Source organism: Pholcus phalangioides, unplaced genomic scaffold (assembly GCF_987345545.1).
Source record: "Pholcus phalangioides strain wild (caught in Gottingen) unplaced genomic scaffold, Ppha-v1.0 ptg000007l_1, whole genome shotgun sequence".
In the NCBI taxonomy this organism is placed as follows: Eukaryota; Metazoa; Arthropoda; class Arachnida; order Araneae; family Pholcidae; genus Pholcus; species Pholcus phalangioides.
The window spans coordinates 21,020,489-21,164,667 of NW_028301600.1; the positions used below are offsets into that span (position 1 = coordinate 21,020,489).

General features: G+C 36.5%; 1 protein-coding gene across 5 annotated transcripts; it reads left to right on the forward strand.

The window, feature by feature from the left end:
* The first annotated feature begins 363 nt into the window (after positions 1–363).
* On the forward strand, positions 364–108,893 carry ps (RNA-binding protein Nova-1-like protein passilla). 5 transcript variants are annotated; one of them, XM_089232836.1, is made up of 5 exons: positions 364–903; positions 24,372–24,521; positions 70,051–70,177; positions 92,281–92,435; positions 104,830–108,893. In XM_089232836.1, the coding sequence occupies exons 4-5, from the start codon at positions 92,349–92,351 to the stop codon at positions 106,174–106,176; spliced, it is 1,434 nt and encodes a 477-aa protein (XP_089088962.1). In that variant the 5' UTR covers positions 364–903; positions 24,372–24,521; positions 70,051–70,177; positions 92,281–92,348; the 3' UTR covers positions 106,177–108,893. The 5 variants fall into 5 exon arrangements, with proteins under 5 accessions (XP_089088962.1, XP_089088958.1, XP_089088960.1 ...); XM_089232832.1 differs by lacking the exon at positions 70,051–70,177 and having other exon boundaries at positions 391–903; XM_089232834.1 differs by lacking the exons at positions 364–903; positions 24,372–24,521; positions 70,051–70,177 and adding exons at positions 85,586–87,482; positions 88,251–88,608.
* Positions 108,894–144,179: the final 35,286 nt, after the last annotated feature.

Genomic DNA, 144,179 nt, shown 5'->3' on the forward strand with positions numbered 1-144,179 from the left:
TTCATTAAAAGAATTCATTAACCTCATTCTAATATCCGTGATATGAAAGGGAAATCACGTGGAAAATTTATCCCTTAGTTTTAGTTTTAGCCGTCTACTTAAGATTTGTTTGTGGAATGGCGTCTGCTTCTGAACCTTGTACGACACTGATTATGGTGAAAGACTTTCGAACACACAGATTTGAATAAACGGGGAAATAAAAGATTACATCAACAGAAACCTATTAATTATAAGCCATTTTAAAAATTGCCTGTCCAAACTCGTTGAAATTAAGTAACAATAATAAAAGATAGAGGTAATAAATATGACGTGGGTACGTCAAGAAGCTGCATCATCTGCTTTATGACGAGTGGACGGCTTCTGCGACTGCGGTCCGCCGCCCGAGATGCATTTACGTGTCTAGGGATTATAGTTTCTTGCTCGAGGCCCTTTTGGAACCGGCTACCGCAGCGACGGCATCAGATTGCCGATCGCTCATTTCCATCTGACTCTAATGGTTTCGAACCTTTTGTAGCTCGGTATTTTTTTTTTTTTTAATTTTTGTTAAGAGTGTAAAAATGTTAGTTAATTTGAATGTGTAAATAGGGTTAATGGAACATTGTAGTAGGAGTGGACGTGAGGTCCAACCGCCGGCATCACTTTATCGGCCCTAGCAAGGGGGCCAGTCCGCCAAGTGCCACATCGTCAGTAGTTTAGTTAATCGTAATTGTATGCATTATGTCATTTTTGGAACAGATATCCAGATTCCGAGCGAGGTATAAAACTACCCGAATCGGCTGAAATGCTTCATTCATTTCAGAACGGCTCCTTATCGAGTTACTGCGTTTAGTTTTTATGTTGCAATTATTTTGTCTTATGGCATGGCCATGACTTCTGAAGTCCAATATCATGATCAAGGACAAGGTGAGTTGCATTTAAAAAAGACTGATGAATATTTCATTAATATATCTTACACTCTTCATTTCATTAAATCAAAAGTGTTTAATCTCTCTTAATTTCCGACTTGTCAAATTGATGCGAATTTTCCTCGTAGATAGCTGCTATCTCCGGAAGCAGATTTTATCGGTGTTATGAAATGTAGGATGCGATTAAAACTTTTTTTTTTTTTTCCGAAATGCATTTAAATATATAATTAACACATCACCATATACTACCAATATTTGATATTCAATTTCACATTGATGTGGTTCTTGAAATGCTGCACTTCAATTAGATCAATTTAATTTTGCATTGTTTTCAAATACATCTCTAGTTTGGAAATCTCCCTTCAATTATCCAAGTCTTTGGATATATATGCTCATGCAACTCAAAATTTTCATATTTAGAGAGAAAGATGTTCTCTCTCCACTTTTTAATACAAGATACACGGAAAACTGGCTGTTATGTAGAGATGTCTATTTTCTAGATGCTTCAGCATCTCTACATAACGGTCAGTTTTCTGTATATCTTGTAAATTTTCATATGTTAAGAACACGTGTCATATGATGGCAAAACTCATTTGGCATTAAGAATGATGGTGTCCAATGCAGGGGTGCTGTGGATGCTCAAGCACCCCCATTATTTTGTAACATGGTGCCTGAGCACCCCCGAATTAATTTAGAAGTCAAAATTTTCCATGTCAAGCTCAAGTTGGGCCACAGGTTTGAAACACTTTAGACGCAATAATTATGGATATCGGATTTTTGTAATCTATTAAATTTTGGTAAAACACTAAATAAATCTGATTTATACTCTGGGAAATCATTTACTCATGAAAGACAATCACAAAAGGAAAAACAAAATATAACAAACCAGGTTTTGTATTGTATTGACTTTGTTACGCTGATAGACATTTCTAGTCTTGAAATCTGTATAATTTTGAATTATTCGCTGAAGTTAAAATTTTGTGCATATTCACCATTTTTGTGTCAGTGTTAGTTAACCAACTATTCACATTTGTATATCACAAATACCAGTGAAACATTCACAGTATATATTTTATTAGTGTCCCAATGTTTCATTCAACAGGTTTTAGGCTGGAAATCTAGATGGGGTACAGAAAGAGATAAGCAGTTGAGAATCATATTTCCAGCTTTAGTCTAATTAGCCAAAAAAATATGGTAAATGACCATTGTGGATGACAAAATAAATCTATTGGTTTTTTTAAAAATCTATTACACATCTTCAGATTAGGGAATGTTTCAGAAGGGATTTTGAAGTAAGTTAGTGACTATATATAGTTGAAATTTTTTTTCTGTTTTTAAGTAAGTGAAAATTAGAAACACTCCCCCCCCCCCCCCAGAAATTCTAATCCCTGGCAATCCTGTATAAAATTTTAGCTGGTGTATTACAGCGTTTAGTGATTCTGATGTCTAGGTCTATATTCGATAACAATCTATTAAAGAGCCCTTGTTCCTTTGGCGGTTTATTTTTCTTGTTGTTGACTTCAGTTTTAATATGCTTTAGGAAATCCTGTGTATTAGAGGGATGATTTTTCTAGTCCTAAAGTTTATTGGGGAAAGAAACTTTCTGGATATTATTGTCAAGGCGAATTCTGAAAGAAAACTTTATTGGTCTGGAATCAAACCCTGGTCCTCTTGCAGTTCAAATAAGTACACTAACTAATATGTAGGGCGCATAGCTAACAGCATGCACTGCAAACTACTGATGAACTGTTGATCCTAGAGGCATAGTTCCAATTAGAAAAAGTATCCAAATAATGTGGAGACATCAGGTAATTCATTCTTATTACAAGTGGTTGTATAGTTATTAAAATAAAAATAACTTTTTATATGGACACTGTACTCAAAAATCCAATTGGAAAGTTGTCCTCTCTCCTGGGACTAACAAAAATAATTCTATGTTCCTAAGTGCAATATTTGCTGAGATATTTGAATTTAAAAAACAAACAACGAGGAAAAACCACCAATGTAATATAATGTGTTTTGTTCCCTGTTTTTCCCAACTTTTCTCAGTTTTTGAATTCAAATATCTCGGTGAATAGTGCACTTAGATATGCTGAATTTTTTTTATTAGCCTCAGGAGAGACTGTAAAAACTTCCAAATCAAGTTTTGAGCACCTTGTCTGTATCTGTATAAAATGTTATCTTTTGTTCTTAATAACTATATAACCTTTTGCGCAATCATGAACGACTTATCTGAGGTCTACACGTTATTTAGATAATTTCTCTAATTGTGGAAGTATGTCTCTGGAATCAATGGTTTGCCAGTAATTTTCTTCGTGTGCTGTTAGCTATGCACCCTATATTGGAATATCGACTGGCTGACGTTGGCCAGACTTCCAAACTCATTAGTGCAAGGCTTGACAAATCCCATGTCGCCATGGCAACTATAAAATCGTGTTGGTTCCTAAAATTTTCTATATACGATTGTTAAATCAAAGAATGATAATTTTCTGATTTCATAATTGTCTTCCATTATTAAGAGGGCGATATTGACTCTATTGAGAAAAGTTAAAAAAAAAATAATAAAATTAGTTTCCCCCTCCAAGGGAAAAAAAGTCTTCTTGGCTTCAGAGAAATTTTGTGTGGTGCCTGAATTTTTTTTTTTTTCAGATTTGTCGCACCCTGCATTAGTGCACTTGCATGATTCTTGGTGGAGACCAGCAAACTTTTCTTTCAGAGTTTGTCTGTAATGATATCCATAGGTTCTTTTCTTGATGTCTTTCGGGCTGAGAAAAATTCTTTATATTTGTTGAAAACTTTTATTGTCGTCACCTGGCGGGATGGCTATTTGTTAAAGTTGATAGGTCGCAAAGTCTCTACTTTAGCATGTCGCATTGTGCGACTACTGTGTTGTGCGGAAAGTAGAAGTAGTGTCTCGGTAGTATGTTGGTTTACATTGTAACATCCTGATTCGTTAAAAATTGTGCAGAGGAATGTGTATGAGGTGCATGTACAGTTTAGTAGTTGTAATCTAGGCAAAAATGCACCGACATTACAACAGCAGCGGGCTTCCTTGCAGAACTAACAAACGTTGAGTTTTCCTCTGCAATTATATCCAGGAAGTTTTTCCTTTATTTTTTTTTGAGCGAAATCTGTTTTAGATTTAGATAAATCTACATTCACCACTAATGCCATCCAACTATGATTTAAATGAATTTGAAAATTCCTTAAAACTTACCAGTATCAGAGTTTGCGAAAAATGAAAGTTTCCAAGAAAATAAGGGTTTTATAACCAATAAGAATTGAATATTTCAGTGTTGGGGATTGATATTAAGAATTCAGATTTTTTAAATTCATCTTGGACTTCTATGTACACATATGTATGATTACAATTTTTTTTAAATTTTGTCTTTGTTTCTTTTTTTCCTTCCTACATGTTTTTGACATTGTAAAACATGTTCTTTTAACGTTACCTCTGCATAAAATACCTATAGCAGTTCAGTACAATTTTAAAATTACGCTCCATAATTTTGAAAGTGTTATGAGTGGACTTCTTCTGTGCGAGTTGCAAAGTGTTTTTTTAATGTGCTCCATGAAGTTCACAAAAGCACTGCTTCAGAGATGTTTATTAGAAATTGGGTACCTGCTTGATTTTTGTCCTCTTGCATTAGTGCTAGATCAAAAAAAGACGTCATTTTGACCGTAAAGCTTCTTTGGTATTTAATTTTTCTTACAACTGTTAGTTGTAGGTTAGACCTATTTAACCCTTAATTTCTATGTTCTCTGAATTTTTGAAATCCAGAAAATTCTTCTAAAGATGTCAATAGCAGATTGCCATGAACATTGTATATGAATATATTTACAAAATGTCTTATAAAATACAGTGTTGCAAATATAGGGAGCAGGTGGGTCTCTTGCCCTGGGTGTCAAATTTTCCTCTATATATGTGTGTGTGTGCGCGCTACAAGCATCATTCAGCAGAAATAGAAACTCCAAAATAGATTTTTCAAATTGAAAAGTAAATAGATTGTTTTTTTTAAATCAACAGTTCCGTCAAAGTTATTTTTTGGTTCTTTGGGGGATACACCAGAGCAGTGGTTCTCAACCGGGGGCCACGGATGAAAATCTTGCAAAAGGGGAGCCACAGCTACTGATACGGGGGCCACTAAGAAATTTGTGACATAAAATTTTTAGTCAGAGTGACTAAAAAAATTTAAATTTCAAACAAAATGCATATAATATATTTTTTGTAATTTTTCCCCTATTCAAGTAACATTAACATGAGGAAGGAAATAAAAAAAGTGGTTCATGTAATCTCGGTGGTTTTACGACTTGGGGGTGACAGTAGGCTCTGACACAAACTATAGAAGAGGTTTAAGCAAAATGGAATAACTGTATAAAACAGAAAATTGTGTGTTCAGACTTTTCATTCAAAGAGGGCTGTCATGAAGAAAACAAAAATTTGTTGACCATTCATTGGCATTCTTTTCAGTGCTGGTAGTAAATGGGTAGTAGCAAGAAGTAGATGGGTGAAAAATGAAAGCTTGTAAAAAAACCCACCGTTTTCATGCAATTACAGACGGATAGCCATCTACGTAGTTCAGCACAAAGCTATCTTCAGCCAGCACTGAGTGGTCTGATGGGGAATATGTTTATAAAAATCGAATAGAGAATGATTGTTCTGGGGTATTTTGTATGAATTTTGAAAGGGGGTGCCAATACATTGCCTCTGCTGAAAAGAAATAAAGTCTAATTCAGTTATAACGAACTCCAAGAGATCAAATCATACATGGGGAAAAATACCCACGAAATTTAAAATTTTTAAAAACTAGATTGCTGTGATAATGTATTGGGACAGGGGGCGGCTTAAGCGAGGGTGCAAGGGGTGCAGTGCACCTGGGCGGCAGGTTGTAAGGGGCAACAGCGTAGACTACTTAAGACAACAAAATTTAACACAGTAAAAATTCACATCACGTTTTTGAGTCATACTATACCTCGACAACGGAAACGTTGAGAAAATAGACAAGGCCTCTGATCGTAATTGCTCCCTCCATAGCCCCTACCTCCTGCGTCAGGGAATCTTTCATGGGGCGCATGCCCGATTTTTTTTCCCAGGGCCCCTTCTACAGTTAATTTATAGAGTGAAAAAAGAAATGTTATAAGGATTTAGTTCCGGGCCTCAAGCTGGAGCCCTGTCAGCCCTACCCTTAGTTCATGCCGCTCCCTCACAATTTATCCAAACAATTCCTAACAAACCATTTTTTTCGGCCCTTCATTTCAGATTTTGCGCCCTCTCCAGAGCCGAGAGTTTGGTTTTTTTTGGCCAATGAAATTTTTTTTTACCCATTCACCCCGGATTTAGCATTCTTTTAAGCGGTGGCCGCAATGGGTCGCATGGCCAAGCGCCAGCCCTGTACTCTATTACAAGGGCAATGTGTGCATTTTGGTTCCCTCACCCATGGCCCCCACAAGAGCCCGGGAAAATTCTCATAAAGTTTTGGCTTTTTTAGGCTATAAATTAACTATAGAAGGGACCGTGAGAAATCTGACTGGGAGGAGGTCTGCAAAAGATCCCAGCATAGGGGCTCATACCCTCACTCAGAATTTGAACCACAATAGTCAAATGAAGGCAAAGGAAAAATTTGGTTTTTCACTTGTCCGGCCCCTGGAATACCAGAAACATCTTTGAAAAAATTTTCTTAATAAAAATTACCCCGTTAAATATCTTTACAGGATAAGTGATGATGGCTCGCAAAAATAAGAGCTCTTTCAAGGACTAAGCTATCTGGCATTTATTAAGAATGTTTTTTTGTTCTAGAATTATCTTAACAAAGACAAAAAATTTTCTACTTCAAAAGCGGGACGTATGGTCACGCAAATTTTGCACGGTAAACAATGATGTGCGGCTTTCTTCTGAAAAAAAAATCAGGTTTATCTCCAGATGCCCTTCACTGAAGCCCTATCATTCTCCTGGCAGGGTCGCCAGTAGGGGTAGCACATGAGGCTTCGCACCTGGGCGGCAGGTAAGCTCGAGCCGCCCCTGTATTGGGACTTCCTCTAAGATTGACACCACATCTTTATAGTTTTTTAAATCGATACTGTAATGCTTCCTTTCAACTGCTCACTACTGGCCTGCAGCATCCTAAATAATTTCAATGCAATTTTTCTATCTTGCAAGAACAATGTTGTGGACATTAGAAAAAAAATTCTAAAAAGCCGTATGACTACATTTAAAGCAATTTAAATCCGTTTATTTAAGACTCACTGCATCTGCTGATTTCTAAAAAAAAGTGCAATAAATTCTCGTAAGACTTCACGTTGAAATGTCCATAACCCGATCAATGCGTCTCTTTGTATTTGTCAACCTAAAATTTATGGTTTTTAGTGTTGATAACACGCATGCAAAACCAATTCTGCGACACGTTTTTACAATCTGCAAAAACTACTTGGATTTGATAGTTGGAAATAATGTCTAAATGCCAAAGATTTGGAGTTCGAATCAAAATGAAAATGTCAAATAATTGAAATTGTGCTTCGTATAAATGAAATATTTTAATATTGAAAGCTATACATAAAGATTAATCGTGCCTGTAGTCAAACGTCTCATAAATGTGAAATTTTGTCATAAAACTGAGAGTGAGGCACGAATCCCCTTGCGCACAAGTGGAATTTCGAGGCATTTACGCACAACCGAGCTCGTCTCTTGGCCCTTTTTCTTTTTCTCCCCAACCTTTCTTCCTTTTGTTTCCTTCCTAAATTTATAAAAGTAAAAAGGACATAATCATTATAAAAAAGACTGTTTTCAGATCCAATTGCCGAAGTTCAATTACTTTACTGCAAAAATGTCAGATTTTTTTTGGAAATACAGTCAAACCCCATTAGACCGGAACTCCAAGAGACCCGAGAAATCACTTTGTAATAACGAAATTTCGTTACAAAGGAATTCCAGATTTTTATATTGTTCCTATGTAAACCTATCCGAGGGATTAGAAAAGTTTTCGTTAAAACGATATTTTTCCCATTATAATGGTATTTGTTAAAATGAGAGTTGCCTGTGTTTCGTCTGAAGCTATTTTTTTATGTGTATTTGGAGGCTGCATGAGTAACGTGGCGTATGGCACTTTACTGACGAGCCGTTAGTCTTAGAGACATACCCAACAAGAAAAAGTATCCAAATCACGTGTCCAACTCAGATATGCCATTCATGTTGTAAGGGGTTGTATAGCTATAAAATAAAAAAAACTTTTTATACCATCCCCGTGTGCCGAAGAACCCAATTAAAAAGTTGTAAATAATTTCACGTTTCCAAGTGCGATATTCACAGAGATATGCAAATTCGAAAAATTGAGGAAAAATTTGGGGAAAAACAACATTAAATGCAGGTAAAATGGTTTCCCCGCATTTTTAATGCTGTTTTTTTTCCAACTTTCTTCGAATATCTCAGTGAATATTGCACTTAGAAACGTTGAATTTTTTTGTTGGAGACCAGGAAACAACTTTCTGATTGGGTTTTGGGACACAGGGTGTCCGCATAAAAAGTCAACATTTTTATTTTAATAACTATGTAACCCCTGGCAACATGAATCAAATATCTGAGCACTACACGTTATATTCGGGTACTTTTTCCAACTGGAAGTATGCCTCTAGGATGAATGGTTCGCCAGTAAAATGTCGTATGTCCCATTACCTATGCACCCTGTATATTAAATATAGTACGGACTGTTATGTGAAATATTGTACTGTGTTTAAGCCAACACGCACATTGCTTCGTTCGTCTGCGAGAGAGCGGTCACATTATGAACCAAAAAGCCACTTGATTGTAACTTGTCATCCAATGAAATATCAGATATTGACCGTATCGAAATTGAAGTCAACAAACTGATAATTTTCGTATTTGAAAATCTGATTATTTATATTTTCCGATGGGCTTGAAATCCTGATAATGAATCATTATTATGTTCACACGAACAGTTTTGTCACTGCGTACATGATTTCTCTGGAATGAATGGTTCAAAAAAATATTTAAAAAAATTTTCACACGCATTTTAGTTTTTTTTAAATTCTTAGTAGGGCTACAACATGAACCTATATCCTTGATACATGTATTATTGTTGAAAACGATGTGCAAGGTTGAACTTTTCAATTGTGATTCATTTGTGGGGCTACTCCCTCATTACTACTTTTATCCGCATGAAGAGAATAAAATTGATAAAACTGCTTTCTACCACTTTTTGCGATTTTTATCATTATAAGAATGCATATTTTGGAAGCTACAACTGACATTTCTCAATCAAACCATAATCTTTTACACAAAAAAAAAAAACTAATTTGGAAATAATAAAAATTTCATCTAGTACAGTAACTTGATGACATTGTGCCGTCTTCAAGCGCAGAGATATTGATTGAAAATATTTTTTTTTTAAATTGGACTGACACAACACATAAAACATACAAATCAAACTGAGAAAAACACAAAACAATAAACTTCACAAAAAGTAACATTACGATGATACAGACCCTTTGTGACCCCAGGGGATTTATTCTATTATGTTTATTTTGCTTTTCGTTATTTTCATAAATTAAAAATTAATCAAATTAAATTCAAAAATATTTATACTTCAGACAATTTTTGAATAACTATCTTCTAATGGGAAAATGGGGGGGGGGGGAAAGAAAGGAAGGGGGAGTAGAAAATTATTCATGTTCACAAGGGGGCCACAGGAATGAGAAATGGTTGAAAGGGGGCCATGGACAAAAAAAGGTTGAGAACCACTGCACCAGAGGATAGTTAAAATGATGCAAACGTTTCTGATAGTACCTTGGCTTTAAGCCTGAAAATGAGGTATTAATTCCCCTATGTTTATAATGTGTATATTGGAATTTAGTCACACAAAAGAACAATAAAATATACAAAGAAAAAGGTAAAATATCACCATGTATAAATGAGCATAGATACAAATAAGATATTCGACAACTGCTTAAAGTGGTTATTTCATTTACTTCTGCATCACTTATTTGTATCTATGCTCATTTATGTGTGGTGTTCTTTGTATATTTTATTTTTTTGTGATTAAATTCTGATGTACACATTGCAAATGTAGGGGAACTAGTACCTCATTTTTAGGCTTAAAGCCAAGATACTATCAGAAATGTTTGCATAATTTGTTATTCTCTGTGGTGATCCTTCCCTGAAAAAGAACCAAGAAATAGCTTTGACGGAATTGTTTTTTTTTTTCAAAATCTATTTACTTTTCAATTTGAAAAATTTATCGTGGAGTTTCTATTTCTGCTGAATGATGCTTGTAGTGTATAACGAAATAAAATTGAAACAACAATATTTAATCTTTATTATAATTTATCACACTATAGGGGAGAGGGGGGCACATGTAAACATGTGTTTTAACCCAGTTAACTTAACAATTTAAAAAAAAAAAATATCCATAGATGGCAGTACTGATACCATGTGGTGACTAAAATTTCAAACCAATTAGCCATTTTTTTTTTCAGTAGTAGGAGTTTGTTTGTTTTAGGACAGTGCAGTAAAGTTGTACTCCCAAGTTGTTCATGTGAAAAAAAGTTCAAAACCATATTCAAATTTGAAGATCGCCATTGGAATTTACAGTAATAATACTAAGGTAAGTTTATGATTCATTTTATGTTTCTATTTCAGTGGAAAATGCTTTATTTTCTGAAATTAGGCTTGGATGGATGGGGCACTTGTGAACAAGGCTTTAGGGGCAGATGTGAACAGTTCATAAGTGCCCCCCCCCCCTAGATTTTTTTTGCTATTTTTTTTTTTTTATTTGAAATGAAACAAATTTTAAAGAATAGTTATTAAATACAGGATTTTTTTTTTTTTTTTGAAATATGATTTTAAAATGGTGATCAGTTTTCATATTATCTATGATGAAAATAATGCAAATATGGTTTATATTGTAAAGAAAAATACCTTTTTAGCAAAGAGATTTTATGTTTATTTCAATAAATATGGGAAATCACATGCAAGTATTATTTTACTTTTTAGATTCCATAATTGACAAGCATGGTGAGAACTTACAAAAGAAAGACAGAAAGAGCAATAATTCCAGAAGAAAATGTAGCAGATGCTGTACAGGCTGTTGTTACAAACAAAATGCCAATTAGAACTGCAGCAGAAAAATTTGGTTTAAAGTCAACAATGCTTTTTAAGAGGGTGAAAAAGTTACACCAGATGGAAACTGATCCAAACAAAATAGTGCCATTGGGGAATACTTTTTGAAACAAGTATGCTGCTAGACAAGTGTTCACCAATGAACAAGAAATGCTTTTGGAAAAGTACCTGAAAAAATGTTCCAAAATGCTGTATGGGCTCACCTACACAGCTGCGAGAAAAATGGCTTACAGCTGTGCTAATCATCTCGAGCGACCATATCCGGCTTCATGGGGAAAAGAACAATGTGCTGGGGTAGATTGGATAAAAGGTTTTATGAAAAGGCACAAGTCTTTGTCTTTAAGAAAACCAGAAAATACCAGTCTAAACAGTCTGGATTCAGCAAAGAAAATGTTGATTGTTTTTTTAGTAACTATGAAAAACTGCTTCAAAGATTCCAATTTTCCCCAACTGACATATACAATTTTGACGAAACAGGGATAGCCACTGTACTACAATCTCCAAAAGTGATTGCAGAGAATGGGCAAAAACAAGTTGGGCAAACCGTTTCACACGAAAGAGGTGAACTTGTCACATTTTGCGGAATAATCAATGCTATGGGAAATACAGTACCCCCGTATTCATTTTTCCTCGTAAAAGGTACAAGGATTATTTCTTAAAAGGAGCGCCTGCTGGTAGTTTAGGTCTTGCACATTCAACTGGTTGGATGACAGCCAACAATTTTTTTTTTTTTTGGAATCATTGAAGCATTTTCAGAAGCATTCCCATTGCTGTAAAGAAAATCCAGTTTTGTTACTGATTGACAATCATGAGAGCCATGCAAGCCTAGAAGTAATTTTGTTTTGTCGAGAGAATGACATTTTACTACTGTCTTTCCCACCTCATTGTTCACATCGTCTACAGCCATTAGATGTGCCGCTGTGGTGGTCGAGTGGTCATAGTGACGGACTCGCATCGCGGGGACCCGGGTTCGAGCCCCACTGTCACCACAGTGGTGGTCGGCTGAAGTTGGTTTTCTGTAGTTCCCAACTTCGAGGCGCAAATGCGAGCCGATCTCCCCGTTAAAAAGTCTCGCCACAGAGAGCAAGTCCTACAAACAGTACAAATGTTCAGTCACTACACATCACTCACTTCACTTCTGAGATATAGATGGCAGCACTGAAAAATCATACACAACACTAGATACGCACTCAGACTGTTAGGTACACGCACTTACACTTCCGGCACAACTCACTAGGTAGTAAATTGCCTATGGTAATAGACCTGAGTTGTGCTCGGTTTGAAAAAAAAAAAAAGAAGCCATTAGATGTCAGTGTATATGGTTCATTCAAGGCTGCCTTGAAAGTTTCATTCAATGACTGGCTATCAACAAATCCTTGTAAAAGGATCTCAATCTATGAAACAGCTGATCTTACTTCGGTAGCCTACTACAAAGCATTCACAATCTCCAACATCATGTCTGGTTTTTCAAAAACTGGCATATGGCCTTTCTCGAGACTTGCATTCGATGACGATGACTTTAACACCACTCTCATCATGAATTGCACACTAGATGAACAAGCACAGAAAACATCAGGTTCAGAAGATATAAGTGGGCATGTGGATATTGGGACTAACAACAAAGACAGCAGTCCTGTGAGCTTTTCTGTCAATATCTGTCCAACGCCAGAATGTGTTAGACCATTACCTAAGGTTGAAAATTTCGCTAGTAAAAGTCAGAAACGCAAGAAAGGAAAATCCAAAATCCTAACAGACACACCAGAAAAAAACAGGATTGAAGATGCTGCAGATAAAAAATTAGAGAAATTGAGAAAAAAAGAAAAAGCTTTAAAAAAGAAAAAAAAGCAACAATGAAATGGCATTAAAAAAATTTCTTTTATATCAACCCCACTTTCTTCTGGTGATTCTGACATCAGCATGGAAGAAACACAAGACCTAAATGTAGGCAGCACACCAGAGTTAGCAATCAACGATTTCGTCATAGTAGAATTCGCTACTAAGAAGACAAAAGTTCATTACGTTGGTTGCATCGAAAAACTAGAATTGGAGGAGGTGTATGTGAAGTTTTTACGACAACATGCAAATGAAACATTTATCTTTCCAGAAAAGGATTACTTTTCTATGGTCAGAAAACACTATATTGTATTAAGATTGCCCCAACCATCTATTGCAGGTGGCACTTCTCGTGCAGCCAGTTCACTCCTCTTTCACGTAAAATTGAATCACTATAACATTCGCTGAGTTTTTAAGTTATAATATATGTTTTGCTGTTAATAAATATAGAAGATTAGCACTATAGGTCTAAACTGTCTTCATTTGTGGTATTGAAAAGAATTATTTTAAGTAGTACAGCATTGAAAAAAAAACCTTTTTTATGAGTATTTATGCTTGTTCACAAGTACCCCAAGCATGTTTACAACTGCCCCCTTGGTGGGGCACATGTGAACAATTTCAACTTTTCTTTAAATTCCTTTAAAAAATATGAAAAAATTCTTCAAGATATAGGAAGGTGTAAATATTGCTAAAAGTTCTTTTTTGATAATTTTTTTCACATGAGCATTGAGAAACTGTCCTAGATATGAAAAGTGTTTACATGTGCCCCCCTCTCCTATATATTCTAGCTGCCTTTTGACACTGATATTGGTATGTTATTTGAATTGTAAAATTTTATTCACTCTAAGTTATATTTCTGCTTTTATATATAATATACCGTATATGTGTATATATATGTGTGTGTAATAAAAATATGAATTTTATCTGACCAGTCTATACAGGGGTTCTGTTGTCAAAACACTGTTTATTTTTTTTTCCTCTGGTTGCCTTGGCTTAGCACGGAGTCTAAATTGAATGGAGAAGCTACCAGTGAGGATTGAATTCATAACCTGTGGTGTACAAGACCTAGGGCCGCAACTAAGGAGGGAGGTGGGTCTCGTGCCCTGGGCACTGGACCTGAAGGGGTGTAAATTTCATTCTGAAATATCTCCAACATTACAAGGGGGATAAAAATGTGTGCTTGCCCCGGGTGACCAAGCATCTAGTTGCGGCCCTGACAAGACCAGTGCTCCAACCAATGAGCTATGGTGGCAACAAAGTTTATCAAAACATTTTGAATGATGCATTTGAATGACCATGTAATAACTTGTGGTTCAACCCCATTGAAAATTTCAGATATCTCAATCATATCCTTGACACCAATGCTCTTCTGATGAAAACATTAAAAAATGTTTATCTTAATATGTTTAAGTTCTTTTTACCAGCTCGAGCCTGTGCATATTTTCTCTGCAGCCTTTCAATTGAGTCCATCTTTCAGAATGAATATACAGTAAAACCTTGTTGAGTCACTTTAATAAGTCGTCACTCCGGTTAAGTCATAATTTTTCTTCAGGCCCTTTCACCTCTCCTAGACAACAATGTTATTATATTAAACTCTCGTTTGCTCATCGCTAATTTCGGTTAACTCGTCATTATGAAAAAATTTGAGAAAGTGGAACAGACTATTTTTATCGCTCCCATTAAAAAAAGTTTGTTAGCAGCATTGCCGTATGCTTAAGTCACCATAAAATCCTATATACCCAAACGGAACAGTTTAAGTAACGAAAGTTACGCTTGGAAGTTCATTTGCTGACTAAGGTTTGGGAACTGTTTAAGCTATATCTGATTTCTGCATGGGCTCAACTGGAGAAACCGCGAGACACTTGGGCTCTGTCACAAGAAGCAATGTAAGCACTTCGCCCCCCCCCCCCCAGGGTATCCCCGGCAAAACCAAAATTTATTGATACATCAAAGATTACACATAGTGCAAGGAAATCAAAAATTATCTAAGTCGAAGAATCAAATAAATCAAGTCAAAGTGCAACGGGCACGGATAATAATCATAAAAAGCATAGGCTCTCCTAATTTAGGGCTTGAAATTTAAAAATATCTGTTGGGAAAGAATGTCCCATTTTTTTTTCCAAGTCTTCTGTTTACTTTTCCCTGCCCAGGCCCCTCCACCAAGTCAAAAGTGTTTGAGATTACTTTGTAGTTGTATCATGAACTACCGATGAAGAATTAAAATATTAAAATTGAATTTGATGTCTATGTAAAATTAATGTGCAATAAAGAGTTCTATTATGAAGAAAAGCTACTTATAGCTTTAGACTAACAGAGCAACTGTTAGTCTAAATTAAAAATTACTAGTATAAATCAAAGTATACAGTACATTTTACCACAATAATTTAAGTAATAAGAGATAAATAATAGCAATTTTTTTACCTTTTTTTATTATTTCGCGATCTATAGATTTTATTAATATTGTTATTTTGATTAATATTGTTATTTTGATTAATATTGTTATTTTGATTAATATTGTTATTTTGATTAATATTGTTATTTTGATTAATATTGTTATTTTGATTAATATTGTTATTTTGATTAATATTGTTATTTTGATTCATATTTTAATAAATTTCATATTACTTTAAATTTATACGATTTTCACAACATTGCACATTGAAACTGATGGCACTCCGCTTAAGTCGTCATAATTTTTCGATTACTTGAGTTGAAGACTTATCTAGGTTTTACTATATTTACTGCCAAATTTTGCAATGAGCATCTCACCGCAACGAGTGCTACTGCAGAACAGTCTGGAAGAATTTTAAGAAAAGTGTGGGAAAACACTTGAGAATTTTTACTGCAGAACATTACCAGTCAGCCGAAGGCTTGTTGGAGAACAATGCAAAACATTCTACTTTGGGGTCTTTCAGTAGATATAGTCTCCAAAATTGTATGGTATACTCTAGGCTAGGACGATCAAAGCCACAGGAGAATGTTAAAGGGCCATTCAAGTATGAAACTGAGCATTCTATTTGTGTTTTTCAACCACTGCAGAACAATGTTTAGGAAATAAGTAAATTTTCTGTTAGTAAGACTAGTCTTACCTAGAATAATTTTACCATTCAACTTGTGATTGAAACTTTGGAAATTTGAACCAAAATGAACAACAATGCACTTGCCAAAACTGTAATTTATATCTCTTCATCTGCCTAAGATGTAATTGCATTTTTAAGTCGGTTGATCTCGATTGTTGAGATTGCCAAACGTACATCCATTCGTTTACAGCATATGCAAACTTATGAAACATTCTATGATAAAGAATGTGAGAAATTTACCATCGCCTCACACTGCTGGCGAGAGGGCCACAAATTTAAATTTCATGAAGTGAGATTTTTCTGAAAGTAAACTCCATAACCTATTTGGAGTTGTTTGAAGGCATATATATTCAGACATGAAAAAATATATTTGTAGATAATAAATCGACGCCACACTGATAGTGCCATGTCTTAGGTTTATTAGGAGCTGGAATTTTAAGAAAATTCAAATAGACCAGTGAAATACACCCATTTTGCAAGCAATGAATCAGAACGTTGCTGTATACTTGCATGCAGGCAGTTTCATTCTGTTTGACTGGAACAGGATATATTTTTCACTGAAGCAACCAGTAGTTGAGATTTGGTAACCAACCTAGGTGGGATTTCCAGTCGGTGTGATTAGTGGTTATATTTATCCTTTGAAGATGGCACCCATTATGTGTTGAAATGCTTTAGGAATTTTATAGATTTTACTTTTGTCTTTTTTGTTTGATTCCTTCTGAGATTATATCAGACAAAGGATTATTTATTCTTCTAAATTTTCATGTCTTTTTTTAGATAAATCTGAGCTTAATGTTTATAACAAATTATGTTTGATCAGGAGATGCATTTTGTTGATTTAGGATTCCAAACTGCTGTAGAACTGGCTATTGCAAAAATTAGAATGAAATAATTAAAATTTCTGGTAAACACGAGTAAGATGCTAAATACACGGCCGTCTTAAAAGCATCATGGACCCCCCGGGCCAAGTGGCTTTTCTGAGGCCCTAACTTGTTGAGTCTAGAAAATTTCAACCGGACCTCATTTTTGTGAGGCCCCTGGGCCGTGCCCGGGTAGGCCCATGCGTTAAGACTGCACTGGCTAAATATACCGTAATCTTTCTAAAGCCATGGCTTATGTCAGAATGGGACAAATTGTAAAAAAATCTAGGGGCCAGAATAATTTTTTTTGGAAAAAATTTTTATCTGAAGGAAAAGGTGCAAAATAATGTTGCTTTTGACTTTTTCAGGGCATAGTGACCCCTTGGTGCAAGAGCTGCGCCAAAACGGTTCTCTTTCTACATGGTGCGCCAAGGCACCGAATCCCTGCGCATATGCGCCAATTCTTGTTTGGGGTTCACGGAGGTACTGCTAATGCACTGTTGTGCGTCAAATACCCGGAATTTAGGAAAAAGAAGCATGAAAATTTTGTTCACGGGACATGTTCTTTCCGAGACACGGAAAAAGATACGGGGGGAGGGGGGGGGAAGGGAAACCTTAATTTTTTTTTTCCACTTCCCACCATCTACCACAATCGGGTTATCTCGTGACCTTTGAAAGTAGTTCTACTACCTTGAAGTATAGAGTATAGAAGATACTGTTATTGGTTAACTGGCCGGCCATCAAAGTCCCTGAATGAATATGCCGAATTTTACGATTTTGGAGACAGTTTTTTCTCCTGCGGGTTATATACTGAAAATAACGGTAATTTCGCGGCTGCCAACCTGCGTTCAAAGATGGCATAAATCGAAAAGGGGATTGGTTTACTCATTTAAATTACCGACATTTTTCGAAGATCATTGGGAAAAAATGGGATCTGTAAAAACTCCAGTTAAAATATTCATAGTTTTGTCATCTAGCCACTGTGCAGTCGTGTGGTTATCGTCGGCGTTTGCCGATCGTGACAATTTCACATTGCGAAAATCCGGATTTGGTGAACACACACACAGGGGTGGCTCGAGGAAAAAAAATTCTACCCATGCGGAATGTTTTTGGCGTTACTGACAGCGTTTTTTTTAGTCAACAAAGCTTTTTTCACCCTTTCAACTCCATTTGGCACCCCTCCTAGAGTGGCGCCCAATATGTCCGCACAGTCCGCCACTGCATTGGTGGGGGAGGGGCATGCTCTTGACAACAGTCAAAGGAAAGAGTTTGTACTAGGTGCATATACTCATTTTACATAATTTCTGCGAGATATTTTTGTTATATTAATGTCCTACCTTTCCAAAACATGTTGTTGGAGAGAATGAAACGTTTGCACTCTTTTTTTGTTTTTTGCACTCCCTCTCGTGCATTGCTGGGATGGTACATTACTCCCTCACGTATTGCTTGGATGTTGTTTAACATTATATCACCAACAGAACTATTAATTATGTGTGATGAATGGGTTGCACTACAATGCAAAGAATTACAAGAAGTGAAATCAGTTCGCAGAGAATAGATAGATATTGGGCAGACATATTCAAACTTTGTAACCTTGAGAGCAGCCCAAAGTTCAAAATTTTGCTAGTTTTGGTGAAGGCTTTTTTATCTTTAGCACATGGTAACACAGACAGTGAAAGAGTTCATTGTCAATAAATAAATAAAAGTCTGTTCGAACATTGAAAAATCTGTCCATCCAATGCTTTAATGGAATAAGACATACAAAATCTTATGTTCAAGGCCATGAAAAATTTGAAAAAAATTGTCATTGAGATGCTGAACTTCTAAAAGCGACTCGTGATTAGTAATCTATTAACATGCTGTTAGGTTGAAAAATTGTTTAAGTAAATAAGGTATTTATATTTTATCGTTTTTTGCATTTTGCTTTTAAATTTAATAATTCCTTTAAATTCTGTGAGGAGTTAATTTTTTTCTCACGGAAACCCTTATTATATTCCGCACTCACTTTTTTTTGCTATATCAGGATGAATAAGATTTTGGTGTTCAAGCAGCAGAAATTCTTGCTACCTAGGTTTTTAGTATGCAAGTTGCTTAATTTGAAAAGAGTAATTTTTATTCATCATTTCAGTAATGCATGTTTTAGTAGTGACATAAGATAATTCAGAAAAAATTTAAATGGATTTTAATTTGTGAAGGAAATTTATTTAGACTTATTTGTTTCAACAATTTTTGGCAAAACTTTTGGCATTTCACAAAAAAATTACTCCTTATATTGCAGATATAGTTCGTTTTTAGTTCTGGTCCATTTTCAAAATTTCTGTTGCAAAAATGAAATTTGCTGCTCCAAAATAGATGAGGGGTGCTTGCACCCCTGGTGACCCTCTTTCATGTTGGCAAATGTGCTGCTATTATTTCCAAACATTTTATGCTCTCGGACTGCAATTTAATAACTACACAAAAAAATTTTAGGTGCGAATCCAATTTTTTCGTCTCTATGGCGACTTGATGCCTGGGATTTGTCCAGCTGTCTTTATATGCTAGTGCTTTTCAAACATTTGTGACCCATGACTCTTGTCATAGTTAATCTGCGGCTCCCCAGAATTGTCCAGTAGATATTCTTGCATCCGTAAAACATAAAAGAAACACTTCCAAGCACTGAGAATAAGAGAATATATATAATATATAATTATTGCCAGCAGACCACTGTGCCTGTGACAAGGGTTGGCAACACCCACTTGGAGAACCACTGGCTTACACTGTTTTGAAGATTAATTTTTAGCTCTTGTGGCCAATTCAAACCTTTCGCCAATTAAATTATATTCAGTTGCTTCTCCTTAAACATTTTTAGTTTTTTTTAAGCATTGATGTGGTTTTAGCACGAAACCTTTTCAATCATTCTTGCTATTTCCCTAAAGCAAAGCTTTACGAACCTCAGGATGCCATGGCTACTAAAAAATTAGAATTGGCATTTAAGATTTTGTATGAATTATCTGGGGCTTGACAAATCAAAAAAAAAATACACACACACACACACCAACCATTAAAATTTCATAGGTGCCAAGCATTTTTTTTCTGAGAAAATCGGTCCAGAATAATTTACTCGTTAACTTTTCCAGGACAGACCTTTTCGTGCTAGCAGACGCGCTGACAATTCCTGATAATTTTGTGCCCTTCTCAGACTTCAATTCAGTTATTGTACATAAAATATATATATATATAAATTGGGCACCAATGCCAATTTTTAAGTCATCGTGGCAACCTGGCACCTGTTCTATCAAGCTATGGTGATTTTGAAGGAATTTGATAAATAACCCATGTTTTGACGTGCTGTAGGGAGTCAATGCCATCTCTGCTTCTGTGTGGCCATGTTGTCAATCTTTTTCTGTGGCCATGTCAACATTTCTATTATAGCCCAGCTTCAGGAAAGTGTGGCATAGAAAACACTTAAAGAAATTTTTGCTGTAGAACATTTTCAGTCAGCTGAGGGCTTGTTGCAAAACAATGCAAAAATGTTCTGCTTTGGGGGGGCAGACATCAGGGTTGGCACAGTATTTACCATTGATGCTTTTTACCAGTATAGTAGACTCTTGCTTATCTGACATATCACTGTGTGCTGGATTACCAAAATCGCCTGATTACCGGAAGCAATTGGAAAACGCCCATCTAAGTAATATAAATTTATATGGAAAGACATAGGCCTACATGCACATGTTTTTCTCTTCAATGATCTAAGAAAACTCTTAAAAATGCCGGATTACAGAGTGTCTATTGTATTTACCATGGTTTTTACCATAATTGCACCTTGTTATTTGATCATTTTTAATGCACCACTGTCATTTTCTGTACACAAGAGCTAATATGACCAGGACCTACAATTTATTGGACATTTTGCTTTTTTATACTCGTTGGTGCTCCAACCCCTCGATGTGGGACTCCCTGCCGTATCAATCTTTTCCTGTGGCTATGTTTTCACCATTTCTATTATAGCCCAGCTTCAGGAAAGTGTCTGACAAGGCCGAACTGGGTATCAAACTCGCGACACCTGTAAACATCCTTTGGTACTTCAGGCGAGTATCTTATCTACTTGGGCTACAACTCTTGAATTGCGATTGGTCCTTGAAATATTTGGTTGGCATATAGACTTTGTTGTTGTTCTGTCAAGCACTGCCTTATTGGTAAACAAACAGTCTGGTAGTATTTACCAGGTTTACTGGTGGTTAAACCAGTCAAAATTTCCTGTGAAAAACAAAATGCAATGAAGTTTTCTACATGATTTTGTAAAAACAGGTTAGTGTAAAAAAAACTTGGGAAACATTAATCACATTCTAATTGAAAATTTCTGACTAACAATGAGTCTAGTGGTTTATCCATCTTTTCTTCTACTGATATATGGAAATAGAGCCGAAATATTAAAAATCAGTATTTACATATAATTTAATTGCTGTATTTACCATCTCTGGTAGCTAATTATAGAGATACAACTGTCTGCTGTAAAACCTCTAACAGCCACTGCCAAACAACTGTAATCTCCAAACAAAGACTATTTTGTTGGAACCGAACGCATCCCATAGACTTAACATTACAAGAAACCTCCAAACGTTTCTGAATAACAGTCACTTTGGACATGGATTCTGGAAAAATATGCATATCGCAGTGAGAAAAATAATTTTCAAGTTGTGATTTTTAATGGAGTTTTCCCACTTCCCCAACTTCACGGGGGGGGGGGGGGGAGATTGTTTTTTTTTTCCCTTTGTACAAATGCTAGATGGATATAATGAAGGCAGTGGAGAGGGAAAAACACTTGGAAGAGATAATGCAGGGGACAGCAGAAGAGACCTTGTCAGCATCCTAATGATTAGTCTAATTACTAGAGGGATACGCAAGTTATCGGATTACCAGAAACTACTCACTCGCTACTCCAAAAGGGATGATTTCGTTCAAAAAAATGCCACTCACAAATAGGAATAGAAATGTCCAGGGCATTAATTTTGTGAAAGGGATTTTTATTTTTAACAAGAATGTATGTCAGTGCCTATGTCTTCAGCTATCGGATGGATTTAGGAATGCCCTAGAAAGGTCTAGTATGAACAAAGAACTATTTGGGGTTGCTGGTACGGTCTTGGTCCACATCAGTTTTTCTCACTTGTGTTCTGCCTGAGCACCACACGCCTGAATTGCAGGATGTTATAATAGTGCTGTATGGCTAATTAATCTATTATAATATTATCAATATATAATCATATATTTTAATATAATCAACTATATAACTGATTACGATAGTGGATTGTTATTCATATGCTATGTGCGTGGATTGCAAATTTTAGTCTTTTTCCCCCAGAAATACCACTACCAATAGCCACATTTTCACTGTCCCGTTAGTAGCCATTATAGGGAAATTTTACTGTATTATGAAATACACTAATATAATTATTAATTAAATACTAATACTTTTTAGTAAATTAAAAACAGTTTATGTATTATCATAAATACTTAAAGGCTAATTGTATTTACCAGGTTTTTACCATTGTATTTACCAGTAAATACCTAGTTTTTACTATGTCCTGGTAAAATCCCAACCCTGCGAAACGTCTTTATATGTGACCTACTAGGGCATATGCAGGGATATGTAACATTGCCAAGTCTGAGTGTTTTTTTAATATTTAATCTCTCAAAGTTTCTTGGGTGGAGGAGGGCTCGAGTGGCCTGAGCACCTTGATTCCAGCGCCTATATGCTGTTATATTTAAATAAAATTTAAATTTTTTTAATTAAGAATTTTAATGCTATGGTTACGTTGTCCCGGGGGGGGGGGGGGTGTCTCCATTCTCCCATGCTGATGTTAGCATGCCCAGCTCCTAATTATTTTTCGAATTGTGAAAGTCTTGACCTAAAGTAGTGTTTGAAAGTTATTAGTATTTTCTTGAAGGGGAGCTGGAATAAATCAGTCTTGCATAGAAGTGGCTATTAACATAGGAGCTCAATAAAAAAAAAAAGCAGGGCAATAAAAATGTTTTGGAAAAATAATGCAGAAACATTTGAAATACTTTGATCTAGAACAGGTCGTTTTTTTTTATTCCCTTACAATTTGTGAGCTTTTGTGAAACACCCTTGATAGATAAGATTATCTATAAATATATAAGATTTATCTATATATAAATGAAGTGTTGACACAGCCTCCCAATCTGCTGAAGATTGGACTGTGGTATTCTCAAGATGAGTGTTTTCATCGTAGTTAGTGTTTTCAATCTTTTTTAATTTTTTTTTTGTATTGCTATTGTCCAGTCTGTATGACACAGCATGGGTTTGGATTTGATATTATGCAAGTTTTGATGAGTATTGGTAAAAGTGCACAAAAGAGGGGTACATGCACATAGATTGATTGTAAGAATAAGCCATGGGAAAGAACTTAACAAATGAAATTCTTTCACAAACAAGAAAATGGGAATTTTAGATCAGTCTTCCAAACTTTTCTGTCTAATTGTTCCCTCCTTTTTTCAGAATTTTTTTCCTTCACTCATTTACTGTACCAGCTTATAGGATCCCATGTCCCAAAGAACAACATTTTTCATTGTTCTGCAATGAGCCCTAAGCTGATTGAAATGTTCTAGGATAAAAATTTCTTTAGTTCTCAAGAACTAATAAACTATATGCAGACGAGTTCTTAAAATTCTTCCAAAGATTGTTCGGTGACATACTTCGTAATTTTTGGCATATTCTGCTGTGAAGATCTCGTGTTATATCTGTAGTTTTTATTTCAGAAAAACTGGTCTAGATTTAGAAAATGATTGTGCTATTGATTGACTTTCAAACCCACATGATCGAGCCTATTGTCCATGTCTTCCTACAAATGGTTGTGAGATTTTGCTTTTTCTGCACACGTAATAGCAGAGGAATTTATTTATTCCTTGATTTATCTTTTTCATTTCTTTGATATTACAGACAGGTAGAAAATCAATATTTTGTTTGTGGTGAGAAAAATGGGAAAATTTAAGTGAGAAAATTTATTTCAATTTATGAACTGATGAGTCAGAAGCAGAACTGCTGAAGACATTAACATTTCATCAAGATGTTAACATTTCATTTTATTTAAATGTTAAGGTTTTTCTAAGTTATTGGAAAAAAAATAATTAAGAAGTTCATACATGGTTGGATGTGTAAAAAGGTGCTATGTTTCTAAGTTTTTTTCCATCCCTTATTTTTCTTGATGTACCTTATACGTTACATCCCAGCAGCTTATTTATCTTCAAACAGTACAAATGTAATTCAATCATTACACTTCACTTCTGAAATATAGATGGCAGCACTGGAAAATCAGCCACAACACTAGATACTGTTAGGTACACACACTTACACTTTCGGCACAATTCAGTAGGTAGTAAATTGCCCATAGATAATGATAGACCCAAGTTGCGCTTGGTTTGAAAGAAAGAAGAGATAGTTTAATTTATATCAAAAAATTACTGTATATCTTTGAAATTGTTTTCACAATGCATTTGCATCTTAATTATAAATATTAGTATATATTCATTTATAATCAGAAATTCTAAACTTTTTGTTTTTTTCTAGCAACAGCAAATGGAAGTTATCACTTCAAAATTCTTGTTCCATCTGTGGCTGCAGGTGCCATTATTGGTAAAGGAGGAGAAACAATTGCTCAACTTCAAAAAGATGCAGGAGCAAGGGTAAAGATGTCCAAAGCAAATGACTTTTATCCTGGTGAGTGTTACAGAATAAAATCTTTTTATTATTTCACTTATTGAAAAAAATAGTTTTTCCTTCTACCCATCACTTTACAAGAGCTATCTTCCAATATGACACATTATCCTAACAATAGAACTTTTTTTGCTTTACGAACAAGGCATAACGGTATTGTGTTCACCCCATAAAGTCATGTTCTGGAATCTTTACCTAGTTGGAAGTACCTGCCTACCCATTTGCACACTTATCCTTGACAATCATAATATTAAATCTCATTATCATAAGGTCCCTCCCATGTACTTGAGATCCCAGGCCCATTTGTAAGATTTCTCTGAATATAATTGTGTGGTTTGATGAATGGGAATGTTGATACATTAACATTAGTGATCTCTCACTTATAAGCTCTTTAATTTATGTTTCCTGCAGTTATAAGACAATTCTGTGTTTCCGGCCAAAGAGATATGAGAATAATGATATTTATCATTAATTTCATTCATTATCATTATTCATTCATTTCATTCGAAGTATGAAAGTGGAAGCAGTAACCTGTCAGCATTTGCTGAAAAAAGGACATTGAAGTAAGTAATAAGGGATAGTAAGAAGGAAGTTGAATCTAGGTTGGGAGATAAAACTGGCACTGACCCAAAATCATCTTCAGGTATGTCAATAATGAATGTAAGGGGAGCAGTTGGTCCCCCCTTGGTAGAAGGGTCTATAGTAGAGAGAAATATAAGCATGTGTGGTGCATTCAAGATTCAAGGACATTTTTGCACGAGTTTTCAATAGATAAGGCGATATCCAAAGTATGGGTGTACCATGGGGTTCTCAACAATATTCAAGTAGAAGATATGAAAGTCCTAAAACTTGAAAATGTGTGCTAACAAAGCACTGGGACTAGATGATATTTACCCTATTAGAGAATGTACTAACGAACTGCTGGTGCCAGTTGCACAGATTTACAGGAAAAGTGTTGCTGAGGATATCGTCCTACTGGATTAGAAGCTTGCTAATGTGGTTCTGATAGTCAAAAAGATTAGAGCACATTGAAAAGAGGTTTAGGTTTTTGAACATTTTTCCATGGTAGTCAAAAAGCACCACCTCAATTATGCGTTTGAGGTTTCAATTTTTTTTTCCTTTCCAAAATTGCTTTTTTCAAAGAGTTTGAAAAGATTATCAATGAAGAAGCTATTGGATGTGTAATTATACATTTTTGTGTCAAAGAGTGTTGTTCTGTTCTTTCTTCTGACTACATCATTGTTTGACTGACTGCTACTATTAAACCACACATGCATCTCGTTCATGTTCTTTTATAGAATTTCTAACAAATAAGTACATGCTGGAATGTGCGTGTATGTGTTCTGAACAAAACATGAAGTCTATTTCTTAAAAATGCTTGTTATGTGTTCAAATAGTGCTGCCATCTCTGTTCGTGGCTGATTGGCTATCAATCAGAATTAGTTTTATTAGAGCTTCTGTATTTTGTACACCTCAACATGAGATTCGGTTATCCGTCATTACTGTCTAGTAGGGGTCTCATATCGGTATAAGCCATACCCTTTCAAAGGTGATAAGGATCTAAACTGAAGTTGTTAGTTGGATTTTGATGTGAAGTTGCAACCAAATAGCAAGTATTTAGAAAGGTGGAACATTTTTGCTTTTGCTGGAAATTCCATTTCATGTATGCCTACTCATTCTAGCCTGCATTAGCTTTGTTATATTTTCCATACCTAAAATGGGTGAATGAAAGTAGTTACATGCATTTATTTTAAATAAAATTTATAAGGTGGTTGGAACTGCATTTGGAGAACACTGCAAAATATAGTGATTGAAATGCATGATGAAAATTAAGAGATGGTGCAGAGAATATTTTAAAAAAATTGCTATATTTGGAAAACTTTAGAAGCTTTTCATTATTAAACAGCCTCTTCAAGTATTGAAGACACTGTTTTCTCCAGGATAGATAGCTGCGAACACGATTTTAAGTTTCTTTACCTACTTACATCTGTTTTTTCTTAATGATGTAATCACGACATATACACTCAGTGGCCTAGAAATTAAGAATGCCCCTCACGGATTAGTAGCGGAAATTGCCTGTGAACAAAAGAGGTGCCAGGCGATTGACACATTGTGTGTGTAGTAACAGAAGAGCTACAACGCAACAAATTGCAGTTCAATACAACTCAGGACCAGGAATTAAGAGCTGCCATTTTGTTAGCATGGGCTAATATTTGTCCTTAACAGTTTCAGCAACTTGTAGAGTCCATGCCTAGGAGAATATCTGCTGTCATTAAAGTACCAGAGGAGGTCTTACAGAATATTAGTGATGTGTTAGCAAGGTGATCCTAATCTTTTAGCCACTGGGTGTAGTATGATTTCATATTCATGAGACTACAATGAAAAAATATATTCTTATATTTTTTTAATAAGAAAATATATTTTATTTTGATATACTTACATCTATTGATTTTCCTTATACAGTGGAACTTCGGTTAACCACTTGCCTGATGGGTTTTTAATTTTTTGCTGTGCAGAAAATGTCTATTTTTTCATTCTATTCATATGTCCATGACTAGGAATAAGACAATTATAGAAAATCATACTTAAGAATTAAAATTAAGATTTTTAAATAAAAAGATTGCCCTTTTTTTTTTTTTTAAAACTTATTAAATTTCTTATTTGAATTTTTTGTATGAAATATAAATAATCTAGTTTTTAGATAGATTATGTGACTGAACTAGATTATGTGTCTGATTCAATTGCAAGATAATGTATCATTACTGTTGCATGAAGCCATAGCGTTTGTGCAGATTTAGTTAAATGTGTACTTTTTGTTAGCGCTCTCTAGAGGTAAAGATTACTATGCCCATGCTAGGTACGGCAAGTCAATTTTGGGAAGAAGCTGATGCCCATGTCAGGCAAGTGGTTAATGAGCTTAATTTGTCCGCCAACGTGCTCGTTATCCAAATCACTCGTATATCAAATCAAACTTTTCCGTAGAAAATAATGGAAACTTGGATAATTTGTTCCACAATTGGTCATTTAAATAAAAATGGCTTCAATCAGTAATGCAACACAATAGTAATTAATAGATGAGGGCATCAAAATGCACACTTGCCCTTGGTAATAGAGTGCATTCATTGTTCTGGTATTACTGTTCCAAGCTCTGTCTTCTCAAGTTTTCTCAATCTTTGTCGGCAAAGTATGGCTCAAAAGCATGGGATCATGTGTAGGCATATTTACAGGGGGACTTCGCGGGCTATAGCCCAGGGCGGCAAATTTAAAAAAAAGTGGTCAAGAAAATTAGTAAAATGGGTTAATGCCAGAATTTACAAAACTATAAATCCACCTTTTCCCAGAAAGCGATGGATTAGGTTGGTGAGTAACCAAATGAATGACCTAGAGTTTGCAAGCATGTGACCAAAGGAGTGATCTAGAGAGTTTGCAAGCCCGTGAGTGATCAAAATCAGTGTGCCAGCATGTGAGTGACCAAAAAAGTGACTAATCTAAAGAACAAGGGACCAAGCTGATGAGTGAGATAGAAAGTTTGAAAGCATATAAGTGACGAAAAATGACTAAGAGAGCATGAATGAATGAACGGCAGAACTTTGCCACTGGACTTATCCCGTTGCCGAGATCTCTTCCAGCCCAGCTTTGTGGCAGAGTCTGGAACATTTTATTTTGTGTCAAAAAAAAAAGAAAAACATACAAACTTTTACAACATATTTTTCCCCGGAAAATTAGGTACTGTCGCGATTAACAAATTTTGTGGTGATTACAGACAAGATGGGATTAGGAGTTGGAGAAGTTTCAGGGTTTAGTTAAGATGAATGTACACATATTAGGATGGAGGTATGTTTTGAAAGCAATTGAGCCCCCCCCTCTCCCCCCATGCCATCTCATCTGTTATCTTACACTTGCCATATTTTTATATATATATATATATATATATATATATATATATATATATATATAGGGTGATTATAAAAAAACTATCCCGACATATGGGCCCCTAACTATCATACCATTCACAGAAACTGAATGAAATTTTGGCATAAGGTATTTTGAGGTATGCGCTCAAGAATGATATAGAAAACAACAGTGTCACTCTAACAGTTACGGTTACAGTGAGAAAATTTCAAAAATATCAAATGGCAACACCAAGTTTTTTGTATTGGAATGCGATCTCCATTGTGAAAAACCCTAAATAGCGTTTGAACGGCAACTGTAGCATGAAAATCACTGGCGGTAGATAGGCTAAAAGTGAGGACAACCAATAAGGACAGAGAAGTACCATAAAATAAAGCATTTTATTGCGTTTCACAAATTTTCCACATGACCTTGTGGAGGACTAATCGGGCTGGGATCTCAGCCGAAGAAACGGTGTGACGAATGAAACTAACATTAATGCTCTGGTGCACGGCAAAGTCCTTTTCACTTTTTCCTTGCCTAGCTCCGGGGATTTTCGTGATACAGGTGCCATTCCAACGCTATTTAGTGTTTTTCAGTATGGAGATCGCATTCCAATACAAAAAACTTGTTGCCATTTGATATTTTCGAAATTTTCTCACTGTAACCATAACTGTTAGAGTGACACTGTTATTTTCCATATCATTCTTGAGCGCATACCTCAAAATACCTTATGCCAAAATTTCAGTTTTTATATTTATATTATATATAAATAAAAAATCGGAGCGAGTCATCTCCCTGTGGTTTTAATGAAAATATGTAAAATAGAAGTATTGTGTGGGGGAATATATATAATTAGGGAGCACCCGTGGCATCTCGCTTAGCACCTTATTCGGTGAGCAACATGAATATGACAATATGAGTACGCACGTGTGTTGTGGACATGAAATGCATGAAGAACTTGAATAGAGGAAAGAAAAATACACACATATATATAACTGCCAGGTCAAGTCATCTCGCCCTAAACCTATTTTGGTGAGCAATGTGGGATTGGTTTAAATGGGGGTTTGTCTGGAGAGAGCCTTAGCTAAGGATCAGCTTCGGTCTTGGTGTTTTGGTTGACTCTATCTGGCTGGTTATATTTATATTGAAAAAAAAATGAATATATATAAAATATAAATTACATGTAATATGGGGCGGGGGGTTGTTATGAAACCATTCGTGTTGTCCCGCCTAGCACCCTAGCTAGAATAGTGGCATGAAGGACACTTGTGGTTATCACATTTACATCATTGTAACGGGAATGTCATAAAAATTCTTGTTCGGGTGATGTTAGTACATGTTATATCTTGTACATGTAATGGTTATGTATTAGTAGTGGCAGTCATATATGTCGATATGATTTTTGTTGTTTTTATCAATTTGTTTTCTCTCCCTTTTAATTTTGTAATATTTTGACCAAGAGAGCAATAAACCAGATCGGTGAGCTAAAAGAGTGACCTATATATAGAGAGAAAGGGGACCAGGTGAAGAAGGAAATAATGACGGAAAAAGTAACTGAGGAACAAAGGCAAACATACACTGAAGAGCTAAAAAACTGGTACACCTGCCTAATATCGTGTAGGGCCCCCTCGAGCCCGCAGAAGTGCCGCAACATGACGTGACATGGACTCAACTAATGTCTGAAGTAGTGCTGGAAGTAATTGACACCATGAATCCTGCAGGGCTGTCCATAAATCCGTAAGAGTAAGAAGGGGTGGAGATCTCTTCTGAACAGCACGCTGCAAGGCATCCCAGATATGTTCAATAATGTTCATGTCTGGGGATTTTGGTGGCCAGCGGAAGTGTCTAAAGTCAGAAGAGTGTTCCTGGAGCCACTTTGTAGCAATTCTGGACGTGTGGGGTGTCGCATTGTCCTGCTGAAATTGTCCAAGTCCGTCGGAATGCACATTGGACATGAATGGGTGCAGGTGATCAGACAGGATGCTTACGTACCTGTCACCTGTGAGAGTCGTATCTAGACGTATCAGGGGTCCCATATCACGCCAACTGTACACGCCCCATACCATCACAGAGCCTCCACCAGCTTGAACAGTCCCCTGTTGACTGTAGGGTCCATGGATTCATGAGGTTGTCTCCATACCCGTACACGTCCATCAGCTCGAAGCAATTGGAACCGAGACTCGTCAGACCAGGCAACGTGTTTCTCAACAGTCCAATGTCGGTGTTGTTGGGCCCAGGCGAGGCGTAAAGCTTTGTGTCGTGCAGTCATCAAGGGTACACGAGTGGACCTTCGGCTCCGAAAGCTCATATCGATGATATTTCGTTGAATGGTTCGCACGCTGACACTTGTTGATGGCCCAGCATTGAAATCTGCAGCAATTTGCGGAAGGGTTGCACGTCTGTCACGTTTAATGATTTTCGTCAGTCGTCGTTGGTCCCGTTCTTGCATGATATTTTTCCCATCCGCAGCGATGTCGTAGATTTAATTTTTTACCAGATTCCCGATATTCACGGTACACTCGTGAAATGGTCGTACGTTAAAATCCAAATTTCATCGCTACCTCGGAGATGCTATGTCCCATCTCTCGTGCACGACTATAACACCACGTTCAAACTCACTTAAATCTTGATAACCTGCCATTGTTGCAGCAGTAACCGATCTAACAACTATGCCAGACACTTGTTGTGTTATATAGGTGTTGCAGACTGCAGCGCCATACTCTGATTGATTCCATATCCCTTTATTTGCATACACATGCCTGTATCAGTTTTTTTGGCTTTTCAGTTTAGGCCCATACTGAGTGGGCTATAGCACAGCAAATTTAAGAAATAAATGGTCAAAAAAATTATAGTAGAATGAGAGAAAAGCGGCAAAATTTTTTGTAGCCCACAGCCAGCTAAACCATAAATCTGCCTCAAGTTCATGTAAATTTTTAATATTGGAACATTTTAAAAAGTTTTGTGTCTAAGAGCAAGATTACACTATAAAAGTTTGATGAAAAAGGCTCTTTTATAAAACTTGAAAAATCCAATGAATAAGCATATTGGTTACATTTGAACAAATGCAACTAATATGCAACTAATCTTATTAGTTGCATTTACAAGTTTTATAAAAGAACTTTTCTAAAACTTTGATAGGCTTTAGTTACGCCAAGATTACATTAAGTTGCCACCCCTCACAACCTGCCGCCTGGGTTCACTGCACCCCTTGCACGCTCGCTTAAGCCACTCCATCCCCAGTATATGGTACTCAAACCTGTATGCAGGAGGCAGAATGGTGCATTGCACATTCATGAATTATTTGGGGAAGGGAAGGGGGACTCTGCCCCCTTAAAAAAATTTATTGAATGGGGGAAGAGGTCAAATGGCCTCGGTCCCCCCATGCAATACCTATGGCTGGAGTGTCAATATTATTTTGGCATAATAAATACAAGGTGAATTGAAATGTACATAGCATTGCGAAGAAAAAATTTTAAGACTTTTTACAGCTGTTATATATAAACTTTATATATATTTGCAGAAAATATTTTCTGCATGGATGTATTTATTCAATAGTGAATTACGGAAGTTGCACTTGGGGGCATTGATCCCAATTTATTATCTTTGTTATAAGGAAATGTGTGCTATATAGTTGTAATTGTGTTGAGGTGTGGGTGGCTGCAGACCCCCATACTTGTGCTGTGTTTTTGTTTTTCATTCCTGTTTCCAGCTAACAACTCCATTGATAATGGAGTTGATCCTAACAACTGTGACTACCCAAGTTTCAAGGATTGTTGCTATTCCTATGTGACGTCATGAGTTGGTCCCAACAGCCTTGACCATTCCTGTTTCAGCTGCAGAGGTCTTTTCCTCTGTTTCCATATGGCGACACCTAAAACCAAAGCATGGGATTGGTTGGCTCTTTCAGTTGACGGACCAGTTTTGCAGTGACTGCTGTGGTTTTTTCCCCCCCTCTATATAAAGGCGTGACATTGTGTTGATGCTTACTCCTGTTTACATGCTGTTGCCGGTTACTGTCATGTTACAAGCTGAGCCATTTTTTTAAGGTGAGTGCATATTATCATTAGGCCTATTTCTGAACTTTAAAGCTTTTAAGATGACCGATGAAACAGACGTGGCCCGGTGTGTCAGTGACTCAACCCCAACTCCCCCTCGCTGCGAGAAATGGAAATACTGACAGAAAGCGCGAAGTGCAGCTTATACGATTGATATTAAATATTGAGTATTTTAGGTTTTTAAGGAGATAATATAGTGGTAAACAATGTGGGGGTAGAGTTCCCCCCACATCTCTTAGGCTCCACTGTAATTTAGGGAACATCATAAACACTGAAAATTTTCCACAAAATATTGAAATTTAATCGTAGCAAAAATCAATTTTTTAAAATTAAAATTTTTTTAAGTAATTTTAAATTTTCAACTGTAATTCATATGTTACAATAATTAAATTATTACATAATAAAATATTAATCTGAATTGAAATATTTTGATCTTTTCGAAATGACAAATTACTTTTTAATAAACTGTGTACACTTTTCTACATGTTTCTCATTTCACGTATCATCAACCACCATTTTCAATCCACTGTTCGATGAAAATCTCCTCTAAATGTTTACATTTTGCTCTGTTTGATGCTTTAGCCCAGTGTTTCCCAAACTTATTCAGCCCATCGCCCCCTTTTCGAAAACAAAATTTCTCATCGCCCCCCTGGAAGAGATGTTAAAAACCCACATATTAAAAAGTTGAAAGATGCAGTGGCGAATTTTCGATTGTTTTGCATAAATGTTTTCCTGAAACATTTCTAGTATAAAAAGGGTTAGAAATTCTAAAATAATTACAATGAAGAAAATTACAGTAAACTTCATTGCAAAACAAAAAAAATTAAATTTGTTAATTATAAAATTATAAACATATGCATATAACACAAACACATGCATTTAGTTGCATTTATTGTGGTCAAAGTAATATTCACATCACACAAAAAATATCCATTAATGCGCAAAACTACAATTGTTACTTAGTTTTAATAAAAATTTTATTAATAGATGTTTTCTAAGTGTGATGATTGTCGCTTGGTTTTACTATGCAGTGTTCTCAAATCCTCACAATTGAATATCTGTAGGTGATTTTGATTTTTTTCGAAAGATTTGTGACTGCATTGAAACGTCTCGCACATGAAAAATGTTCAGCTACATTAGAACCTTTCAATAACGGACACTCACGGTAGGGCCGTCTTAAGAGCATCATGGACCCCCGTCAAGTGATTTTTCTGAGGCCCTACCTGGGAACTTCTCAAAAAATTCAACTACTTCTTGTTTTTCTGAGCCCTCTTTTCTTCAGGAGCCCATGCGTTAAGAGGGCACTGACTCACGGGACCGAAAATTTTTGCTATTAACGAGGAGTGTCCGTTAATGGATAGTAAAATAATCAGTCTCAACGGGAGTCCGGAGTCCCGTTGACATAATTCAAAAAGTGTTTGATAACTGGAGGTGTCCGCTAAAAACAGGGAGTGTCTGTTACGGGAGATTCCTCTGTATATCCCCATAAATTCCAGGCACGGTATTTGCTTTTACAGAAAGAAAAGTTAATAGCCATCTTCAAATTTGAACGTCACACTGTCTTTTAATGTTATTTCTGCCAATTTTTCTTGTAAATGTGATAATTGATATTGTTGGAGATTGAAAAGAAAAGTATCAAATTGTTATTTTTTTCATTCAGTACAGATTATTTATTTCATTGCAGATTGTAAGGATCTCTTGGGAATACGTGATGATCAGAGAGGTTACATAAGAAAAAAATATATATTATTTTAATCTCCCTCTCCCCATTGTCAACTGCACCTTACACATTCCTGAAACAATTTAAACTACATTTAACATGTGTTACGTACTCCTATGAAATCGCGTATCCAGAAATTTTATTTTATACAAAATTATTCGCACCAATGCATGTTGGAGTTGAGTGTTCTACTTTGACATGGAACACAAAATAAGGTTTTGATGATAAGTTCCAGTGAATGCATAAAACTTCATTAATGATAACTAGAGCTCAGATTATATGCACTAAAAAACAGGCGAAATATGCACTTAAAAATGCAAAAATATGCACTTAAAAATGCAAAAATATGCACTTAAAAATGCAAAAATATGCACTTAGAAATGCAAAAATATGCATTTAGAAATGCAAAAATAAGCACTTGAAAATGCAAAAATAAGCACTTAAAATGCCGAAATATGCATTTAAAATGCCGAAATATGCATTTAAAATGCCGAAATATGCACTTAAAATCCCAAAATATGTATTAAACGCCCCAGAATAGCATTAAAAATCTTGAAAAAGTCCGAAATATGTACAAAAAATAAGAAAATATGCATTAAAAAAAATCACCATACAAAAAAAAAAGATGTGTTTCTGAAAGGCATCTTTTCTATTTCTTAGTGCATATGTATTCATTTACAAAAAATTATCTCCTTATATTTATACAGTCAAACCTCGTTAATGTGTCACTCTTGGGAGAGCAAAAATATGACTTAGTAAGCGGAGTGACTCGTTAAACGGAGTAAGCCATAGCTGTGCCAATTCCTACCCGAGGACAATTGGGACTTCCTAAAAGTGACCCGGTAAGCGGAGTGACGTGTTAACCAGGTGACGCACTAATGAGGTTTGACTGTATATACCGCATATGCAAATAACTTCTACATATTTTTTATTCAGGCATTTTTAATTTTTAGTTTGTTGTAGATGCTCAATAACGAAAATACTAGTAAGAAAAGAATTTCGACACTATTTCTAAAACAAATTTAACACTTTGATATATCTCTAGAAATAGCCTTACAATAAAACAATTAGTATTCGTAAAATACTTTATAAATATGCATTAATTCACTAAATTTCACCTGCGGGGAAAAAACCGATGTTATGAAAATATTATGAACAATATTTATTTGAAAAATTATAAAAAAAAATTGAGTGAGCTTAAATAAACCTTCAAAAATATACACTTATACAGAAAATTCTTTGACTTTATGCATTTATATGCATTAATGTTAAAAAAAGGCCAAAATATGCAAATGCATATGCACATATGTATTTGCATATAATCCGGGCTCTAATGATAACATTCAGCCAATCCTTATTATTCAAGTTCGAACAAAGCCACTTGCAACACGGCTTAATTAGAAATTATATATATTTATTTAATATGGAATTGATGCAAACTACTCGGCGGTTTCAATTTTATAGTGACTGTCTTAGAAATATGCGCACATGGCTATCCAATTAGAATTAGTGTTGTTGTAACGCGTTAAATACGCAATCGAGTTCACTCTCTCTGAAGCATGGGTCGGCAACCAAATTTACCTGGCAATCTACTGCTTTGACTTTTCCCCTTCGAAGTTTATAATTTGATCATTTTTGTCGCACCACGGTCATTTTCTGCACATGAGGGCTAATTGAACCGGGACCTACAATTTATCGCAGATTCCGAACGGCAGGCTTATTTTTTATACTCATCGAGAGGTTAGTGCACTAACCCCTCGATGGGGGGGGGGGGACTCCCTGCGGTAGTAATTTTTTGCTGCGGTCAAGTCGCAGTTTTTTGTTGTCCCCCTGTGTCAGGGAAGTTTTTCTGACAAGAACGAACCGGGTATCGAACTCGCAACACCTCTAAACATCCTTTGGTATTTCAGGCGAGTATCTTATCGACCTGGGCTACCGCACCGTTTCAAAATTTCATCGTTAAAATAAATTCATTTTTGAAATTATCAATCTTGGGAGCTCATGAGACATTAGTTGGTGTTTTTGGTTTGTTAACCAAGTAAATTCTGAAACGAACTCGAACGCCAGTATTTTTTGTTATATTACCTTCTTTTTTCTGTCATGTTATTTGGGTGTGAACGGTTCCTTAGGAGAAAATGAAGTTTCTCACCAAGGAAGATAATGAACGAATAAAAAAAAGAAGACATCTGATATTTTATTTAGATAATTTCCTATACAAAACATTTTCCCAGCATTATATTCGCTGGGTAAACAAAATATTTGGACTCAAGTCACAGAGGCCCTAATTCCTGCCTTGCTCAGGACCTCTTAGTGTCTAAGTCGGACTCCGGCTAGCTGCCATTTATTTTTCAAATCGCCAGAGTTACTGCGATATTATATAGGTAGATATTTTAAGAAAATGTAATTTTACATTATTTCAAGCGCAGGTCTCTCACTTCTTTCTTGATTAAAACTGACAAGCATCGGGGGACTACAATTGACTCTCTCCCTCTTTGGTTTCTTCTACATATAATTCTGAATGACAATCATTCTAAATATTTACCATTGTTCTATGAATATATCTGAAAGCTCGTTAGATTGCAATGAATTTCAACCCTTTCAGCTCAAACATATTAAAAGGAAAAAAATTCGGATGCAACCACGCTAATTAAACGTAAAAATACAATAAAAAATACTTTCAGAGATATGATTGATAATATAATTATATATCCTTAAGTAATACTATCAATATAGAGTGCAAAAAACCAAAATCACTAAAAATACCCGTAAATTCATTGGTGTTTATTTCCGTGTATTTTTAACGAATATCGATGGTGTTTTGCATTCTACATTGCTAAAAAGGTAATTTCATCATACTATTAATATACTACGATGCTTAAGAATGAGTCGATTTCGAATTAAGTAAAATCACTCTTGAAAGGTCGTATGACAATGCATCGTTTTCTTTCAAGGAAAAACACTACATAAGTCACCGTAAAAAAAAAAATTAAAGTCAAAAAAATAAATTTTAATAAATTTGCTACTAAACAGACACCATTGCGAGAAGAAATTTCTATCATCCGATGCTGAAGGAGCGTGTATCTCCCCCCCCCCATATTCTTCGCAATATTCGAACGAGAAACAATGCTTGTTTGCGGAGATAGTACCAAAATTTCTTTTTTATCCTTATTGTCATAATCAGTGCGGTTACGGATAGCGCTCTTGATAAGTACAGCAGATGAAACAAGTACAACTACTGAGTGCAAATATTAGTTTTTTTTTCGCCCATAGCCACGGATATTTACGAAGGCTTTCTTCGGAAAGGGATCCCAGTTTTCGAAAACTTATTTTTTTCTCTTGTCCTCCCATCGCCCCCTTATGCTCATTCGTAACCCCCCAATGTGTCTGTAGCTAGTATCACCCCCTTGAATAGTCCCATCGCCCCCTGGGGGGCGATATTGCCCACTTTGGGAAACACTGCTTTAGCCATCCAGTTGACTCCAGCCACTTTCCTGATCTCTTCAATCCATCTTGCATGGGAACTCCTTCTCGGATGTTTAACACCACAGGGGTACCAACCCAGAATACTTGTGGTCCATCTGTTGTCCTGTCTTCTTGCAATATGTCCAGCCCATTTCTATTTCATACGTTTAATTCTTTCCATGATATCGTATACCTTTGTGTGGTTCCTTATCCAAGTGATTCGTTTTCTGTCTCATGATGCATAGCATACATCTTTCCATGCTCCTTTTTGTTATCTGTAGCCTTTGTATCATCTTGCTTGTGAGTGTCCATGTTTCAGCTCCATAAGTCAGTGCTGGTAGCACATACTGGCTAAACAATTTTCTTTTCAGGTATAATGGCACGTGACTCTTAGCAAAAACTACATAATTCTGAAAAGTGCTGCATCCAATTCTGATCCTTCTGTTTATTTCGTTAATGATTCCGTTGTCCATGGTAATTTCTTGTCCCAAGTATACATAGCTTAATCCCCAAAGTGAAACAGGCCAAAAATGGTGATGTACGTTGCAGAACAATCTCGAGAAGAATTTGAAAAAAAGTAGGAAACCAAACCCTTCCGTATAGAAAACACTATGTGGAATTTATACAGCTGAACTCTCGTTGTGGAACAACATGAAAAATTCTGCTTTGAGGGGATCCTGTTTTAAGGAAAGTAAGACAAGGGCAGTTCCAATGTACTATTATCAAATATCCTACTATTGTTGCTCTTGTATTCTTTTTGTAGATCTTGGCCAAACAATATACAGCAGAACACGGTTTATAAAACTTTTGCATTAGATGAAATAAATATTATTCATATTATAAGACTTTTTTTGATGCAAAGATTCAGTTCTAATTCATTTTTATGAATTTTTTAATATTGAAATATTACAAATACAAAAATGCCGCAGCAGGCATAATGCTGAACGAGGTGGCTGATAGAAAGATGCCCATAACAAATATGGATGTCATATATCTCAAAATTTAAGCAACCAATTAAAAATGCAATTACAAACAATATAAACTGAAGAGCCAAAAAAACTGGTACAGGCATGCGTATGCAAATAAAGAGATATGGAACCAATCAGAGTACGACGCTGCGGTCGGCAACTCCTATATAACACAACAAGTGTCTGGCATAGTTGTTAGATCGGTTACTGCTGCTACAATGGCAGGTTATCGTGATTTAAGTGAGTTTGAACGTGGTGTTATAGTCTGCGCACGAGAGATGGGACATAGCGTCTCCGAGGTACCGATGAAATTTGGATTTTCACGTACGACCATTTCATGAGTGTACCGTGAATATCGGGAATCCGGTAAAAAATTAAATCTACGACATCGCTGCGGCCGAAAAAAGATCATGCAAGAACGGGACCAACGACGACTGACGAGAATCATTAAACATGACAGACATGCAACCCTTCCGCAAATTGCTGCAGATTTCAATGCTGGGCCATCAACAAGTGTCAGCGTGCGAACCATTCAACGAAATATCATCGATGTGGGCTTTTGGAGCCGAAGGCCCACTCGTGTACCCTTGATGACTGCACGACACAAAGCTTTACGCCTCGTCTGGGCCCGACAACACCGACATTGGACTGTTGAGGACTGGAAAAACGTTGCCTGGTCTGACGAGTCTCGGTTCCAATTGCTTCGAGCTGATGGACGTGTACGGGTATGGAAACAACCTCATGAATCCATGGACCCTACAGTCAACAGGGGACTGTTCAAGCTGGTGGAGGCTCTGTGATGGTATGGGGCGTGTGCAGTTGGCGTGATATGGGACCCCTGATACGTCTAGATACGACTCTCACAGGTGACAGGTACGTAAGCATCCTGTCTGATCACCTGTACCCATTCATGTCCATTGTGCATTCCGACAGACTTGGACAATTTCAGCAGGACAATGCGACACCCCACACGTCCAGAATTGCTACAAAGTGGCTCCAGGAACACTCTTCTGACTTTAGACACTTCCGCTGGCCACCAAAATCCCCAGACATGAACATTATTGAACATATCTGGGATGCCTTGCAGCGTGCTGTTCAGAAGAGATCTCCACCCCTTCTTACTCCTACGGATTTATGGACAGCCCTGCAGGATTCATGGTTTAAATTACCTCCAACACTACTTCAGACATTAGTCGAGTCCATGCCACGTGGTGTTGCGGCACTTCTGCAGGCTCGTGGGGGCCCTACATGATATTAGGCAGGTGTACCAGTTTTTTTGGCTCTTTGTATAATACTTCACCATGTATATACACTAATGCCCACTTAAGGTTGTGTTATTCTAAGTATGGATAGCTTCTTGATTTACCCTATCATATTTCTTTTTAAACTTGTCAATTGTGTTAGCTTACACCCGGGAGTAGTAAATTCTATTCCATTTATTAACAACCCTATCAGAAAAAAATTCCCTGTGATACCATAATCTCACGTTGCCCCTTACTAATCAATATTGGTGTCCCCTTGTAAAAGCAGTCGATTGACTGTGTATTAATAATTGATGGTCCATCCTATCCATCCCTTTTTGAAAATTTTGAACACTGATCATATCTCCCCAACACTTGTGTTCATCCAATGTAAACACATTCAAAAAAGTCTCTCTTCATAACTCAATCCCTGTGTGCCATAAGGATATGCATAGCTCTTCTCTGCACCCGTTCAATCAAGTCTATGTCCTTCTGTAGGTATGGCCTCCAAAACCTTACAGCATATACCAGTGCAGGACGAACTAATCCTCGGAAAAGCAGAATGACTCAAGGAGAACGTGAAAAAGCCTTTTTGAAAATGAAACCAAGCATTCTATCAGCTTTTTTGACCACCGCTGAACAATGTTCAGAAAACGTAAACCACTCGTCAATGAAAATTACCAAATCGGCGACATTAGTTGCATCCGGGATAGTGACATCATTCAACTCGCAAGAAAACCATGGGTTGTTCGAACCAAAACCAGCGACCATGCATTTGTCAATGCTAACTGTCATCCTTTATTCATTTTCCCATGACCCAATCCGGTTTAAGTTGGTCTGGAGCAACTTCCTCATTAACACAATCTCTGAGGACTCTGGGATAGATATCTGGTGCTTTGCTTGCACATACCAGGTGTACAAGTATGAAATGCGGATTTTTTTTTAAAAAAAACATGTTAAATTCGGAAGAATGGTAAAAAGTGCTTCATTCAAAATATGCTCTATTACTTGTTATACATTTCCCCCATCTTTCCTGAAATTTGTGAATACCACGCCAATAAAAATCTTCCCCTTTTGCTGTAAACCATTCATCGAGCTATTTTTTCACATCTTCGTACGAACCAAAGCATTGCTCAGAAAGTGCGTGACCTATCAATGCAAACAAGTGGTAATCGGAAGGAGCCAAGTTTGGTGAGTAAGTCGCATAGGGTAGAACTTCTAGCTGAGTGCTTCCAACGTGCTGCGAACCGCTTTTGCTGTATGTGATGGAGCATTGCACATTGACCATTGAACGTTGTCAAGGAGCATTTCACGTTGTCATGGGGCATTGCGATTGGAAACAGCTTGTTGACTAACGCCCAATTGCTCTGCGAGTTGTTTTTGTGTCTGTGTAGTATCTTCGTCCAACAATGCTTCCAATTCCGCATCTTTTTTTTTTGGCGGTTTCCCATGTTCTTTGTCTGCAACATTGAAGTCGCCACTTTTGAAAAACCGAAACCATCATTCACACGTATCTTGCGATGGAGCATGTTCACCATAAGCTTCTCGAAGTAATCGGTATGATTCAGCAGCAGTTTTCTTCAAATGAAAACAAAAAAATTAATGTTGTCCGCTAATGCTCTTTGTTCAGTATAACTTTCGACATATTGAACACAACAATACAACACTATTCACACACTTTTCCAATTTATCACTCGTGCGCATATGACACTTGTTGATGACACAACAAAATGGCGCAGTATCAAATCTTTATAGTAGAAACTGCATTGGTGCACCATCTGTTTTCTGAAATCCGCATTTCATACTTGTACACCTGGTACATTGTTTAGAAGATTTGGGACTTCCGTGTCTTCCACTCGAATATCGTTAAGGATTTTATTACCCTTATGCAACACAAGTGTATTGAATATCATATCTATTAAAAACCGACGCAAAAAAGTAATTGAAAGACACGTGCCTACATTGCTCTTGACCCTAAACCTTCCTATCAAGAGGGGACCAACTGTCCCATAGCATCCATTATTGGCATATTTAAAAAAATGATTTTGGGTCAGAGCCCCAATGTTATCTGTAGACCTAGATTCAACTTCCTTTCTAATATCCCTTATCGCGTTCTTCAACACTTCATTTATCTGTAAACAATGATGTCGCCTCGTCCCCTTTTATACTCACTCAATGTTCTTTTCTTTTCAAGATAAAGGTTATGCACGCTATTTGTGAACCATAGAGGGTGCGATGTACACACACACTTTTTTCAAACAAAGGGTATGATGTTACGCAAAACAGAGGACAGCTTCGTACTAAATTCTTCCCATTGAATTACCACCCCCGACTGATTCCAACCCCTCTTTGAAAACTTCCGCTAACCTTCCTCTGAAAACATCAAAGTTAGTTCTCCAAAAACAAGGAACCATTCTTTTGTTATCAACCTTGCCTGAAGAAAAGTTACAGAAAACACGACACAATCACTGGAAGAAATGTCGGCCCCCACCAAAACATGTTCAACAAGATCCTCGGAACTAGTGAGAACCAAATCCAAAATAAAAGTGTCCCTAGTGACTTCTGATACGTGCTGATGTAAAAAATTATTGATCACCAATTTAAGAAAGCGTTTGATAAATATTTGAAAGTACTCTTCCATATTGATCTTTAGCTGAAAGGTTCTCCCGAACAACACCCGAGTAATTGAAATCCCCCAATATGACAATCCTCTTATGCTTGCACATGTAGGAAATTTCATCATGAAGTTTTGTGATATAGTTTGGATGCCTATTCGATGGATTGTAACAAACCCCTAATAATAAGTTAATGATTCCTTTTTGTTTTCAAACTCAACACATTGCACTCTCTAGCTATCAAACATGATTTCATGTATATCAAGACTCTACTCCCTTTCCTATCTGATCTATTTCTTAAAAAGTATTGTATCCTGAGATGTGTAAGAAAGATTCATTCCCTTTGTTTGCCCAAGGATCTGTAATGGCTATAAGATCCAGGCCGTCCACTGTTATCATAGTTTCTAAAAAATATTTCTTATCACCCAAGCTCCTACTCCTGTACCCTTACCATCCCTTGGCAGTACTGGAATCGCTGCCACATCTGAAACCCCTCTCGAGCGGATAATAGTAAGTCCCAGTACTCTGACAGACTAACTAATATCCATTCCTACCCACAGGATTACTTGCCTGGGGAGCTTTCAGCAATGAAAAACATCTAGAATGTTAATTTTCCCCCAGGAAGACAGCGCTCGAAACCCTGAAAATCACACACACAGTTCCCTAACCATAGGGGTTTAATCATCTGTGATTCTATCACTGTCCCCCTCTACCTCATCTATGACCACCCATTTGCCCTCTAAACTATTATTATTCGTGGAGATTATTTCTTCATCAACAGGTGGCTTGATGACAAGTGGCGCCATTTATAACCGGGCCCCTCTAAAACCCTAACTTTTTCCCATAATGCTTCAACCCTATCTAACTACCCCTTACACTTGAAACTACCAGCTACTATCCCCCTAGAACAGGGAAACCTCCTGTCTCAAGCTCTACACAACACTAGTCGAGGCATACTAACACTACTGTTAAAAACTAGATAATAATACTTAACGTTTTTAATTTTCATATATATAAATAAAAATTACTCCCCAAAAACGTGTTGAGGGGCCATTCAAGTATTATGCAAGCAGATTTTCTCAGCCATTTTTGACCCCCCTTGTCAGCAAAGCACTGACCCCCCTGTCGGCAAAATTTTGTCAGCAGCTTAGAATATTTCATATATTCAAAAAGGGGTGGTTGATGACGTAAGCAACCTTCAAACCCCCCCCCCTGTCATCAAAAGTCAGCAAATCCGAAACCCCCCCCCCCCCAATGCTGACGTAACACTTGAATGACCCCTAAGCTACAAAGTACAATTTATGCTTATTAGTATTAGTTAACTATCTCTATTCATTAACACTAAAACAATAGGGCTCAAATGAAAAAAAAGAAACCCGGGAAAAAGTATACAGTGTTTGCTAACACTAACGTCCAAAAGACTCATGAATTTATGAGAAGCAAAAAAAACACACACCTGGCGAAAGTAAAATAGAAAAGAAATGAGTGCAAAAAAAGAATCTAAGTCTATCGAAAATAGACAATGAAAATTAAAAAAATTTAGAGAAATGAAAAAAAACACTTATCTCGCAGATCCAACAATGTGCAGCCTTATTGCAGAAAACTAACACTTAAAAAAATAGAATGAGAAACGTTAGCGGAAATTAAAATAATGTAAATTACATTACAATGTAAAATATACATACAAGATGTACGAAAAATTTAAGTAAAATAAAATGCTCAACACTAAATCATGAAGAAAATATGTATATAAAGAATGGAACACACCCCCTGAAAAGTATTAAGATACAAAATACAATTTATACTTTCTATCCACTAAGACAAACAAATGGAAAAAAAAATCAAATTACTGAGAATGTCTGGGAAAAAGACACTGTTTGCTAACACTGATGCCTAAAAAACCCACTAAATTATATTGGAGGTGAGAAAACAATAAAATGGCTGGAAACAAAGATACAGGCATTCCCTCCTATAGGAGCACATGGGCAAAGAAATTGATTATAGACAAAGAAACAACTGTCACAAACCTGGCAAAAGAAAAATGAAATGAGAGCAAGGAAAAAAGTTTGTTGATTGAAAATACACAACGAAAAAGTTGAGAGCAATAAAAAAACTTCTCACAAATCCAATGATGTGCAGTCTTAAAAATCTGGTGACAAAATCTAACTAAAGAGTAAATTAAACACACAATTTAGACAAATAAAGAGAAAACAGCAGAGTTGTGTGTGACCTAAAAAAAAAATAAAAACACATTAAATAAAACTCAAGAATGAAGAAAAACTAAAAATGGCACACTAAACGTGACAGATAATCCTTTGGTAATCCCTCGTCAACAATGGTCAGAGAGCAAAGTGCAATAAAAGCATTTCCGATTCCTACCACGGCCAAGACGAGAAAAAAATGTATAATTTTCAAATTATGAAGAAATGTATGAATTTAATTTATACATTTCTCACAACTTCAGTGTTTTTCTAGGTAGCATAAATACATCACCTGAAATAATTTGTGTTCTGACTTATTCTCCTGGAGTGTTGGAAAACTGATTCAAATGTTCGAGAGGATGCAATAAGAAATTTGTACAGTTTATTTGTACAGAAAATGATGTTTTCTTCTGTTTCCAATGAAATTTCCCTTGGTTGCATTATCTTCATAGCTGGCTGTGTTGAATCCACTGTTCTTATGTCAAGCAAACAAAATAAAAAACGTTCCTCTGGAATGAAAAATGTAAATTCTTTTATAATTATTAATTATGGGCATCTTTTTCTCAGCCATCTCGTTGGGCGTTTTGCCTGTTGTGGCGTTGTATTTGTATAATTCAAGGACAAAAGAACGAAATCAAATATTCTTATTCAACTTTTAAAAATGGTTGTAAAAAGGACTAATATAAATATATAAATCGTTAAAAATTATTGCTCGCACACAGATGTTTTTCAAAAAGACTTAAGCAGTTTTTTTCATCTTAATATTACCAGAATCCGCGTATAATGTTACAGATCGGATAAGTACAGGTAATGGTATCCCCTAATTATGATTTCTTTTTTTCAAAATTTAAGACAGATTTTTTGATTTTTGAAGACTAACAAATTTAATACTTGATTAAATTTGTTTTTAATTGATTTTTTTTCATTAAATCGGCCTTAACATTAGAACTGCGGACTGGGTTAAATTGACACAAACTATCAAGAAACTGTTTCATAGCGAAAACTAATTTCTTTTCCATTCCTGAGTTTTCCCTACATTCATTTAATTGTGTATTCATAAGTGGAAACTACATTTGTTTATGAATATAAAATGATGTAGCTCCCGACATCAGACTCGTTTATTAATTTTTTTTTTTTTATGGTTACATGTTCAAGAGCCCACGAACGTTTCCTCTTGCGCAAGGGCAACATGTATGATCAACGTAGCTTTTCAATAAGATTTTAGAGAAACACAGTTCGAAAAATAGTTATGGCATTCTGTACTGCTCTATAAAAAAATACAGAAATTTTTTTTAGTGAAATCTAGGATGTAGAAAACGTGGACAGGCCACCCCCGTGATGCAGCCTTCACAGGATATTTTCTGGTCATTTGATCGGCTACAACTATGGCAAATTGTGTTGAATGGTAGTGTGAAATAGTTTCTGGAAGCTTTTCGGGTCTTCCACTGTTGTTATCGACTGTCAGATGAAGTGTGCTAAGTAATAAAACATTTTTATCTTTTTGATAAGTTTTGATTAATATCTTCCTTGATAAATTTTCATTATGAAATCATTGTATTCCAATAGTGATGTTTCATGCAATTGTAGTTTCGCTATGTTCATTGTGTTAGATAATGCTTTTTTTTATTTCGTATCACCCTCTCTATTAAGCTCATATTTTTTGGCTTTTAGCATTTGAGCCAGCTTCAGTGTAGTGAAAGAAGGTGTTGATTGAGGCATTTCTGCCCTTGTTCTCAAATTTATTGATTAGTTGCATCACTGTGCTCTGAAAGAGAGTGATTCATTGTACGCTGATCCTTTCCAAGGTTTGTAAATTTGTTCAAAACTTATTTGGTGCAAGCCACAATTTTTTTTTTTTTTTTTTGTAACATCGTTTGCCTACAGAAATTTCCGCTACATGTTTTTTCTAGAGTTAAGCTTTTACGTTCCCAAATCCTCGGTCATAGTCCCGTCAGAATACCAGGTATTGAAATTTACAAAGGAAAAAATATTTAGCTCTACTTGCCATTCCTTCATCGGAATAAAAGATGATCTCCTCGGACAATAAATTGGCCGTGACCTTGAAAGACCTTTTTATTCACTATCTTCATTTAGAAATACTTTTTAGAAAGGGTAACCACTTCCAAGAAAATTATACACCCACTTTTTCCTATAGAATAGTATGTTGGGTCAAAATGACCCAAGCCACAGTTGTAGATATAAGTGCTTATATCTCTGAAACACAAAATGTGAAGAAAATAAAATTTTCGTGAATTAATTTTTGTATGATATCACGAAAAGTCAATTTTTTTATGATCTGTGCTTAAGTTTTCAAGATAAATGAAAACAAAGTTTGATTTGGGTCAAATTGATCCACTCCGCGGTTCTAGTGTTAAATAACGAAAAATTTGGATAATATGGTATTTATTAGATTTTTTAATGTTGAATAAAATAAAGGGGCCAAAATGATTGAAAATCACATCTTTGAACAAAGGTTATTTTAAAATATTGTACAAGGCAATAAAAGTATCAAATGAATGCAGCAGGGCTTGATAAATCTCAGGCGCCATGTCACCATGGTGACTAGTAAATATGTATTGGCATCTAAATCTTTCTAGATGTGATTTGCTGAATCAGCATCAAAGAATGATGTAAAATTTTTTGATTTCATCAGTGTTTCTTCCAACATGGGAAGGGGTGAGTAAGTCCAGGGAAAGTAAAAATAAACATAGCTTATGACTGTTTTTCTTGAGTGAAAACCATCATTGGCTCCCAAGAAATTCTGTTTGTGCCTAAAAGTCCTTTAATACAAAGTTACATTAAACAGAGTTGTCAGTTTCTACGGATGGCCACACTTGACTACCGAGCTACAAGAGATGCTCTCAATACCATGGGAAATCATTTTTCTTTCAATATTATATTTTTTTCATAAAAAATTAGGTCTTTTTGGGTTTCTTGCTGTTTTTTATTTTTTGAAATAGTGTTGATCTTTATGTAACGATAAATTCATATACACATGTGAGAGTTCGAGAGAAGACAAACTCGGAATTCAAAAGGGGTCGGTGATCAAATTTAACTTTCTAGGCACTCCTATGTAGGAGATAGGTGGGAGAAAGGAGAGAGTACTATCTCCTTAATACACATACTTGTTGTGTGGTTAGAGGAATGACAAGCTTGCAATCCAGGCTGACATCAGAGCATGACAATAGGGTGAATAACAAGTATCTAATATCAGACTTAAAAAAATCTGAAAGAGAGAGTATAAGGCCGTATTTCTCAAAGTGTGCATCACTGCACCTAGGGGTGTTGCAGCATGCTAGAGATATTGTCTATTTATACTTTGAAGTGGTTATTTTATATGGAAAAATATCTACCAAACTATTCCGGGGAGCTTCAGATAAACCATGAAATGGACAAAGGAGCTGCGGGTGACAAATGTTTGAGAACCGCTGGTATAAGGAATATGTGAAATCCGTACCCCTTTTTGTGGTCCCCAATGACAAAGCTCAACATTCATCACTACTGAGAGCCTTTATGCCAATGTTGGCATGTCTACATTAAAGTAATGTATTGTATTTACAAAGTTCAACATTTCAAATATTGCTGTACCATATTTTAAAAACAATACCTCCCACATTAATATACAAAGCTCTTGCTACATGCTGAAGTTGTTGAATCTGTTGCAGCACAAAGCAATTAAAACCATTATACTGCATCTATTTTTTTTCTTCAAAATCATTAATGAAGAGCCCCCTGAATTAATCAGTCGTACTGTATTTCTAAAAATTTAATTGTTTTTTTCTTTTGTGTGTGTATATATATATATATATATATATATATATATATATATATATATATATATATATATATATATATATATATATATATATATATAAATTTTTTTTTTATTTATTTTAAATAATGTGATTAGCACGTATTCCCAAGAGATCGTTATGATCTAATCTGTCCAGGGAATTTGTTAGTAGACATGCCTGTGAACCAGGATTCGAACCCAAACCTGCACAGTCAGAAGCTAGCTCCCTAACCACTGGACTGCCAGGCGGTACTTTGCATTATTGCACTGCAACTTCTTTTGATATTTTAGTCCATTCTGCCTGTTAATGTTAAAAGGCACGTATACATTAGTGTGCAGATCATGTAATGTAAGCATTTGTAATGAGTTGTTCAGTAATTTGTATGGTGTTAGAACGATTCTTGAGCTGTTTGAACTGAACCTACCGGGAATTGGCTTTTTCAATGAACGCAAATGAAGTTTGTGTACCCATGAACTGATTAGATTCACTGTCATATGTTACAAGATTGGCACACTAAATATATAAGCCTTGTATATGCACCTAAAGGATATCCAGATCAGCCTTTAATTCATATCACTGCATTCAAACTGAGAATACTATCTGTAAAATCCTTGCCTGGCTCAATGCTCTTTCTTTAAAAGATTCTATAATATTGTGATATTTTTTCTGCTGCCATTTTCTCTAGAAGGAAACTGAACACAATTTTAGTCTGCCATTTGTAAACATTTAATTCAGTTCTTGTAAATTCATTAAAGCCTCTCTCCATTGATTTAACATTGCATACACATGAGTTGGGGGGAATCTGTTCTGTTATAAATCAAGTAATTTTTAAAAGATTGGAAGAAATATCTTGGCGACAGCGATATTTGGGGGCATCCATTCAAAAAATTTATAAATTTTTGTTAATTAGAACTATAAGGAAAAGTTCATTTAAAAGAAGTTTTACATTGTGCTCCCATTCCGGGGGGGGGGGGGGTAAGAAGAGTCATATGGTGAATCGCACTGTAAATCTAGCAAAGAGCAACTAGAAATCTGTTTTTATGGCTACCATTTATTGGAGTGTTCTATTGAAAATATTGTCTCTTGATATTTTTTGTTCTATGACAGCCAGGGGCGGCTCGTAATGAGGGCACAAAGGCAAGGTGTCCTACCGGAGAATTTCTAGGCATAAGTTTGATGCCCTAAGTTATTTGAATGTCAATTTAATGTCCCAAAACCGATATATATCCCATGGATTTTATTACTGTTTGATTTAAAAAATATTCTGAAGCAAAATGTGGTTTCCGTTTGTAAGATAATTATTTAGAACTTGCAGCAAAAGAGATTCAATTAAACGAGAAGTTCAATTCATATTCTTAGCACTCTAGTAGTAGTGCCTTGTTCTTTGGTTTACCTAATTTGGTTTTCTTGTTTGGTTAAGCTAGTGATGGATTAACTACGGCCCGTGGGACAGATGCAGCCACTTAAGAGATTCTATTTGGCCTGCTGCTGATTTGCAAATAATATAGAAAATTTCAATTTCAGTGTTTTCAAAAAATTCATTCAAGGGGTTCCATTTTTGCATATAGAAAATATAGTCATGGGAATTCAAATAGAAATCGATTTTAAAAACCTTTGATATATATATATTAAAAATAAAATTGAACAAAACATGCTATTTAGCCAGATTGGGCGTGATTTTTTTTTTCTATCTGAACAGACGTATTGAAAATAAAATTTCAATATACAGATTATCTAATTATAGAATAAAGAATTACAAAAATCATTTGTGTGAAAATTGACTACTGATATCTAGGAATGAAACATTTTTTTGATGGGGAGGGCCCCCCTCCCAGAACATTTGAGCACGAGCTGCCACTGATGACAGCTTTGTATTATACTTTTCAAATATTCCTCAAATTTTGTCTGTTAAAATTTAACATGAATCACTGATGTTATGAAAGGGCAGAATGCAACTGTAAGATAGTTTTTTCAGCTACCTAATTCAGAACTCATTGATGCAGAGTGTTCAGTATTATATTCACTTAAGTAAATAAGGTCTTGCACTACCAGTTTAATCAAAAAGCTATTCTCTGGGTAAGTTTTTGATGCATCTTTTACTGCTCTGGCAATTCATGCATAAGGCAATCCCCAAAGCAGAATGTTTAGTACTGTTCTGCGACGAGCCCTCGGCTGACTGGAAATGTTCTGCGGTAAAAAACCCCATACATGTAATAGTGTTTTTTGCACTTTTTCTTAAAATTCTTCCAAATTGTTCTGCGACGTACGTCTCAGATTTCGGCACATTCTGCTTTGGGGAAGGCAATTCAGGTAGGTGTAAAAAGTACTTGCATAATTGCTCTGTATTTAAGTCTGATTTCAAGTGTAATAACGAAAATGATTGCGATGGACACAGTTAAGAGTTTTCAGGTTTCATTTATGTTGTAGAAATATAACATCTATTTTCAGTGGAACAATGAGTCATTGTAATAAGCTTTAACTGTATAATGGTTTTGATTCCTTTCATTTTATCTTTTATTGATCTTGATATTAATAAGTATAGCTTGGAAGTTCAGGCAAAATGTCATGTCTTTTTTTGCCTATTTTCAAACTTTTTAAAAATGTCTTTTTTGAAATTTTCTATTTTAACATAGTTTCAAGTTTGTTAGTGAATTTCAGAGTCTGTCATCTGTAAAACTTTAGAACTTCAAGAATTTCTCTTTTTAAAGTTTCAACACTCAATATTAAATATCATTAGAAAGCCAATCCCCCTTCCCTTCCAGCCCTACTTAGAAGACACAACCAACTGATCTGAAAGATTGGTGTTAACATGCATCAACTTTGCTTTGACTGGATGGTCTTGTACATGAATAATTTTGTTTCAGATGAATGCAGCCATGAAAAACTAGAAATTTGTCTTCCCATTGGCTTCACATAATGTCTTGCTCAGGCATTGAACTGCATTTGGACGATAACTCACTCGAAAGAAGTGGACTGTAAACACTTTTAATAAATTTTTACGATAATTTTAATTCACAAATATAACAAATGAACTCGCACGAAATCCCGATCGAGGGAATCGTTGTACAATTGACCAGCTCGAGGTCTCAACTCACACTCACTCACACACACACTGTCACACACTCATAAAAACGCTTTTTTCTCTCTCTCTCTCTCCCTGGGGACGGGAAGGGAGCTCTCGTCACCTTTTGACCTCTGCTCTCTCCTTACTTTTCTTCTTTTTTACTATTATTATTATTACGCAGCAACATACCGCCGGGCGTTGCAATGTTCTTTGAACATTCAACCAATTGCAATTATAATGCAATAATATATAAAACTGATCGTTTCAAAACCTGAACAAATACAAATTTTAACTAAATACACAGAATAAAGAAAATTGACACACTCAATTACATTATAAATCAACACTTTCCGATACATAATAAAGCATAATATACGATATTTACATTAATTTTCCATAGGTAAAATACACAATTTTGAAATTGGTCGCTTATATATGCCTGAAGCAGTTTTCACAGCAACCACTCTAATCTTGTTATCCTGTTTGCCAGGATATGTTTCCGTAATTCGACCTATAGACCATTTACAAGGAGGTAAATTATCCTCTTTAACAATGACCATGTCACCTATTTTTACGTTTTCCTTTTCGAAGAACCACTTATTCCGTTGCTGTAATGTACTCAAATATTCTCGATGCCACCTTTTCCAAATGACTTGTACGAATTTCGTTGTTTGTTGCCATCGGTTAAGCCGATTTTCTGGCACCGAAGTCAACTCTGGTTCTGGAAGTGAAGTGATCGGTCTTCCAATAAGAAAATGACCAGGTGTTAGGGCCTCCAAGTCATTTGGGTCTTCTGACATGGCAGATATTGGTCTAGAATTTAGGACTCCTTCTATTTGAGTCAAAACAGTAAGAAATTCTTCGTAAGTGAGCCTTGTCTGGCCGATGGTTCGTTTTAAATGGTATTTGCAAGATTTCACTCCTGCTTCCCAGAGACCACCGAAGTTTGGTGTTCGGGGAGGAATGAATTTCCAATCTATGCCATCCGAGGATAAATAGCCAGCAAGGTCCTCATCTGGTTGAGCTACAAGGTTGTATAACTTTTTGAGCTCAACATTTGCTGCCACAAAATTTTTTGCATTATCTGAATACAACTTAACACACTTTCCTCTTCGAGAAGTGAACCTTTTAAGAGTTGCAATAAATGCAGCAGTGGTAAGATCAGTAACAATATCCAGATGGATCGCTTTCGTCATACAAAAATACACACATATATTTTATTCAAGGTACCCTTTCTTTGATTTTTGTACTTTATAGAAAAGGGTCCACAAAAATCAACACCAGAAATGTTGAATGCAAAATCTCTCGTTACACGATCCTTAGGTAAAACACCCATAATTTGTTGAGCCGTTATAGGTTTAGCTTTAAAGCACACAATGCAATCATGAACAATTTTTCTACATACACTTTACCATTTATAACCCAAAACTTTTGTCTGAGTTGATTCAATAATGCTTGTGGCCCTAAATGCAGATACTTATTATGATAATGTACAACAATCAACTTCGTTAATCGGTGTTTTGTAGGCAATAGAATAGGAAACTTCTGATTATAGCCCAATGTACTATTACTTAATCGGCCACCAACTCTCAAGATTCCCTTTCCGTCCACAAAAGGATTCAAACTTTTTATCGGACTGTCGAAAGGGACCTTACCTTTTTCTTTCAGACCTTTGAGTTCTGGTTTGAACTCCTCACCTTGAATCAATTTCACGAGATGCAGCTCAGCATTATTGATTTCTTCAGCATCTAAAGGACTATATTTTTTCTTGTTTTTACAATTATTAAGAAACCTAAAAATGAAACTCAAAATACGAACAATCTTAATATACACATTACTAAGATTCAAAAAATCACTGATAAATGATCGAACTGAAACACTAAAAGTTTGTATATCACAAATATTGTCACTAATACTGCAAATTTTGAATTCACGCTGAAAGTCATCTTGTATGACCGCTGACGGGATCGTTCTGTTTGGGTATTCACTGTCCATAAGAAACTTTGGACCGTTCCACCATAAGACACTTTGTTCCAGTCTCTCTGGAGCTAGACCTCTGGAAGTGAGATCTGCAGGATTTTCTTCGGATGAAACATGTCTCCATTGTTGCACAGTTGTTAGTTCCTGTATTGTAGCTACACGATTTGCCAAGAACGTTTTCAGAAGATGTGGTTCTTTCTGGATCCAAGACAGCACAATCATAGAATCACTCCACAAATACACTGCTGAAACGTCGAGCTTCAGTGAAGCTTTTATACTCTTCATCAACTTAGCTAGTAACACTGCCGCGCACAGTTCCAACCGCGGAATAGTTGTACGTTTAATTGGAGCTACTCTTGATTTGCTCGAAACCATTTTTACGCTCACGCGTCCGGTAGATGAAGTAGACTTGCAATAGATAACAGCCCTGTATGCAGATTCAGAGGCATCTGCAAACCCATGAATGTCGATCGTAGTTGGCTCAGATATCAAAATACATCTATCTATTTTTAGGTTATTTATAGACAGAAGAGATTCGATGAACTCGTGCCACTCTTGTGCCTCTTTTGCTGGAAGTGGATCATTCCAGTCAATTTTCAGAAGCCACAGTTTCTGCATGAAAATTTTTGCTTTTGATACCACAGGTCCTATCAATCCCAGTGGATCAAAAAGTCTTGCGATGGTAGATAGAACATTCCGTTTGGTGAATACTGTATTGCTGTCAGCTTTGCTTTTCTTTCAGTGTGAATCTTCACTTGGCTTCCAGGAAATTCCCAGAGCCTTTATTTCACTTGGGTCGGAAAAGGTGTAATCACAATCTGAAAATAATTTTGGAATGAGCGCTGGATTATTTCCGCACCACTTATGCAGCTTCGTGCCTGCAGTATTGAGGATGCCTATCAGTTGCTGTTGGAGCTCTTTCGCTTCCAGCAAGGTTGGTGCCCCGGATAGGACGTCATCCATATAAAAATCACTGGTTAGGACAGAAGCCGCTAGAGGAAAATTGTTTCCTTCATCCTGTGCGAGTTGTTTTCAAGGTTCTCATGGCGAGAAAGGGTGCGCTCACTGTCCCGTAACTTACAGTTGACAACTCATAAATATTTATGGGCTCGTTCTTGCCTTCCTTCCACAAAATTCTTTGAAGGCTTTTTTGACTCGGATGAATTTTTATCATTCGGTACATCTTTTCGATGTCCGCAATGAAAGCAAACTCGTGCTTCCTAAATCGGATCATTATTGAAAAAAGATCCTCTTGGATCTCTCCTCCATTATACTGAAGAGAATTCAAAGAATTGTCCCTTGTGGTAATCGTGGAAGCATTAAAAACAGTTCGTAGTTTTGTAGTCGTTTTATCAGGACGGTATACACCGTGATGGGGCATGTAATATGTGACTTTTGGCTCTGTGGTCTCATTCACCTCACTCATATGCCCAAGTTCTAGATATTCTTTGAGAAAATCTTTGTATAATGCCTGATAATTTTTGTCTCTCTCTAACCGATTCCACAGAGAGTTTAGTTGTTTTAACGCCATACTCTTCAAGGCACCCGGGATCCTCCTTGAGAGGCATGGTGATTATATACTGCCCCTTATTGTCTCTCATATGAGTCTCCTCGTAATGGGTTTCACAAATTTCGTTGTCCTTTGATACCACTGGCTTTTCTCCAACACTTTCAATTTCCCAAAATTTTTGCATTGTTTTATTCAAGTTCTCTTGTTGAACTAGTCCACAATGTATTGTTTGTTTCTCTTTAGTGGATAATGCGCCACTTACAACGTACCCGAATATTGTATTTTGTAGAATTAAATCGGTGCCACTAGGAGACATTTGTCCTGTCAATAATAGTTCATAAAATATTTCAGCTCCCAACAATATATCTATCTGTCCTGGTTTGTTAAATTCTGGATCAGCTAAATTTACGTCCCTCACCCCCTCAATAGACACTTCTAACTTTTGGGAGGGAGTGCTATTTGTTATTTTCTCCACTATCAAGAAGTCCAATTCCCTCTCATAGTCCTTTCTTTTATTAGCGAGAGAGGCTCTCACGCATCCCTTGATTGGCATTGACGCCCCGTTTAAGCAAGATACAACAAGATTTATTTTTTCTTTCTTCAACTCAAGTTTCTCTGCAAACTTTCTGGTTACAAAGTTCGACATAGAGCCCCCATCTAGCAGCGCTCTACCATTGTGGTATTGACCATCCTTATCTTGTACAAGGCATCTCGCTGTACTAAGTAAAATTGTCTTTTTTTGTTTGTTTCCCATGCAGCTGGTGGCTGTTATGGGGTTGGCATTGTGCTGCTTCGGCGTCGTTATATTGCTCGGGGGAGAATGTGTCATCTCCGTTCTTCCTGCAGGAGCAGCAGCAACAGTTTCTTCTTCGCGGGGGAAATGCAGGGTCACGTGGTGTCTTTTATTGCACTTGGGGCAAGAGAACCTCGACCTGCATTTTTTCACCCCATGGGAAGATGACAGACAATTGAAGCACAAATTATTACTTTTTACAATTTTAATTCTCTCGTCCACTGATTTGCTTCTGTAATCAGAACACTTGTACAATGCATGAGTTTCAATTCCGCATTGTACACATAATGAGTCTTTTGAATCCGAGAGAAACACCTTTGACACATTTTTATTATTTTTTAAGTGGAAATTTCCTCGTTTTTGAAACCCACTATTGCTCTCAGTGAGAGATCTACCTCGTGAAGCAAAATATATGTCGCTCTCTTTAGCTAATTCAAGCGGTCGAAACCATTTTTCTCCTTGCCTCACACTAATATGAGAAGCAGTTTCTCTATCTAATGTCTCAAACAACTTATCTGCAACAATGAGGTCTTTTAATGTGTCAAAATCTGACACTCTTCTGCGCTTCAGATAGTAATCGAAACTCGTTTTTAACCTCGACGCAAATTGCACATGTGTTTCATTATTACGATGAGCCCTTCGAAAATTCTCTAGACAAACCTGCGGTGTAGGCTCGTACTCTCGTAAAATAATTTCTTTTACCTTATCATAATTTGACAGTTCTTTATCGCTTATGTGAGACAAAACGTTGGTTGCCTTTTCACCCAACAAATTCAATAAAATTTCTGACTTAAATTTCTCTGGCACTTTTTTTGTGTTAAATGCTCTTTCAAGTGATGCGAAGAAATACCCCCAACCTTCCGGCTTATTGGGTACTCTAACAGTTAGAGTTCTCACACTTTTAATGAGAGATTCAATTGTGTCTTCCTTTACTTCTGTTTTGTTATGTTCGATGCCGTCACAATTTAATTCTACACGTACTCTAACTAACTCTAATTCTGTTTTGACGCGCTCTAATTTCATGCGTTCTAATTCAACCTCTCTTAGTTCCTCTGACTTTCTATCTGCTATTATTGTGGCTAGATAGTCTTTTACAAAGTCGGGATCTTTTACACATGCTTGATTTTGCAAAATAAGTTCTTTTAACTCACTCACCTTCGCATTCTCGATGACTATTTCTCCAAGGTCCTGAGCAACTTGGATCAAGTCCTGTTTTTTGGCTCCAGCGAACATTTTGACGATGAAAGTTACGTATTCCGAATTATTTTAGCACTACTCACAGTTCTTTCGTGGTCACACAAGAACTCAACGAATACAAACTCGCTCCACAGACGTCTTCTCCGATTTGAACGACATTTTTCACAGTTAGTCTCCGTATGAGACGGACCAGATGGACGATAACTCACTCGAAAGAAGTGGACTGTAAACACTTTTAATAAATTTTTACGATAATTTTAATTCACAAATATAACAAATGAACTCGCACGAAATCCCGATCGAGGGAATCGTTGTACAATTGACCAGCTCGAGGTCTCAACTCACACTCACTCACACACACACACACTGTCACACACTCATAAAAACGCTTTTCTCTCTCTCTCTCTCCCTGGGGACGGGAAGGGAGCTCTCGTCACCTTTTGACCTCTGCTCTCTCCTTACTTTTCTTCTTCTTTTTTACTATTATTATTATTACGCAGCAACAGCATTGTATGTGTATAGTGGACAGATGATTGTCCCCATAGGTCTTGAATTGATGAAGCAGACAGGGCTCTGGGACCCATGTTTTGATTTTTTTTTTTTTTGCACCATAAATGCACTGCAAACAACAATGACTATTTATTAAACATATTTAGTATTCGATTACATTGACAAGAGTCGCTCTCGGGGGTGTTTAACAGACGTGGCCTCAGGGGCTCCCCACGCTTAAGTAGTCCCACATATGTGGTAATATGAAAAAAAATTAGTTTTTCTTTTTCAAAAATAGAACAAGGTAGTGATGCGTGTTTCAACTATACAGGGCAATTCAGAAAAGATGAGAAAAAGGTTTAATAGGTGATAGCATACACCAATACAATGTTCATCAAAGAATGCGTGGTCTAACATGAAACACTAACGCCCTAGCGTGGTTTGAAACGGCCGCTCCGTAAATGTTAAAATGCATTCCTGTCGAAATTTATGGGGAGAAAAGAACACCATGCATGCAAATGTAAATTAATGTAAAATGTGCTACATTTACATGCAAATGTAAATTAATGTAAAATGTGCTACATTTACATGCAAATGTAAATTAATGTAAAATGTGCTACATTTACATGCAAATGTAAATTAATGTAAAATGTGCTACATTTACATGCAAATGTAAATTAATGTAAAATGTGCTACATTTACATGCAAATGTAAATTAATGTAAAATGTGCTACATTTACATGCAAATGTAAATTAATGTAAAATGTGCTACATTTACATGCAAATGTAAATTAATGTAAAATGTGCTACATTTACATGCAAATGTAAATTAATGTAAAATGTGCTACATTTACATGCAAATGTAAATTAATGTAAAATGTGCTACATTTACATGCAAATGTAAATTAATGTAAAATGTGCTACATTTACATGCAAATGTAAATTAATGTAAAATGTGCTACATTTACATGCAAATGTAAATTAATGTAAAATGTGCTACATTTACATGCAAATGTAAATTAATGTAAAATGTGCTACATTTACATGCAAATGTAAATTAATGTAAAATGTGCTACATTTACATGCAAATGTAAATTAATGTAAAATGTGCTACATTTACATGCAAATGTAAATTAATGTAAAATGTGCTACATTTACATGCAAATGTAAATTAATGTAAAATGTGCTACATTTACATGCAAATGTAAATTAATGTAAAATGTGCTACATTTACATGCAAATGTAAATTAATGTAAAATGTGCTACATTTACATGCAAATGTAAATTAATGTAAAATGTGCAACATTTACATGCAAATGTAAATTAATGTAAAATGTGCTACATTTACATGCAAATGTAAATGTCGTATTTTTAGTGCCTTTTTTGCCTGCCTGTTTTGACCATTTTTAATGCCTAACTTCCGGGCTCTATTTATCAGATATCTTCCTCAAATGAAAGAGAAGTGCATAGGAGTCTGGTTCTCCAAGATATAACCAAGTTGTGTTTGATTTTATTGATTTTTGTCCCTGTATGTTGATTAATATTCAACAAATTAAAATTTCCACTTAAGGTTACATTTAGATTTTTTTTTTTCCTAGAAGAAAATGAAAACTTTTTAAAATGCAGCTTTCATGGAATTAAGTTTGTCAAAAATGTAAAATGTACTTTTATTGCCATGAAAGCCACAGAATATAGCTCTCAAATAATTTAATTTTTTTTCCTTTCAAAATTACAAATGTTCAATTCAGTTTCTTTTCTAGGAACTAAATTTTGCACTTTAATGAAAGTGACTTGGATATGATATAGAAAACAATCTGAACAACTATTTATTTGTTTTTATTCTATAGGCATGCAAATCTAAAGCTTCAAGTGAAAATTTTAAATTTTTTTCAGACCATTTTTAAAAAGAGCTGATTCTTCATTTGTAGACTTGCCAACTGCTATGGATTGTCTGTAGTTGCTATTAATGGCCACACTCAACTACAGAACTAATGGAGATGCTCTCTCAATACCATTATGTACATTTTTTTTTTTCCTTCAGATATATTTTTTTCAAAATCTGGACTTAAAAGGGGGGGGGACTGGACTTATAAACTACTGAAAGGCTTCATGCCAATGTTGGCATTTCTGCATTAGAATTTGCTCTTTTTTCAGGTCTGGAATGCTATATAGAGCAGAGTTTTTCTACTGCGGGGCTGTGGATCGATATTGTTGGCGGGATTGAGGAAGTATTAATCATATGGTAAGATGATAGTTCGTATGATAATAAATCATATGGACTAGGTCTGTAACTGTTAATAACCAGCTTATATCCCGTGTGGGGACAGAGCAAGAATCACGTCAGTTATAACAGTGAGCTTTTTTCAATTAGTTAATTCAGGACTTGACAAATCCCAGGTACCAAGTTGCCATGGCAACGAAAAAATTCTTATTGGCGGCTGAAATTTCCCATGCGATTACTAGCTCATGCAAAAGAACTACGCATGGCTTTTTTCTCGATTTGTCAAGCCCTATGTTAATTAGATGTTAGTTTATGAACACATATGAACATAAGTAGTGCATAGTTAAATAATGAACATAATTAGTGTTATTTTTCCTTATAAATGGAGTAAATTTTTTTGAGACCTGAAGCTTGATTCAAAATTTAATTAATCAGGTTGCAGTCTCAAAAACTGAATCACTGATTCAGGGTATACATAAAACCTATGAAACAATGAGTTCCGAATTTCGAGGTGAAGTGCAGTATTTGTTAAACTTTTCTCAGTTTTATGTGTCTTTGGCAGTCTTAGAAAATTAAAAAAAAAATTTCAGTGTTAACCTGTTGGTACTTGCAACTCTGTTTGTTGTGTTCAACCCTATGACATCCTCATGGTCGTTTTGAATTTTACCCTTATGTTTATTTTCAACTGAATTGCCAAAACTGAAGTAGAAATATAGCTCAAACTCTATGAACAGAGAAATTTAATAGTAATATATTCAAACATCTAAAACTAATTTTGAGGTTTTTGTAAGCATTTCATTTAGTGCAGTGTTTCCCAAAGTAGGCAATATTGCCCCCCTGTTGGGCGATGGAAGCTACAAACTTAATATGGGCTCACTTGTGTTAGGGGGCGATGAGAGAGAGAAAAATTTCTGATGAAGGGGACGATGGAACAAAGAGTTTTGGAAATTATGATTTAGCAGGTGGGCTGTTTTAAAGTGCTGTTTAGTGGCTTTCACCAGCCGTGCAAGGACTGAGAAGGTTAAGCAGTTTTATAAAATAAAATTCACTCGTCTGCATTATAAATAACAAAGTAGAAATAGCCAAACCCTCTATAAAATGCCACATGTTTTTTCAAAGACTTTTTCTAATTTTATGCAGGTGATAGCGCTTTTTACTTTCAATTCTAAGAACAATAAACATGGGGAAAAGAAAAACTCTAGCCTGTTCTATTATGTTATGTGCTCCTTCCTATATTACCCACGAGGGAAGGAGAAAAAGATATCAAGGTTTTACTGCATATATGTCACCTCATGTTATCGAAAAATTATGACTGCTTAAGCAGAGTGACTTAAGTGAAGTGCCGTCAATTTCAGTGTGCACTATTGTAAAAATCTTATAAATTTAAAATGACATTAAAATATGAATAAAAATTACAATATTAATAAAATTTATAGACTTCAAAAGAGAATTTTTTTTTTTTTACTTTTTTAATCTCTTATTACTTAATTTGTTATAGTGGAAATATACTGGTAATTTTTAATTTAGACTAATCAGAGCAACTGTTAGAGTAGCTAGCTTTTCTTCCAAACATAACTATTGCACATTAATTCTACATACTCATGAAATTTGATTGTAATGTTTTAATTCATCAGTAGTTCATGATACAAAGTAATCTCGAACACAAGACCCACTTTTGACTTGAGGGGAGCCCTGGGCAGGGAAAGTAAACATTAGAAGACCTCAACTTCGGAAATAATGTCTGTAAATAATTTTTTAAATTTCAATCCCTAAATTAATAGGGCCCATGGAGAAATCGGGTCTAGTTTGAATAATCCGTAACATTTCAAAAACCTTAGTCGGAAAATGGATTTCCCCAGCTTAACTTTCGTTACTTAAACTTCTCCGTTTCGGTGCATAGGCTTTTATGGTGACTTTTAAGCATGACAATGTTGCTAACCTGTTAACAAGCTGCTTTTTAAGGGGAGCCATAAAAATCTGTTGTTCTCTCAAACTTTTTCATAGTGGCGAGTTAACCAAAGTTAGAGACGAATAAACAAGGGTTTAATAACATTGTCTATGAAAGCTGGAAGGGCCTGAAGAAAAACGACAACTTAATCAGAGTGACGACTTTTAACAAGGTGTTACTGTATTTCAAATACCACCTTTCCTTCTGTTATCAAAATGGGCACAAACGTTGGCTCCACAGGTTGAGAAGGGGAGGGGGAAGAGATGGAAAACATGCTTGAAGAAGCAGCCAAAAATAAAAACTATCCGGGCTTGTCATTGCTGAAATAAGAGGGTTTTAAGGAGAGGAGAGATCTTGTAATTGTGTGTGCGTGCCAAAATACAAATCATTAAGTTACGCAAGATATCTCGTAATTGCTGCTGAGAGGGTTGAGACTACTCGTACTTTTAATTCATTGCATTGTTTTCTCCATATAAAGTAATACCTGGAACTTGTGTCTTATTGCACATATTCTGCCTTATGACCCAGACGTAAATAATTATTTAAATTTTAAGTGATGTTGCGTGTAACTGATACATTCATCTGAGGAAATCATATTTAAAATTAAATATGAACGATTAAAAGCAGGTGTAATAAACTAGTTGTGGTTTCGAAAAAATGTGTAGGATATACAGGGTGTTCTATTAAGACCGCCCAAACTCTGCACAGCCAGATTCCTCACTTGGAATACATAAAAAATGCTCAAAGAATTGTACCTGTACCATAGTTTTTAAGAAAAATGTGAAAGAAAAGTATGACGTCATATCCAGTGCAAGGGAAAAAATTTTAATGGAAACATGAACATCAGTATTTGCATATGTTTATATAGGAAGATGCTCAAAACGTCCACCGCACATATCAAGGCATGCTAATACCAATGTTCATACATTCTTATTTCTTGCATTTTTCTCAAACTATAGGTTTTGCAGGTACAGTTCTTTTGGACATTTTTTATGTATTCCATGCAAGAAATCTGGCTGTGCAGTCTTGATGGGACACCTTGTATATAGGCTTTCTTTTTTTTCAAAACGGGTTCCCAATTGGGGTTGCCTGAATCCCCAGGGGTCCACACTTCAATTATTTAAAAAAAATTGCTTAAAAATAAAAGTTTTAATTAAATTAATGCACAAATCACCACTGTAACGTTGGTAGACTGTAGTAGTAATATTGTTATATGATGAAAGAGACCTCACTCTCCCCCTTGTTAATACGTCCCCATGAGGACAGAGATGAATTTTCTTTTTTTCATCAATATTTTCTCACTCAGCCAGTTTTCTGTATCTGTCAGTACAGGGAATTACTATTGTTTTACATTTACTAGCACTGGATAGAATGTCTTTCTATTGTTCAAGAATGTTGTCACTGGTAAAGATGGTTGTAGTTTTGATAAATGGGGGGGGGGGGGGTGTCCATGGCAGCACCAAGATTTCCGGAGGGGTACATGACTAAAAGCATTTGGGAACTGTTGATTTAAACTATAAAAACACAAATGGTTCATTCTCACAAAGTAGGAATAAATGATGTCCATCAATAAAATTTTCTGTCTGACATTTTGTTGAAAACTAGTTTTTGTTTATCTCTTGGTTGTGCCATTTTCAATACCATATTTCTAGGATAAGTACTTTCATAATTCATCTTTGCTATAATTTTAAATAGGCTAACTTTCAGCTATAATTTATTGCTAGATAAAACATGCCTGACTCCTACCCCTAATTGTTTTTTTTATTTGTGACACTTTGAAATATTGGCTGACACAGGTAAATGTAGAACCAATGCCAATAGAATTTTTTTGCAGAAAACTAGAAGAAAAATATAGCCATAATGTGAAGAAAAAGTTTTCCTCAAAAGCAACATCAGTTGATAATTTATTAACAAATTGGATTTAACAGGGCTGGGAACTCTGTGCCAACTGTGTGCACTGCGCCAACATTAACATCTTGCGCCATCCTGCTCCAATAGTGTATTTCCGTATTTTTCTGTGCCAAATAGCCAAAATAGCAAATTTTGCCTCTGTATGCCCGGAATTTTTGAAAGGACTGCAAAACATTTTGGTTCTTGCTCGCCACGAAACGATTCTTTGAGAAGAGCGTGCTTTATTTCTCTACTTTTCAGCACCACCCCCTCCCATCTCCTGTAGTCATACTATCTTGAGACATTAAAAAAATAGTGGTCTCTGTTGGAAAGTGGTTTGATTACACTGTAAAGTACAGTGTTGGGGAAAAAAATCACAGGCTAACCACGTGTGCTTTTCATGCTTTGCACTACAGAGGTATTTTTTACATTTGAACGAAAATTTTCAATTAAAAAATATATTTAATTTTTATTTATGAAAAACCTTCGCAACTTCACCCCCCAAGAGTTTTTTTTTGAAGTTCGACAAGTATGTCAAACTGATAATCTGTCTGGTCTCTCATTTAAAGATTTGCCAGAAGTCCAGAAAAGTTTTCGAAATTAAAAAGAAGGTAGCAGATTTTTTTTAAAATCAATTTTTGAATTTTCCCAGCAAGTTCCCACACTCGCCTTTGTCATTGAAAATCAGATTGGTATAACTGTGATCCCTTATCTGGCTTTTCATTGTGAAACCCCTATAATATCTGTAATTGTGCAGATGAAGATGGTTTGCAGTGGTCTTTCAGCTTTAAAGTGCAAATGTGTGCCATTTTCAAAAGGAAAAAGTTGCCACTGCAAGCAGCAGAAATTTCTATAGTTGATCGTCATTGCGTCAAATACTGATATTTCGTGAAAAAAAATTCATTCTGCGAGTGTAAGAGCAAGTCTGTCAAATTATGAATGCTAATTAGCAACGTTGCAGAATAACAAGTGTTAAATTGTCAATATTGCCAAATAACGAGTGCTGAATCACCAAACATTGTGTTGGTTCTTCTGAAATTCTTTCATTTTGCAACAATTTCTTTCAGAGTATAAAAAAATTAAAAACACATAGAAAATTTTTAGCCCATTTAAACTGCTGCTGTTTCAGACAGCAACTAGTGCCCTTAGTAAGCAAAAAGTGTCATCTTAAATAGACTGGTGTGAAAAATTTTATGACGGCCACTCTTTTAAACAAGATGTCGATAGCCTGAAAGACCAAAAACAAGCTGATTAAAAGATGTTTGATAACAAAAGACTGTGCACAGGCTCGTCATTTTGGGGGAGTCTGAGGTGAGCAGTTGTCCCCTGGCTTTGAAAAATACCCTAGAAATGGTGTCTATATATATGTAGAAACGACGGTCCTGACTGTGCAGTTTTATTTTGAAAAGGGGTGGGGTTAACAAAAATATTCTTGTAAGTTAATTTTGCTGCTCCAATTTATAAATATCTACTCTAAAAAATGCTCCAAATTCTATATCTCCGAAATGGACTTCGTCACTTCCCATTCCTGATTTAATTTAGGATAAAGAGGCTAGTATGTTTATATTAAATGTCTTTCTCTTGACTTTTTATATTCCTTGTACAATATACAATATAAAAAGTCATTTCAGAAATATAGTCTAGATGCTTTTATAGTTTGTGAAAAGCATGTGTTTTTAAATGCTTAGTTTTATATCAGTGTTTCAAAACAATTAAAAATGGTTTTCCTGGCATTAAATAATCAGGAGGAAGGCTTACAAAAATTTTGATGTGGATTGCAAAATATAGAATTTTTTTTCATAAATAACATTTTCAACTTTGTGTTAATGAAAATTAAAACCAACTCACTATTTAAGGGATAGTGTTTGTGGTGCATTTTTGGTATACAATTGGTTTAATTGTTCAAGGGAAGAAACTTTAATTAAAATGCCAAATTAATAAATTATTACATATATTTGATATTTACATATTGGATTTCATACTTGAAATAAACTAATATTTAAAATTGATTTAATCATGCTGACCTGGCCAAACTAGTAATTTTCAAAACTAGCCCAATACATTTCTTCAGGTTCTTGTGCAGATAGCATAGCACATTTGTTCTAGTCAAACATTTTAGTCAAAACAAGGACAATCACTGGCCTGCATCTCCTAGTGTTCCAGAACAGTTACTTATTGGCTGTTATTAAAATCTGATTAACTAAAAAATGATACTGTTCTAAAAACCGTATATATCATAGAAATCTATCTTTCAAATTACATTATTGCCATGGTTTTGGAATAACTGTTGTGCTTACAAACTCTTTTCTCTAAATGCTTTGGTTTTTATTTTAAAAACTATTTTGCTGTGATTGAAATTGAATTTATGGTCTTACTCCCATCAGTAAGAAGGTATAATGTTTTTAGCTCTTATATTGTGTGATGTTTTCACCGAATTGTGTTCTACTGTACCAATAAATCCTGCATAATACCCATGCATATCACCCATGCTGTATGAATCAGCATATCTACCAATGAAAAAAAAACATCTTGAACGTCTGTACCATAGTATTTTGGTCGACATTTCCGGACACGTTTTCTAAAGAAACCATAGCATAACCATAACAGACTGTATGTTTAAACTTGTAACGTTGTCAAATATTAAAGTTTATAACAATATACAGTTAAACCTCCTTTGTGTGCGACAGTCACCTCCAAACAATGACCACATTTTCATAGAATGTGTATCACATCCCATTTTCATAGAATGTGTATCACATCCCATTTTCATAGAATGTGTATCACATCCCATTTTCATAGAATGTGTATCACATCCCATTTTCATAGAATGTGTATCACATCCCATTTTCATAGAATGTGTATCACATCCCATTTTGAATCAACATTAATGTTAACTTCTGAACAACCAACATGAGACATGCAAATATAAGAAAATAATGCAGATGCTAAGAAAAATAGCTCTGATTTTTTTTCCCTCAAGGAATGAAATTCTTGAACCCTATAAAAAAAGTGGTTTTTCTTCATGGGTGAATAGTTTTGAAGATGTGGTTCAGACTCTTAGGGTCCACAACAGGGTTGTTTGGTTTAAACCAAGTGGTTTTTTTTCAAAAAGTGAAATAAAAGTGGCCAAAATATCATTTTTTCCTTGAAAAATATTGTTTCACCATAAGCCAAAATTTTTCTCTATATCTTTATCAAATTCATGAATAAGGATTGTATCATACATCTAAATGTAGTGGTGTATTATCTCGCAAGGTTTCTTTTTCCCTTCACAAAGCAGCAGCAACAGTAGTGACACCATCATACTAGGGGCAGGTGGTCCTATAATCCAATAAAGACACCAGCTGTCCCTAAAGGACAAAGACTAGTGTACTAGTAGTTACATTACCTCAGGCATTTTTTTCTTCCCCATAAGAAGTAGCACATCTATATGTGTCTTAATATTCAATAGTTGTTTTTTTATACTTTCACTGTTAGGCCTAGTTAATCAGGGTTCTACTATATAGTAGTAGTAAAAGATTTGAAAAATATAATCAGCTATATACAGGGTGATTATAATTAAAGTTTTGATTCAAAAACTATACAATAAGTACTGGTCAGAATGACTTGGAAATTTGCATGGATACTCCTGAAGCAATGGAATTTTCTTTGGCGAAAGAAAAATGTGCAAGTAGATGATGCTGTACTTGGCCAGCAGTATGATCTATTGTGTGCAGCCATATTATTTCGGCACTTCCACAGCATCAGTGTGTAGATAGAACAACTTCTATCAAGATGCACATCAATACCAGCAAAGCAGCTGCTGAAGACCCATTTTGCCAATAACAGGATTGCACGATACCTGGCCGGCCATCAGTTCATTTGACCTTGACCCTTACAACTTCTGGCTGTGAGGGTACCTCAAAATGTTATGAACAGTGGTCGGATTGCAAACTTTGAATTGCAAGCTTCACCGCATCCCCTATATGTTAGAAGTTCCTCGGGAATATTAACGTGGGGGCACGTTTGGTTTAATAAAGGTGAATTGCAAGCGCATCCACATCATGACCATGGCATATTCTGATCTGTTGAACAAGAATTTTTGTGCTTTCACCTCGTAGCCAGAACACGGTGGACAACATATTTAACATTTCTTGAGTAAGTTGTAGTTATTTGTTCAATTACTTCTTTTTTTTTTTTGTGATGTTTCCATGAACTATGAAATCGTGCAATGCTGTAATTAAGTTATTGTGCAATGACTGGCTATCGTTTCCATTGTGCAAGCAAATTTCCTACGTGTTGGATGATGTCATTAATTATATATTTTTTAGATATTTTTTCTCCTTTACCAAATGAAATTGCATTTTTTGAGGAATATTTATATCAATTTTCAAGTCATTTTGACAATCATTCTTTTTTTTTACAATGTTTTGAAATCAGAACCTTAGTTATAACCACCTTGTATATCGTAAATCATTGCTATTTAATCTGCATTATTTGTATTTCATTAAATACATTATATTCGCCTAATTTTTATTAGTTTTTGCAAAATAGCTTCCTAATTAAGCATACTTTAAGTAACTGGGGAAAAAACATCTTTATATGATTAACATTAAAAGAATTTTCAAACACACACAAAGTAATCCATCGAGTTAAGCAAAAAATAATTAAATTGCAAAAGTTGGTTTTTGTTAAAATATAAGAAATATTTATTAATTAAATATGAGAATAGTGTTAATTATATTAATAAACATTTTATTTTAATTAGAAGTTTGAATGATTTTTCAGAAATTTTATTGTTTTTAATGTTAATACTATTTAAAACAAAAAAAAACTGGTTTTTTGGTTTTTTAAAAAAAAACTTTTTACCAACCCTGGTACACAAGGAGTTATTAAGGGGTACGCTGGATATGTTTCAGAAAAGAAAGAAATTATAGTGAAAATATAACAAGCGGTTATGACAGCCCAGAAGGGTCCTTGATTCCCTTGCTGTTTGACCAAGAGTTTTTTTTTAAACACAAATTGAAAACACTGCTTTAGATAACTGCAAATAGTTGGGGGGTATATTGGAGGATGAGTCCAGTCTCTAAGAATGCATACCAGTGGAGACGAGGGTCACAGTACTATATATAAGTATTTTTTTAAAAATAATTTTTCTGTCACTTTCTTGTCAAAACCATTAGCATTTTGTAGCTTGTTTAATCTGCTCATTAAAATAAACTTAAAATTTCCATGTTTTAAAAATGAAATTAAGGATGTTTTAATGGTGTTAGCTTAATTTGTATGCACTATGTAAGGCAAGCATAGATAAACGAGGTTCCCAGGAACAGCACAATTTGTTTAACTTCAGTTACAAAGTAAAAACATCTTAAGAACTTGACAACATTAAAACTGTGTCTGCAGAGTTTTTAACAACAAAAAAATTTTTTCAATCCAAAATTTTAAAGGCAAAATGTTACAAAACCGCTTATTTTTATTTGTTATAGCATGTTATAATTTTACATGCCATCAAACTTATTCTTCTTGAAGTACTGAACCTTCCAGCAACAGTAACCTCTCAATAACAGCCACATTCTCATGGTCCCCTTGTGACCATTATTGTAAGGTTTCACTGTAATTAAATGCTTTATACACATTACTTTCTATAAACACTGTTTGTATAAAGGAAACAGTTATTTTCCGGATATTATGCTGAGGTGAGCTCGGAAAGAAAAGTCATCACGTCTCCGCCGGGACTCGAACCCAGGCCTCTTGCATACCGGGCAAGCATGCTACCATCTACACCACTGGAGACACATGAATCTGCCTTCCTAATTTCACGCACTGTGCCGTGAGGCGCTGTTTAATAATTATACTGTTAAAATTATACTGTTTGTATAATTTTTCTTCCCCATAAGCTTATTTTCTAACACTCTGGTAGTAGCTGAAATATCAAAATAAAGGTAGTTAAGAGGCAGTCATTATATATTAGTTTTATTTATTGACAAAAGTCCAGGTTTTTAATATTTCAAGTTAAAAAGAGAAACTTATATAACTTGAAAATTTTTTCATTTATATATTCTTTCAAGTGAAAAAAACGCCACCCTTATATTTCAGAGCTTTTGTATTTCTGCTCCGATATATTTTGAATTCTAATTTGCATGCTATCTTTGTCTGGCCAATCTGTTATTTCTTGCTGGCATTTAGAATTTAGATGCTGGTTGTCTTTATGTACATTCACAACATTTTTTAAATTTTCATTATAAAAGTGTTTCAGGTGTATTTTCAGACTTTCTAATCTTGTACATGACTACTTGGTCACGAACTTCGTAGGACTTTTTTTGTGTGTGTTTACTATGCGAGGCAAATTGAGTTAGAGTTTAGGCTTTTAGGAGTGTTTGATTTCAGAACCACTCGAGGAACTTGGCCCTAAGCTCCATTAGACTATGCAATAGAGGTTTTGTTCTTTATATTTATGAAGTTTTGATAAATTTATATTGTGATGTATTCTTTATTCTATATTTTTGCTCAGTTTCAGAACTTATGAGAAAGGTTTTTTAACCTGTGAGAGGATTTTCTGGATGGAACTGGTATTATTGGATTGCCTGAGCAGAAAAATTTAGAAATTCAGATTTTTATGTGCTGAATACCATATGGATGTAAGTAAAGAGCAGAAAAAGTAAATGAAGAAAAAGAAACGAAAAATTTTATGAAATATTTAAGAAAAATATATCGGTTCCAGACGTCCAAATATTTGTCCTCTTGCAAAACCTTTTCTGTATAATTACAGCCCTTCTTCCTTATTGAGAAGGAATGCCCTTTAGTCTCTAGAGAGATAGGTAATGCGGCAAACAAAAGGCAGTGCTTGTGGGGAGAGGAAAAAGAAATGGGTTGGTTAAATTTATGGAATTCACTTGAAGAGTAAATTTTTTTTTTTTTTTTCATGGAAGGTATTAGTTTCATTATTGATTTATTTTGTTCCCCCTTTGAACATTGTTTTTTCATGACTGATCCTATCAAGTATTTTATAGATATCTGAAAAAGAGTTTAAAATGCTACAGTAAACTTTCTTCAGATTAAGATTGAATTTTTTTTTTTAGAAATTGATCTTCACATTTAAATCTTTTTTTCACATACTTGGCATGTAAGAGCCTGGATTTGTATATTTTTCCTTATGGGCCAATTATTAGTACAACTTTCATCCAGAAATTTCAGTTTCTAAGATCTAATTTCAAACTTTCTTGTAAGACATTCTTCATTCCAACATTATTGCTAACCAGTTAATTTTTTTATGAAATAAGTTAAAACTTGGAATTAACCATCTTTATGACCTTATATTCATGCCAAATGAATAAACTTTTATGGTGCTGAGAAAAAATTAAGAATGAATGGAAAAGAAATTAAGAAATTACCTTGCATATTTTTTTAATGGAATTTAAAAAGAAATGCCACGCAGGTCAGTTTACCTTATTTTTAAGATTTTATTTAACCAAAAAAAACATTAAATCGAGTGATCTCAATGTTGTTTTTAAGAAACATCTGAATTGGAGATGGATGAGTGAAAAACAAAACATTGTAATGGTGGGTTCCATTAGTAGTCTTTCCCAAGTAAGTTTAATTTTTCAATGTTACATGTACAGGGTGCATAGCTAAGTTCCCTTGCCACAAATTACTGGCAAACCATTAATCCCAGAAGCATACTTCCAATTAGAAAAAGTATTCAAATAACGTGTATATGTCATTCAAATTGCAAGGGATTATATATAGTTATTAAAATAAATTTTTGATATGGTCACCCTGTCCTGAAAACTCGCCTGAGCTTAACCAAAAAAATTCCACACTTTTTTCCAAGTGCAATATTCGCTGAGATTTTTAAATTCAAAAATTAGAAAATGTAGGAAAGAACTGTGTAAACTAATGAGCAACACTTGTCTCCCACGTTTTCTCCAATTTTTGAATTCAAATATTTCAGCTAGTATTGCACTTGAAAACATGGGTTTTTTTGTGCTCGGGAAAGAACAGGGTGTTAGCATAAAAATATGTATAATTATTGAAAAATAATAAACTCCTCGCAGTATGAATGTCGTATCTGAAGTCTACACGTTATTTAGATACTTTTTTTTCCTAATTAGAAGTATGCCTCTAAGATCTATGGTTTGCCATCAATTTGCAGCTGATTTATGATGTCATGAGACCAGCTAAAGTTATTTTGGCATATAAAACTGTTTTGGACTTAAAACGTTATGTGAATCAAATGCTTAGTTTTGGGAAACTTTATTGAATATTGCCTTTGGGCTTTTCGTGCTTTCTAAATTACAATAATCATAAAGGTCAACTGTTTTGCAATATTGAATATTGTTATTGCACATTTTATCTAAGACTGTGATAGAAACAATAATGGTGTAGAAGCTTTTTGAATACAGACTTAAGCTTCTAACTTTTTTTTCCTCCAATAAAAAAAAAAAACTTGATTCATATTGGTGATTCCTAAAGTCATAAAATTGAATACGGGTATTTTAAATATATTTTTAGTATTCACTAAATTGTTTGAAAATAGATTAAATTTTTTGGCGTATGAAATATGTGATGAAATTATGAGACCCCCTTATATATATTAGTAAGTCACTAATGAATAATGCCAAGTGACACTAAAGAGGAAAAATAAACCAATTACTCCAATTTATATTTTTTACACCAACCCCCGAATGACAGCTTAAAAGATGGCTCCCCAAGTACTAATAAATTACAAACGCTATTACTCATATTGTCAATTTTTCTTGTGCAGTGATGACACTTGTTTTTGTTGTCATATTACTGCAAGGACAAGTGTCTTTATACAATACAATACAAATACAATGCCACAACAGGCAAAATGCCCAACGAGGTGGCTGATAAAAAGATGCCCATAAAAATATGGATGTCATATATATAAAAAAAAAACCAGCAATGCAATTAACACAAATTATAAACAATATATACACATGATAAAATATTACACAATGCCCATAAAGAATACTTATGGTTGTCTTATTCTAAGAATGGATAGCTTCTCGATTTACCCCAACATGTTTATCATATTTCTTTTTAAACGTGTTAATTGTGTTACAATTTACTACCTCCGGGGGTAAGCTATTCCATTTATTAACAACCCTATTAGAGAAAAATTCCCTGCGGCACCATAACCTTGCATTGTCCCTCGCCAATCGATACTGGTGTCTCCTTGTAAAAGCAGTCGATTGGCGGTGTATTAAAAGTTCATGGCCCATCCTATCCATCCCATTGAAAATTTTTTAACACTTCGATCATATCTCCTCGACACCTACGTTCATCCAATGTAAACATATTCAAAAAATGAAGTCTCTCTTCATAACTCAAGCCCTGTGTGCCAACAAGGACATGCGTAGCTCTTCTCTGCACCCCTTCAACCAATTCTATGTCCTTCTGTAGGTATGGTCTCCAAAACCTTACAGCATACTCCAGTCCAGGACGAACTAATCCTCGAAAAAGCGGAAGAATGACTTTAGGAGAACGCGAAGAGACCTTTTTGAAAATGAGACCAAGCATTCTATTCGCTTTTTTGACCCCCGCTGAACAATGTTCAGAAAACCTAAGTCGCTCGTCAATGAGAATTCCCAAATCGGTGACCCTAGTTGAATCCGGGATAGTGACACCGTTCAACTCGTAAGAGAACCGTGGGTTGTTCGAACCAAAATGAGCGACCATGCACTTATCTACGCTAAACGTCATGCTCCATTCATTTGCCCATGCTGCAATCTTGTTTAAGTTGGTCTGGAGCAACTCCCTATCGCTTTCATCCCCAATTATCCCCATTAGCTTCACATCATCTGCGAATTTGCTAGTAATCCCATCAATACCCTGATCGAGTTTATCGATAAAAAGTGAAAAAAGTATGGGGCCAAGGACACTTCCTTGAGGAACTCCACTTGTGAGGTCTGTCCAACCAGAGAATTCCCCGTTCACCATAACTCGTTGTGACCTATCTCTTAACCATGATTCTATCCAATTCAGCAAGTTGCCTCCAATTCGAATCTCGTGTAAACGCTTCAAGAGTTTGCCATGTTGGACCCGATCGAATGCCTTCTGGAAATCAAGGTAAACAACGTCTAAATTTTTGCTCTTACCCAAAGCCTTAGTCATGTGATCATAGAAGCAAAGGAGGTTAGTTACACATGACTTCCCCTTTAAATATGACTATAGGGCTCTATGAGGGAAATATAAATTAATGTTTTTGTAATTAAGGAAAAAAGTTTATTAATATTATGTTACTTATAAATGATATAAATGTTTGTATAAAACACTTTTTCAATCATGTGTACAGCACTCTTAAATCCAACACATATCGGACCAGTATTGAACTAAATTACAAGAGAAGGTAGTTGAAAATATATATAGTGGAACTTTTTGGTTTGAGTTTCACAAGAAAAGTTTTGTACTTTGTTTAAGGTGCCTACACATGTTACTGCAAGCCTGACAAGCATGCATGTTCAATCTTTTTGTGCAAGCACGCACAACTTTTCTTTCACCTCCACATGGTACAAGCATTCTTGCACAATCGCCAATTTTTATACTTGAGCAATTTACAGAAAATTCACTGATAAGCAATTTGGCACATGTGAGTGACTGTCAGGACCAAGTGAACAAAAGAGTGGGTGAATGAGCAAGTCAACAATGAAGTGCACTCACTTGCTCAAGTTGGTGACCAAGTGAGCATATTCATGAGTGAGCAGGCAAGTGAATGAGCAAATAAAGGAGCAAGTGAAGTGACTAAATGCATTATCAAGTAAGCAAATGAGTGACCAGATGAGGGAATGAGGAAGTGAATGAGCAAGTCAGTGAGTGAATAAGTTGGTGACCATGTGAGAAAAAGAGCATGTTAATAAGTTAGTCATCAAGTGAGCACATGAGCGAGTGACCAGGTGAGCACATGAGCGAGTGACCAGGTGAGCACATGACTGAGTGAATGGGCAAGTCGTTGAGCAATTAAGAAAATAAGTGGATGGGTGTGTGAGACCAAGTGACTGAATGGGTGAGAGTAACTTAACCACTTTTGTGCATGTGCGCTTGTCTACTTGCTGATTCACTCATTTGCACAATTGCTCATTCACTCACTTGATCACTGACTTGCTAATTTACTCACTGATTTGTTCATACGCCCACTAATTTGCTCATTACTCACTCATAAGCAGAGCTCCCTGAAGCTTGAAGATTGATACGGGTACTCGCGTGGTTATGCTTGTGCAAACCCAAGGCTTGGACAAGCATGTATTAAAAAACTTGCTCAAGCCACTTGTGCATTCACAATGTTTATGTAAAATTCTCATACAGACGCTCAGGCATGCTTGTACAAAAAGATTGTACATGTATGTTTGTGAAGCTTGTAATTATATGTGTAGGCACTTTTATTCAGTTTTATGTGATTGCAACTGAACTAATGGTTCTTTGCTTTCATCTACACATGCAGTCTCCACTTAGCATGCCTCCCGGGAAAAACAACCTCCAAGAGTTTGGTAAGATATTTTTCACATTGTGCACTGCCTCAAGATCATTGAAGTCTGAGGTGGGGGGGGGGGGGGTCACCAAGAGAGCCTTCAATTCTGCTTGGAGAAAACTGTTGATGACATTATTAAACATGACTTTGAGTGGTTTTCTCATGAACAAGAGTAACCAGTTGCCAGAGAGATTGTCCTTGGTGGAAGACCACGAGACTGGAGGTAAATGAGGATGACATTCAAAAACTAGTAGAGAACTATGGCCAGGAGTTGACCACAGTCAAACTGATGAATCTCCATTGCGTGAAACAGCAAGAGCCAATGTCAGGGTCTAGTTGGAAAATGAGAGAAATTGATCTTCACTTCAAATACAAGCTCACAACAGGCACAATGCCCAATGAGATGGCTGAGGAAAAAGATGCTTAAAACAAGTATGGATGTCATGTATTTCTCTGAGAAATACAGCAACCCAATTGAAAATGCAATTATAAAAACTTAAAACTATATATACATGATAAAATATTATATAATATGCCCATAAAAACATTTTTAGTTGTCTTATTCTAAGTACGGAAAAGGTAAGTTTATTCATTAGACTAGTCTAATATTTGAGCCAAGTTCTAACATTATTCAAGACTATAGCTAGACTACTAAGCGTTGCATATCAAAATATTGAGCAATAAAAGAGTGTAGTCTTTTGTTGATTGGTGTTAAGGTAAGAAGGTTCTAAAGTATGACTTTATAAGCATTTTGGTTTCTGAACTATTTTTTACAAGAATATATTAAAAGCAATAATGAAAAAAATATAAGCTTTATAATTGTTTGGCTATAAACTATTTAAATTACTTAAAATTTGCACATATAGTGAAACCTCATTACAATGATACTGAATATAACAAATTCCTGTGCAACAATATTTTTTCAAGTGTCGTTTGGAAAAATAAATATACTCTAATGTTACACTGATGCCTTTCAATGTAACAATAATCCCTCTTCAACGATTTTTTTTTTGTTCCGCAGAGTATCGTTATATTGAGGTTTCATTGTATTTAAAGTATGTGATAATAGAGAATCTGGGTCAAACTGTTATGATGTAGACAGTTTCCAACTGCTACGAATTGTCCATAGTTTCTTTGGTTGTCTGCACTGAGCTATGGGAGATACTACCAAAATTGTTTTTTTTTTTTTTATAATATATATGTTAAAATTTTTATTTAGATCTTTTATCAGATCTTTTCTTGCAGTATTTTACATATTTTTATCTTCAAATGGTATCAATTTTACCAACTATCTATAGCTAAAGCACCTTGATAACCTGGCAGATTCGTTGACACCATCTTGGAGCAGCAAAAGCAATTTTTTATTTAAAGTGACTTCTAATCATTGAGAAAAGGGTGCATTGGGAGCAGGGATTAACTGTAGCAATACTATTGACATCACGCATCACTAAAAAATATTATATAAGTCGGCTTGAGTTTTCAGTATTCTTTACTATAGCAGGACTTCTACTTTTTGCTAAAATGTCTTACTTTTTTCTTATTTTCTAGGTTTAGTCACACTTTTCTTATTTTTCTTACCAAATCCTGTCAATTTTCTGCTGCCTGTGTTTCTCTTTCCTTTAAGGAGGAACTTTACCAGTTCAAAGTCATTAATTTTCTCCGTCCCTTCATTGAACTATCATTAGCTCTTCCCTAGAACCCCTTTACATATGAAGGTGTCTTACCCTTCCCGGGAGCATACCGTGTGACATCAGCATAACTTGATTTCAAGGCGCTTGGAATGAAAGCTCTTTGGTTAAAGAGTCATTTTATGGAAAAGCTGGTTGGAAACAAATTAGCATGAAAGGTGTACTACAACAAAGAATTTTTTCTCTTCTACTGCCATTCTTTCTTAATTACTGACGTACTGACTCGTTCTTTCATTTTCATCTTATTTTAAAATTCATCCTTTATTTTATTTGATTTTCAAAAGTTTTAGTACTAAGGGCAGAATTCCTTTTCGTATCCAAGCCTGTAGTGGGGGGGGGGGGAGACTTGGGGCTGTGCCCCCTGAAATATGAGAAAATGACCAAAAAAAGAATAGATTTGGCCATCTTTTTATCACTTTGTCCCACCCTCAAACGAAATTTCTGGCTACGGGCCTGGGAGCATCACTCAAGTTACATTTGTTTGTTCTATCGTTACTTTTGATTTTTTTATCATTACTTTTGTTAATTTTTTTAATGTTATTTGAAATGACGATTTAAGAGGGCCCATGTAGGAACTAACTTGCGTTCAACTGGAGAATACTCTTGTAGCTGGACAAGGTTAAAGAAGCACACAGGTATTTTGAATTTACTTACAATGAAAAAAATTATTTTGAAAAAAAAATCTGATTTGAAAATCACGATCTATCAAGAAATAAAATTTTTGCTATATTTTCTAACTGGATTTAAATCGCAGCAAGAAACCGTAGCCCTAAATATGATCGGAAGGAGAACTATTTATGAAAAGATGACAGAATCCTCTAATTCAATGTTTAGTTTAACACAATGGTTTTTAAATCGGATGAAAATTGGTCATCAGGTCGATAAAAACTCTGTTAACGTGCATTCGAGCCGTAAATAGAGGCGGATTCAATGGTGAGAGTGCCTTTGGCCCTTACTTTTCACTTTTTCCTTAATTTTAGGGGCCTAATATATTTTTTAAATGCCTGGGGCTGTCAACTGACCTTTATCCATCAGCTTCTGGTCATAACTTAATTTAGAGCATCTTCACTATACTAATTGTTTACTTAATATCGACATCTTACGTTCCATTCTTGGTGTTCTGTAAAAAAATCCCCCTTTTAGACCTCGGAAGTTATTGAAACGGTTTTGTCCCACAGTAGTTGCTGTAATAGAAGAGGGCGGGGTCTGGTTCCTTAAGTGCTGAACAAAAAAGGGTACCTAGTTTTTTTTTTCTTACTGTTAAAAAAATGGATACTGGCCCCGGGCGATTAGTAAATTTTTATTAATACTTGCGGCCCGGGTTGCTACATAGCGTGATTCGATCCAAAACCGGGAGAATAGTGCCCCTTCCAGCATTTTTGATGGAATGGTATATTTAAGAAAAGGCAATAAATTCCTTTGTAAAATTATAAAATTTCAGTCAAGGGGCAATGCTGTGGTGGTTGAGTGGTCATAGTGACTGACTTGAGTCGCGAGTTCGAACCCCATTGTCACCACAGTGGTGGTCGGCTGAAGTTGGTTTTCGGTGGTCTCCAACTTCAAGGTGCGAATGCGAGCCGATCTCCCCTTTAAAAAGTCTTGCCACAGAGAGAAACAGAACAAATTATAATTCAATTGTAACACATCACTTCTGAAATATAGATAGCAGCACTGAAAAATCAAACACAACACTACATACGCACTCAGACTTAGGCGCACGCACAATTACACTTCCGGCGCATCATACTAGGTAGTAAATTATTGAAGATGGTGATAGACTTGAGTTGTTCTGGGTTTGAAAGAAATAAAAGTCAAGGGTCAGTAAAATTGTTTCTCCTCCAGAAAAAAATCTTATTACAGCCTTGGTAAATCTGGTGTCGTGGATGGGGGCAAATTCACTGTTTTTGTTCGTGCAAAATTACAGGAGGAGTCGGTGCATGGTGACTTTTTTTCACGCTAAAATAGGTAACCCTGACATCAGCATCTTTTAACTGTATCAAATGCATTTATAAACCCCATGTGTCATTGATTCAATTTTTGTGTTCATTTTATCCTAATTTTCCATATTTCTATTGATTTTTGCACATTGTCGCATATTAGGTTGATTCATATTATTTTCAATTTATATTTTGTCTCATTATTGTTGTTACAAAACATATAAATCAAACAAAAAAAAAAAATCCATCAAGGGATCCTATATGATCCATACTGGTGGACCCCAATTTCATATGGGTAGTCATTTTCTATAGTTGAATCAATCAAGTATATAATTTATGTGTATAATGCATCCATTAAAATGAAAAACTAACGAGAAAAAAAATTATAAACACAAACAAAAAGGGGGAGACTGGGAAGAACAGTAATATCTATAAACATAATAGGTTGTTATACAAGTTATGATTTGCATAAATATTTATATTTATTGGTGAATCTGGTATATGCAATGAAATTAGTGTGTAATATGATTAGCAAAAAAAGGAAAAACAATATCAAAAAAATATTTTATTATAATTTACAAAAAATATATAATTTATAATTTTTTATGTGCCTTTTGTCAGCCATCATGAATTGACCACAGCGAAACAGATTCCTTGGCGCGTACAAGGTTCATGGGAAATTTACTGGCGAAGGCTGCAGTCTCTCTTTTTCTTTTTAAAATTATGGGGGGGGGGCACGCCAAAATTATACTGGTTCTGGGTGATGGAGTAAATGTGGTTCTTTTTCCAGGCGTGTATGTGTTGTGTGTAGAAAAAATTTATATTTATAAATTTTTCAAAAACCAAACAATTTCAAAACTGGTTTATTTTTCCCTCACCCTGGTGCAATAGTGGTATATCATTTTGGTGCCCCCCCCCCCCATTAATTTTTAACAGGAAAAGACACTCCACCCTTTCCAGCCATAGATGAAGATAGACTTGAAGGTCTTAGGAGTGTGGCACGATGATGTATGTCAATTCATACAAGCTTATATATTGATATACATCAATATATGTATATGTATGTATATATGTGTGTACACACACACACACACACACACACACACACACACACTAAGTAGGCTCTGCCATTAACCTGGGGGAATGGTGGATTGCTCCTTTCTCGAGTATAATAATTTGTTCAATTTATTTAATTCAATAATTTATTTAATTTTTAATTCAAGTTTAAAATAATGTTAAAGATTTTATAGTTTTTAATCATTGTGTTAAATTTCTTAATTTCTAATAAATATTCTAAGAATGACCCAGCAAAAGAAGTCGTTTCAAAGTATGTTGAATCAAACCAAGATATTTATCAAGAGCAAACTCAAAAGGAAACACTTATGCTAAATTATAAATTCGCAACAGAAAAACACTGCTGCTAAATATAAAATGGGTAAATTTTGGTAAAAGAAGCAAGATCAAGCGTTTAAAAATGCTTGAAACTGAAGAGAACAAAAGTACAACTTAACTTGCAACAGTGGAAAAAAACAAAAAAATGATTACTTTTCTATAATGAGTGTTTCGAGTCTCTTTATTTTTTTTTAAATTAGTGATAATAAATCTGCAAACTCAATCTAAAAACACTGTTATTGTAACTATTTTTGAAATCAGAAAAGGCATGTTAGCATTTATGTTTACATTTGCTGATTATTATTGAGAATGTAAAAATATAAATAGGCCTATCGAAAAGTCTCTATTTTTTTATATCGAAAAAATTTTTCTAGAAAGTTTTATCCATTTTGTGCCTTGGGGGACAACTTCTGAGCTGAGATAAGTTTTTTGGAGTGTGAAAAAAAAAAATACTGTGTACGCTATATACTGCATATATGTATATAAAAACTGAATTTTATTTACTGCCAAAATTTTAGTGCTAAAAAACAGATAAATGCTGCTGCAAGAATAAAATTTTTCCTCCTACAAAAATCAAATTTTCATTTTTCACCTCTTCAGTCATGTACTTTTTTGTCTACAAATAAAGGCTTCAGTGATTTATAACATAATTTTGACAATTTTTTCTTGCCCAAAATTGATTACTATAAAGCTGTTCCTCATTTTGTGTTAAAAATTAGACATTTGTGTAATGAAGCATTTCACTCATTCTCTTTAAAATCTAACCAAAACTAAGTATTTTTTTATAATTTTTAATTTCAAAATTAATTTTTTCAATCTCCTAATTTTACTCCAGTGGTATCTAAGTTGCATATACAGGGTATTCTGTTAATGGACCGACAAACTCAGAGGGTTAGTAGACATCAAGAGGAACAAAAATTGCTGTGGAACATGGTGTCGCAAACCATGTTGAGAGGGTGAAAATTGTGAAAAATGCATACAGGTTTTGACGTCACGCTGGAATGACAAAAAGCACAATAACTTCAAAAATATTTGATTAATTATTACAAGAGTTGTAAGTGGTGGCCACAGACTTCATTGCACAGTCTACAACGACGTAAAAACTATTCCCGGACGCACACGCTGGAAGATACCAGTTATGCTTTTGATGTCTGCCGCAGTGACAGCAATCTGCGCTACGAGATCCTCCAATGTGTCCACAGGCGTCGTATAAACGAGTGATTTAATGTGACCCCGTAAGAACCCATGAACGCATTCAGCGATCAACTGACATCCACTTTTAGTCTTTTCTGTACTCATTTGCATGTGTTTTTCACAATTTTCACCCTCGACATGGTTTACGAACCATGTTCCATGTAATTCTTGTTCCTCTTGATGTCTACTAACAACCCTCTCAGTTTGTCGGCCCATGAACAGAACATCCTGTATGTAGCTCCTTCCTCTTGCAGCTTATTTGAAGTCAAAAGGACTTTTCTATGTATATTTGTATATGGATTGGGTGAATAAAAAAAAATAATAATGGGATTGTTATACATGCAGCTCTTATGAAAATATCTTTGATGTTCAACAGGAGATGGTTAATAAGTGTTGAATATGTTTTGCTGATATTATCAATCTTCGTTACTTTTTGAGTGCTTAACATAGATACATTGATTTTGTCAAGCAAAGTTTATTGTATTTCTACCACTTTGTCTTCACATTTACTTCAAAATCTTTGCATTTTCAAAAGATGGTTTAGCAGTGATACTCTGGATTGAAACACTTTAAATCGTGAAATATTTTTTGCTGATTATGTTTGAACAGTTCATTAAAATATTCTAATGTCATTGTTGAATGTACAGCCAATTTGGGATATAGAATCAGAGATGATCAAACAGTAAATATAAGAAATATTTGCTGCTCTTGCTTCTCTCTCAGTTGTGCTGTAATGGCTCAAAGAATTAAAAAAAAAACACATCTGTCGAAACATTTATACAAACCTAGGTATGTAAATAAAATTTGTACTGGTTAAAAAAAGTTGGAGTATATTTTATGTGCTGTAACATTCATATCATAACATGAATGAAAAATTCATTAGAATGTGGATGGGACAAATTTTCTCATCAAACTGGGTTTGTAAAACTTTATAAGCAAGATACACTGTAATTAAAAATTAAGCGCACATATATTTATCAATAAATCTATCTACAAATTCCCTTCTGATTGATTTTCGATTTTGTTATAAAATCCTTTGTTATTTCAACAATGTCTTATGATTAAATTTAAAGCAGATGAGATTGACACGTATCTTCTGATTCCCCCTATTTATATAAATCCTTCCGAAGCAATTTTTTGATGGAATATTTTTTCCCTCCTTGATGGTCCACCATTCTGATCTGTCACCATTTAACTGCCACATATTTTCACACCTGATCATACAAGCTATGTCAGATTTGTATTGGTGAAACTTAAGTGTGTCCCCAGCATTTAGTGTGTTCAGTAGGTTTTGCCATCTATCCAGGACCGCAACTAGATACTTTCTCAAACAGGGCAAGCACATATTTTAGCACCCCAGTGTAATGTAGAAGCAGTTATAAAAGGGGAATTTGGTGCCCCCTTCTAGTCTGGAGCCCGATTCACCAAACCTGCCAGCTCTCTTTCCCCCCCTAGTTGAGGTCCTGCATCTATCCTCAAAATTGGTAAAATGCATGGATTTGAAATATAATGTATATATATTAGTGTTGTAGGTCTGTGTGGTCGTCATGGCTACCAGAGTTTTTTTTTCTTCTTCAAAAGAATAGCCAACTCAAAATCGGAAAACCTTAGAAAATCATATTTTTAGCCAATTACCACTGCACAATCATGGGTTTCAAACCAAGATTTTCACCAAAGGCAAAATCTGGGGGGGGGGGCATCCATGAAGATCAAGTTAATATTTTTGTAGGACATTAAAATATTGGAAAAAATACATTCTTACATTATCTGTTAACTTAAATTGTTTTTGAGTGTTAGCAACCTAAATGAATTTAAGCCATATTGTGATCAGCGCTGTAGATTTATTATTTATTTTTCACAATCCTGATTCTTAACCCAGCTAGCATGTTCATTTAATCTTGCTTTTATGCGCATCTGTTTTATATAACCAAGAAGGCAATCACCACATGGAATGTAGTAAATGCCCCATTGTTAATTCTGTGGTATAACATCTTTGGAGGTATGAAACCAAAATTTTTAGTTGACACATCTATGGTTGTTAGGTTAAGCTATTTGAGAATGAGTTTGATCTTTAGTGAGAGTATTGGATTGTAAGGTATGACTACTTTTTCTCAGTGGCCTCTGTAATGTTTACTATTGTGGTTCCTTGTGCTGGTTTCAAGAGTTTTCTACTTGAATGGAGCTACCCGATTGGCCTATTCAAATTTTCTTAGAATTCCGACTTGTAATGAATTTAAGCCATGGTGTTGCGATTGGTGGCGTTAGATTTATTATCGTTTATTAATATATTTTTGGAAGCCAGAATATATGTGCCTTTGTAAAAATCTAAATAAACAGTGGACTTTGTGAAAACTCTTGCTTCCTGAAATTTGAATCTATGGCCCTCTTGCAAACAGTGAGTGGCAATGTGGTCGATTTTTCACATTCCTGATTCTTAACACAGCAAGCATGATCATTTAATTTTGCTTCTATGGATCTCCTTGTCTGTCCTATATAACCAAGAGGGCGATCATCACATGGAATGTAATAAATGCCCCTTGTTTATTCATGGTATAACATCTTTAGGGGGCATGAAACCAAAGTTTTTAGTAGGCCACTATGGTTGTTAGATTAAACTTTTGGAGAATGGGTTCGATCTTTAATGAGAGTATTGGATTGTAAGGTATGACTACTTTCTTTCAGTGGCCTCTCTGTAATGTTTACTATTGTGGTTCCTCGTGCTGGTTTCAAGGAGTTTTCTACTTGTTTCATCAACGATCTTAGTGTTGAACCCCCGGTCTTTCACAATTGCTTTTTGGTTTCCAGTTCACAGTCTAATGTGTTGTGAATTAAATACTCTCATTATGTACGTATGAAATACTGAAAGTTTGTTGCATAGGATGACAAGATCCAGAATGAGGTGGTAGTGAGACCGAGAAAGGCTTATGATAGACAGGTTTGGAAATGTGATTTCTGTTTAGTTACTGATACGTCCAAGAAAGAGTTCATTGTTTCAAATTCGGCTGTGAACTGAATGGTTCTATCATTCATAACAAGTAACAATTGTTCTACGTCATCTTTAGAGCTGTCCCAAAGCACAAAAGTATCATCTGCATATTTCCAATAAAATGAGAAGGGCACCACATTCAATACGAAGTACGAAAGCCTGGATAACCAAGTGGAGATAGAGATGTTGTTCGGAAAGAAAATTCACATGTGGGGAATCGAACCACCAATCTCTCACTGTCTGGGCGAGTGTTCTAACCATTGAACTACAGAGGACAGACATTTTAAATCCTTAGAGCATATGTATGAATGCTGAATGGGACTGCGCATGGACAGCCTCCAAGCTCAGCTAATAGCCCTTACGACGTTAGTCCCTGGATGGCGACATATAGAGAGAAACGATTCCTCACAGAGGAATGTGAATTTTCTTTCCGAACAACATCTCAATCTCCGCTTGGTTATCCAGGCTTTCGTACTTCGTATGAAAAGCGGAGAGTGACATAGTTTCTCACCACATTCAATAGCTTACTCTCAAACTCGTCCATCTATATATCACATAAAATCAGGGCAATGGGATTCTCCATTGCTAGACCATCTGTCTGGGTGTAAAACTCATTATTGAAGCTGAAGGCTGTTTGTGCGAGACATGTGAATGTGAGATAGTATATATCCTATGCAACAAACTTTCAGCATTTCATACATACATAATGAGAGAACACATTAGACTAATTTAATTCAGAACACATTAGACTGTGAACTGGAAACCAAAAAGCAATTGTGAAAGACCGGGGGTTCAACACTAAGATCGTTGATGAAACAAGTAGAAAACTCCTTGAAACCAGCACGAGGAATCACAATAGTAAACATTACAGAGAGGCCACTGAAAGAAAGTAGTCATACCTTACAATCCAATACTCTCATTAAAGATCGAACCCATTCTCCAAAAGTTTAATCTAACAACCATAGTGGCCTACTAAAAACTTTGGTTTCATGCCCCCAAAGATGTTATACCATGAATAAACAAGGGGCATTTATTACATTCCATGTGGTGATTGCCCTCTTGGTTATATAGGACAGAAAAGGAGATCCATAGAAGCAAAATTAAATGATCATGCTTGCTGTGTTAAGAATCAGGAATGTGAAAAATCAACCACATTGCCACTCACTGTTTGCAAGAGGGCCATAGATTTAAATTTCAGGAAGCAAGAGTTTTTCACAAAGTCCACTGTTTATTTAGATTTTTAAAAAGGCACATATATTCTGGCTTTCAAAAATATATTAATAAACGATAATAAATCTAACGCCACTAATCGCAACACCATGGCTTAAATTCATTACAAGTCAGAATTCTAAGTAAATTGAATAGACTAATCTGGTAGCTTTTCATTCTGCAAGTGTCCAATCAGGACGCTGCATTAGTATCACACATAGGCTCTCAGCTTCATTCTGACCACAACATTTGAAGTGAACAGACATGCTTTTTTCCAATGAGCAACTGAGAGTTAGTATTTGGTATTTAACCCAAGTGGGATTAGTGGTAAAATATTTTTTCCTCTAAAGATGACGCCCACTGTTTGTCGAAATGCATTAGGAGTTTTGGTATTTTTCGTGTATTTGCCTTACTCATTTATGACTTCTTTAGATCAACTTTGCCCAAGAATATTTTCTTCTATAGTCAACATGTTTTTTTTATTCCCTTGGAGCAGTTGCTCTTATCTTTATCAATGGACCCCCATACCAGTGAACTTGGATTCATATTTGTGGACCCTCTTTTAATAATGAATAGTGTCGTGGGACATTTTCCATGTCACACGCACACAAAATTTTCTCTTGCATTCCTAGTTACGAACCACTGCTTTGAGGTGTCAAGTTAATGGGATTCCACAGTATTTTATTAGCGGCCCTTTAATTGCTTCTTGTATAATAATTCTTCCTCTTTATGAAACTCCTTGAGCTTTTTCTTATAATTCCTATTTCATGTGTTATCATCATACAATAAACATTAATTGCGACAGTATGGGGAAATATATTGTCATATTTTTTTTATGTAAAAAGAAGAAACTTTTCTTAGTCAATAGAGCAGGAACTTTCCATGTTGTGCAGGCTGAAAGATCTTGGCAATAGAATCAGTCTGGCAGAATTCTGGTTTGTCATGTATTTACATTATATTATATTTTTCATATATAGCTTTTCCATATATATCATTATATTTATACAGTATCGCATCAAACAATATATAGAAAATGATGTTTCTGATAAGTAAGTAGGACCCAATTACAAGACTGAATTTATTAAAATTATCAATATAAAATAGAGAAAAATACAGAAGTGTTTGAATTCCTTTTATAATTTTCACAATAAGGAAAATACACTTCACCAGGTGTGAATGTTACTGAAATAATAAAAAAAAAACACTTTTCAAACCTTGTCAATTGAAACAACTTTTGTCAATTGAGAAGAGGAGAGATGATTTCAGTCTCTGCTATTAATGCAAAGTTCAGATTGACTGGCTACAAGGTGGAGATGAATTTTGGAATCTATCTGAACATCATCTAGGGGGAGGGGCTGTTAGCTACGTTATGAGGCCGCCCATTGCACAGTCTTGTCCAGTGTTCATATGTGCTCTAAGGCAGAGTATCCCAAACTTCTTGTTCCATCGTCCCCAACTCAAAACTACCCATGGGATCCTGTGTTATATCCTCTGTTCCTGCTGCTCATTTGGACATTTCCCATCCCTTTACGTAGAGGGCGATATTGTCCACTTTGGAAAATATTGTTCTAAGGAAAGAAAATATCAGTGTTTCTGTTATGTAAGTGGTCTAGCAAACTTGCCTGGATTACGAGGGAATGGTGTTTCAATTTGCTTTTCCTTCCAAAGTTCATTTCTGCATGGTATTAAGCCATCTGTACTTCATGACTAAGCAGGGATACAGCCACGACCTCCTATATAACTGGCCTCTGCACACGTGATCAAGTGTACTGTGACATCAGCAAGAGTGGTGCTATTGTTTCCCCATGACCCTACCCAGCGAAGCACGGTTGAACGTGTTTGTTTTTCATTTCTACTTCGTGTTTTTATAATTTTATTTTAACTGTCTCGGTTTTTTTAAATTAGTATTTTTATATATTTCTGATGCCGTTCACGATAGTTGTGCCAAATTATAAATTAAATTGAAGGAATGATCCAAGAGTCACTGTGCTCAGATGCCAAGAAATAGCATGTCATCGAAAGGTTCTCAAAATAACCAGTAATAGTAAGGTAAGAACGCTCCTGTATTATTTAAATTTTTTTTCTTTAACTTTTCTGTTTATAAAAGCATTAGTCCATTAGTTTTATGATGCTGAAGGCTATTCCATGTTGAAATTTAATCATGAAGTTCAAAATCGCTGATTTTTTTATGATATAACATCAATATGGTATATAATTTTTTTTCATAACAAACTTCGATACAAATGAAAGTTCGTTTAACTTTTTTTTCTGTTCCATTAATCTAACTACAATAATTAAAAACTGATCATTGTTCAAAATTGAACAGATGAGGTACAGTATTTGTGTTTAGATTGCATGATTCGCATATTACTTAATTTTTTTGTCTATTTGAACAATTTTTCTTATTTTATCTTTACATAATTTTAAAGAGCTAACATTCGTTCAATTTCTTACTGGTAATGAACTCAATGAAAATTAGGCATGCATTAATTAGTAAAATAGAATTGCTCCCCTTTGGATTTTTTTTCCTCTTTCAATTTTCAATTTTTTTTTTAAAGAACTCTCATTATGAAAATTTGTCATATACTTGCAACATTGTGAATGTTATGAAACAGTTTTAATTTTTTATCATTTAGATATTTTCAAAAATATTTTTTAGAAAACTTTTATTGTCTCAAGATGTACCTACTTACAAGTAGGAAATCTTGTGATAGTTTAAAAAAAATAGTAATAATAAAATTAAATCAGTGTTACTTTGAAAATAAATTAATATAATGCCATAAATTTTTATAAGGTCTCTTTTCTCTCATCTTACAGGTATGTAAACCACATTTCAAGCCAGACTCTCTACAAGCTACTATGAACCCTGAAGAAGTATCCCTGATTTCATCTCTGTTCAATGACTCAACGACATCCATCCTCTGTCGAGGAATTCAATGAGCTTCCTGATCAGCAAATCTACGGATACAGAAAGGTCTCGAGAAACTATCTCAATGATGTACCACAGTTGAATCACTTCGACCATCAGTGATGCCTTTTTAAAGATAAAGTGATATACTCTTAGTTTGCTCGACTTCTACTGCCAATCTGCCAGAAATGGTTGTGTAGTCACTGTGAAGAGACTTGCAAGAGTTTTGAAGCAGACTTAAGATAATTGAGTTTCTGTTGTAACTCTGTACGTATAATAATTACAACAATTATTATATGTACACGTATATTACTTTTGCCTCCTGGCAGTCCAGTGGTTAGGGAGCTAGCTTCTGACTGTGCAGGTCTGGGTTCGAATCCTGGTTCAGGCATGGATTTCTACTAACACCAACAAATTTCCTGGACAGATCGTAAAGATCTTTTGGGAATAAGTGATGATCACATTATTAAATTTAAATTATTGCAGGGCAGGAGTATGTTCACGGTTGCTAGGTTGCCAGGGAGTTGCTGTTTCGTATACATCAAGATTGATCACATATTTTTTTACTATGGTCAATTCAGATGGTTCTTCCATGTGTTTTTGTACTGGGACTGTCGCGTTTCACTGTTCCATGCTTCAAAACAAGCCAGTTAGAAAAATAATATAAAACCAGCAGTGTTTGAAATGTGTAAACAACAAGCTTATATGGTATTTAATATAATGAACTTCCTTGATATTTGAGATTATTGGACACCAGTAAATAACAAAGACTGTAGTATGTTTCTTCACATAGTAGATTCCTAATCCAAAGGTGCTAAAATCGCCTGTTGTCAGTGACAACGATTTGAATGTTTCTGCTAGTAGTGATAATTTGGAAGGTATGTAGCATATCCTTAATCACCACTAACATCAATTAACTTATGTCGCGTAAGAATAGCACATGAAATAACATGTAATTTATTAATTGAAAGGGAAATTTTTCTATCTATCAGAAAGATGTGAAAAAAATTTATGAATAACACAATGAGGTCACGTTTATTAGTGTGTGTATTTTATTATTGATGCATTCTCAAATAATTTCTATAAAAAAAATGACTTGTGATGAATTTGAAACGAAAAGAAAGGAAATGCCAAGTGAAAGGTTATAGAAAAATGCAAAAACTTTCTAAATATCCAAATCACCAACGATAAAAAACAAGGAAAAGCCATGAATTTCTAATTTTTTTCGAAATTTCTCGGATTTTGAGTGAAGAACTGTTTCAGAGTAACAAAATTGTGACTTTTTCCCCTTGCTTTCGCTTGAATCATAGCTTTGCCTTTATCGTTGGTTTCTTTTTCAATTATGCTTATCGGGTAAAGGATTATTACTCATTCATACTTTCCAAGTAGGGTTTTTTAATATGGTGCCGGTATAATTCGAAACAGCCTTTTATAACATAAAAATGATTAAAACATAATCGTTAAATGCAAACATATATGTCTTCATATAATATTACTGATTGGGAAAGGAGACGTCAACCTCCAAATTTATTCATTTACATTTTTTATTTTTGTATCTCAACACATTTTAAGAGGGTCAAATTCTAATACAGTGCAACCTCTAACTCACCGTTTATTTACATGGTTGACACAATACTCTCAATTCATTGGGGAAATCATTTCAACTTGGCACATGAGAACCATATCCCACTTAAGTTGATTACAATTTAAACTGCATTACCATAACTTGTACTCAGAAATCACCCATGTGTTGATCAGTACAAAAAATTTTGCGACATTATTCTCATGTGTCAAAAATTGTATTTTTCATTGTTTGTTATTTATTGATTGATATGCTTCAAATTCGCTCCACTCCTTTCAGTAGGGTTACTTCCCATTATTTCTGTTTGGAACCTGAAAACTCAACCCTTGGAATATGAAAGCCACAGGTGTGAATGATTTCTGAAATTTCTGAGTGTGAGAGACGACACGAGAAAGCTAAATTGATATGTTTTAAATGAGTGGAGGAAATTTATCTATTTTGGTCAATTGCAATGCTCATTCACAAATAGAATATAGTAGTCAAAATATATGCCCCTTCCACCTAAAATTTGAGATTATTCCCAATCTGAAAACTTTTCATAGAAAATTGCAGATAACATTTTATGTGTGAATTTGTGAATGATATCTAGAATTATGTGTGTTCAACAATATACATACATAAACACAATTTTAAAAATTGTTTAAAATTAAATTCACTACATCTTAAATCGACATAATTCTTTTTCGTTAGTCTTAGGGTGTCAAGTTATCGGGGTTCCATTGTATCTTAGTACATGCCACAAATGATCACAAAAAATATATTTATTTTTAACTATTGTTTACTTACTCATAATCACCAACTTACGAGAAAATCAAATTTGTGTATTTTTGAAATCAAGTTATTGAAATCATTTATCAAATGTGTATTTTTGAATTTATTTCATGTGTGGACAGATGTTTTTCCTATATCGATGAAAGGATTTTATATTAATGTAAAATAAAGTTGTCAACATTTTTTGAGACGTAAATAAATTTTTTCAATTCAACATTATTGTCTTTTATTGCTATCAAATAATATTTAGGAGTAAAGAAGATAAAAGGTTTTTTTTTCATTCATCTGTTTAAAAATCAGCAGTTTTCAAGATATTTTTTGTAAGGGTTTAATTTTAAGAACACTTGTTTTTAAAAAAAAGTTTTGTACTTAAAGAAATGAAAAAGCAGAATCATTCTGTACAGATATCAAATAAAGACAATTAAGATGACTATACAATGAAGATCTATGAAATCATTGTTTAATTGAAGAAAAAAATTGAATAGTGCAGTGCATAACTGATGGGGGAAAGAGCAATTAAAGGGGAAAAGAAATGTTTTTTTTAAATGGGTCATTAATGTGTATATAATTTAAAAAATATTAATGTCTTTTAAGAAAACTTCCTGACTGGTTACATGATTGAAATTCTTCAGGGAGAAGAAAAACTTCAAAAAAGATTGCCACCATATTCTGATCAGATCGTTAGGCTTAGGGAGGTTGAGGTTTAGCATTACTTCCAGTGGCGTCGCAATGCTACGCAAAGGCAGATAGGAAGTCGTGATACAGCATGCCATCCACTGAGAAAGACGAGTGAAGATAAATTTACCAATCACAATTTGTCAATCGGTATCGCACTCATTAATACAGGAACTCCACATCCTGGAATAGGGTCTTTAGACTAGGATTTTTGCCCTTCTATATAGATCTTTCTAGTAAATTTATACTGTAAAAAAAATCCCTGCCTCAGGTCAAAGCCCTGCCAGACTCTCTTGTGGGGCCATGATTGGTTAGAATTCACCATAAGAATTGCTTGAGATAACTCTTATCAAAACTGTAGGTTATTTTTTTTATTTGTGTTAATATTTTATTTAAAAATGTTATTTTATTTGTTATGTGCTTAATATTTTATTAAAAAATTTAAAATAATCACACATGTTTTATTCAAAACAGTTGTAAGCATGATAGATATCAATGTATATAATACTTGCTAATAGCACTTAATTTCTGAAATTAGTTTTTTTTTTTCATCTGAAAACTGATTCATCCATGCAACTAAATTCAATGAGCATTTTTGTTGGCAATGAGTTCTTGTCTGAATGCAGGTTACTGTATTAGCATGCACAAACCTTGGATGAGAATTTATCATGCCTATAAAACAAATATCTGTTATAAAGAATTGTAACCTATTTATAATTATTATGAATTGTAACTCTTATTATTTAGAAAATTTTTCTGCCGATGGTTGAGCATACATTTCTTGTATTTATTTATGTGATGACCTGAAATCAAGATTTTTTATTTGGTAAATTTGTTTTGTGTAGATTTTACTTTGGTAAAAATTAAACACATTGAAACTTTTTTTTGCATTAATGTTTTCTGTTTTATAGGCACGACTGAACGAGTCTGCCTTATTACTGGAAACACTGAAGGAATTCTGCGCATTCATGAATTCATTATGGAAAAAATTAAAGAAAAACCGGACCCAAATGCTAAAATGGCAATAGATTTTGATCACAAACAACCAGCTGAGCGAGAAAAACAGGTGACTGGTTTGAGATTATATAACTTTGGTCAAGCTCACTAATTTCCCTAATTAAGGAATACATTGTTAGTTACCAGAATGCATGATTTCATGGCATACAATGTATACTCCTTAAGCTCACTTATGTGTAAAGTAAGTTTTGGGTAAAAATCTAATTGGGAACTTCTAAATTATGTCTCTCAAAGCTAGTGAAGACTGAGAATAGAAAGCTTTTCCTTTTGACGGTTTTCTATTCTATAAGAGATCAAAAATCCTTTTATTTAAAAAATATTTATTTTATCTGTTTTCTAAGTACTCGTATTTTCATTTTTCAATGTCTGTTTTTTTAAATATTCTTATCTACAAATTATATGCTTGTCTATCCAATACATGTTTATTTTATATGTTTTTATTATATGTACTGAACTTACCATTTACTATTCTGAATCTGAAGGAGGAAATTTTTTTGTCTGTTTTAAAATTCTTGATAGTCAAAAAAGATAAAAGAACTCAATATTAAGAAAAGAATATTGTGTGGCATCCAAGTTGGCTAGTACTCCATTTGAGTTGACTAATCTAACTTCTATGTAAACACAAAATAAGATTTGAATGTCAGCAAGTTGATAAAAAAACGTAGTTCCAAATTAGTTTTAAGCTGTAGGCTCTGGTAGGCTAAATCTCATGTGCATGAACTAGCACGACAGCTATCTCAACAAATTCAAAGAAAGCATGGGTATTTTCTCAGAAGAGAAAGATGAGCATCTTCACAAAGATTCTTGATTTTGTGCATCTGTCAAGAATAACACAATAAAAATATCATGGGAGATTACTATCACATGACTAATAAGTGAATGTGACCTAGTGCATATGAGAATGAAACTAGAAAAAGTCCCACCATTTTTTTTAGTTTGAAATTTTATTTAAACTCCAATTGTATTTTCTAGAAAACTCTTAAATATAGGAATTGTGTTCTGAAAATGATTTGTAGTTTTCAGATATCCCGTATATTAGTGTGGAAACAGTATTTTGTCCGTTACGTTATTTCATTCACCTGATCAGCCAATGGAAAATGACCAGCTCAGAAATATTGATCTCCTCGCCACTGAAATATAAAAAAAAAAATTAGGGTGGTAATCACCATTTTTTTATATTGTTACAAAACTTATGCAAATAGTGATTATTTGTCATGTATTGTTATTTTTCGACTGTAAATCATTAATGCATTTCTCTAAATTTTGTCTAATTGACGAGAAACTTGGCAAGTCTGGCGACAGCAATGTTATATCACTGAGAGAAGTGTAAAGATGTAAGAATTGTGAAGATTTTTTCTGGAAGGTTTCTTTCGTCTACATAGTGGTGCCACCAGCAGAGAACTACGAGCAGTTTGTTGAATTTTAGTTGGAAAATGAGATCCTATTTGTTGGTTTCATCAAAATTACTGCTTGTGAATACATGTAATAGCTGTTCTGTAAAATAAATTTGTTGTCTGTGAAATTGCTTAGTGCTTTGCCATGTCTAGTGCTTGTGAGAGAAATCCGGAACAATCTGGTGTCAGAAGTGGGGATAATTCAAGGACTTAATGATAAAGACCAGAGGAATGGACATTTACGACATGCTAGAACAGCTGAACCAGCTGATGTCTACCATTGTGGACAAGATAGAGACCGCGAGCTCAACAGTCAACACCCTACATTGCTGCCCTCAAAGGTGCTGCCAACTCTATTGCTGTTGTGAAGGAAGATGTCACCAATTCTATCGCTGAAGTCAAAGATGATTTTGCCGCCCTTGCCGGTGTGAAGGAAGACAGCTGCTGTGAAAATGGAACTCATCCAGGAAATGAACTCTGTCATGGAACAGGTTATTGTGGTCAATGAAAAGCTCTCAAAGAAGATACAAGAGCTTGAAAAGAAAATTAAAGAGCCAAAATTTTTTCCATCAATGTATGATTCTCCACAAACAGATGGGACTGTGTTCTCAATGCCTTTTACTTTGACAACTTCTCTTCGGAGTGCGACGGCTAAGTTCTTCAGATGCTAGCCGCCAAAAACTGATTAATCTATCAAGCCCTGACGAATGAGTTCAGAGAAAATTACCTGAAGGACTTTCACTGGCTGCAACTAAAGACCAGCAGAAACATTGCAAGAACTGGCTATGGACTTTACGTGAGAGGCAAAATTGATGGACTTAAATGTAAGATGGTCATAGACACTGGAGCCAACGTAACCATTGTTAGGACGGACGTAGCTCAAAAATTCTAGCAACGACTTCTCTACGTGCCACCATCTCTGACCCTGCACACAGTCACAGGAGAGATGGCTACGCTGAAAATTGGACATCTCTGTAAAGTTTGCCACGGTCACCCACTGGCACGGTCTTTGTTTATTCGTAGCTGACATAAAAGTCCTGTGCATTATCGGACTGGACTTCTTGAGAAAACATGGATTTTCCTTAGACATAATATATAACCAGTTGCACATGCCAAAGGAACACATTGTCCTACTCGGATGTGGTAATGATGAATTCCCTCGACGGAAAATGATGGCCATTCTGGAAGCAGAAAAAGAGTTCATCCTGATGACATGAAGAGGAAAATTCAGCCTCGTATGAAACAGTGCATGGGAATGCAAACGCCCTGATGGAAAGACTGTCTATGAAACTGTCACCGTTGCCTCGAAGCAGAACAGAAGTAAGGGCCCGTGGACCCTATAGTGAGACAGATAATATCTCCAGTCTTAAGTGACGATCCTTGGAGCGACAAGAACACCCGGAAGGCCCAACTAGAAGATTGTGACATAGACCAATAATGGATTTAAAGAAATGTACTGGGAATAAACCAATGTAGCAAGACATTTCCTCCTCCAGTCTGACGACCAAAAGATACAGGGTGCTATGGGACTCCCTTCAGATGAGAGATGGCATGCTGCACCACAAATGGGAGTTGGAAGACGAAAAGGCATTCAGGTGGAAATTCGTCCTACCAAGAGGAGTTGAGGTTTTGAGAGTTTCACAAAAGCCTGACCGGTGGACATTTAGGCAGAACTGAAACTCTCCAGGAGGCGAGTGAATGATTCTATTGGGACAAGTCCAGGGCCAATGTGGAAAAGTGGTGCAAGAATTGCAACACTTGTGCCGCTTGCAAAAGCCCTCTGAAGCTCACCCGGGCCTGCCTTCAATGCTGCAACATTGGTGTGCCGTTTGAAAGAATCGCACTAGACATCCTTGAACCATTACCCAGAACCCACGATGGTCACAAGTACATACTTGTGTTAATGGACCTTTTCACCAAGTGACCAGAAGCGTATCCTGTTCCTGATCAAGAAGCAGTGACGTTGGCTGAAGTTTTGGTGCGAAATTAGTTGTCCCGATTCTGAGTCCCCATGTTGATCTCTTCATATTAGGGAACAAATTTTATCTCAGCAGTTTTTGGTGGCATGTGCAAGCTTCTAGGAATGTAAAAGACACAAACTACACATACCGCTTCATCCAAAATGTAATGTGGAATGGCTGAGAGATTCAACAGAACCATCCTGACTAATCTCTCGTTTTTCGTGTCACAGAACCAACAAGATTGGGACTGTTAAGTTAGTGTTTCCTGCCAGCCTACAGAACTGGTCCATGAGAGCACCAGATTCTCGTTGTTGCAGATGCTTATGCAGACCTGCCAACTCTCCAGATTTAGGCCAGAGACTCCGGATATTTTGTCCTTCCTTCGGCTCTCCAGATTTAAGCAGAAAATCAATTTGGAAGAAAATTTATTTTTTCATTTCATCTAGATTGGAATTTTTTTAGATTTTCCCTGAGCTTTCAGGATGTAATGACATCAATGACTTTGTATGCACAAGATTATTCATCACTAATAGCATCCAAGATGATTATATTCTGCTCAGGGGCTACTCAGGACCTGCTTAGAGAGGAAGGGGGTACTTTTATCAATTCATAAAAAAACCACAATTTTTTTTATCAGGTCCGCGGGAAAGGGCCCCCTTTCCCCTGGGCGAATCTCTGTATTTCTGGATTTCAAAAGTTGGCATGTCTGATCATATTTAATGTAATAGTGTTCTAGAATAAATATTTTATACCCATGAATATTTCAAACATTCAAAAATGCATATTTTACTGCAATAAATTTCACATTGGCACACTTTGGGAACAAAAAATGTCCTGTAATCTACATAAATAAATTTTATTCCCTTTTCCTCAAATTTCTCAAGATTTCATTAAAGTTTTTGTGATTTTCAGAGAAAATGTTGTTGCTTCTAAATGTTGCATCTGTGCACAGTCTGTTACCTTATAAAAAACATGCATATATTGTTAATTTTATATTTAATTCTTTATCTGATTTCTTCTCCTTGGATTATGCCCAGGAAATTACGGTATGCTTGCAGGAAATTGCAGGATTTTTGAGAAAATTATAGGACTGCTGAGAAAATTACAGGACTTTTGTATTTTCAAAGTTGGCAGGTCTGCTTATAGGACGAAATCTTTGGCTGCCAGGTGACCTGCTTTTTGGGTGATTGCCCGATGCTTCTCTTCCATTGGAGTAATAAGTTGAGGGATTTCAGAAGCACCCTGAGGATGTGCATTGAATCGCCAGAGACAAGATCAACATTGGTTCCGAAAAGATGAACTGCTACAATGCGAAAGCCACGTCTCGTGACTTTAAGGAGGGATTTGTCGTCTGGCTCTGGAATCGAAGTGGCGGAAAAGACTATGTCCGAAACTCTAGACATCATGGAAATGACCCTGCAGAGTTATGAAGAAACTGGATGATGTCATAGTTTGGATTCAAAGGACACCATCTCTCAAGTACAAGGTGGTCCATTGCAACAGGCTAGCTCTTTACTTTAGTGATCAAATGTGACCCGCCAACTTCAGAACTGAATTGCCGGGATGAACAATTCCAAAGGGGGGAGAATGCGAGACGAAAATTATATACTATATAATACTATAAATTATATAAATATAGTCATTATTCATCATGTATTATGTCATTTTTCACCTGTAAATAATCATTAATGTGTTTCTCTGTAAATTTCACGAAATTGATGAGAAACTTGGCCAGTCTGGCGACAGCGATGATTTGGCAGTGCCATATTGCCAAGAGAAGTGTAAAGATGATGTAAAAATCGTGGAGATTTTTCTGGAAAGTTTTTCGCCTTTATAATGGCACCACCAGCAGAGAACTATGAGCAGTTGAATTTTAGTTGGAAGACGAGATCTTATTTGTTGGTAGTGCAGATGCCGCTGCTTTTGTCAAAATCGCTGCTTGTGAATACTTGTGATAACTTTCTGTAAGATAAATTTGGGAGGCATTATCTGGAACAATATTTATTTAGGCTATGAAAACGCAGAAATAAGAACTTATACCCAGGAATAAGGAAAATCTTGAATTTGTTACATAGTGTAATGCAGGCATTTTCAACCCATTGCTCACGAACACCAAGATGTTCCACTCAGTGCTTAATGCTCATGTCTGATTTCATGCTCATGATCACTCAGGCCTGTCATTTGGGGGGGGGGCATGTCAGGGGACTGTTGCCCCCGGCTTTTGAAAATACACTACAAATGGTATATATGCGTACCTTTAGTACATGTTCTTTGCCCTCCCCCCCCCCCCCTGGAAAAAGTTGAAATGACGGCCCTGTGAGCACCTGATCAACAATTCTAATTAAACACCTTGTACACATTGCATTCAAGAATTGAAAGCATCCTGATTTCATGCATCCATATGCCAAACTTGCTTTAACAGGGTTCGTACATAGTATGATTTTAGCAAATTAATACAATTGTACGCTTTTGCTTTAAAAAAAAATGATTTTTTACCGAATCGCTAATATTGACATATTCCTGTCTATATCGCAAACAAAGCTGGTTAACCCTCTGATTGCTCAATTTGTGGACTGAAATTGCTTCAAAATTGTGCAAAACTTTCACTCAAAAAGTGAAGTTTGAGCGGTAATACCACGTGCCTTCAAATGCCGCAATTTAGTGGACAACTAACAACATCTGTTGGCCAAAACGTAAATGAAACGTCTAATACTGTATATAATTTTTTTCAGTGGTTAAACGGGGGAAAAACGGGATGCGCTTCTCAATAAAGGAAGAAAAACACATGCCCGCAGAAATCGCGGGATGAGCAGATTTTGCTACATTTGAGTTGCCCGTGGAAATCGCGGGATGAGCAGCCAGAGGGTTAAAGAATACTCTTTAACCAGCTTTGGTCACAAACTGGTCAGTGTTAAAAATCGATGGTCCGTTGAACGACATCACTCCGCGGAACCAGTAGCCAGTGCCATCTTAACGCATGGGCCCACCCGGGCCTCTTAAAAATTGAGATCCGGTTGAAATTTTCTAGAATTTACCAGGTAGGGCCTCAGAAAAACCATTTGGCCCGGGGGCTCATGATGCTCTTAAAACGGCCCTACCAGTAGCCGAAAATTCCCCCACACCCAGTGGTGAGAAAAAGTTAAACACCGCTGGGAGTTTTTTTTTTACTGGTGTGGCGAAACGCTGTCCAGAATTGCCTATATTACGCAGTATACTGCATGGCTTCTCAATCCTTTAGCATTCATTTGATGGATCAATATTTTTCCGAAATTTGCATGGCATCCTAACCCTTTATGCTTTCATGAATTATACAGCATTTTATTTTATTTTTTAATCCAGGCCGAATTTTCTAAATGAACTTGTGTCAAAAATTGAGTTCATAAAACCCACGTATTTTTGATAGATTTACAATAATAGACAATTATTTTCTGATATTTGAGTAATGTCGATTTTTTTCATGTCTTAAATTTTATAAAATTACTTTTCGGATTACTTTGGATTTTTGGAAATTTTTGACAAAAATAATATTGCTCTTGATATAGTTCTATTAATATTGATCATTCAGGTGACTAGAATGTCTAATTTTGAGTTATGAATATTAGTTGATTTTCAACCCTTTAGCATCTACCTAATTTTGGAATTAGAATTTTTGTTTTCATGTGCTTGGGGGACAGTGTCCCAGTGAGCGAAATTGTATTTCATTTTAGGTAAAACATTACAGTAGAACAAAAGATACACAAGCAAACAATTTTTTCGTTTAATTTTTTAAAATTAAACAATACCTTCTTTTCTCATGCTTTTCTAATTGTAATTATATAACTTCCTAATCAATTTTTGGTATGGGGTCCCAACTCGCCTCTTTTTTTCTGTGAATTTGAAAATGGGCAGTGTTATGTTTTTTATGAATACAGTGGGAGTTTGGCAGGTCTGGTTGTGTGTGTAGGAGAGTAGTTAACAATACAATCATTTCTGGGGACTGGACGAATCTTGTTTTTTTTTTGTTATAAACCATTATAAAATTTGCAACAACAGAAGCCCAAGATAAATCCAGTCAGGTGGCCCTGGAATTTATTTGTGAAATTAATACAAGTGAAATTTTCGTGACCCTCACGGGGGCAGGGAAGTCGATATGGCTCCAGTTTGGGGCCCCCGATGGGGACGTTTTCATTTCAGGGGCCCTGGATGAATTCCATTGTTTTTTGTTGTTCAACATTGTGAAATTTGCAACAGCGGAAGCGGGAGATAAATCCAGTCTGGGGCCTCCACTAAAAATCTGCAAATTGGGTCCCGAGTCCTCGGTTGGGGACCCTAGATTTTATTCCTTGGATAAATGAATACAAATGAAAATATTTTTTTTTGCCCTCACAGGGGGGAAGTCTGACAGGCCTCCAGGTTGGGCTCCCCTATGGGGAAGTTGACAGGTTTAATTTTGGAGGCCCTAGATGGATCTCATTGTTTTTGTAGCTTTAGCAGTTAAACTTTGGTATAAATCCATGTACCAGGGCCCATAAAAAAATCTGCATATTGGCTTCTCACAGCTTTATTGGGGCCCTTGGATTTTAGTCGTAGGTAAAATGAATATGAATTAAAATTTTTTTTGGTCCTCATGGGGTGGGGGTACAACAGGGCTCCAGGCTGGGGACCCTGGGGGAAGTTGACTCATTTTGGAAAAGTGCTTGATGAATCTCTTTGGTTTTCTTTTTGTTGCTTTAAGATTGTAAAATTCCCCAGTAAGCTGGTGCTTTCACATGCCACTTTTCAAATCACTCTGACAAAGTGGGACGAAATAAACAAGATATGATGTGACTAGAAAAAGGGTGTTGCCGCCGAAGGGTGCAAGAGTTTTTTTGCCCCTCCCCAGTATAGCTATGTTCATAAACTTTTCCCTGATATTTAAGTTTTAATTAAAAAATTTTGACTCATTCACAAATGCAGATCACGTGAAGCTGTCATGACTTAAAGAAAAAACTGAGTGAGTTTTCTTAAAAATACATTTTGTGGCTTTTTTTGAAAAAAAAAAACAAAACAATGTATATGTGAAAGGATTTGAATGAAAAATGAAGTTGTTAATTATTTTGTAGTTTATGAGCATATTTTCATTAACAGTTTACGGTGACTTCACTCTTATTGGTTAACATTTATCTCTCTTGCAGAAGTGGCCATGGCTGAAGCAAGATAAAAACAAAATTTATTGCAAACTCAGTACATCACTTCGGATTTCTTTTAAATCATTTTAATACTACTACCATATCTCTCACTCTCTTCTTTCTTACTACACTTCTCAATATTTAATCCTGATTATCATGCTCTGTTACTGTTCGAATTTGTGTTCTCAAACAGTAGCTTGTTACTCGTGCATACACAGTCATGGCATATCTCTTCCTTTTCCAGTAGTTGAAATTCCTACCCATCACTTTTAATTCTGAAATTTGAAATCTTGGAACCATTAAAATAGAAATAAAAGAGACATTTAAATGAAAATCAACCTGCATGCAGGCTTTTGTTTTTAGTCTAGTGGTGCAATTTTTTTTCTGGGGGAGGGGGCGGCATGACTCCTTAAAAACTCCTTACTTTTTATTTGAAAAACTTTGTATGAACCCTTTTTTAAGAGTGCTGTTCTTTTGATAAGTACAGGCAGTATTCGCAACTAGAAAAAGGTTGAAGACCTCTGGGGTGAAATGGGATGTTTTTGTGGATATATATAGAGCTGCTGTTTGGGATGTGCGACAGATGTGGTGGCACTGAGGCTGTACACAAGTGAAAAAATATATCAAATACATATTTTGTGTTAAACAATGTGTCTGAGCTTCAACTATGCAATTCTTTGTTTTATCAATTCTGGAATTTTTTCTTTAATTCTGAAATAAGTTAATTTTGGAATTTTTATGAATTTTGGGAATTATTTTTTCTTTAATTTTTGTGTAAATTTACATTTAATTTTGCATCAATATTTTTTTCTTATGCATATTTTCAGCATTTTTGTAAATTTTTTGATGCAGATGCCCCCCCCCCTCGCTCTGCCCAGATTTTTGGATTCCAGCTAAGGGGCTCTAAAATTTTTTAAATGCCTCTGCTATTAATTTTGCAATGTACCTCTCACCTGATAAGAGCCGGCCCTGGATTGACAAAAATACAAACATAGATTCAAAGTCCACAACAGACAAAATCAGGCATGGTGTTTCAACTTTTGGGGGGGGGGGCAACAAAGAACATAAACTCAATATATGTATATATTTCAACTTATTTGTTCATTTCTATTGTATTTTTTAAATTTTTGTGAAAGCGCCCCCTTCCCCCGAATCACGAGCCAGGACAAAATGCCTGATGGCCGAGAAAACATGCTTATAAAATTATGGTTGTCTAATATATATCTTAACTGCATCAAAAATACAGCAACCCAATAAGAGCAATAAAAAATCAATTATGATAAAATTTTAAATACACTGCCAATAAAAAATTATGATTGTCTCATCTAAGAATGGATAGCTCCTCAATTTATCCCAATATGTTTATCACATTTCTTTTTAAACATATCAGTAATGTTAGAATTCATGACCCCCTGAGGTAAGCTATTCCATTTATTCACAACCCCATTAGAAAAAAACTTCCTGCAGCACCACAACCTAGAATTCTTTTACCAATTGATACTGGTGTCCTTTTGTTGAAGCAGTTGATTGACGGTGTATTAATAACTCGTGGTCCATCCTATTCATCACATTGAAAGTGTTACACTTCAATCATATCCCTCAGACACCTGCACTTTTCCAATGTAAACATTTTCAAAAAATCTAGTGTCTCTTCATAGCTTAACCCTCTTGTGCCATCAAGAGCATGTGACTTTTTTCTGCACCCCTTTGACCAAGTCAATATCTCTCTGTAAGTATGGTATTGAAAACCTGATGGCATACTCCAATCCAGAATGAACTAATCCCCAGAAAAGTGGAAGGATCACTTTGGGAGAATGTGGAGAGACCTTTTTGAGAATGAAACCAAGCATTCTGTATGCTTTTCTAACCCCTGCTGAACAATGTTCAGAAAACCTAAGCTGCTTGTCAGTGAGGATTATCAAATCTGATTCCATTTCATCCGGAATGACACCACCATTCAATTTGTAAGTGAAACTTGGATTGTTCGAACCAAAATGAGCAGCCATACACTCCTCAAGGCTAAGCGTCCTGCTCCATTCATTTGCCCATGCTGCAATCCTGTTCAGGTTGGTCTGGAGCAAGTCCTTATCACTTTGATTCATTCTGTCATCTGTGAATTTGCTAGCAACTCCATCAATACCTTGATCAAGTTTATAGATTAAAAGTGAAAAAGTATGGCCATAAGGCTGCTTCCTTGAGGGACTTTTCACGCTTTCCAATCAGAAAATTCCTCATTCATCATAATCTGTTATGACTTATTTCTCAACCACAATTCTATCCAATTCAACAAGTTGCCTCCAATCTCATGTAAACGCTTCAAGAGTTTACTATGTTGGACCCAATTGAATGCCTTTTGGGAATCAAAAACAGTGTAGACATTTTTACCCTTACCCAAAGCCTTAGTCACATGATCATAAAAGCAAAGGAGGTTGGTTACACATGACTTCCTTTTCCTAAAATTATTCTGGTTTCCCAACAAAATTTTCATTTATCTCCACCAGTTGTATTTTGATAATTTCCAAAATTTTCGAGAGAGAGCTTATGAAACTCACCGGACGATAAATCTTCAGTTTTCTCTACTACCCTTATTAATTTACCTTTTACGGACATTCGTTCATCCTGCCGGTGACCATGAAAGAAAGGTTTTACTGTATCGGGGTTCGTACCGGTCAGGGAAAACCTGAAAAAGTCGGAGAAAATGGTCTATGTTTGTTTTAAAACCTGGAAATTTCAGACAACCTGGAAAATTGTCACGATTGTCATCTAATTAGGAAAAAAAATCAATAAAAAAAATAATAAAGAAAAAATTTCCCTTTTCTCTGGGAGGAAAGGGAATTCCGATAACATCGTAAATATTGATAATCCTTAAAATATTGCAATGTATCAATAAAACTATAGATACTGCTGAGGAGGAACGAAGATTTCACAAGTCCATGTGAAAAAGCGTATTGCTACGACCTTATCGTAACTCTTTCTAGTGTTTCCAGAAACATAACTACGCATCGTAGAAAGCCATGGGTACAAAAATCAATTGTGATAATTTTGTAAGTTGACTTCAGTTAGGAATGGCGGATGACGCACTTGTATATTTAAATTTCTGTGTGGGTATTTTTATTTTAAAACAATGAGTTGTAAGAAAACATGTGGGCAGATAAAAATCTGAATCGTCAGTAGGCTGATTTGATCGAAGCAGTCAAAAATGAATCTTATGAAGCATGGTGTCAGCTTTGTTGCAAACTCGCAACTTGGGCAGATACGTTATTCAGAACCATGCCAAGCATGTGAAATCAGGAGTTCAGTGAACAATCCCTGATTGCTGAACTTCTTGGTTCTAGCGCTTATAAGAGTGCAAGCCAACTGTAAAGAATTTTGGTGCAGTGAAACAAACTACATCTTTAATTGTGTCACAAAGGAAACAACAGTAAAGGCATTGAAATTGCAGAAAAGGGAAATCTTTCATTCTTTAATTGTCCTATTTTTCCATCGGGCGTATTTGAAAAGCATAAATGTGTGAATAACTAAATATAGCAATTAATAATCTATGATTGTGATGCTATGATATTGTAATTAAAATAATTTTATAATTAATATAAATAATTTTTTATTATTTTTTGTTAATTTTTATTAATATATATCAAATTTTTGATTTAAACATAAAACTTGGGATTTTTTAAAAATTTGACTGGAAAACCTGGGAAAGTAAGAGAAATTTTTTTGATGAAAATGAGTATGAACCCTGTACATTGATTCCTATGGGGGGGGGGGGGAAATTAATTTGGTTTGCGACAATTTGGTTCATGTACAAACTTCAGGAACAATTTGTTATTAAACCAATGGTTGACTGTATTGTGAAAGGTTTTTTTTAAACTGATTGTGAATTGTTTTAATTTTTTTTTAATATATTGAGATGCACGTAAGTAAAATTTTTATTTTTCTGATAGGTAAAAATTTTGGTTCCTAATAGTACTGCTGGTATGATAATAGGAAAAGGAGGAAGTTACATAAAACAAATAAAAGAAGAAAGTGGTGCTTATGTTCAAATCTCTCAAAAGTCCAAGGATCATGCCTTAGCTGAAAGATGCATTACTGTGATCGGTGAAATGGAAAGTAATAAAACTGCATGCCAAATGATACTTGCAAAAATTGTTGAAGATCCGCAAAGTGGAAGCTGTTTAAATGTGAGCTATGCAGATGTCAGTGGTCCTGTAGCCAATTTTAATCCTACAGGTTCTCCTTTTGCTAATCCTGGTAGTGTTCCTAGTGGTGCTATGAACAACAGTAATACAAGTTATAGTTCTAATGGTAGCTTAAATAGCTTAAGTCCAAATGTAACCAACAGTTTTAACAGTCCTCAAGCTACTGCACAGCATGCTGGTGTTTTGCCATTTACAGGAATCCCTCCTACCAGTTCTGCTCAAATAATTGAAGCTATAAAAACAATGCTCAGAGGAAATGGGTATTCCGAGCAAGCAATGTCTGAAATTGCATCAGCTTTAAACACACTTGCTAGCTATGGGATGTTAGGTCCAGGTCTAAGTTTGTTAAATAGCATTAATGGGACACCTATTTTGGGAGGTCTTGGGATGGGGATGCAAAATTCAGCAGCTACAACTTGTCCTATTCCTCCTGGGGGAATGGCAAGTCAAGGCATGTATACTTCTACAGCGGGTATGCCAGGAATGGAAAATGCTTGTAACTCTGTGTCGGGACCTGGAGCAGTTAGTGGTAGTGCTAGTATGTTTGGTCCTATTGGCAGTTTAGGAAATGGAATCTCTGGCTTAGGTTTAGGGGCAGGGTTTAATTCTCCTACAGCATCTCGAGCTAATGATCGTTATTTAATGCAACCAGAAGCAATACCGTTTGATCCATTCCGCCGATCATCTCCTGCTCTGGCTTCACCTAGTGCTGCTGCCTTACCCATTAACAATAACTCATTTGGCCTTGGAACTGCATTGAGTTCTAGTTCTCAACAGGGTCTTCAAAAATGTCCTACTCCTAATGACAGGCAACTAGGTGATGCTACGAAAATTGAGATAGAGGTAGGAGAAAACATTGTTGGGGCTATTCTTGGGCCAGGTGGGAAGTCCCTTGTAGAAATTCAACGATTCAGTGGTGCTAATATACAAATATCTAAAAAAGGTATTTTTGCTCCAGGTACCCGTAATCGGATAGTTACCATAACAGGCCCATGCAATGCTGTCAGTACTGCACAGTATCTTATTGAACACCAGATCTCTGAAGAAGAAACAAAACGAGCTCAACAAAATGCCATGGGTGTTCTTCGCTGAATGTAATTGTGATGATAAAATTGCCTTGCAAACCAACTTCCCCACCTCTATTGAAGTTTTTCTTGCACCCAGTGGTGCCAAGCTTTGTGTTGACTGATACAAAAGTACTTTGCTATCATTTTGAGTGATACCGTATTATCATCAATATCACATTTAGGTAAAACAAATTACATTCATAATCACTGTGCCAGTTTCTTATGAATTGTCGTGTAAAGTTATTCCAGAGCTGTTGTTGTTGCCTCTGCTATAAATGTGGACATTTGATACTTATGCAAGCAACTTGCCTTTCATTAGAGAACTAGTTATTTAGTTTTATAAATTTTTGTTGATAGATTCCTCTAATGAAGAATCAAGAATTTGTTATTGATGTGTAAAAATATTGTGTTAACGAAGTTTTCCATATGTCACGCTGTTGATTTTTTTATAGATAATTATGCTAAGTCATTTTTTTTTCTTTTTCTATTTGCTTTGCTTGCGTCAGGTAGTGTGAGAAGTTTTTCTGATGTGCTGTCAGTGTGAAATAAGTTATTAATTTCACTTCTGTCAGTGTTTGCTCATGCATAGGCAGAAAGTGGGAAGGTTCCCCTTCTTTGGCTGTGATTTAAATTACCTTAAAACATAATTTCCATGTGTTGAAGCATTGTGTAAAATGCTGTTTTAGCACTTATTTGTTCTTTTTCTGTTTGTGTTGTTTCAGTATTGTGCATTGTATGCCTAATTTTCGATATATTTTATTCCTTAATTCTTGTGGTGAAGAATTTGATGTGATTCCTAGTTTCATTCGAGAATTCTAATATATATATATATACACACACACATACATATATAATATTTTTCCTCAATCACACATTAGAAACGGGTTACAAATTTCATGTGAAATTCACACACACACATATATATAAGCATATATATATATATAAGCTTAAAACGCAGTACATGTGGGACTAATAATTTATTGTGTTCATTCAAAATGTAAATAAATCAAATGGGCTGGTTTTTTTTCATGAGTTAAAGACATGCCTTATCCGCAAATATCACATTTTGAGTGTTGAACTGTTTTTGACAACCTGAAGCGCCAAGCATTGGACTGTTTCAATGCACGTTTTGCTCTCTGAGCAAACTATTTAGGACTTGTTTGTATTTTTGCAGTTGTTAAATGTTGATGCATGTGATGCTGAGGCAAAAAAAAAAACAAAAAAAAAAAAACTCGGCATATCTGAATATTTTTTTACCATTGTCTAAAAAATTAATGTAAGAAATGCGTATTGAAGGTTTTGATATGATCTGTGTTGAATGTGTTACTGTCTATGTAATCTTATTTCTGTTAATCAAATTCTGCTGAATATTTATATATTATAGTTTTTAATGCAGTTTACTATAAAACATTTAGCCATATGTATCAAATTACTTTATAATACAAATTCACTATAATATTTTAAATTCATTAGTCAATGCCATTAGCTACTGCTTTTGGACTGCTCTTTATGAAAGAAAAAAATCAAAAACAGCTTGTTTTGGGAATTTTCGTAGATTTTTTTGTGATATTTCTGGGAATTATTTATCTTGTAAATAATGTTGAATTATGTTTATCTTCCTTTAAATTTTTATCCTTGTTTCTCATAAAAATCATATATATATATTTATATTTATTTTAATTGAGCAGAATGCTGTTAATATTTATAATCAATTTTTCTTTGCTTAACTCGACATGGACTGTTTTATAGGAATTGTTCTATCATTTATTGATGAAATTAGGTATATAAAATGAACTATGCTAAGTGAATTGGTGAAGTTAATCTTCACGTACATTGTTGAACTTCTTTTTCAAATTTTAGTTTTTTGCGGTTTGTGTTATATAACGTATGTGATTTGTGTTGTACTACAATGATCACCACAGAAGTGCCCATTTCAGCTGTGCTAATTTAGCACTCTGCTGATGTGTGAAAGTGTTTACATATCCGTGCTGCCGCCAACAATATCTGCCAACACAAAGCATTTCAGTTCTATTTTTAGAAATGTGTTGTGTATGGTAGATGTTGTTACACAATTTCCTTTAATTCCTTGTGTGATATCAGTAAGTTGTCCTTTCTCTTTTTGAGAAGCAATTCGAAACCATCACATAGTTGGTGGGAGTTTTCAGAACTAAGAGTTTGAATAAGATGCAGCGACTTTCAGTATACTATATGAAGCCTAAAACTATGCAATATTGTGAAAAGAAATGGAAGCAATTTTTTTATAACTGTAAATCAGTGGTGTGCGTGTGTTTCTGAATGAATGTGACTGGTCAGCCATATATACATATTTATCCCTCATTCGTTTCATTGTGCCTTTGAATTGTCAAGGGTTTGCTAGTCTTTTGTTTCTCATTTAGGTGTGCTAGCATGTATATTTATATATATATATATAAAAACAATGATTATATGCCTTTCTTAAAGCACCCATTTCCACAATCACTAGAAATAATAGTGCTTTCAACTGAAACTGTGCAATTCATTTCCTTGTTTTCTTTTATACATATCCATTAAATATTTGTTTCCTAACAATGTGGAATTTTTAGAGTTTATAAAATTGTTTGATTGTATTTGCTCTCAGTCCTTAGTCATCTTTTCTTTGTTGCATGTCAGCCTGTGTATGAATTATGGAAGTCCTTGAAAGTATGTAAATTTTCCCTTTTTTCCTCTCCCAAATTGATGTTATTTATTTATATATATATATATTTTTGAATAATTTCGTTTTCAGAACTTCAGGTGTTTATTCATAAAATAAATTGCATTACCCTGTTTGTTAAGCTTTCAGTTTGCCTATAGATTAAGGTTTGCTGTGTTTTTATCTTTAATCACAGTAGTTGTGACACGCTTTTTTTCCTTCACTTTTTACTGAAAATGTATTTTTGCATTTTTTTCTTATTATAAAATGCAATATTGACCCTGCCAGTATGATCTGATAAATTTGCTCAAATGTTGAATTCCCTAGTTGAAATATGAAAAATTGTATGCTGCAACGAGTCATTTATGCATAGCAGAATACTAGAATAATCTGCATACCCCTACTGTGTTGCTGATTTGTTAAGAAATTATCTTGTGAAGGAGTAATTTTCAAATTAAAATGTAAAATCCTATTTACCCATGTCCATCTCTTGTTAAATTTGAAGTCTGATTTTTCTTCCTCCCAGATATGTATTTTAATCATTCAGACCAGATGGTATACACCATCAACTCAAAGCACTATGGAGTATAAAAAAGGATAAAATACCAAGTTTTAAATATTTTAACTCCTCGAGCCTCACATTTATGCATTTAGCTGATCATAGTGACTATTTTTTTTATAGCGAAATTCTTATTTCATTTATGGCAGTAACTTTATTTCTTCTCAGGGTTAATTTTGTCCATTCACATTGGCTAAAATTTAAAATTATCAACAAAAATATCTCATGATATTTTTAAGCATACAAGGAAAACGAGTTGCCATTATAAATGTCTGTGATTTTAGGTTTTTATAATTTTGGTTGTAAAATGATTTATAAAAGAAATTGTTGATAACCCAATTATATTTTTTCAATTGTCACCTAATATCTAGAAATTAAAAGTCATTTATTATGACTTTAATTAGTCATTTACTGTACTATTTAAGGTTTTGAAACACATTTTGTTTAATAAAAATTATGATTTGGATTGCTTCAAAATCTTCCAAAAAAAGTTTGAAGAAGAAATTCACATACTACTTTTAATGAAGTTTTTAATTAAAGTAGATTTATCATATATTCATTTCCATTCAAGTGTTTCAACAAAAGCAATTCACAAATTAAATTGTTTTAATAGCTGTACTCTAGAACATTTTAAGTTTTTAACAATTTTTTTTTCAGTGTCTGGAAATATTGTTTAATGGATTTGGAAAAATGAGAAAAAGATTAGTGTTAAATTATAATCAAGCAGTTTTTTTAGTTCCACAGCTTGACATCAATAAATTTTGAGAATTTTCATGAAACATGAGTATGGTACAATTTGATAGAAATAAGCCATTGCAGGTTTTTATAATTTAATATGGATTGTCAAATAGGATTTTTTTATCCAAAATCAGGGTGCATATTCTTTATTGGAAGATTAAAAAAAATTTGAATGGAAATGAGTCTGCAAAAGGATCAGCTTAAAATGAGAGATTATTAAAAAAATGCTCACATCTCTCAAAACACAAAAATGATGTGTAACAGCGCATACCTAGTCGCATTTGGGCTTGTGGTGTGTTCTTTTGGAAAGTAAGCAAATATCTATGGTGGTTTAGTTGAATTATTTTGGTTTTATGATGTGTCCAAGTTTAAATTTCATACGAAAAGAAATTCTATTTTGATATGTTGAATAACTTGGATTAAGCCAAATATCCATTGATATAATCATTTCATTAAATTAAATAATTATTTGGAATGAAACTAATAATCAAACTTGACTAATAAACATTCAAAAATCCTAGATTTTTCAGCTGGCTATACAGTTATTAGCACACACAACTAAATTAGTGAGGTGAGCGTTTCAATTGATCAATAAGTATATTATAGCAGAAAAAATGAATCTTGTCACATATATATATATATACATGTTACGGTAAAAGTGATAAATCCGGTGAGATTTTATGTATAGTCGCCGACTGTTTTTATAATTTTTTTTCTTTCATATGTTGAGAATTTATCACGTGCATAGGTGATTATTTATAATCCCCAGCTCATGTGGGCAAATGATGAATCGTTAGTTTATTAATTACTCAGATTTAATGGACATTATGCGTAAACTTCAGTCTCTTTCTCGGATGATAAAATTTGATCAGTAATTTTGGTTATGTTTGTGTGTGTTATGAAGTAAGTCAAGATTACAAGACAGATCATTTTCGTTTTTATCTTCACACTTATTCAAAAATTTTTTATGGAAAAAATCGTGCAGTGCACACGTACATTAAAAACTGATAAGCCTGCTTAAATGAGGAGAGGAAAATAAAGATAAATTTTTTCCATATTTATCAATGTCAACATTATTTGGCAATTAGGCATAATCTGTAAAAGTGATACCCCCATGTAGTGAAATTTATCAAACTTGAACACAATTGGTGATTATGCATAATTATCAGTTTATCACTCTTACCACAGCGTATTTATTAAATTGATTTCTGTATAGTTGAGATATATTCTTATAAACAAAAGTCGCAAGAAATAAAAACAAATTGCTGTATAAATCGCTTTAATATTTGTGTGTGAAACATTGGATGTACGAAACAAAAATGCAAGAAAAGTTTTGCTTTTGATATAAAATTGAGCTTCAAGTTATGTATTGCTGTGCAGGGTGATTCAGAACTCATGGGCAAAACTTTAAGGAGTGATAGAACACATCTATAAAAACAAGCAATTTTTATCATACAATGTAGGGTTGTAATATAAGCAGTGAAACACTAGACGGTGCTGTCATTGAATGCATAAAGCATTTGTTTCACCACTAATCATCATTCAGTGTTTGTTGTATAGTGTTGGCCTACTATGTACTACTTTTAAGGTGATTAAATGTCTCGAGCACAAATCTCCCTTTTTATCAGAAAGGATGGAAAGGCAGACATGAATTTCATGTATGGTGCTGCAAGCAGAAATGCTCTAAAAGCGCAAAAACACTACCGGGAGTGTTTTCTAACTAGACGTGTGCCAGATCAAAAAACCTTTTAGCGATTGCAAAACAGGACTCTGGTGGTGTCCTGGCATACTTTGTATTCTGCATTTCACTGACAAAGGAGTTTATTTTTCCTAGATACTGGTGTAATCCCACAAAGGTTTTTTCATCTGGCATGGGTCTGGTAGGAAAACATTATCAGTACAGTCTTTGGGCTTTCATAGCATTCCCGTCTGTAGCACTGTAATTGAAATGCTTGTCTATATTTTACCTAATTTATGAAACCAGCTATTCCCTTATACAATCCATGATAGAAATGACGATAAGTAACAGAACCAGCGTTTTATGTGTTCAATGACAGCTCCATCTAGCAGTTCACTGCTTGCTTTAGACCATACATTGTGTGATAAAATCGTTTGTTGAGGTGTGTTGTATTACTTCTGAAAGTTTTGCCCACAAATTCTAAATCATTTTGTATACAAATAATTGCAGGCCGTACTGTATAATAGCTACGTTTACCATTAACGGTGTGCTATCTTTGTACCTTTCAAAAAAGTTCTTCCCTGAACTTTTAAGACTACGTCGCTATCAGTCAGGGTTGGTAAAAGGTTTTTTTTGGTTTAAATCTGTTTAAATAGCATTCACATTAAAAACAATAAAATTTCTGAAAAATCATTCTAACTTCTAATAATTAAAATGTTTATTAATGTAATTAACACAATTCCCATATTGATTAATCTATGAATATTTTTTAAATTTTAATAAAAACCAACTTTTTCAATTTAATTATTTATAGCTTAACCCAAGGAATTACTGTATTTTGCGTTTGAAATTTTTAAATATTATTAACCCTATAATAAAGTTGTTTTCTCCAGTTACTTTCAGTATGCTTAATTGGGAAGGTTATTTCGCATAAACTGTGATAAAAACTAGGCAAATGCAAATTAATTAGCAATGATTTACGATATACAGGGTGATTGTAACTAAACAACACTGTAACTAAACAAAACACTGTAAAATAAGAACCACTGGTCAGAATGACTTGAAAATGTGCATGAATATGCAAATGATAAAGCAATGGAATTTTGTATGGCAAAGGGGGAAAAATACTTTAAAATGTAAAATATATAAAAGATACTATATACTCATCCAGCACATGGGAAATTCGCTCACAGTATGGAAATGATAGCCAGTCATGGCAAAATGGTAACCTAATTAGCATCGCACAATTTCATATTTCATGGAAACCGTAAAAATGAAGTCATTTAAAATTTGTGTAAGTTGTTGTTTAAATATGTTGTCCATGTTCAGGCTGTGATGTGGAAGTGAAAGAATGCTGGTTCAATAACAGAATCGAGTATGTCATGGTAATGATGTGGATGTGCTTTCAGTTCAAAGTTTACAATCGGACCACTGCACTTAACATTTTTTATTTCCAAAGCTAAAAGTTACAAGGGTTATAGTAGCGTTTAGGTATTGTGTCATCCTGTTATTGTCAAAATGGTTCTTCAGCAGCTGTTTTGCTGGTGTTGCATTGTGCATCTTGATAAAAGTGTTGCTATCCACCCCCAAAGCAGAATAGGCCAAAATCTGCAACGTACATCCCAAAACAATTAGCGCTACTGCAGAACAGTCTGGAAGTATTTTAAGAAAAAGTGCAAGAAAACACTATTATAGGGATTTTTACAGCATAACATTTCCAGTCAGCCGAGGGTTCGTTGCAGAACAGTGCAAAACATTCTGCTTTGGGCTATCCACTAGGGTTGGTCAAATCGGAAAAAATGTGAAGCATGATTTTTCCCTCAGGAAAAGCAGTCGTAAATGTTTTTTTTACATTTCCGGGATTTTATGACCCATTCCCATATTGGAAAATGACATTACAAAATCAAAAAATTTACATCATACAAAGCCTGAGAATACACCATTACTACATATTTAGATGTGTGATTTAATCCTCATTCATGAATTTGCTTAAGATAGAGCAGTGGTTCCTAACCCCTTTTTTTTCTGCCATGCCCCACCTAAGCATCTTGTAAGATCCTGAGATGTCCCCCCCCCCTTTCTTAAGAAACACGTGCGAGGAGGGGTGAGGTAAGACAAGACTATTGAAAAATTTTAGAAAAGTTAAAACATTGAACAAAACTTCAAGTGCAGTTTTAAGTGATTTTTGTGAATTTGGAATGTTTTTTGAAGGTAAAAAACTGAATTTTTCCTTAAAGATTCCCTGTGCTGCTTTCAAATTACTCTAAAGTAGGTCCTACTTACACCCTGTTCCCTTTCTGTGACACCACTGATGTGTATACACCTTTTGATAATGGATGCTCATTGTACTGAACATTTTGTCCCCTAACAGATATTAAAATACATTCAGGCCCGTCAATGTAATTTTAAAAAACTGCCAGTTATCAGGGGGATGTTAAAAAGGAAGAGAATTTATTCTGTAATTATTTGAGAAGAGGGTCTTCTATCCACATGGGGAGGGAGCCTAAAATACCTGGTCTAAAGCAGGGGTTTTCAACCTTTAAAACAGTTGCACAGCCAAGAATGAAATCCAATGGCCAAGTCATAATGTGGTATTTCTATTCACAGTGGTGTCTTAACAGGTGAATCTAACAGGGCCCTAGTGCTTTGAGCCAAATCGAGACACATTATTGGAGAATTTTATTTATTCTGAGATCAATTTTTTTTTTATTAAATATGAATTTTCATTCGTAAATATTTGAATTTTTTTTTTCATTCTAAAAATATTTTTCATAAATTATTTCCTAATCAAATATGAATTTTCATAAATTCTTAATTTTCCCACTGAATATGTGTTTTTCATTACTTCTGAGAAATGTTTTCATAAATCTTGATTGCTCCCCTTAAAAATTATATTGTCCTTCTGTGGGGCATGAGCTCCACGTTGGGAAATTGGGCTGCATTCCGATGCTCCATCTCCCTAAGTTAGAAAATGTAAGAATGAGAAAGTTTGGTATATATTATATAACTTTAACCACTTTACGATCAAGGACTTAATATTGCGTCTAAACATCTTTTGAAATAGTCAAGCAAGCTCTGTTTCCTTTCTTATCACTGTCAGGCCTTGTTATAACCCTATGAAGTTCTTTTCACCTTCCTTTTATTTCTATGTAATTATCAGTGGCTTTTCCCGCACATATGATGCATCCTTCTACTGTACATATAAGAGTAAAAGAGAACTGGTTGGGTGAGGGTGAAAAGAGAAAGATATATATTCGGGGCACGCTTATATGAGATTTTTTGGGAAAAAACCACTTATACCATTTAAAGATACACCATCAGAATGTATCCCAGGAATAGAAAATGTAAGAATGAAAAATTTTGACTAATAATGAACCCAATATGATATTTTCAAGGGGGGGGGGGGAAATTAGATTTTGGCCACTTTTATGGGATTAAAAAACACTTGGTTAAAACCAGGGTAGTTTAAACCAAACAGCCCTGCACTAGGTAAATCGATGAGTGAAATTTTGATTGTTTTGCTCAACTGGCCTGTGTTTATTTCTGTGCAGAATGAAAAAACAAATATAATGAGCTTCCTCTCTGTGGCAAAAATTCTGTAGTGCGGTGGTGTGCACACACAGCTTAAAGGGAACATTGATTCTCAACTAGATAAAGCTTTTCTGGCAAAGAGAAATCGTCCACACACACAAATAGACAAGTTTTTTTTAAATTTTATTACGTTCGTAGTATGGATCAAAAATTTTGTAGTGTTTTCAGACAGTTTGATAAAGGAAAACATCAAGAATGTACATAGAGAAAAGCTTTTCTCCTAAGCTACTAACTTACTGATATAAACCAGACACTTAGGCAGGAATATTTGTCGTGTGTATTCATGGGTTATATAAATATGGGACATATAAATTTGGAAGAAAGCTAGAACTATATACACAGGATGCATAGCTAACTCCTCGCACCTGAAATTACTGGCAAATCACTGATCCTAGAGCAACACCATCTATAGCAGGTGGCCTCCGCCCGAAGCCTGTGACATCGCTGAAGGTGGTCATCTCACCTATCGCCATTAGATATACTTCAAAAAATGGTAAAGATGGCATGTGCGGTGGCCTGCTATATTTATATTTAATGACTACAGGTGAGATGACTTTCAGTGATGTCACGAGCTTCGTGCGGAGGTCTTCTATTTTAGATTGTGTTGTCCTACAGCTAGGGCCAGAACTAGAGAGTTGGGAGGCAGGTTAAATGGGATAAAAAAAACTGTTTTAAAATGATTGATTTTTTTTAAAATTGTGGGCAGCAAAATGTTTGCTCCGGGCGGCAAAAGTCCTAGTTACGGAAGGCGTACTTCGAATTAGAAAATTTTATCCAAATAACATGCAGAACAGTCTTGAAACTTCTCAGGGGCAAAGGGGGTGGGCCCTCGAAGTCCCAAAATGCATCATGCCTCAAGGAATTGAATAGTTATTTAAATTTAAAAAATTCGACTTTTTATATGTTGACATTGTGTCTTCAAAAATCTAATTAGAAAGTTGTTTCCCTGTCTCTCCCGAGGCAAAAAAAAAAAGTTTCTAAGTGCAATATTCGCTGAGAACATACACGTCAACCTTAGGACCAAGCCTCTCCGTGGTGATAATGTTTGCTAACGGGAGTGAGGGGAAGCCCCTCTTAATTTTTTCTTCTCGTGACTATTTTAAAAATTCAAATCAATTTTCTTCAACTTTGCCCTGTCTGACATTTATATAGGCGGCTGAAAAAATTTGTCACTAAAAAATATGGGTGTCAAATATAACCAAACTACAGAATAAAAAAGCATATATCACCAAAAATATATATTGTATAATACACTGCCCATATAAAAAAGATAAAGGTTGTGTTATCTAAGTATATGGATAGCTTCTCGATATCACAATTGTGTTAGAATTCATTACCCCTATAACATTTATTGACAACCCTATTAGGCCAGGATTACACTGTAAACGTTTTGTAAATGTGCTTGTATGAAACTTGAAAAATACAACGAATAAGCTGATTGGTTACATTCGAGATAATGCAACCGATCAGTTTATTGGTTGTATTTTTCAAGTTTTATAAAAGCACTTTTACAAAACTTTTACAGTGTAATCCTGGCCTTAGAGGAAAAACTCCCTGTGACACCACAACCTGGAATTGTCCCTTACTAAATGATGCTGGGGTGTTCCCTTGTAGAAGCAGTTGATCGACGGTGCATTAATAACTCTTGGTCCATTCTATTGAAAATTTTGAACACTTCTATCGCATCCCCTTGACACCTTTTTTCTTCCAATTTAAACATATTCAAGAAATCAAGTCTCTCTCCATAGCTCAAGCCTTGCGTGCCAACAAGAGTCCATGTAGCTCTCTGCACCTCCTTAACCAAGATTATGTACCCCTGTATAGGTATGGTCTCCAAAACCTTACGGTATACTCCAGTGCAGGACAAACTAAGCCTCTGGAAAGCGGAAGAAGGACTTTAAGAGAATGTGAAGAGACTTTTTGAAAATGAAACCGAACATTCGGTTTCATAGTGATACCATTCAACTCGTTAATCAAACGTGGGTTGTTCGGACCAAAATGAGTGACCATGCACTTGTCAGTGCTAAGCGTCATGCTCCATTCATTAGCCTATGTTGGTGTGGGGCAACTCCCTATCACTTTGATTTCCAATTACCCCCCATTAGCTTCATGTTATCTGCAAATTTGCTAACAATCCTATCAATATACTGATTGAGTTTATTGATATAAAGTGAAAAATGTATGGGGCCAATGATGCTCTTTGAGGGACTCCACTTTTGATACCTGTCTAATCAGAAAATTACCCGTTCACCATAATCCGTTGTGACCTACCTCTCAACCACAATTCTATCCAATTCCAGAAGTTGCTGCCAATCTCAATCTCATGTAAATGCTTCAAGAGTTTACCATGTTGGACCCGATTGAATGCCATCTGGAAATCAAGATAAACTACGTAGACATTTTTGCTGTTTCCCAAAGCCTTAGTCACACGAGCATGGAAGCAAAGGAGGTTGGTTACACATGAATTACAAGTTTGGATTTCTTGTTCATTTTCTGACAAATGCCTCAGACACCATACTAGAAGAATCTCTATTATTGTTCTCTTTGGCTCCGGAATGTTCTGACTGCCCATTTCTGTATACTTATATCTGTTCTCTATATCAGAGGTTTTCAACGTAAAGTTTCTCATGGAACCCTTAATAGTTATAAGGCTGTTCCACAGAAACCTTGATGATAATGAGGCTGTTCTACTGAACTCAAACAAATTTTTGAATATTTACGCAAAAAAAAAAGTGTCCATACTGCTATCCCAATATCATAGCCCCATGACAAAATGAGAGAGGGAGGGAGAGTCACCACCTCTTAATTTACATATTTATTATCATAAATCATTGTGCCAGATTTTATCGTGGAGATTCCTATTCAACTGAGGTTCCCACAAACGGGGTCTGGCATGGCCCCTGCCCAGGGGCTCGAGATGATTCTCATCAGTTGTAATTTTCTTTTTGTTTCTCGCACTACAAATTCATATTGGAGGTGCCCGTGTAAAGTCGGACCTGGGGGGGCCACCGAAGATCTCGGCCTAGGAATCGGTAAATAATAGCTGGGCGCTCGCTTTGCGAGCCGTTATTATTTTCATTTTGATGAAACTCAACCGCATTTGATTAAATCGGAATGAAAGCATTTTATAAGTAATTCAATGAATGCCGCTGTGGTGGTAGAGTGGTCATGGTGACGGACTCACATCGTGAGGATCCGGGTTCGCACCCCACCATCACCGCAGTGATGGTCGGCTGAAGTTGGTTTCCTGTGGTTCCCAACTTCGAGGCGCAAATGATCTCCCCATTGATAAGTCTCGCCGCAGAGAGCAACAGGCCTACAACGATTCAATCGTTACACTTCACTCATAGTTAAAAAAACTGGTGGTAGATGGCAGCACACTACACATAACAAGCATTACACAGAAACAAACTTCACGTCAGGTTCCACTACACGTACAAGCACATTCCAACATGTACTAATTCGTTAGAGGTTCCTCAGAGGAATACGGACGAGGTACATGTGTATGGTTTAGTCGTAGTAAATCAATGAATGACAACAAAGATGGAAACATGATGCTAATCATTGAATCAGGATGTTCATTTGAGTTGTCGGGGAATATCTCTTTCCGAGCATGAAACCAAGCATCTATCCTCAATGGCTTAAGTGAGCACTATGATCCCCACAAGGGTAGGGCTGGCCGGGCTCTAGCTCGGAGGCCCGAGAAAAAGCTTTTTTTACACTATAACTTCACTATAGAGAGGCTCCCCTTTAACTTTTCAGATGGGGGCACGTTGCCTTTTATTTCACTTGCACGATCTGTTTCTCTGCTCACGGAATTTCGATATCTGTGCGTGGTGACAAAATAACATGCTACTTTATGAAATGTAGGAATTTTTTTCCTTGCAGCAAAAAAATCTCTACTCGGAAGCATTCCAAGGCTCTTAAGTCCATATTTTGTAAACATTTTCCACCATAATAAAATGGTGCTTTTCTTAGGCACTTTTGTCCATAACCAATAAACGGGTAAAAATAAAATTTCATCAGCAAAAAATATGCCTTCTAGAAAATATTGAAAACAATTATAAAGCACAGTATTATAATAATAGTGAGAAATGCATCAATGAACTACACTGCTCAAAACAATTAGGGGAGCACATGGTTTTAACAAAATTACGCAAAGATGTATACCGATAAGTAACGTAAAATGAATCATCCATAATTTAAAGCCTAGCAGGAAACGGAAGAAGAAAACTTCATATGCAAATCAAAGTTCACGACGTCAAAAACCAGAAAAAGGAGATAAGGGCAGAAATCGGGATGTTGCAGAAAAGTCTGTTTTACTGCCGTAACTGTGAAATTCGATTGCGCAGTATTTTTTTTTTTTTGAGACAAGGTGACTTGAGGATGTCTCAACAACGTGATTTACCGGAATCCATGGCATGGCGTGTTATAGGCAGACTGGAATCCGGGCAAACACAACGTAGTGTCGCGGACGCTGTTGGAGTCGCCAGAAGTGTTGTTGCAAGGCTGTGGAATCGATTCCAAGAAACAGGAAATGTTAGACGTCGACCAGGACAAGGTCAGCCACGCGCCACTACAACAACTGATGACCGGTATATACGGTTAACAGCCCGTCGAAACAGAACAGAGAATGCTACGCAGCTGCAAAGACGGTTGCTCTTGGCAACAGGACGAAGGGTGTCCAGCCAAACAGTACGTAATCGGCTTCATGAGGGAGGGCTCTATGCACGTAGGCCAATGGTCTGCATTCCGTTGACCCCACGCCACCGTGCGGCCCGAAGAAGATGGGCTGCTGAACATCGAGATTGGGAGCAACATGATTGGAGACAAGTGCTGTTTACAGACGAGTCCCGATTCAGTCTGGAGTGTGACACCCGACGTGTTCTGGTATGGAGGGACAGGGGCACTCGAAATAACCCCGCATTCGTTCGTGAAAGCTCACAATACAGACGAGCTGGTTGGATGGTATGGAGTGGAATCAGCATAAGCGGACGTACGGACCTACATATCATTCGGAATGGCACTTTGACGGCCCGAAGGTATGCAGACGAGATACTGCGACCTCGTGTCATCCCTTACGCTGGAGCCATTGGAGATTCCTTTGTTTTCCAGGATGATAATGCCCGACCGCATAGAGCTCGTCTGGTGGAGAACATGCTTGAAGCTGAAACAATACAGCGTATGGAATGGCCAGCGTGCTCTCCTGACCTGAATCCAATCGAGCATGTTTGGACGACGCATTGCTGCGCGACCAGGGCCGCCTGTTACTGTCCGAGACTTGCAGATTGCACTTCTTGAGGAGTGGAACAGTATTCCCCAAAGTCTGATCGATAACCTCATCGCATCCATGGCAAACAGGTGTGCAGCAGTCTTAGCTGTTCGAGGAGACCACACGCCCTATTAAAACTCATGCATCATGTCTAAACAGTACTTTTTTTATCGTTTACATATAACCAAATTGTTGCCCTAAATCATCTTTTCATGTTTTTTCCATATTTTCAAAGAATTAGAGCTTAATTCCAAATTTTTTTACGTCTTTTTTCTGTATTGCGCATTGATACGCGTTTACTATCCATTGTATGCCAATACGTGGCTGTCTCGCACGGTTTTCTTCTTTTTTGCTTGCTCCTCTAATTGTTTTGAGCAGTGTATATTAAACTAGAGAAGAATAAATACGTTTATTTTCAATTTACACAACTATTTTATATTTATTTCAACTAAAAACATTCTCCATTTTGTCAGATGGCCCCTGAATCAGAAGACGATGCAGACACATCACAGAAATCGATATTGATGAATATTCTGAAGTGCATTAGAAAACGATGTTCCCGATACGTCTTTAAAATTAATTTTTTTACGTCTTTTTTCTGTATTGCGCATTGATACGCGTGTACTATCCATTGTATGCCAATACGTGGCTGTCTCGCACGGTTTTCTTCACTTTTTTGCTTGCTCCCCTACTTGTTTTGAGCAGTGTAGAATCCCTTCCGCTACCTGTAAAATAAAACTGTTATAATTCTTCGATTAAAATGAGCGACCGTGTTTTGTATTAATGTGCCACATGAAAAAAGCAATAATATATTGGTTGAATTGTCAAGTTATCTCGAAATTAAGTTATTTGTGTGTGTAAAACAACTCCAGTACATAAAACTCGCGAAGTGTACCCGTCCTTCACTTTCATATTCCTTCTAACAGAGGCGCTTGGCCAAGGCGTCAAATTCGAGTAATTAGTAGGATGGGAGGAGGGTGGCAAAATGAAACCTTAAATCCATCTGCATAAAAAGTGAGGGACTAGGTCAGTGAGTGACGAAACCTAGACAGTTTGGAAGCACGAAAGAGTCACCTAGAGCGTATGTAAGTATGAAAATGACCAAGAAAAAAGAGTCTCCTGGAGCGTGTCTAAGCATGTGAATAACCAAAATAGTTACCTAGGAAGCGAGGGGCCGCGTCGGTGAGTGACCAAAAGAGTGCCCTACAATGTGTGCAAGTATGTGAGGGCCCATGGGTCCCACATCCTGAAGCAGTGCCCCTTGGCTGGGATCGTTGGCGGGTCTCCAAGCTAGACTTTCACGGGCCCTTCTATACTGAATCCTCACTTGTGGGGGCCCTACGAGAGCGCAAAACAGTAAGCAAGTATGCATGCCCCACAATTATGGGGTTAACAGGGCCCGGGACAATTATCATTTTTTGTTTTTTTCCATGCTATAAATTCATTATAGAAAGGTTTGTGGAAAGTCTGGCTTGGGGGGGCTCGAATAAAATCCCAACCTAGAGGGCCCTGATCCAGGATGTGCGGGGGAAGGTAGGCATGTAAGTGATCAAAAGAGTGACAGAGATACAGGCGTAGTAACAAGAGTTGGGGTCAAGCGTGTTTTCGCAAAGCGAGGTGAATTCGAGGAATGAGTGTCGTCAAGAAAATCAAAGTGTAAAGAGGGGTGCTAAAACCATAAATGCGCCTCTGATTATAATAGGGCCATAGGCCAATAATTTTGAAGGACCGGCTCAGCCCCCCAAAAAAAATTCGCGTGGATAAGTTTCCCATATTTGGCTCGGAAAAACAATTTTTATGATTGAAAAATCCCCCCCCCCCCAAAAAAAGAAAGTTTAGTAAAAAATTTCAAAATTTTATTTTAATACTTTTTTAGTTGTCCTTGGCTTTCTTTTTGTAACAATTTGTAGTATTTTTCTCACGGTCGACAACGACACTCGATCTCCAATTATCATTCTCCCTCGGTGCCAATCGTAGCTGCCCGAAGGCATCATGCATGTCTGGATGGCATCTGGAGACTATATAGGGTGGAGGTGCTTTGGTCCTTTTTTGTTCCCGCTGGTCGGAAAACTCAGCATCTCTTCTTTTGTTTGAACATGACCCTTGGGGAAGGAGGCTTCCAGACGATGCAGGAGGAAAAGAAAGGTTAAAAAATAGGCCAATATATATATGCCGCTGTGGTGGTCGAGTGGTTATAGTGACGGACTCGCGATGCGAGGATCCGGGTTCGAACCCCACAGTGGTGGTCGGCTGAAGTTGGTTTTCTGTGGTTCCCAACTTCAAGGCGCAAATGCGAGCCGATCTCCCCGTTAAAAAGTCTCGCCACAGCGAGCAACAGTCCTACAACGATAAATCATTCAATCATAACACTTCACCCATAGTTAGAAAAACTGGTGGCAGATGGCAGCACTACACATAACAAGCATTACAGAGAAACAAAAAAACTTCACGTCAGGTTTCACTGCACGTACATGCACATTCCCACATGTACCGATTCGTTGGGGGTTCCACGGGGTGCATGTGTGGTGTAGCAGTAGTAGGTAGGGCCTCCAAAAATGGCTCGGGGATCCATGATGTTCTTAAGTCAGCCACCTCGTTGGGCAATTTGCCTGTTGTGGCGTTGTATTTGTATATAATGATTGAAACCGAAACAAGTACACTCCGAGAGTCATATTCCACTTACCGAGTTCGGGAGCCCGAGCCGAAACATTTTTGACAAAATACTGCATGACTAATAACACTGAGACAAATAAACAATAGCTAAATGAAATGCAGTGAAACCTCTATATAACGATTGCGGACCAAGAAAAAATATCGTTGTAGAGGGATTATTGTGTGTTATATCGAGAGGCAACTGGCAACATTATCATCACATGCCCTGAAATTTCTGTTGCTGTTGGCATCTTTTCTGAATCGCGTCGTTAGTACCACCAAAAAATTCGTTTTTGAGTATTTATTTACGGCAAAAATAATTCAATTGATTAATAAAATTCATTTGGATGTATTGCCCCCATAAAAAGCTTAATCGCAATACGCCGTGGCATGGCTCTCACATCCTGTAGCAGGGCGCCAAGGCTGAGATCTTTGGCGGACCCGTAGCTAGACTGATTCTCATGGGCCCCTACATAGTAAATTTACAGCATGAAAAATAAAAAAATGACAAGAATCATCCCGGGCTGGAGCCCTGTCAGCCCCACCAATGTGGGGGGGGGGGCATGCAGAGGCACCCCCATGAAAAAAACATTGAAGGGGGGCTGAAAGTTGCTGGTCGTCCCGAATATACGGGACTCAAGCGCGTACGCATGCCCCCACATCTTGGTGCAGTGCCCCCGAACCAGATTTTTCACGGGCCCTTCTATAGTGAATTTATAGCATGAAAAATCAAAAAATGATAATTGTCCTTGGCCCCAGAGCTGGAGTCCTGTCAGCCCTATGTGGGACCATGGAGGGTGCATTGCATTGTTTTTTTCAGAAATTATTGGGGTGGGGGGGGGGGGCTCAGTTCCTTCACAAAATTTAGTGGGAGGGGCATCAAATGGCTCCGTCGGCCCAAGGAACAGGGAAATGAATTTCAAAGAAATTAAATTTTATTTGAATATTAGTATTTCATCAGTCATTGCAGAAAAATAACGTGCGGTGTGTAAAACGCTGTGATGTTTCCACAAAAACATTTGTGGCAGCAATTTTGGGAGGACAGCAAATTTTAGGGGAAACAAAAACTATCTTTCAAAGTCATCGATTTTTACACTGTGGAGGTGATGTAAAACTGCATTTGTTTCAGCTCCCCCCCCCCCCCCCCAATGGACAGCAGTAATCTACACTCTTAGTTACAGCCCTGTCCGCAGCACCCAGAAAGTGCTGCAACAAACAGATTGGGAATCACAGCCCTATAAAAATACAGTACAATATACTGTACATTCAATATAATTTATCTGCAAAGTATCTCTCAGCAATGGGCCCCCCACATCATCGAACAAGGCTTCTGGATTGAGATGTTTTGTGGGTATCAGGGCAGGATTTCCCAATCTCCCCCGTCTGTTGTGATTATATGGTAGAAAACTGGAAAAAAATTCCTCCCGAGACTTCAGCCAGGAGCTCTGTGGGACCTTCCTTCATGGGAGAGCCATATGGCTCACCCTCTTGGGAATCATTCATATACAGTAAGACCTCGGTATAACTTCAACCACTCTTAACGTCAACACGTTACCTTAACTGACAAAACGTTTACTCGTTAGTAAATCACCCCGTTAATGAAGTCATATTTATTCGGTCCTCAGGTATGACGTTATACCGAGGTCTGATTGATGATGAAATGGTGTCGGACTCGGAAAAGCGGTTTGTTGTAAGGAGCAGAGCACCCCAGATTCAGAAATAAAAATTTGTTATAATCATAAATTTGTAATTGTTTCCGCAAATATATTGAACACACATCACATCCTAAAGCAGGGTCCCTAGGCTGGGATCTTTTGCGGGGCCCATTATGGTGAATTTATTACATGAAAAACAAAAAAAATGATGCGAATCTTCCCAGGCCCCAGGGCTGGAGCCCTGGCAGCCCCACCCTTGTGAGGGCCATGATCGAACAAGGGAAGAATGAAAAATCCGCGTTTGCCTTCTGTGTGTTTTGAATTCCCCTTCCCCTTGAAACTATTGCTTGTCTTTAGCCGCCAATGTAAAAAGGCATTTCCCACACCACCTCTCTCTGAATTTTCGGTTGTGTGGAGGCTTCCTTGCTTTGCCCCAGGGATACAGTGGGTGTATCAATAGGACAGGGGATCCACAGACACACGTTTTATATTTGTGCTACTCGCCAGAGGATAAGCCGCATAACTTCAAAGTAGAATAACTGGTGAGTGATTGGGAATTTTTCCGATATTTATGACCAGCCGCAAAACACCTAAAAATCTCTAGCAGTCCAATTATAACGATGGAGGATGTATTAACCTGTTCTCAGAAATTAGCGAAGTAATTGACATGTGTATATGGCAAATGTCAGCGACTAATCAGTGAAGTACCAGCTGAATATATTGTTTTGCATCGGTCATCAAGGTGCACATGACTGGTGATGTACCGTACAGTTTTCTTTGCATGCAGTGAATTATGTTGCGAGTTTCCGTTGTGCTTTTTTCCCAGTGTAGTTCATTTATTCAAATGATAGGTTCACAAATATAAATTTTTGTTACGAATTTAGAGAGAAAAGTTTCAAATTTCAGAGTAGAAAAATAGCTTGAAATTTAGTTACACAATTTATATGAGCATCTATCGTGAATATACCTAAAATAATGTTTCGCCCAAAATTGAACAATCTCCCGCTCTTCAGCTGACTTTTATGGTGAGTTACAGTGTAGAATTTTTTTTTTTGTAACATTACTTTTTTTTCTAGCTGAGATTAAATATAAAATTCGGTCATAAAAAATATAGTTTACACTAAATTAACAAAACGTGCTAATAAATAAGTGTTACGTCGATGTAAGTCAGCATAAATAAATTTAAATGTATGGCAAGATTTTTCATTTCCCACTGTGAATGAATGCAAAATTATTCTATGAAATTCAATATTAAGACCTTTCGATCAATTTTGTGACCAATTATATTTTCCAATGAGGATGTTTGCGTTTGCTGACGAAACGCTTCGTTCATACGTACCTATTTTGACTAGTCCGCTAAGACCGTAAGATAATAAATTCAACTCATAAATTGATTAAAAGTGTTTTAAATTCATTAGTCTCTTAAAAGTGTTTAAATTAATTAATCAATTTGTTTGTGTGAATGGTTTTAATTAATTAATCAATTAATTTGCACTGAATTAAAAAGTAATTGGTTGTTTATTAATTATTTATTACCTTATAAACGAGTAAATTATTGCAGACCGGACCGTAGACTCATAGAAATTTGATTCATCGGGTCGAGGATTTTTGGAAACTGTCATATTATGTCTAGGCCTGCTCATGTCTCACTACTTTCTTGGGATGGATGCCATGCCCGCCCCCTTCCCCCAAGGGTGGTGCTGACAGGGCTCCAGACCGAGGCAATAACAATTACTCGATGCGTGGCCCACTATTTAGAGGGCTAAGAAGGGTGGAGGGGTACGAATTCTATTATTTTGTGTTTTCTTTTTTACATCATAAATGTATTGAACGGGGGGGGGGGGGGAAAGGAAAATTTTTAATCTAGAAACTCATCAAAAACCCCAGCTTGTGAGTCGCCAACTTTTAATTTTTTTCGCTGATTTAAAATGGTGATCGACCTCAGATCAGTGCTGTCTTAACGCATGGGCCCAATCGGGCACGGCCCGGGAGCCTAAACAGAACAGGGATCTCACAAAAATGACAACTGTTTGATATTTTCGGAATTTGCCAGGTAGGGCCTCAAAAAAATCACTTGGCCCGGGTGCTCACGATGCTCTTAAGACAGCCCTGCCACAAATGTGGATAAAAAGTGGAACCAACAAGCGATGCGCCTAAACACATGAACCGAAGGTTTAAAATTATCTGTTCTTAATTAGGGATTCTTGGAGATCAGTGGAGCTTTAGTGAGAAAACAATTAACTCATTTTTCTTATACAGTAAAACCCCTCTTAACGGACACCTCTCGGGTGCTGTCACCCCCTCTTTTACGACCAAATAATAATTTACCCTTTGTATAATAAAAGTATGCATTTCAAACCCCTGATTAATGGTCACCCTTCGTTTACGAAAGAATTTTTTTGCCCCACTGGTGTCCGCAAAAGATAAGTTTTACTGCATTGTATTATACACTGAGTGGGCACATTATTCTGACTACTTGACAGTTTTAAGCAAATGAACTATGGCGCCACACTGTTGCCACTAGAGGGCTAAGCTGTCATAAAAAAGAAAAGCTTAGTTCCTGAGACTGTAACAGACTGATCAAGAGCGTAGCGGGGGGGGGGGGGGGGGTGCTCCCGAAATGTGAGAAAATGACCAAAAAAAGGGAAAATGATGGCCAAATATATTGTTCCATCACTTTGGTCCCCCGAACGAAATTTCTGGCTACGCCCCTGAGACTGATACAGAGCCGCAACTAGAAGGGAGCAGGTGGGTCTGCTGCCACGGGCGCCGGGCCAGGGGAGGAGCAAATTTCCCCTTTTTACCTATCATTCATGTTAGACCATGCATTCTTGGATGACAATTGTTTTTATTGGTGTGTACTATCACCTCTTAAAGTTTTTCCCATCTTTTCTGAATCACCCTGTATAACATACTCGAGTTTCGTGTGGTGTAAAATTTATTTGATTGGGAAATATCCAAATAATAATGAAATTGGCAAACATCAGGAAAATATTCAAAACTTGACGATTTTTTTTTTGTTTAATTTCTTTTTGTCTCATAAACGGAAAATATGGTTTATTATGACATATGAATACTAATGACACATTAATAATTTTAAGAAAAACTAAATATTCTCATTATCGGAAATATCAAAATCATCGGGAACATCGTTTTGTAATGCACTTCAGAATATTCATCAATATCGATTTCTGTGATGTGTCTGCATCGTCTTCTGATTCAGGGGCCATCTGACAAAATGGAGAATGTTTTTAGTTGAAATAAATATAAAATAGTTGTGTAAATTGAAAATAAACGTATTTATTCTTCTCTAGTTTAATATACACTGCTCAAAACAATTAGAGGAGCAAGCAAAAAAGTGAAGAAAACCGTGCGAGACAGCCACGTATTGGCATACAATGGATAGTAAACGCGTATCAATGCGCAATACAGAAAAAAGACGTAAAAAAATTTGGAATTAAGCTCTAATTCTTTGAAAATATGGAAAAAACATGAAAAGATGATTTAGGGCAACAATTTGGTTATATGTAAACGATAAAAAAAGTACTGTTTAGACATGATGCATGAGTTTTAATAGGGCGTGTGGTCTCCTCGAACAGCTAAGACTGCTGCACACCTGTTTGCCATGGATGCGATGAGGTTATCGATCAGACTTTGGGGAATACTGTTCCACTCCTCAAGAAGTGCAATCTGCAAGTCTCGGACAGTAACAGGCGGCCCTGGTCGCGCAGCAATGCGTCGTCCAAACATGCTCGATTGGATTCAGGTCAGGAGAGCACGCTGGCCATTCCATACGCTGTATTGTTTCAGCTTCAAGCATGTTCTCCACCAGACGAGCTCTATGCGGTCGGGCATTATCATCCTGGAAAACAAAGGAATCTCCAATGGCTCCAGCGTAAGGGATGACACGAGGTCGCAGTATCTCGTCTGCATACCTTCGGGCCGTCAAAGTGCCATTCCGAATGATATGTAGGTCCGTACGTCCGCTTATGCTGATTCCACTCCATACCATCCAACCAGCTCGTCTGTATTGTGAGCTTTCACGAACGAATGCGGGGTTATTTCGAGTGCCCCTGTCCCTCCATACCAGAACACGTCGGGTGTCACACTCCAGACTGAATCGGGACTCGTCTGTAAACAGCACTTGGCTCCAATCATGTTGCTCCCAATCTCGATGTTCAGCAGCCCATCTTCTTCGGGCCGCACGGTGGCGTGGGGTCAACGGAATGCAGACCATTGGCCTACGTGCATAGAGCCCTCCCTCATGAAGCCGATTACGTACTGTTTGGCTGGACACCCTTCGTCCTGTTGCCAAGAGTAACCGTCTTTGCAGCTGGCAAAGACGCAGACAGCATTCTCTGTTCTGTTTCGACGGGCTGTTAACCGTACATACCGGTCATCAGTTGCTGTAGTTGCGCGTGGCCGACCTTGCCCTGTTCGGCGTCTAACATTTCCTGTTTCTTGGAATCGATTCCACAGCCTTGCAACAACACTTCTGGCGACTACAACAGCGTCCGCGTCACTACGTTGTGTTTGCCCGGATTCCAGTCTGCCTATAACACGCCATGCCATGGATTCCGGTAAATCACGTTGTTGAGACATCCTCAAGTCACCTTGTCTCAAAAAAAAAATACTGCGCAATCGAATTTCACAGTTACGGCAGTAAAACAGACGTTTCTGCAACATCCCGATTTCTGCCCTTATCTCCTTTTTCTGGTTTTTGACGTCATGAACTTTGATTTGCATATGAAGTTTTCTTCTTCCGTTTCCTGCTAGGTTTTAAATTATGGATGATTCATTTTATGTTACTTATCGGTATACATCTTTGCGTAATTTTGTTAAAACCATGTGCTCCCCTAATTGTTTTGAGCAGTGTATAAGGAATTTACTTACGTAGAAGAAGAAGCTGCAGATGATGTTCGAAATTTTGGGAATACCGCTGAAAGTTATTCACTTGTGTCGGTAGTAGCCTATCACATCTTTAGAAGCTAAATTGTTGTTCTTGATGATTTTCAATATTTCCAAACATTTTTGCAAATTTTCTGCTGTAAAACGAATTAAATGCGGAATGCGGAATGCGAGGATTTTGTGCCGAGTCCTGCCCTCAGGGCTATTGCAGCGGCTTACAAAAGGCCTGGCAGCTAAAAGTCAATGGGCCAAGAAATAAATTTCCTGACCCAAGGGCCATGGTCAAAGTTGGGTAGAATCCGCTAATGAAATTTAAATTTTCGTAATTTTTTGCAGATGTGCACAATAGTGCTGGGGGAGAAGTTTTAAAAGACAATGCGACAGGAATATGCGCTGGACTGGATTTGGAAGAGTGGTTCTGGATCTCGGAATTAATAAAATTAATTCCGGAGCTGAATAATGCCGTCACAACCCCAAAAGGTTAGTCGTTTTAGTGAAGAAGTATAGCTGGTGAAGAAAGCCGGAGAGACTGGTCTTCTGTGATTGGACCGCTGGATGGAGCCCTTGGATTGGCTGGACCTCTCTGCAATCTAGGATCTGAAAATAAAGATAGGGAAAAACAAAGTTCCTAGACGGTGGGAAAGATATGTTAGAAAAATAATGTAAATATTAGTAAAATGAAAAATGAAAAGTTTTTTTTTTTTTTTTTTATATTATAAGCTTTTTTTGAAGAAGATTTTTTAAGAATTTTTGAAAGAGGATACCATGAAAAGGAAATAGCAGGAAGGACCTGAAACAAAAATAGGCTTAAGTTTCGGCGATCTTCCCACAGAGTTTCTCGGCCAGGTTCGAGAAGTCTCTAAAAAGTGAGAGAGAGATACCATCGGATATGCTTTCTTCAGCCATGATCGAGATTAGAGTTCTAATTTCATTGACAGATTTCATTGCCAATTTTTCGAAATTTCTCGGGCGGCTTCGAGACGTCTTTGGAGAGGCGACGGTAGCTGGTTCCTTCTGGACCGGATGCTTTGCCGAGGGCTGTTCTGCTGCCGTTTGCGCAGGTGTGCCCAACGGAACGAATTAAAGGCCCCGTTTTCTTCCCACAGAATGCGGAGAACGGTTTGACTGACGACATTTTCTATGCGAGACGCTCCAATCATTTCACTTCGCAACAGTGTACTGGGACGCCAACAGCAGATGCTCAAATAAGAGGCACAGCTGTTCCAAAATTTTGAGGTGGGGGCAGGTAGGCAAGCGAGGATACTTGTATCAACACCACCTACAGCAGAAGGCCTCCGCACGAAGCTTGTAATGCCATTGAAGAAGATCATCTCACCTATAGCCATTGGATATAGCAGGCCTGCGCATGTGCCATCTTTACACTTTTTTGTAGTATATCCATTGGCTATAGATCAGATGACTTTCTTCAGTGACGACATGATATTCGTGCGGAGGCCTTCTGTTGTGGGTGGTGTTGATACAAGTATCCTCACTGGCCTACCTGCACCCATTCCGAAATTTTGGAACAGCTGTATTTGAGCATCTGCTCTTGGCGTCCCAGTACGCTGTTGCGAAATGAGATGATTGGAGCGCCTCGCATAGAAAATGTCATCAGTCAAACCACTCTGTGCATTCTGTGGGAAGAAAACAGAGCTGTTAATTCGTTCAAAATGAAAAATTCAACACATTTGCATAAGCGCCCCAGATTTCGTAGGGGACGGTCACGTTTTTCTGAGCTCCGCATACCGACGGACATTTTTCTCTTTCTAGATACCGATCATGGCTAGTTCCAAAAAGAAGCCGAGGCAAGGTCCACCAATTCAATTCAATTCAATTCGCCGACAATAGCCCCGGCAAATCGTCTAGGGGCAATTTACTGCCGAATCCCTTTCGGGGGGGGGGGGCAAATGCGGGTTTTTTATTGTTTATGAAAAAATATTTACAAAGCAAGACAAAAAATATGTACATGATATATACATTATATACATAAATATCTCATGCCGCTATGTAAACCGACATTTTTTTTTTCTTTATGCATTTAGCGCATTATGCATTTTATAGCCCTTATCACAGTTTGTCCCGGGGGTTTCTTGGGCTGTGACTTGGTCGCTCACTTATGGCCTGTGCTGCCAGTCTGCTGGATCTTCTCGTAGGCTGCTCTGGTCTAGTTGTGTGGTTGCCTATGTCTATTCTCCTCCTGTGTAGTTTTTCAATGCCCTCTTTTTCAAGGTAGCGCACGAGATTCTCAAGAGTTCGTGATTCTTTTTCGAGCCAGCTCATCCTCCTAAACCACTCCTTCACCAGCTCTTGCCTTGGTTTGATCAGGTGGAAGACTTTTGTGTAAGGGCAGCTGGTGGCATAGTGGAGTGGTGTGCTGACTTCTCCGCACATACATTTGTTGTTGTTAGATATTTTGAATCTCTCGAGGTAGCTGGGGAATGGTCCATGACCAATAAAGAAAATGGCTTTCTCTCGGGACCATCGATGCCCAGCCCGACTGCCGTTCAGAAATATAGCTGCTATCTTCATGACATCGCATTAAAGAAGCGTTCAATCCAATGGCCAGCTTTCCTTGTGGACATCAAGGCAACTCGGCGAAAACACAAGCTTCACTCTCGACAGGAGATAGCTGCAGACCCGCACCTCCAATGCCAAGCCGCCAACCTCATTCAACTTCATGAAAGTGACTCACGTCTCTGGTCCAACAAAGAGGTCCGCTGCGAGACAGAAAGACAATTTATCGATCTGTCACTGATCACCTAGCAATGAAGTACGATAGAGGAGTGGTGGCCAAGCTGATGGACATCGAGGACTCAGCCTGCCTCCTCTACGATGACGTATCGCAAATCCCCGCGGACACGGTCATGCCGGATCCGTCTGAAGTCAAAATCTCTTCTCTTTGCAGGTCTAAAAATCCGGATTCTATATCCGAGGTAATCCCTGATCCTAGCCCAACTGACGCTATATTGGGTGAAAACGCTCAAATTCAGATGCAGCCCATGGATATCGACGTTTCTGCAAGGGAATCTAGTCTGCCGGCGACAGAAATTATTTCCTCTGCCGAAAAGTCACCGAAATCGCCGTCCTATGCTTCATCAAACAACATTGGTCAACAGCCGTCTCTCAGCCAATCAGAAAGCTCCCAGAGAAACTGGTCCATCACTATAGCCAGCAACGGAAAATGGATTCAGACAGACATTCAACTAGCGAAAATCTGCTCCGAGTCTTCAAGGCGTCCATAAATGATCGCCAGATTGAAATTTCATTTCAATCAGAATCTCATTTTATTTCAGCTAAAGACTAGCTCAATCAACCAGGGCTCACACCGAAGCCTAAACAAAAAAGATCGAGCTTCTTCTCCGTCCTGTTGAGGGGCCTCGAGAGAAACGCTCTGGCTAGTGACATAAAAACGGCTCTCGAAACCTTGGGTTTCACGACAAAAGAAGTTCAACTTTTTAAGGAGGCGAACCCAAACAAAGCTGGTGTTTGGAAAATCACTCTTCCAAAAACAGAGACCAACAAAAACATTCTTCAGATTACCTCACTTCACCATCTTAAGGTTTCAGTGGAAAGATACATACGAAACTTCCACGCATTTCAATGCCGTCGGTGCCTCGGATTCTCGCACTTCGCGTCAACCTGTACTCTGCCATACAGATGTATCAAATGCACGGTATTCCACGAGCCGGGACGATGCGACAAGGTGCCGGGATCCGATCCCCCGACATGCGTTCTATGCTCTCGTCCGCACCCAGCCAATTTCAAAAAGTGTCCAGGCTATCTTGAAATTCTTCGCAAGAAGAAAAAAGACAAGTCCAGTGGTCCTCAGGTCACCAACATCATTCCCTCCCTATCTTTTTTCAGGAGCAACCAGAATTCTACCAAGTCTGTGCTTCCGAAAGAAGTGACCACGAAATATGAACTTTTTCTCCAGATGAAAAAGAACTCTTACAGCGGCTCGATCGACTGACCCTCCCGGCATACGGTCAACGGGACCCCCATCGACCAGTTCGCCGCCAAAGGTCAACATTGATCCCATTTCACTGGTTCGCCCTCGAAGTGACTCGACGATGTTGAATAAAGCCTTGTCGGACTTATGACTCTTAATGCCAACTTTGAGATTTTTACAACCAGGCCGAGCTACTCCATAAAAGGCTTAGACCTAGCCTATATAAATATCTAATCTTCTTCAAAAAAATCTTATAACTCTGAACAAAAAAAAAAGTTTTTAATTTTTAACTAACATTTTTTCATATTTTCTAACTTTACTTCCCAACCGTCTAGGATCTTTCCGATTTTTTCTATTTTCAGGTAATCCTACGCCGTAGAGGAAACCAGCCAATCCCAGGGCTTGATGATTTGGGCCAATCACAGAGGACCAGTCTTTCTGGCTTTCTTCACGAAGCGAATTTTCTTCATTAACACGACTAAAGCCGGGTTTTCCTAGCAGCAGATATTCTATGGTGCGTGCAGCGTGAAACCTGAAATTCAGGTTTTTTGACCAATCAGCGTTTTCACTCTGCACACGGCGCAAAAGTTCTACTCCTAGGGAAATCCGGCTTAACACTCGAAGTTGTGGTTGCATTTTGATCTATTCCGTGAAATTAAATTTATTTAATTTCGTGATGACTTCACTTATTCCAAATTCTTGTCGCATTGATCCCAGCAGAACCATTTCTTAACGTACGAAATTACCTTACCTGCAAAAATGTGTTAAAAACCTTAAGTGGATTTACCCAACCGGACATATGGCCCTTGAGATCAAGAATCCTGAATTCGAGATCTCATTGTTTTTTCAGCCTGCCAAGGCCTTTTGTAAGCTGCTGTTATCGCCTTGAGGGCAGGACTCGGCGCAAAACTCCTTGCATTCCGCATGTTAATTCGTTTTGCAGAAGAAAATTTGCAAAAATGTTTGGAAATATTAAAAATCATCAAGGATAACAATATAGCTTCTAAAGATGTGATACTACCAACGCAAGTGAACGATATCGCCAAAATTTCGAACATCAATTGCAGCTTCTACGTACCGTAATTTCACACAACTATACTCCATCGTGTTATAAATCGCTTACGAACCATACTTGAGAGAATCTATTGCAACACTATATCATCCATGAGAGAATCTATTGCAACACTATATCATCCATCCATCTTTATCTTCTTTGCTACAAGAAGAAGATGAAGAAGGGGTTTTTCTAAATTTGACCCTTGGGGGGGGGGTCAAAAAGGGGGTTCATAGAGAAATCATGCCGAGCCAAAACCGCTGAAGAAATTTTTCGCATCATGAAATTTGGCCAGAAGGTTCGTTTCACGACGTAAAGACTAATTACGAGAGGTTTTTTTTTTTTAATTCGACTGCTGCGGGGTCATAAGAGGGGTTCATATTAATTTGGTCAGTATTTTTGTATTGTAATGTAGAGATTCACTGAGAAGGGATTTTCCAAAATTCAGCCCCCTAAGGGAGGGGTTCAACTTCTTCACATGGTTAACTACTTCATATAAACTATATGAAGTACAAGATAGTTATCACTGTATGAAGTAGTTATTTACCAGCACGTTTACCTACATGTTCTTACAAGTATAACCCACTCTCTGAATACCTAAAAACATCATAAAATAGTCTAAATAACATGTAAATAAATTTTCAGCCGATGTAAAATAATCACCCTCCAAACGTCGCTGCCTCCCGGACTATAAAGCACGGAGCAATTTCACGAACAACACAAATTTATTTATTTATTTATTTTCATGAAACACGACCGACAAATAAGATCTCGTCTCTTCAAGGAGAAACTTGACAAATTGCTCATAATTCTCTGCTGGTGGCGCCACTACATAGACGAAAAAAACCTTCAAGAAAAATCTCCATGATTCTCGCGTTATCTTTAAACTTCTCTTGGCGATATGACATCGCCAAATCATCGCTGTCGACAGACTTGCCAAGTTTGTCGTCAATTTGGCGAGATTTACAGAGCGATGCATTAATAGTTATTTACAGGCGAAAAATGGCATATTACATGATAAATAATGACTATTTACCTACTTTTCGTAACATTGCGCCCCTCCTTTAAAATTTTCGTCCCAGCAATTTAGTCCTCAAGCCAGCGGTCCGCGACAGGTCACTCATTATGGTACGGAGCTAGCCTGTTGAAGTGGACCACCTTGCACTTTGAAGATGACGTCCTTTTAATCCGAATGACATCGTTCAGTTTCTTCAAAACTATGTAGGGTTCTTCCCATGACGTCTGGAATTTCGGGCAAAGTTTTTTCCGGCGCTTCGGGTTCCAGAGCCAGACGAGGTCTTCTTCCTTGTCGTCGAGATGACTTCCAAGTCGTGAGACGTGACCTTCGTATCGTAGCGGTTCTTCATCTTCTCGGAACCGATGTTGATTCTGTCTCTGGCGAGTCGATGCACATTCTCGAGGAGCGTCGAGCGGTCGCCCAAACAGCTGGCAGCCGGTTACCTGGTAGCCGAAGATCTCATCCCATGAGTATCTGTGTCGGGGGAAATCTGTTGCTCTCATGGGCGGTTGTCGGTAACGGTCCCAAGATGTCCAGGACGATTCTCTCGAACGGCGCACCAACGTGGTAGCATTGGAGGCAGGGCCGAGTGCGCTTCGGAGGTCCTTCGCGAGCGGTGCAGTTCTTGCGCCACTTTTCCACATCGGTCCTGGACTTCTCTCAATAGAATCGTTTACGGACCTTCTGGAGAGTCTTGGTTATGCCGGAATGTCCACCGGTCGGGTTTCCGTGCAACTCTTTCAAAACTTCTTCCACACGGCCTCTTGGTAGGATTAGTTTTCACATGAACTTTCCATCCTCCGACTCCCATTTGTGGTGCAGCACGCTATCCTCTCATCTCCAGGGAGTCCCATAGCACCCAGTATATTTTGGTCGTCGGAGTGGAAGAGGTGACGTCTTGCTAGGTTCGTTTATTTTCCCCGGTGGATTCCTTCAAGTCCATTATTGGTCTGTCAAGATTTTCTAGTTGAGCCTTCCGCGTGGTCTTGTCGCTCCAAGGATCGTCACTCGAGACTGGAGATATTATCTGTCTCACTATAAGGTTCACGTTTCTTCTGCCTTGAGACAATGGTGACAGTTCTGTGGACACGGTCTTCTGGTCAGGGCGTCGGCATTTCCTTGCATTGTTTCCATACGAGGCTAGATCTTCCTCTTCATGCCATCTGGGATGAACTCTTTTTCCGCTTCCAGGTTGGCCACTTTCTGTGGAAGAAATTCGTCACGATCATATCCGAGTTGGGCGATGTTTTCCTTTAGCATGTGCAACTGGTCATTCCTCACGTCTAAGAGAAATCCATGTTTTCTCACGAAGTCCAGTCCGATAATGCACTGGACTTTTATGTCGGCCATGAAGACGGTGTGTTGGTAGGCGACCGTGCAGAACTTCACTGAGTCTTCCAGTTTTCCGCACACAGTCATCTTCTCTCCTGTAAGGCTAAGCGCAAATTGAGTCGCGTGCAGCGTTCGCGAGTGGGCGGGACCCGAGTGCGATGACGTCAACACGCCCTACGCGTAGCGAGAGGATGCGCATATTGGAACGCGTCCCAGTGCAGGAGCGTTTTCGAAAGGAAACGATTTCGGGGACTGGAACCTTGTCATTTGGGAGGCTCCCGGATCCTGATTATTGGTCATTAAAGTTGACATTAATGAAGACATAACATTAATTAAAAAGAAAATACGAGTATGCGCTGAAAATATATGCATTGAAATACCGTATATAAAAACGTGAACACAAAGAAATAAAAAATTAGGATTGATGACAATTCAAAATTAGCGAATAATTAAACTATTGAAAATTCAGATGTTTCTGATGAATTATTCCTTAAAAAAACTAAAGGTACATAAATTAATGAAAACTTTACATTAATTAATCAAAATTGAAAATGGATAAAAATTGAGATAAATTTAGGAGGGATAAAAATTTTAATGAAAATTCAGGGCTTACGAAAATTAATGAAAATATAAAATTTAAGAAAATTCAAAATTTAGAATGAATCACACAATAAACTTAATTGAAGATTATTATATTATAGAATTAACAGAAATTGGAATGAATTAATATTCCGTAATTAATTCCCGATATTAATCCCATAATGAATGAAATTTGGAACTTGTGAAAAGTTAAAACAAATGAAACGATTGATCACAATTTAAAATTAATAAATAATTCCAAAACTGCTGGAAATTCATATTTAATGGAAAAATAGATCAATGAAACACCAGAATTAGTGAAATTAATAATTAAATTTCAGATTTAATGAAAAATTATTCCTCTATCGATCGATTATATATAATTAATGAATATTCGGAATTAAAGCGGAATTCGGAAATTTAATGGAAAATATTTCGTAGGCTATTAAAAAAACAAAAGTGGATTTTTTTTCTCTAAAAATTCAGAATTAATGACAAATTTTTAAATTCCGAAATTAATGAATCCCATAATGAATGCCGAAATTAATGAATCCCATAATGAATGCCGAAATTAATGAATCCCAAAATGAATTCCGAAATTAATGAATCCCAAAATGAATTCCGAAAAATAACTCCATAATGAATTAAAATTTAGAGCTAATGAAAAGTCAAAACCTTGGAAAGAACAATATTTAATAAAAACTCAGAAAGAAATAAAATAATTCAGGAAATAATTATAGAAATAATTGATAATATATGTAAATAACGTTGATATTAAACAACATTTTTCATAAGAGAATACGAACTCTATCAAAATTACGGTTTAATTTTTAAAAAACCCCTACCGAATACGAAGAATCGTGCGCGCGGGACACGAAAATCTGCGGCTCAACAGGAGCGCCAACGAGTGCGCGCGTACACGCGCTTAGCGTAGTGTCACCTCGTGTCTCAATTTGCGCTGTCCCTCTGATTTCCGTTGGCTGCAAAACAGAGTGCTGCCCTGCTTCGTGTCGCGAACGCTGCACGCGGCTCAATTTGCGCTTTGCCTAACTGTCTGCACTGTTAGAGATTGTGGCATGTAGAGAAGTTGTTGCTGGAATTTTTGAGCTATGTCCGTCCTAACATTGGCTCCGGTGATGATAACCATCCTACATGGAAGTCCATCAATATCGCCCCTCACGTAGAGGACATTGGTCTCCACCATGCAGCTCTAACACGTGTTACACTCGGCATGGTGCATCTCCAGTCAGCCGCGACCGCGCATGCGCTCCTCAGGTGGTCTTTTTCATTTCATTTCCAGCCGATGAGGGGATTGTCTTTCCGATTTTCATGGTTGTTCCTGGCGGGAGCTTTTCAGGAATTCCTTCAACTCTCTGATGATGTCCGACGTAGCATCCTTCACGACAGCACCACAGACTACTCGTCGTTCTCGTCTCGAAGCTTGATGGGTTGCTTCGAACTTCATGGCATAGACAAGAGCCCTTCTCACGTTCTTGCATTCCCCCAGATGCAACGCCTGCTGGATGTCCGGATCCTTGACGCAATCGACGAAGCATTGCAGGGTCAATCCGTCCCTGATGTACGTTGGGCAATCGGGATACGACAACTGCGAGAACATTCCGATGTCCATAGCCAGTTCTTGCAATGTTTCACTTGTTTTCTGCTACCTGCTCTTCAGTTGCAGCCGGTAAGAGTCCTTGAGGTAGTTCACTCCGAAGCTCAGCTCCAGTGCGTTTTTCAGAACTTCATAGCTGGATCGGTCCTCGGCGGCAAGAGTCTGAAGCACTTCAGCAGCTTCCCTTCGGAGAGCGCTGGCCAGGTGGAAGACCTTCAGTACATGGTCCCATCCGTTCGTGGAGGCAATTTGTCTCGAACTGTATCCTGTAGATCGACCACGGTGTCTTCCCGTCGTACGTAGAGGGTTTGATGTTCGGCCGGTTGACGTTAGTTACTGCTGGCAGAATATACCGAGAATTCTTGAAAGACATTGGCTTTTTTTCTCTTCGAGCTCCAGTATCCTCTTTGAAAGCTTCTCGTCAACTGCACTCATCTCTTGGGAGAGTTCTTTCACTCCAGCGACGGCAGTAGCGATGTCATCCTTTATCCCAGGTATGGCAATAGCAAAAAAAGCGATGTTTCCCTTCACCATGGCGAGATCCTCTTTCACTTTAGTGATCAAGGAATAGACGGCGGTGGCATCCGCTTAGATTTCGGCGATGGAGAAGTTGAAGGTGGTGGCATCCTCCTTGATTTCGCGATGGAGGAGTTGACGGCAGCAATAGATGTGTTGATGGTGGCGGCAGATTTGTTCATCTCTCACGATGCTCAATTTCATCTGACCCATAACAGTCTTCAACTGGTTCAGCTGTTCTTGCATCTCGTTCGTGTCCATTCTTCTGAGCTTTACCATTCAAGTCCTTGAATTATCCAGCTCCTGCCAAAATATTCCGGATGATGTCTCTCACAAGCACTCGAGATGGCAAAGTACGCGAAGCAATTTCAAGAACAACACAGATTTATTTCATAGATTAGCTATTACAAATATTCACATGCAGCGATTTTCATGAAACACGACCGACAAAAAAATCTCTTCTCTTCAAGGAAACTCGACAAACTGATCATAGCCCTCTGCTGGTGGCATCACATAGGCGAAAGAAACCTTCCAGAGAAATCTCCACGATTCTCGCGTCATCTTCATACTTCTCTTGGCAATATGACATCGCCAGACTTGCCAAGTTTGTAGTCAGTTCGGTGATATTTACAGGCGAAAAATGACATAATATAAGGTAATAATGACTAATTACATAATTTTCGTAACAATATATATATATATATATATATATATATATACAGGGGGAATCCGACCTATATACCTATATATATATATATATATATTCTGCCAAACGAGAGGGGGTGATAGACGAGCCCAAGTGGATCGTGAAACACCCTACTAACCCTGTTCTATCTCAAACGGTTTTCGAGTTATGGTGGATTATCGATTATGGAAAAAAATACGTCAAGTCTGAAAAAACCCAGATTTGTGAAGTTTCTGAGAGACCTACACGCAAACTAAGCACATATTTGGAAAGCGCGGAACAAATCCTATAAGGTTGCACCAATTTCATTTAAATATTTGGATTTAATAGCAACTCGGGAGCTGAAATATTGGTGATGTCAATTCACATATACGCAAATACATTAGATCAGTCAGCTTTACCTTTGACCCACCCCGTATCTCTGCCCATGTTTGTTAGTCATTTTTATGTGAATGAATAATTGTGGAACGAATTTTATATCCGTGTTCCTATTATTTCCTACGGGGAAGTTTGATTCGAGTAACGAGCTATTCGGATAACGAGCACGTTGGCGGAACGAATTGAGCTCGTTAACCGAAGTTCCACTGTACCGTGCTCAAAAAGTTTTCTAAGAGAGAAAAACACACAATTTTTCTGAGTTCCAAATCAATTATAAACAAACGGAATTTTTTCGTAAGTGGAAAATTTAGAAGAAAAATCTCCATCTGATTCTGTCGTGAAGTTTGAACTTTTAAAACTCGCGTATAGATGACGTGAGCAATGTCGGTTCAATTTCATAAAAATAATGTATAAATTCCTCTTGGGTTATGAATAAGCTGACCATATTTCCTCGAGAGAAATACGGGACATCGGGATTCCAAATACGGGAAAATACGGGACATTGCCAATTATCGCCAAAAACGATGCCAAAACCAAACAAAGTTGCCAAATATTGTTGAAATTACGGAAAAATCACAATGGCGGGAAATGATGCATTACTGCAAATTGCAGTGGATTAAAATGTATTCCACGAAAAAAAAAACGTTTACCAAGGCAAATGTGGGAGATTAATATCCCATATATAGTTGTAACTATCATAAAATAATTTATGAGTTGAAAAATACGTCGTGTGAAATACGGGAAAAACAAATAAACAAATACGGGACACTTTTGCCAAAAAGTCGGGACGGCCAAAAAAAGAGAAAATACCAGGACTGTCCCGGGAAATACGGGACGTATGGTCACCCTAGTTATGAAGGACGTCTGTGTGTGGGTCCGCTCACCCTTAGTGACGTCACTTATTCCAGTTTTCATAATAGATGGCGCCACTATTCCGATCAAAAAACCGGCCGCAACTGTAAAACAGAACTGCTAAAAAAAGCAGAAATGGAAAAATTCTGGGAATTTCGACGGCTAAAAAAAAATATGGTGAATGCATGTGAAAAAACACAAAAACAGTCATATCAATGAGTGTCGTATCAATTTCAAAGTGGAAAAAAAGAAAAGTAATTCCGGAAACACCCCTGAAAAGGATGACAAAAGGGCGAATTTTTCGAAACGTAGGAGGACGGTTGGTAACCCTAAGCCTGACCATATTTCCTCGAAAAAAATGCAGAAATTTCAGTTCTGTAGGGGTAATTGCCAATTCCAGTTCGGGTAGTTGACAATTTTCGCAAAAAGGATGCCAAAGGTGAGTGTAGTTGCCTATTATCACTGAAATCACTGAAAAATTACGATGGAGGGAAATGTAGTGCTACTGCAAATCGCGAGTTTAAAATGTATTGCAATGGAACATAGTGTCGCAAACCATAATAATATGGTTTGCGACACTATGTTCCATTTATACAGACGATACTCATTGAAACAGACACGAGCATCGTCTGTATAAAAGCATACCCGGTATCTTCGAGCGCTTCCGGGAATCATTTTTACGTCGTTGTAGACTGTGCAAGGACGTCAGCGGCCACCACTTCCAACAAATCTTGTAATAATTAATCAAATAAATCTTTTTGTAGTTGTTATACTTTTTGTCGTTTTCCAGCGTGATGTCAAAACCTGCATGCGTTTTTCGCGATTTTCACCCTCTCAACGGGGTTTGCGACACCATGTTTACAATTTCTGATTCTCTTGATGTCTACTAACAACCCTCTGAGTTTGTCGGTCCATTAACAGAACACCCTGTATTATAAATAAATCATTATATCTATGTTATATCTATTATAAGTTGGGAAAATAATTTTAATTCTTCATTTATGTCAAGAATGAAAATATTGAATTAGGCTTCGTTGAAAATACGGGACTTTTTTTAAACAGTCGGGATGGCCAAAGTCACTGGAAAATACGTAAATTTATCGGGAAATACGGATCATATGGTCACCCAGGCAGAGAATTAAAATGTGCGATCCGCTGTTAAAAACCTTCGTATGGATATAGCCTCTAGAACAGTGTTTCCCAACCGGTGTGCCCGGCACTCTAGGGTGCCGTGATATCGGCTAAGGAGTGCCGCGAGATATTATGGAGATAATCAAGAAAATATTACGGCCACTCAAGTCTTAAATTAAGTCGATTTAATAACTCTCATGCACATGACAGACTTATCGGATAAGTTGCTATCTGGTGGCGGCGTTCTAGTTTAATGGTCTAGGGCTCTCACCCGGCAAGTGAGAGGACGTGGGTTCGATTCCTCACAAGGCCAATTTTCTTTCTTGGATTTTTCTGCGCATCAGCCAGCTGTCGAAATCTTCGTAGTAATTGCGGAGAGTGACATCACACACACCTTCGGATAAACTCTGAAAGATCTCATTTGTCAACACTTATCAAGATTGCAAGATGCAATAGATATATACTTCCATGGCCCCCACATCCTAGATCAGGACCCCTAGGCTGAGATCTTTTGCGGGGGCCCCCTGACCACACTTTCACGGGCCCCTTTATGATGAATTTATAGCGTGAAAAAGCAAAAAAATGGTGAAAATCGTCCCGGACCCCAGGGCTGGAGCCTGGTCAGCCCACCCCTAGTGGGGGCCATGTATACTTCCCATCTCTTTCCACTGAGAACTTCGACTGGGTTGTCTCAACATTTTATTTCGCAGACAACATTTTATTTCGCGGAGGAAATAGATTTCACTGCTTGCGAACGAGATGAATTTATTGGTCTTTGCGCCGATTCCACACTGAAAGGTAAGTTCACCAAGAGTGATGCGTCGGTGACTGCTTTTTGGCTTGGATTGAGAGAGGAGTATTCTAATCTAATGAAGAAAGGCAATTAACGCACCAATGAACTTTTCAACATCATATCTATGCGAGCAAGCCTTCTCTGCTATTAAAACAATGAAATACAAATCAAGAAATAGACTACTACTACTCAACCGTACACATTCTTCTACGGAATTTCTAACGAATTGGTACATTCTGGAAGCTGTGCATGTATTTGTTGCGAACCTAACGTGAAGTTTGTATCTGTGTAATACTTGTTCTGTCCGATATACTTCGTTCTTTTTATCTTTCTTTCAGGTGAAAAGAAATAAGAAGATTTACGTGTATCGCAAGAGCAAAGATGTCATAGGGTCGAGAGCAT

What these genes read in the sequence shown, in the direction of transcription:
- ps (XM_089232832.1), top strand. Translation starts at nt 861, where the DNA reads ATGGCCATGACTTCTGAAGTCCAATATCATGATCAAGGACAAG. An exon ending in AGCAAATGACTTTTATCCTG is followed by an intron (nt 24,522 to 92,280) that starts GTGAGTGTTACA and finishes TCTGTTTTATAG; the next exon opens with GCACGACTGAACGAGTCTGC. An exon ending in CAGCTGAGCGAGAAAAACAG is followed by an intron (nt 92,436 to 104,829) that starts GTGACTGGTTTG and finishes TTTTTCTGATAG; the next exon opens with GTAAAAATTTTGGTTCCTAA.